This window comes from Bufo gargarizans, chromosome 1 (assembly GCF_014858855.1).
Source record: "Bufo gargarizans isolate SCDJY-AF-19 chromosome 1, ASM1485885v1, whole genome shotgun sequence".
In the NCBI taxonomy this organism is placed as follows: Eukaryota; Metazoa; Chordata; class Amphibia; order Anura; family Bufonidae; genus Bufo; species Bufo gargarizans.
The window spans coordinates 79,595,494-79,739,672 of NC_058080.1; positions in this window are offsets into that span (position 1 = coordinate 79,595,494).

The following is a 144,179-nucleotide window of genomic DNA, read 5'->3' on the forward strand; positions in this document are numbered from 1 at the left end:
ATCCAAAGTGACCAACACATCTTCAAACCGCCCTCTTCTTGCAGGCGCGGTAGGATTGGTACCCGCACCTGTTTCGCTGTGGGTGGAAATTCCTCTGCCAGTGCCCTCAACAGCAGAATGCAGCATCTCTCGCAGCAAGGCATGGAAATGCTGCATTCTGCCAGCCCTCTGTGATGCTGGTAACATGTCCGCCATTTTGTGTTTGCACCGGAGGTCTAAGTATGTTGCCACTAGTGATGAGCATATATTTGGGCATATATTTGTCATAAATTCCCTAATTCGAGAATTCTTTATTATTTTCTTGATTACGAAAATCGGCAATGTAATATGCGCATAATGCGCATGCTCATTGCGCAATACAGGCGTGGCCTCGTTTTTCTAACTGCCAGAAGCTTCCTGAGACCGAAGAAGATGGTTGGCAGCAACTTTCGCGAATGTGAGGATGAACTCCTGATCACTGTAAGTAATTTTACATTACAGCACTGATTTTGATTACATTTCGAATGCGTGACAGAACAATAGCTTTATATGCAGATAGAGTGTTTCAATATATTCGTGATTGCAAATATTGCGCATATTTTTGCGGAATACATACAACTTCACATTTTATCAGGTCTGAGTAGTTATTACTGATTGGTGCACTAAGTATTGCTGTGACATCACACCACTATGTTTGTAGTATCTATGTATAGACAGCAGAGAAATATCTGTCACATGCACATTGCACATCTATTTTCCTGCCACACACTCCCCCCCCCCACACACATACAATCTATAGATTAGAGTTTGTGTCCTGTTGGTCAGGAGAAGGGTGTACTGCGGGAAGGCGAACCAGCTGTACACCCCATACCATACCGTCACTTCACTAGACAGGCACATCTCTGCTCAGCTGGCCAATATCCGATTGCTCAGAACCCCCACACATACAATTACGATACAATCTGATCTTATAATGGTTACATTAAATCTAATATTTCCCCTTCAAAGACTTAAAGGGAATCTGTCATCAAGATTCTCGATATGGAGCTGTTCATATCATCCTCTCAGTCTCCATTATCTAATTAAAAATATACTAGTTTTACCCCCACCTGTCCTTTCACTTTGGATAAAAATTGGTTTTATTAATATGCTAATTACCCTACTAACGTGCCCAAGGGGCTGTCCCTCCGGCTGTTCGTGCCCAGCCGCGCCCCTTATCTTGTAGCCCAGCACCACCCCACTGCTAATTATGCACTCCTCTCATTGCCGATGGTGCGCCGTAATCTCACGCATGCGCCCTTAATTAGATAATGGAGACTGAGGGGATGATATGAACAGCTCCATATTGAAAATCTTGATGACAGAATCCCTTTAAATGCTTTTTGCTGTGTTGTTGAAGACATTATTTTCAATACTTGTAGTTAAAAAATTTGTGATTATATGCTTGCATCTTTATCCTGTGGCGCATGTTGGAGCGGGGATATGATCAGACCAGGGTCCAAGAAGAGAAGCAGACCATTGTGCGGGGGATACGGAAGGAGCTTTTGATCGAGTTCAAGGGGAAGCACAGTGCGATGGCAGCAGGGCGGGCGCCACCAGTAAGGCGACTTAGGCAATCGCCTAGGGTGCCATTTAGCAGGGGGCACAGCGCCTGCTGTGTCTGCTCTGTGCTGATGTTAATGTAGCGTGGCTGAGCTCTGTTCGGTCCGCGGTACAGGAGCTTTTGTTTCCTGTACCCGGCCGGACTGACAGGAAGTGCTCACTTAGTGTGCACTTCCTTTCAGTCCGGCCGGGTACAGGAAACAAATGCTCCTGTACCGCGGACCGAACAGAGCTCAGCCACGCTACACTAGAGGTGGGGCCAGGGGGGAATAAGAGTGACAAGGGAGGGGGGGTAGAATGAGAGTGACAAGGGGGGAGGGGGGCAGACTGAGAGTGACAAGGGGGAGGGGGGTAGAATGACAGTGACAAGGGGGGAGAGGGGGGTAGAATGAGAGTGACAAGGGGGGATAGGGGGGGTAGAATGAGAGTGACAAGGGGAGAGAGGGGGGGTAGAATGAGAGTGACAAGGGGGAGGGGGAGAGAGTGACAAGGGAGGGAGGGGTGGGAGAGAGTGACAAGGGAGGGAGGAGGGAGAAGAGAGTGACAAGTGAGGGAGGGGGGGAGAAAAGAGTGACAAAGGAGAGAGGGAGGGAGAAGAGAGTGACGAGGGAGGGGGAGAGAGTGACAAGGGAGGGAGGGGGGAGAAGAGATTGACAAGAGAGGGAGGGAGAAGAGAGTGACAAGGGAGGGAGTGAGGGAGAAGAGAGTGACAAGGGAGGGAGGGGGGGGGGAGAAGAGAGTGACAAGGGAGGGAGGGGGGGAGAAGAGAGTGACAAGGGAGGGATGGGGGGAGAAGAGAGTGACAAGGAAGGGGGGGAGAAGAGAGTGACAAGGGAGGGAGGAGGGAGAAGAGAGTGACAAGGGAGGGGAGGGAGAAAAGAGTGACAAGGGAGGGGGGGAGAAGAGAGTGACAAGAGAGGGAGGGGGGATAAGAGAGTGACAAGGGAGGGAGGGGGGGGAAGAGAGTGACAAGAGAGGGAGGGGGGATAAGAGAGTGACAAGGGAGGGAGGGGGGGGAAGAGAGTGACAAGGGAGGGAGGGGGGGGGAAGAGAGTGACAAGAGAGGGAGGGGGGGGAGAAGAGAGTGACAAGGGAGTCCCCAGAGCCAGACTGCAGCCAGAGACCAGATCATCTTATTGTCCTGGTGGTAAGTAGACAATGCAATATGTTTATTATTTATTTGTTTAATTATTAATACTACATTGGAAACTAATTTACCTCACATTTAGGGTCCATTCACACATCCGTGTGTGTTTTGCGGATCCACAAAACACAGAAAGCGGCAATGTGCGTTCCGCGGCACTAAGAGAATATGCCTATTCTTGTCCGCTATTGCGGACAAGAATAGGACATGTTCTATTTTTTTCCGGATCGGAATTGCGGATCCGAACATATGTGATGTCATGATATGGGCAGATCATCTGATAGGGAGGGGGGCGGCAATTTTTATCTTGCCTAGGGCGGCAAAAATTCTTGCACCGGCCCTGGATGTCATTAAAAGGAGGCACATCGCGTGGATCACTGATATACGTGACAGAATATGCCTAGGTACAATGCTTACATTACTTTTGTATTTCTAGCCAACACTCTGTAATGTATATATACAGTTATGCAAATAAGTATTTCATCCCTTTTGCAAATGATTACTTAGTACCAAGGTGTGACATGTAGCAAATCAGCCGGTTACATCATACATCTCTACCTCGCCATGTGTATATATACAGTGCTGCCCATAATTATTCATACCCCTGGCAAATTTTGACTTAAAGTTACTTTTATTCAACCAGCAAGTAATTTTTTTACGGGAAATGATATAGGTGTCTCCCAAAAGATAATAAGACGATGTACAAGAGGCATTATTGTGGAGAGAAAAAAACATTTCTCAGCTTTTATTTACATTTGAGCAAAAAATTGTTCCGCACTGTGGAAAATCTCAGAGGACGTGATCGGAAGCCAAAAATGTGCTGGCCAGGAGGATAGTTAGAGAGGTGAAAAAGAATCCAAGGATCACCACCAAGGCCATTCTGGTGAATCTGGACTCTGCTGGTGGCAATGTCTGAAGGCAGACAATCCAACGGACACTGCACACTGCTGGGTTCCACGGATGCAGACCAAGGAGGACGCCACTTCTCCAGATAAGTCACACAAAAGCTCGCTTGGCCTTTGCAAAAGCTCATCTGGACAAAGAAGAAGACTTCTGGTCTTTTGTGTTATGGTCAGATGAAACAAAAATTGAATTGTTTGGTCACAATGATGTTTCCTTCATTTGGCGTAAAAAAAGAGAAGCCTTCAACCCAAAGAACACCATCCCCACTGTCAAACATGGTGGTGGGAACCTAATGCTTTGGGGGTGTTTTTCGGCCAATGGACCAGCGAACCTAATCACAGTAAACGGTACCATGAAAAAAGAGCAATACATGAGGATTCTCAACGACAACATCAGGCAGTCTGTAGAGAAACTTGGCCTTGGGCACCAGTGGACATTTCAGCATGACAATGACCCAAAACACACAGCAAAAGTGGTGAAGAAATGGTTAGCAGACAACAACATTAACGTTTTGGAGTGGCCCAGCCAGAGTCTAGACTAGAATCCAATTGCGAATCTTTGGAGGGAGCTAAAGATTAGGGTGATGGCAAGAAGACCCTCCAACCTGAAAGATTTGGAGCTCATTGGTAAAGATGAATAGGCAAAAATACCTGTGGAGACATGCAAAAAGCTGGTCTGCAATTATAGGAAGCATTTGATTGCTGTAATAGCCAATAAAGGCTTTTCTATTGATTATTGAGAAGAGTATGAAGAATTTGAACTGGAAACTTTTTGCTCAAATGCAACTAAAAGCTGAGAAATGTTTTTTTTTTCTACAATAATGCCTCTTGTACATCGTCTTATTATCTTTTGGGAGACACCTACAGTACAGACCAAAAGTTTGGACACACATTCTTATTCAAAGCGTTTTCTTTATTTTCATGACTATGAAAATTGTAGATTCACACTGAAGGCATCAAAACTATGAATTAACACATGTGGAATTATATACATAACAAAAAAGTGTGAAACAACTGAAAATATGTCATATTCTAGGTTCTTCAAAGTAGCCACCTTTTGCTTTGATTACTGCTTTGCACATTCTTGGCATTCTCTTGATGAGCTTCAAGAGGTAGTCACCTGAAATGGTCTTCCAACAGTCTTGAAGGAGTTCCCAGAGATGCTTAGCACTTGTTGGCCCTTTTGCCTTCACTCTGCGGTCCAGTTCACCCCAAACCATCTCGATTGGGTTCAGGTCCGGTGACTGTGGAGGCCAGGTCATCTGGCGCAGCACCCCATCACTCTCCTTCATGGTCAAATAGCCCTTACACAGCCTGGAGGTGTGTTTGGGGTCATTGTCCTGTTGAAAAATAAATGATGGTCCAACTAAACGCAAACCGGATGGAATAGCATGCCGCTGCAAGATGCTGTGGTAGCCATGCTGGTTCAGTATGCCTTCAATTTTGAATAAATCCCCAACAGTGTCACCAGCAAAGCACCCCCACACCATCACACCTCCTCCTCCATGCTTCACGGTGGGAACCAGGCATGTAGAGTCCATCCGTTCACCTTTTCTGCGTCGCACAAAGACACGGTGGTTGGAACCAAAGATCTCAAATTTGGACTCATCAGACCAAAGCACAGATTTCCACTGGTCTAATGTCCATTCCTTGTGTTCTTTAGCCCAAACAAGTCTCTTCTGCTTGTTGCCTGTCCTTAGCAGTGGTTTCCTAGCAGATATTCTACCATGAAGGCCTGATTCACACAGTCTCCTCTTAACAGTTGTTCTAGAGATGTGTCTGCTGCTAGAACTCTGTGTGGCATTGACCTGGTCTCTAATCTGAGCTGCTGTTAACCTGCGATTTCTGAGGCTGGTGACTCGGATGAACTTATCCTCCGCAGCAGAGGTGACTCTTGGTCTTCCTTTCCTGGGGCGGTCCGCATGTGAGCCAGTTTCTTTGTAGCGCTTGATGGTTTTTGTGACTGCACTTGGGGACACTTTCAAAGTTTTCCCAATTTTTCGGACTGACTGACCTTCATTTCTTAAAGTAATGATGGCCACTCGTTTTTCTTTACTTAGCTCCTTTTTTCTTGCCATAATACAAATTCTAACAGTCTATTCAGTAGGACTATCAGCTGTGTATCCACCTGACTTCTCCACAATGCAACTGATAGTCCCAACCCCATTTATAAGGCAATAAATCCCACTTATTAAACCTGACAGGGCACACCTGTGAAGTGAAAACCATTTCAGGTGACTACCTCTTGAAGCTCATCAAGAGAATGCCAAGAGTGTGCAAAGCAGTAATCAAAGCAAAAGGTGGCTACTTTGAAGAACCTAGAATATGACATATTTTCAGTTGTTTCACACTTTTTTGTTATGTATATAATTCCACATGTGTTAATTCATAGTTTTGATGCCTTCAGTGTGAATCTACAATTTTCATAGTCATGAAAATAAAGAAAACTCTTTGAATGAGGTGTGTCCAAACTTTTGGTCTGTACTGTGTATATATATATATATATATATATATATATATATACCCAATATATGCACTTCCCTCTACAACCCCCACCAATACGATACTGATGACCTATTCTACCCAGCCCCCTCAAGGTGCACAGCCCCTGTAATCCAAGCTTAATTGCATTTGGTAGTTTCAATAATGATGTGCATCATCAGACATACTGTAGCTCTATCTCCCATGTCTCCAGATGATATATCATGTAGGTGAAGATACCAGCACCACCACAGCGGTTGTCAGTTGTATATTATAGCATGTGATTTTTTTATTTTTTTATTATTGTTTTTATGCTTTTACAATACCAAAAAAGGACATACGTATCTTAGCTGCATGTAAAATCAGTATTACAAATTTGCATATCACCACATAACAATTTATAATTTTCACCCCCCCTCCCCATCCAAAAAATAAATAAAAAATGCATGTGATTGAGTGAAGTGTCCAAATCTGATTAATTAACTAATCCTGAGATGACTGTGCAATGGGCCGCCTCTGCCCAGGGCCCTCTCTATCGCGTCCCAGGTGTAGTAGGAATGCAGAGTGGTGTAATAGTGCGGCCTAAATGTCTCTTTATGTGTGTCATGGTGCTCCTACCTGGACACTGCTGGACCCCAGGCTTTGGCTCCGAAGCAATAAAAAGGGGTAAATAATTGAGGGATTTGAAAGAAAGATTGAGTCCAGACCTTGTACACTCACCTAAAGAATTATTAGGAACACCTGTTCTATTTCTCATTAATGCGATTATCTAGTCAAGCAATCACATGGTAGTTGATTCAATGCATGTAGGGTTGTGGTCCTGGTCAAGACAATCTCCTGAACTCCAAACTGAATGTCAGAATGGGAAAGAAAGGTGATCTACAACAGCAGAAGACCCCACCGGGTACCACTCATCTCCACTACAAATAGGAAAAAGAGGCTACAATTTGCACGAGCTCACCAAAATAGGACTGTTGAAGACTGGAAAAATGTTGCCTGGTCTGATGAGTCTTGATTTCTGTTGAGACATTCAAATGGTAGAGTCTGAATTTGGCGTAAACACAATGAGAACATGTATCCATCATGCCTTGTTACCACTGTGCAGGCTTGTGGTGGTGGTGTAATGGTGTGTGGGATGTTTTCTGGGCACACTTTAGGCCCCTTAGTGCCAATTGGCCATTGTTTAAATGCCACGGGCTACCTGAGCATTGTTTCTGACCATGTCCATCCCTTCATGACCACCATGTACCCATCCTCTGATGGCTACTTCCAGCAGGATAATGCACCATGTCACAAAGCTCGAATCATTTCAAATTGGTTTCTTGAACATGACAATGAGTTCACTGTACTAAAATGGCCCCCACAGTCACCAGATCTCAACCCAATAGAGCATCTTTGGGATGTGGTGGAACGGGAGCTTTGTGCCCTGGATGTGCATCCCTCAAATCTCCATCAACTGCAAGATGCTATCCTATCAATATGGGCCAACATTCCTAAAGAATGCTATCAGCACCTTGTTGAATCAATGCCACGTAGAATTAAGGCAGTTCTGAAGGCAAAAGGGGGTCCAACACCGTATTAGTATGGTGTTCCTAATAATTCTTTAGGTGAGTGTATATAGTTGAACAGTAGATTTACTTGAATAAACATTCATCAAAACAATCTTCAAGCTTTGTCTTGGTTCCAGCAGGCTTTAGCACAAACTGGCTGGCTTCTTCAATAACTCTGCTTGCTTTCTCTCTGCTGTACTGATAAGCTGAATAGGTAACTTGGCTTCTTTCTTAATGCTGCACTTCTCTCTTTAGTTCTAACTGGTCCCTACCCTTCCTACAGGAAACAGGACTCACCTACTTCTCCCCAGAAAAGGGGAGAATGGAAAGGTGAGTTCCATTCTATATAATGATGGATCTGCCATATTTGCTGCCACCTGCTGGTGAACCAGGTACATTACATGAATATAACAGTTGCAAGCAGATGAAATGCACATTGTGGAGGACATGGAATAAATACACAAGATGACATAAGGTTAGACCAATAAAGACAGTAGCAAGGTGCATTTATCCAGAGCTCCTGTTCTGCCCCTCCTATCTCCTGTTGCTGCCGCCCTGCACAGACCTCCTGCCACCTACTTCTTGTGTGAATCGTCCTCAGAGCCCCTTCCAACTACTTGCTGTGTGCACCCCTCTTGTCCTTCCAGGGTCCTGGTCACCTGTCTCACTCCTCTGCCTTTGTAGCGCCCTGGAGAGGGGGTACTATGAAGTTGGAACATTTGTGGATATTTGCCTATTTCCTCTATGCAAAGTTATAAACGTGTTACTTTATTTCTCTGGAAAGGGTTAACTTGCACTGTTTAACTGCATTTTATATGTATGTTGTGATATATATCCTATTCTTTTGCACTGTATTTGCAAGGCTCTGTGGAAAGGGTTAATGAATAATGTGAGACTTTTGGGACTTTGAATGAGAAGCTGGTAATTTTCAACAGCTGCCATAGGGTTTAAAGATGAGCATGAAGGGAAAAAGCACTACTTGTTTACCACCAAAACCAGACAGATTGACCTTGTGACTGTCTGGTTTAGCTATTTTGTTATGTCTGGAAACTTGTTTTTGTCTGGAAAACTACAGTGTCATTGCCTATAGTCATTGAGTATCATTGAAGCTCTAATGTAAGTTTATGAGAGATGGAAAGTGTTACAATGTATCTGTTTGTGCTGAGCTTCTCCACTCCACCACTCCCACTAGAAGGTTCCAGTCTAGCTAGAAATGGTATATCAGGAGAGCAGTTAGATCCCCTAGTGTTCTGCAGTTAGGGACCAGTGCTTGGAGGGGAGACTCATTCCAGTCTGCATGAGTGGTCAGAAGAAGACCCTGAGATGGGGACACTGAGCCACAGACCATAGGTCACTAGCCCTGTGACCAATCAGCCACCTGGACTACTGAGCTACAGACTGTGGGCCTCCAGCCTTTGACCAGGGTACCAGACTTCTGAAGAGAGAGGGACAGCTAGCTTAGGCCTTTCCTTAGCATAAAACCTTTCTTCTGCCAGGGAGGAGACTGGAGAAGCCAGCCCTATGCATCACCTGTATTGTTTTGCATCTGGATTCCTCCCATAAAGAAGCACCCTGGTGTACTGCAGACCCTGACTCTCTGGACTTATTTCCCATTGGGGTGCATCATGCCTTATCATCTCTTCTGAAGAGCAGCAACATGTGGTGAAACCTCAACGGTGTCCGGGGGACCCAGCGTAGCGTTGGGACCATCCCAAACCACGCCACTGCACCTTTTATTATGGTAGTGTCTAAACCGCATGCACCATAAGGACTTTCTAACATCACAGGGTCACATGACTGTAACGGTCAGCAGAGGAAGAGACCGTAGAGCAGGACTCAAGTACAGTGCAGCAGACAAGGAGGCTGAAGTAGAAACCGGCTTTATTAAAAGAGAACTCTAACTGCCGGAGAAGCAGATTTACAATATGAACAGCTTGGGAATTCACAATAAAGATAATGGAAGTTTGCATAAAGAACACAAATGAATCACAAACACAAGTACAGACAATAGCAGGCTACTCTCTTCTGCACCAGGAAACATCAGCTCAGTCAGAGAGCAAACACACTCTAATGTCCCAGATACTGTGTCAGCAGGCAGGGAGCAATCACTCTAATCTTCCCTGTGGATCTCCCTCTCAGTGCACAGCGTCCTTCTTCCTGTGTACTCAGACACCTTCAGCCCAGGCTCTCTGCTCAGCCCGGGAAAAACACTTAACTCCTTGTCCTCTGGAAACAACTCCTCTCACTGTCCTACTCAGCCACAGTGGCCTCTGGTGGCTGGAGGGAAACATGACAGTCTGCTATATATATATGTGTTGGAAATGTTGCTGGATGATCAGGGCTGCCTCTTACATGCCTCCCCACTTAAAGGTGGCCGTCCTCGGCCTTGCTATATAGTCCATAGAAATAATGGTTAATGTAACTTTTTATACAGCAGTACAACATTGTCCACAATGCATACAGGTGGACCAAATGAACTCATCAGCAGCGTACCTGTTTGGTGGAACCCCTGCAGTAAGCCTACTGGATCTCCGGAGGTCCTGGCTATCTGTTACGACCTGACTCTCTCCACTAGGAACTGCCAGTCTGGATTCATCCACCACAATAGGAGATTCGTGTGTGTCCGAGGGCCCCTCTCCATTACGGGCTGGCAATGGTTCTGTGACAGTGCCTTCATCACCTGTAACCTGGGAGGCTTCTTCAGTGTTGGGAGCAGTCCACCAGTCTTCACCATAATCTCCATCAGAGATAACAAGTTCTGAGTATGGGGCAGGAGGAGGTGTCCTCTGAACAGGTGCGGGATCTTTGGACCGGCATGGCCGTAACATATTCCTATGTAGAGTCCGTGAAGCAAATTCCTCATTCTCAACCTGCACTTCGTAGACCGGACCATTAGGGTACACTCTCTTGATCACTTTATACGGCTGTACTTCCCAACGCTCACTCAACTTGCCTCTGGGACGTTTCTCTCGTACCAGTACCCGATCCCCAGGCTGCAATGGAACCTCCTGAACTGGAGGACGGTCTGTATGAGCTCTCTCCTGTAACCGCTGACCTGCCAACCGGCGAATGGTCTGGAGACGCCGACGGTGTTCTTTCACCCATGAGGTGGTTGATCGCTCTATTAGGTCTTCTGGCTGTTCTAGGTTTAATTCCACGATCTCTCGACCAGCCCTACCGAACAGTAACATGTATGGGGTGTAACCGGTGGTGGTGTGGACACGATTATTGTAAGCCCAGACTAATTCTGGCAGGTAGTCAGGCCAGTGTGCCCTCTTGTCTTCCTCTAGTGTCCTCAGCATTTGCAGCAATGTGCGGTTAAAGCGCTCACAGGCTCCGTTTCCTTGGGGATGATAAGGAGTTGTCCTGGATTTTTCAATGCCGTACAGTCGATGTAGCTCTTCCATCACTTTTCCTTGAAAGCACGCCCCTTGATCTGAATGGATCCGCTTTGGACACCCATAGACCCGAATGAAGTCTTGACAAATGGCTCGTGCAGCGGACTCGGCCGTCTGGTCCCGAGTTGGGGTGACTACTGCAAACTTGGAGAAGTGGTCGATCATGACCAGGCAATACTGTGGACCTCTTGACGATTGTCCCACAAGAAGATAGTCTATCATCAACACTTCCAGCGGTTCTGTGGTCTGGATGGACTGTAGGGGTGCTCTCTGTTCTGTACTCTTCGTGAGTTCACACACTCGACACTGTCGGCAAACTTCTTCAACTGTGGCCTCCAGTCGCGGACAATACACATAACGCTGCAGCCACTGGTATGTCTTGACTGGCCCGAAGTGAGCTCCAAACTCATGAGCCTCTTTGGCTATCTCCCGTGCCATTCTTCTGGGTATCACTACCTGCCACCTCGCCTCTAGGTCGGCAGGCTGTTGCCACTTGCGGAACAAAACAGCTCCATGCACTTCCAGTCTGTCCCATTGATGTAGAACGGACTTCATCTCGGCATCCAGATCAGTCCTTTCTTCTTTGTTGGGTTTCCTGCACTGGGTTACCCAGCTTTTCATTTGCTGCAGTCCAATGTCTTCATCTTGCAATCTGCCCCATTCTTCATTAGTTCTCCCCAATGCTTTGGGTAGCTTACGGGCCTCCCCACTTGTCTGGGCCGCGACTGTTGGGGGAACGAACTTGCGGAAGTCAGGAGTTTCATCTTCTTCCTTTTGTTCATCCATATCCCCTACTGGAGTTTCAAAAGTAACCCTCGAGAGACCATCAGCATTAGTGTTCTCTGTAGCGGAGCGGTAGCGAATTGAGAAGTCATACTTTGCGAGGCGAGCCGCCCAGCGTTGCTCCAGGGCTCCCAACTTGGCCGTACCCAGATGGGCCAGGGGATTGTTATCCGTCCGTACGAAGATCTTAGCTCCTGTCAGATATCCTGCAAATTTGTCCGTCATAGCCCACACCAGGGCAAGGAGTTCCAGCCGGAAGGAACTGTAGTTATGGGGGTTTCGCTCCGTATCTCGCAAGGATCTACTGGCATAAGCGATCACTCTCTCATGTCCATCCTGTACCTGCGACAGGACTGCCCCAAGTCCGTAGAGGCTGCCATCAGTAGCTAAGATGAATGGTTTATCAAAATCTGCATAAGCCAAGATGGGGGCCGATGTCAGGGCTTCTTTCAGGGCCTGGAAGGCCTCTTCCTGTTTCTGTCCCCAGGGGATACTTTGGCCCTTGGGTTGCCCAGCCGTTCCTCTCAACAACTCATTCAGAGGGCCCGCTGTTTTTGCGTAGTCTTTGATGAACCGCCGGTAGTACCCAGTCAGTCCCAGGAAGGCCTTCAACTCACGCAGTGTTCTCGGCACTAGCCATTGTCGTATTGCAGCCACTTTGTCTTGGGACGGTAGCACTCCGTCTTGGGACACCCTATGGCCCAGGTACTCGATCTCCCTCTTGAAGAGATGACACTTCTTTGGCTTTACCTTCAGGCCATGGGATCGCAGTCGCTCGAGTACCTGCCCTAGCCGATTCAAGTGTTCTTGAAAAGTAGCAGAGTATACGATGATATCGTCTAGGTATATCAGAGTGGCTTCAAAATTCAGGTCTCCCAGGCATCTCTCCATCAGCCGCTGGAAGGTTCCAGGGGCATTAGTCAGTCCGAATGGCATCCTGTTGAATTCAAATAACCCCATGGGGAGTATGAATGCTGTCTTTGCCTTGTCCTGCTCAGCCACTGGTACTTGCCAGTACCCACTTGCTAGATCCAGGGTGGAGAAGTATTTGGCTCGTCCTAGAGCCGTCAGAGACTCCTCGATGCGTGGCAGAGGATATGAGTCTCGCGCAGTGCAAGCATTCAACCGCCGGTAATCCACACAAAATCGAATAGTGCCGTCCTTCTTCTTGACAAGCACCACTGGGGCTGCCCAAGGGCTCTGGCTTCCCCGCACCACTCCGGAATCTATCATCTGTTTCAATAGCGTCTTCACTTCCTGGTACAACTTGGGCGGAATCTGTCGATATCTCTCCCGAATTGGTGGAGTGTCCCCCGTCGGTATCTCATGTGTGATAGCATTCGTGCAGCCAAAGTCATCGGCGTGGCGGGCAAACGCAGCCCGATTCTCCCACAGCATGGTTTCAACTGCTCGCTGTTGGTCTAAACTGAGAGCCTTAACATCTATCTCCATTTGATCCAAGATGGTTCCCCCATTCCATTCTGGGGTCGGCGCCTCTTCTGCACTGGCAGTAACTGCCAGGGTCCAACCAGCATCCCCTACCGGAGCTAGAGTCACTTCTCTCTGACTCAGGATTTCTCCCTGATGTAGGTACACACGAGCCAGTTCCACCCCTGGCGTCAAGGGAACTTCTAGATATCCCACATTCACAGCTCTTATGGGTACTCGTCCATTCTGGACCACTCCCAGTGTCCGGGCCACCAGGACGTCCTGACCCAGCTCTCCTAGGCCTGTTGGTTCAACGAACACCTCCATGCCTTCAAGATTACGGAAAGTTCCCACGGGTAACGTCAGCACGGTCTCCCGACCAGGGGGAAGGGTGAAGGTAGCCTTTCCTGGCGCTCGGATCGTTCCCACCGCCTGGTGTGCTGGTACACTTTTCTGTGTTCCACAAAAACGGATTAGCCGTTGAAATGCTTTCTGGGTAGGTTTGTGCGGGGTGGCTTGTTTCCAGTAACCCGGCCCCCGTTTGGTGAACATGATCTGATCCAATTCTCGCAGGATATTCATGCCCATTATCACCGGCACATCTTCTTTGAACGTTTCGGGGACCAACAGGATACCTTTCCGCCCCACTTCCTGTCCACACAGCCGTACATTCATCCACACGACCCCTGTGACAGGAATCTGTTGTTGGTTAGCCGCTGTAACCCGGACCAGTGTCTCTCGTTCTGGCTTGGCCAGCGCTTGAAAGTAACGGTAGAAGAATGACTCGGGCATAGTTGTCACCTGAGACCCAGTATCCACTAAGCAGTCGACAGGAACACCTTCGAACTCAGCTCGTATAGTGGGGCACCCCGCGACCAGGTGTTCGGAGCTTTGCTTGGTAACTTGGCTCTCCACCTCCCCTGCAGTACGCCCCACTACTGCAGGGGTCGGTAGTTTAACGGCGGCTCTTGGCGTCCAGCTGGATTATTCCGACACTCTCTGGCGAAATGTCCTAGATCTCCACACCGCCAACACTGTGCCCCTTGACGGCCCACTTTTAGCCTGCGAGTGGGAGGTGCCCTCAGAGCTTGGCTGGATGGCCCCACTGAAGGGTAATGAGGGGCTTGATGGTATGGTAAACTAGCATAAGGGCATTCGGGTGTAGGAACCCACGGAGTCGCCTGATAGGTTTGTTGTCGGGCTGGATAGGCAGCCTCAGTAGTATGGCGCGACTCTATCCGTTTCTCCAGGTGTGTCAACTTTTCGTGCATGGCACTCAGGGAGCTCTGCAAGTCTTGTACCACTCTGACCAGGGCTTCCTCATTTCTTGTAACCCCGGGGGGTGTAACGGTCTGGGTCCGTATTACTCCAGAAGCATAGCCGTCTTCTTTGTTTCGCGTCACGGCCTCTGCCAAAATTTGTCGAAAGGTTAGGGTAGGGTCTACTCTGACTCGTTCCCGCAGAGCCTGTTTCAGGGGATTGCTGTAGAGCCCCAGAATAAATTGTTCCCGCAGTATCCGGTCTATGGGTCCCATGCCAGTAACCCCATCTGCCTCTTTTTTTTGTACCTCGGCCAACACTTCCTGTAGGGCTGTAGCGTACTGAGAGACACCTTCGTCTTCCCGTTGAATCCGGTAAAAAAACTTCGCCCGGAGGTGCCCTGCACTGGCTGTTTCCCCATATATTTCTTCCAGGAATCTCACCATCTCTTGCAATGTATTGCGCGTGGCTTCTGGTTGTAGGAGAACATTTCTTCGGGCCTCACCCTCGAGAGCGGCCAAAGCAATTTCTACTTGTAGTTCTGGGCTGACATTGTAAATCCTAACAGCACTCTGTAACCTTGTCACCCAGTCTGACAGTGTCATGTTCTGGCCATCAAATTTGGGTAGCAAGTTGAACAACGTGCCAATAGGAAGGGCCCTTGCAAGGGTTCCACCATTGCCTGAGGTACTCACATTAACATCATGCACATTGCCTTCAGCCGCCTCCATCTCTGTGACTGTACCCTGCTCGCAGCGCCACTTGTAACGGTCAGCAGAGGAAGAGACCGTAGAGCAGGACTCAAGTACAGTGCAGCAGACAAGGAGGCTGAAGTAGAAACCGGCTTTATTAAAAGAGAACTCTAACTGCCGGAGAAGCAGATTTACAATATGAACAGCTTGGGAATTCACAATAAAGATAATGGAAGTTTGCATAAAGAACACAAATGAATCACAAACACAAGTACAGACAATAGCAGGCTACTCTCTTCTGCACCAGGAAACATCAGCTCAGTCAGAGAGCAAACACACTCTAATGTCCCAGATACTGTGTCAGCAGGCAGGGAGAAATCGCTCTAATCTTCCCTGTGGATCTCCCTCTCAGTGCACAGCGTCCTTCTTCCTGTGTACTCAGACACCTTCAGCCCAGGCTCTCTGCTCAGCCCGGGAAAAACACTTAACTCCTTGTCCTCTGGAAACAACTCCTCTCACTGTCCTACTCAGCCACAGTGGCCTCTGGTGGCTGGAGGGAAACATGACAGTCTGCTATATATATATGTGTTGGAAATGTTGCTGGATGATCAGGGCTGCCTCTTACATGACTATGCCCCCTATACCCTGCATTGTGCCCCCTTACGATACCTTGTACAGTGCCCCTTGTCATACCCTGTACTGTGCCCTATTATACTCGATACTGTGCCCCCTTATACCCTGTTATCCAGTCACTGTATGGCGGCATTACCCAGTCACTATATGGCAATGTTATCTGGTCACTGTATGGCGGCGTTATCCAATCACTCCATGCTGGTGTTATCCAGTTACTGTATGGTGGCGTTATCTGGTCACTGTATGGCGGTGTTATCCAGCCACTGGATGGCGGTGTTGTCCATTCATTGTTTGGCAGTGTTATCCAGTCACTGTATGGCGATGCTATCCATTCATCATATGGCAGTTATCCAGTCACTGTATGGTGGTGTTGTCTGCTCACCGTATGGCCCTGTTATCCAGTCACTGTATGGCAATGTTATCCATTCATTGTATGGTGGTATTATCCAGTCACTGTATGGAGGTGTTATCTAGTCACTGTATGGAGGTGTTATGCAGTCCCTGTATGGTGGTGCTATCCATTCATTGAATGGCAGTGTTATCCAGTCACTGTATGGCAGTGCTATCCATTCATTGTTTGGCAGTTACCTAGTCACGGTATGGTGGTGTTATGCAGTCCCTGTATGGTGGTGTTATGCAGTCACTGTATAGTTGCATTATCCAGTCATTGTATGGAAGTGTTATACAGTCACTGTATGATGGTGTTATCCAATCCCTGTATGGTAGTGTTATCCACTCACTGCATGGTGGCGTTATCCAGTTGCTGTATGGTGGTGTTATCCAGTAACTGTATGGCAGTGTTATCCAGTTACTGTATGGTGGTGTTATCCAGTCACTGTATGGTGGTGTTATACTGTACAATCTGTGTTTGATGGTGTTATCCACTCACTGTATGGTGGTGTTATCTAGTGACTGTATTGCGGTGTTATTCAGTTCCTGTATGATGGTGCTATCCAGTCAATGTATGGTGGTGTTAAACAGTCATGGTAGTGGGCTATAATGTTACAGCGTTTGTTATCCAGTCATGGTATGAGCTCTTATCCAGTATGGCGCTATAATTTAGTCTCTGTATTTTGGTAATATATAGTCACTAAATCTATTATTTTTGGGGGGTTTGGCTAATATCTTTACAGTATATACTGCATATTCCAGTACATGATATTGTGGTGTGCCCTGTATCTCCCAACAGAGTAAGGCTACTTTCACACCTGCGTTCGATCGGATCCGTTCTGAACGGATCCGCTCATATTAATGCAGACGGTGGCTCCGTTCAGAACGGATCCGTCTGCATTATAACTCAGAAAAATTTTCTAAGTCTGAAAGTAGCCTGAGCGGATCCGTTCAGACTTTACATTGAAAGTCAATGGGGGACGGATCCGCTTGAAGATTGAGCCATATGGTGTCATCTTCAAGCGGATCCGTCCCCATTGACTTCCATTGTAAGTCTGAACGGACCCGCTCGCCTCCGCACGGCCAGGCGGACACCCGAACGCTGCTTGCGGAGCGCTGGCAGGCGGATGCATTTTCAGTGGATCCGCCTCCACTGAGAATGCATTAGGGCCAGACGGCTGTGTTCAGGGCCGCTCGTGAGCCCCTTCAAACGGAGCTCACGAGCGGACACCTGAACGCAGGTGTGAAAGGAGCCTAAATGAGCCTTAGGGAGCAGTCCCCATCTCTGACAACCTGGACCAGGCTGTGCTCTGTCAGCCTTCTGTACTATAGCATACAGTACATGGCAGTTCTAGCTATGCCCCTGCCTCACAAATAACTACACATTATCATTTACCACATGCTCACTTTATGTTGGCATCTTGTTTCAAATGTACTTTTATTTTGGGGGGATAGAAAAAAGGCTTATATGTTTGGCAGCAATTTTTCATTTTTTCAAGAAAATATCCAAAACCTATTATTTAGGGACCAATTCAGTTTTAAAGTTGCTTTTAAGGGACCTATATATTAGACACCCTTTATAAATCACCCTATTTTATAATCTGCACCCCTTAGAAAGAGTATAGGAAAAATTTTTATGGTTCAATCTCTTTTTATTAAGACAATTTTGAAATACAATAACAAGGTGATATAGGCATAAAAACATTGTGTCTCCATCAGTAAAGCTTGACATAATGCAGTATCATAGGCAAATGTAGCTACATAATACGGTGGAATACCAAGAACAGATGTGATAGAGACAATAATGTAATGTAACCTAGGTAAAGACCCAGGTGCAAGGCACTATCATTTATTAAAAAGTGCAAAGAGTGAGGTATATAGAAACGATAAGACAGGCAAAAAAGAACACAGACTTACATAGGAGTAGTGATGGACGAACATCGGCCAGGTCGATTCGCGAACACGATCGGGCCCCATTCACTTTAATGGCAGGTGAACCTGAAAAACCTTCAGGTCATTATTGCAGCCACCAAAAACTTCCAAGAAGTGCACTAATCGTCCCACAACATGGACAGAGATATACCAGAGGGGGATCAATGGCAAAAATTTCCACAAAAAAATATGTTTTTTAATCAGGGGCCATTTTTATGCGTCTTGAAGGCCTCTGAAAAATGTGCCCTGCTGGAACATGGCACGATCACCCCTGCTGCGCTGAACGTCCATTCGGACAGGACACTCGACAAGGGGCAAGCCAATAGTTCCATGGCAAATTGTGCCAGCTCTGGCCACATGTCATATCAAACCCCTTAATCAGTTTATTTTGGGGCAACTGGTATATCACACCAGTTGCAATTAGTTGTTCCAATAGCATTTGTACCTCTGTATAGCTGCGGTATCTCAGCAGAACGGCACACAAATGCTGCACAATACAAATGCACTATATAGAAATTATATTATAGGTATATCACACCCCTATATTCGAATTTGCGATATTTAGCGAATATTTGGGCGAATATTGGTCATATGTTTGCGAATTCGTGATCTCCTGTCATTATTTTCTTGATTGCGCAAATTGGCAAATGGAAAATTTGCAATAAAAATTTGCGATACGAAAATGGCCCACAAGCAAGAAGCAGTGAGGGATCATAAAAATAAACTGATTAAAAAAAAACTGGAATATTCGCGATTACGATGATATAGCACTATATTCTAGATATTTGCGAATTCTCAAAGTGCCAATATTCACAATAAAAATTTGTGATTAGAATATTTGCGATTAACACTAATAAGTATATCACACCGCTCAGTATGTCACACCTATCACTAGCACACCTATACCAGTACTTAAAAGGACTTTTGTGGCCCTATTAGCTAGCGTTTTGTGTCTCTAACAGCCTGTCCCTGCTCCACACAGCAACCTCTCCCCATCACTGGCAAAAGACTGAATGTAAAATGGCGGCCAGATCGGGTTTATTTATATGGTAGGGGGTGTGTCCATGTGCTGAAACGTCTCAATTGGCTGTCCTGTCCCACCTGATGGATATGTCATGGGTTAAAGTTCAGCACAATGCAAAAGAATATTGCGCCGGCGGACATCGCTATATGTTCGCCTGTTCGGCGAACCACGAACTAGCAAAGTTTGCCGCAAAACGACCGCCGGGCGAACCACAAGGCCATCTCTACATAGAAGACCAGACAGCTACAAGGTGTTAAGATGGGTAAAAGTGTGTACCTTATCGGAGACACTGAGAAAGTTTTTTTTAAAGAGAAATAAAACTTTATTATTTCTTTATTATTTATCACTATTATTTATATTTTTTTTATTCTTATTATTTATTTCCTTATTATTCTAACTGATTTTGTAATTTTATTAATAAATATCCCATATATTGTCCTAGTGTGCTACATAACTCAAATACCGACCTCAGAAATGAAGGGTCACCTTGTGGATTTTGGGCCATTTTAGGTTTGCAGAAGCATGAGGTGCCAAAATATAAGCAATATCCCTCAATAGACCCCATTTTAGAAATTTCACCTCTCAAGGAATTAATTTTGTGGTGTAATGAGCATTTTGATCTGACAAGTGTTTCTTATGATGTACAAACCGGATTCCCAAAAAGTTGGGACACTATACAAATCGTGAATAAAAACTGAATGCAATGATGTGGAGGTGCCAACTTCTAATATTTTATTCAGAATAGAACATAAATCACGGAACAAAAGTGAAAATGTACCATTTTAACGGAAAAATATGTTGAATCAGAATTTCATGGTGTCAACAAATCCCCAAAAAGTTGGGACAAGGCCATTTTCACCACTGTGTGGCATCTCCCCTTCTTCTTACAACACTCAACAGACGTCTGGGGACCGAGGAGACCAGTTTCTCAAGTTTAGAAATAGGAATGCTCTCCCATTCTTGTCTAATACAGGCCTCTAACTGTTCAATCGTCTTGGGCCTTCTTTGTTGCACCTTCCTCTTTATGATGCGCCAAATGTTCTCTATAGGTGAAAGATCTGGACTGCAGACTGGCCATTTCAGTACCCGGATCCTTCTCCTACGCAGCCATGATGTTGTGATTGATGCAGAATGTGGTCTGGCATTATCTTGTTGAAAAATGCAGGGTCTTCCCTGAAAGAGATGACGTCTGGATGGGAGCATATGTTGTTCTAGAACCTGAATATATTTTTCTGCATTGATGGTGCCTTTCCAGACATGCAAGCTGCCCATGCCACACGCACTCATGCAACCCCATACCATCAGAGATGCAGGCTTCTGAACTGAGCGTTGATAACAACTTGGGTTGTCCTTATCCTCTTTGGTCCGGATGACATGGCGTCCCAGATTTCCAAAAAGAACTTCGAATCGTGACTCGTCTGACCACAGACCAGTCTTCCATTTTGCCACACTCCATTTTAAATGATCCCTGGCCCAGTGAAAACACCTGAGCTTGTGGATCTTGCTTAGAAATGGCTTCTTCTTTGCACTGTAGAGTTTCAGCTGGCAACGGCGGATGGCACGGTGGATTGTGTTCACTGACAATGGTTTCTGGAAGTATTCCTGAGCCCATTCTGTGATTTCCTTTACAGTAGCATTCCTGTTTGTGGTGCAGTGTCGTTTAAGGGCCCGGAGATCACGGGCATCCAGTATGGTTTTACGGCCTTGACCCTTACGCACAGAGATTGTTCCAGATTCTCTGAATCTTCGGATGATGTTATGCACAGTTGATGATGATAGATGCAAAGTCTTTGCAATTTTTCGCTGGGTAACACCTTTCTGATATTGCTCCACTATCTTTCTGCGCAGCATTGTGGGAATTGGTGATCCTCTACCCATCTTGGCTTCTGAGAGACACTGCCACTCTGAGAAGCTCTTTTTATACCCAATCATGTTGCCAATTGACCTAATTAGTGTTAATTGGTCTTCCAGCTCTTCGTTATGCTCAAATTTACTTTTTCCAGCCTCTTATTGCTACTTGTCCCAACTTTTTGGGGATTTGTTGACACCGTGAAAATTTGAATCAACGTATTTTTCCTTTAAAATGATACATTTACTCGGATTAAACGTTTGATCTGTCATCTACGTTCTATTACCGGTTTGTACAATTAGGCTGAGAAAATTGCAAAAGTTGAATCTGTACAGCATATATGGTTGTAAACAGCTATTTTGGCACACAGCATGGCTCAGAAGGGAAGGAGTACCATTTGGCTTTTGGAAGATGGATTATGCTGAAATTAGTTCCTAACAGCTATAGCTTTTTTTTTTTTTTGACTCGGCTTGGCTTTTTTTGTCTGGATGAAATGTTGTTTTTATTGGTACCATTTTAGGGTATATATTTGTGGTATAAATTACATTTTAACTTTATTCTGCAGACCTGTATGATCTCAGTCATACCAAATTTGTATTTTTTTTCCCTTATGGCTTTTTATCTTAATTTTTTGGTATTACTATATTTTAAGACCCATAGCATATCTAAGCATATTTATTTTTCAGTCGGCGGAGCTGTTTCAGGGCTAAATTTTTGTCGGGAAGAGCTTCAGTTTTTATTGGTACCATTTGGGGGTATGTAACGCCTCAGAGTGGCATTACCACCTTTGCACACCGCCACTATCTCCTATGGTTAACCGAATGTCATTCTATGTATTTATTTCCATGTCTCGTATAATGTGCATTCATATTCTTGTTATGTAACTGTTCACGTGTAATATGCCTGCTTCACCAGCAGGTGGCAGCATAAATGGCAGAGCTACATCTAGAGAGAATGGAGCTTTCCTTTCCAGTCTAACCCCCCTCTGTGGTGTGGTGGGCGAGTCCCACTTGTTGCAGGAAGGGAGGAGTCTAGTTTAGAGTTTAGTTTTAGTCTACCCCCTGCCAAGGGAGGGTGCGCAGCAGGTGCATGTCCCTGTTGGGCGTCCCTTGCCAAGCCAGCTAGAGCACCTTCAGCTCTGCTGGATGTTTAGGTCGCAGCTTGGAGCCTCTGAAGCCATGAGGAGTTCTCCTTGGCATAACTAAGAGACAGACCAGACTACAGAAAGTGAAGTACAGCATAAAGAAGAAGCTGAGTTTTATAGCTATCCTGTCAGCACAACAGAGCCAGAGAGCAACAGATGTAGCAGAGAGGAGTTTGCCTGCCACAATTAATGCTAACGCCTGCTGGAACCAAGATAAAGCCTGAATATCGTTTGGGAGAAACGTTTATTCAAGTAAAGCTGTTATTCAACTTCATCACAAGGTCTGGACTCAATTCATTCCATCACCCCCTTCATCAACAACAGCAATTTCATTGCTGCGGAGCCAACGCCTAGGGTCCAGTGTATCCAGGTAGGAGCATCGTGACACGTGCACCAACATTAAGTGACATTTAGGCCACCCTACACCTCTCTGGCATTCCTACACCTGGGTACAATCTACTACAACACTAAAAAGGAGCCCTCTGCCCTTGTTGCTTCATTGCAATAGGCGTCACAAAACAAGTACTTTTTTTTTTGCAGGACAAGCTGAAATTTCCATTGGTGTCATTTTGGTGTATATATGAAAATGTGATTACTTTTTATTCCATTTTCTAGGAGGGCAGGTAGCCCAAATAATAGCAATTCTGTCAAGTTTTTATATTTTTTCCACAGTGCAGGATAAATGGCGTTAATTTAGCTCTGCAGGCAGATACAATTTAGATGATACAAAATTTATGTTGTTTTAGGGCACATTTATTAAGACCAACGTTTTAGATGCCGGTCTTAATAAAGCCCTAAGTCGGCAGTGGATCCGTTGGAGGCACAGGCATCATAAAATTACTTTATTTAAGAAATAGTTTTTTTTGTGCTGACATATTTCAAGGCCCATATTATTTTTATTTTTCCATCAAGGCAGCTGTGTGAGTGCCTAATTTTTGTGAGACAAGCTTTCGTTTTTACAGGTACCATTTTGTATACATATGACTTTCTGATTGCTTGTTTTTGAGCAGTTGAGGTGAACCCCCCAACCCCTTCCCCCCAGCAATTCTGGCATACGTATATGCCGGCGTATAAGACGACTGGGCATATAAGACCACCCCCCACTTTTACACTGAAAATATAGAGTTTGGGATATACTCGCCGTATAAGACTACCCCTTTTTCAACACACAGCAGTACATTACTGCATCCCACCACCATCCCTGGGTACCTCTGCCATCCCTGAATCCCACCACCATCCCTGGGTACCACTGCCATCCCTGCATCCCACCACCATCCCTGCATCCCACCACCATCCCTAGATACCACTGCCATCCCTGCATCCCACCACCATCCCTAGGTACTACCGCCATCCCATGGTATCACCACCATCCCTGCATCCCACCACCTTCCTTGTCCTCCCTCCCTGCCTCCCAGACCCTAAACATGTGCCACCTATACCCTGAACATGTTTTTGTTATGTTATTCTTCATATTCACATTCACATATGCACATCTGCGCCGCACTTAGAGACGCCGCACGGAGATCTCGCACATGCGTAGAAGCGAGATGCGAGCGGCCGGGAGGATGGCGGTACAAGGAGCATACAAGGTACAGAGCAGGGGGGAGGCATACAAGGTACAGAGCAGGGGGCGGTATACAAGGTACAGCGCAGGGGGGGCATATGCCGTGGGTTACATCGCAGCTCTCAGCTGCTGGGGATACAAGGCAATAGGCCGGGCTCTCTCTGTTGATAATTCGGGCGTCCCGGCACTGCAGCGCCCGCCATACCCGGCGTATAAGACGACCCCCCACTCTAGAAAATATTTTTATTATACGCCAGTATATACAGTATTTGTGTTGATACCAATTATGGGTAGTATATTTAATATTTTTCCCAATAATTAAGAATTGGATAAGGTGATTTTTTTTACTTGTAATTTTCATATTTTTATTTAAAAAATAATGTTTTTTATGTCACACTAGGGGACTTGAAGTTACATCCATCCAATCACTGATAACATACAAAATATATTACAACAATGGACATTCAAATATCGTTGTTGCTCCCTCCTATCCAACATGCATTATTTCACTTGCCAAGCTGACCTTTATATAAATCTACATAGTCGAGCCACATTATTATGACCACTTTCAGCCATGCGTAGCTCATGAAGGAAGTCACTTGTGGTGAGCAGGTTTGGTGGGCATATAAGGTGTGCGATAGCCTGTCTGCACGCATATCCCTCATTGCTGTCATGGGCAACAGGGGCGATTTATCAGAGTTACAAACAGGGATGATTATTGGCTTTCAGGACAAGGGTGACATTATTTCTGAAATTGCGCAGTTTGCGAACTGTTCTTGTGGTGCTGTCGTGAAAGTCTGTCGTGATTGGACAAATGGCATCATTGTGAATAATCGACCTGGAAACTTGGGAGCGCCATGTGCCGTTGATGTGAGAGGTGAACGTGAAGGTGAGGAAGGGCAGGCTGACACGCTACAGTGGAGCAGCTCACCACCAAAATGAACCAGGGGGCTACCAGACGTATGTCTAAAACAACAGTTCAGCAAACCCTACTGCTTATGGGGCTCAGAAGCAGAAGCATGGTCACTGCATATCTGCTAACAAAGTTGCATTGGCAGAAAGTGATTCAATCTTCACTGCAGTATCGAATTGGACCTCGCTGATTAGCAAGGGCTGCATTCTCGGATGAGTCACATTTTTTGCTTCATTGAACAGATGGACATTGGCATGTCAGGCGAGAAACATCAGAGAACAAACACCCTGCAACCCTTGCTGGAAGAACACAAGCTGGTGTTGGTGTTATGGTTTGGGGAATGTTTTTGTGGCATTCTCTGGGTCCACTAATCCATGTGGAATGCACTCTCCTCGCAGATCACATACACCTATACATGCTATCGGTGGCGTACAGGCCATAAACCCTACAGGGAAATTTTACCGGTGGGCCAATGTCCAGGGGCTGCTCGAGCCCTCCTCACGGCCTCTGGTCCATAAGGATCTGATGCTCTCTGTATTAATTAATGCTAGGAGCAACAGATACTGATGTACCTGGGACCACCTCACTCATCGTGTTCACTCTATGAATCCTCTCCCATGCCCGCTCCAGCAGGTGTGGGATGCACTGTAGTCAGCATGGCTCAAGATACCTGTGACAACCTACCAGGACCTTACTGAGTCACTTCCAGCTCGTCTACCTGCTGTCACAGTGGTTACTCTAGATATTAGCTGGTGGTCATAATTATATGACTTAAATGTGTATATTTTTTACATACTGCAATTTAGTTGTATTTATCTGAACACATTGCCAACTATATAAGTAGGACCTGTGCCATTCTTGTAAAGCAGAGAGAACATCTGCCACCACCTAGTAGATAAATATTGCAAAATTGTAGGCACTTTGAGTTTCTTATGTGGAACTTGTAAAACACAATGAACATCAGAAAATCATTCCTTTACATAGCAGTACTAAAGATTTACATCTTTGGGAACTGCAGATCCACAAGATAGGCCAAAAATATGTATGGCACAATAGGGTCCCAGCTCTCAGACCCACATGTGTGTGAACCTTAGGCATCCCCAAACCCACTCAATATCAGAGGGACCAGCCAACCATCTAATGTGTATGGCAGTGTCCCAAAGGCAGATATTGGTGGAAAGAAGGCAGAGCTGAGCATGCATATAATTTTTTTTTTGTAGGGATGGGTTGTGGAAATTATAGCTTTCTAAGAGACCTGAGGGTCTGGGCAATTAATCTTAGTACGAGCAGTCATTCCCAATAATTGGCCTGTGAAGTGCTGACGATCACCCAACAAAGGCGCAAATACTTGTTTGTGGGGTATCACATTTTCCAGCAGCACCAAAAATCATCATTGGTAAACAGGGATGTGCTGCCTACAAACACTGAAACTATATGGAACAATCGTAAAAATGATCATTCATCCCCATACAACTGAACTAGATGGCAATGATTGGAAAGGAACTTCCTCATTCCTGGTCACTGCGCACTCTGTTGTGGCATGCGAAGGGCCTCTTTTGGCTCACAGCACTGAGGGAATAATTACTGTACCATGCTTTATATATGACTAGCTGAAGGACCCGGCTTCGCTCGGGTATATTTAATCTATTTCATTTTAAAAAAAAATTGTGTGGCGTTAAAAGATATCAACACTATCCACTATAACAGTGACATCTACAGCACCCGCCTCCAAAACAGTGACCTCCTCAGCCCCCCAACCCTTAACACTGACCCCCCCCCCCCCCCGACGTGCCCAGTACCTTAAAATTGGACCTCTACAGCAGCCCACCACCTTAACTTTGACCTTTACAGCAGCCTTCCCCTTTAATAGTGACTTTCACAGCATACCACTACCTTGACAGTGACCTCCACAGGGGCCCGCCCCCTTAACAATGGCCTTTACTGGCTGATAAGGGTCATGTGACCAAGCGTCTATTGGCTAATGCATTTTTTGGGAATATCTCAGTAACGGTACGTCCTAGAGAGCTGAGACCCGGTCTAAAACCTTCCTGGACTCCTGATGCACCTGTGTGCCAAATTTCGTGATTGTAAATGCGACAGTGCAGATTCCTTTAGCGGACATACACACACATACGCTTAGATTTAAATATTAGTTTATACATCTTTCAGTCTATTTATGTAGTATAGAATCTGACACTTCCCCAGGGCTTTCCTATATGTAAATCACACATTAGATTTTATGAATCTCCACTTGTTCAGTTATGACAATCTTAGAAGATGGTTAGCACAGATGAGTGCACGCTGTCCAAACCCGTGCCTGGGGCATTTCCTCATTGAGAATATTTCTAACAATAAGATATTTATTCAGAATTGAGAAATAATTGTTTGACTTGAACCAACGCCAAGAGTGCAACTCGTAACGAGGCAGCGTTGTGTAAAAATCTATTGACATTATTCATTTCTACATTGATTGTATATAAGAATCAGATTTTTTATTAAAGGGAACCTGTCATCAACTTTATGCTGACCCCACTGAGGGCAGTATAAAGTAGTGACAGAAATGCTGATTTCAGCGGTGTGTCACTCATGAGCTGAACGTAAGTGGTTGCTGAGAACCAGCATCATAATCATTGCAGCCCAGACCTTGAAAAGAGTCAAATCTACCTGAGAAGAGTCCTGGTTATTCATAATCTTCTGCACTCCTTGTCCATCTGCTGATGATTGGCAGGTCTCTACTAGAGAGAAAGAGAGAAAACTAGGTAGAAGACTGTCAGTCATCAGCAGGTGGGCAGGGAGAGCAGTGATTCATGAATAACCAAGACTCTTCTCAGGTAGATTTGACTCTTTTCAAGGCCTGGGCTGCAATCATTATGATGCTGGTTCTCGGCAACCACTTACTTTTAGCTCATGTGAGTGACACACCGCTGACATCAGCATTTCTGTCACTATTTTATGTTGCCCTCAGTACGGTCAGCATAAAGTTGATGACAGGTTCCCTTTAAATCTCATGTTTCCAAAAGTCTCAAATATCATGGCTTTTTTTGAATTATATACCTACAGCGCTTAAAGGGGTGGTCCGTCCGTACAAGCAGTGTTAAGCAGGTCTCCCAGTGGCTAGGTTGGAGGAGCGGGGATCTGTGCTGGTTCCTCACAAATTCATGATCCAATTGTAATCAGTAAGTGACTATGTAAGGTTGGGTTCACATTGACATTTTTTATTTCTGTTGTTCTGCTCTGTTCTAGATGGCAGTGCCAGATCCCTCACATCATAGACAACAATGTCTCATGGCAGACCTCATTCTATTAGACAAATTAGCTCAGCTTTTTTGATGGGATTGTTTGCATTTTTAATAGAATCTGCAAAAATCCTCCAACACAGATGTGATCCTAGCGTTATACATGGTTGTGTCAAGTCCTCCGGAGCATCAGATGCTATTTGCAGCAGCTCTCGGTTCCCGAGATCCACCATCTAGGTCATTCATCTGCCATTAAAGAACATAGAAAGTTGGGTCGTCCTGATGGGATAACTCCATTTAACCGAGGCAACCCTCGGCTTCCTTAGATCCATACCCAAGATCTAATTCAATATCTTTAATCCAAGTTATGAAATAGTTTCTCATTTCAGTTGCTCATGGTCAACATTACCAAAAAGCATTTCATGCATCACATTTAGGCAATGAGGTCACAATTTGCATATTTCATTCCAATACAAGGTTATATAAAGTAATTTAATTTCACCAACTGCATCACCAACTGTCTTGTCTCAATAATTACGTAATACCAGCGAGTTACGAATTCTTCCATTAGTAATTTGCCAAAAGCCTCAGCAATAATTCATTATTCATCATTAATCCTGAGAAGTCGTCTAATGTGTTCCTAAAACAGTCATGTTTCATGAGGCAGTAGGAGGTAAGTGGTTTAGTATAAATATCCACCTACATGTAACCCAGGGAGAGCATTATCTGAGCAGATCAGAGACCTTGATTTGTGTATACGTAAATGCACAAAATAATCCACAAGCCAAACAATATAATAAAATCAAGTATCTAATAAAGAATATTTATTAGGCCTCGTTCTCATTTCCATGTTCGTGGAAAAATCCGTCCGTGTTTCATCCGTGAAGATGTCTGTGAAGGATCTATGTTTGGTCAGTGTGTCCGTTTTTTACCCTATGTGTGTCATCTGTATTCCTTGGACATTGCTAGAATAAAAATGCAAGGGGTTGTCTCACAAAAAAATATTCTACAGTTTTCAAACCAGCACCTGGATCTGAATACTTTTGTAAATGCATGTTATTAAAAATGTTGTATAACCACTGAGTTATTCAATAAACTGTATCTGTATAGCACCACCTGCTGTTTGTTCTTTTTCCTATTTCTTTGACCTGCTCACTGAGATGGCCGCACATGCTCAGTTTCATCCTTGAACTCCCTCCTGGGCTGTGATAGGGAGAGCATGGACACGCCCCCTTAACTGCAGCAGCAAAGACACTCCCCTTGAGCTGCCAGCTTGATATAAATCTAGAAAAGCAATAAATGAGGAGATCTCTGGATCCATGTGAGGTACAGGGCTGGTTCTAGCTTTGTTAGAAATAGATTGTCAAGTACTGTATGATGTCTGATTTTCATTTTTTACATTAATCATGGGATAACCCCTTTAATTTTCAGAGCATTTCCTACCAGTTGTCAATGAAAAACGGACCAAACACGGATGCTGTCATTATTTTTGGAACTCCCATGTTACAGCCACCCACAGCCTCCCATGTCACAGCCACCCACAGTCTCCCATGGCACAGCCACCCGCCATTTACTGACATGGGAGTTTCAAAAATAGTCAAGCACTGGGCTATTTCCTGCAGTTCCATAGCGGTAAATGGAGAGACGGTGGCGCTTGTGTAATGCACATATGGGACTTATTCGGCTGTCTTCATTATTCTCATATAAGTGAATGTAGAGCAAGCCACGTATATGTGATGTGCTCTCCTTCACCTCCGGGGCCCTGTTTTGGAGATAGGAGTGGGTCCCAGAGGTGGGGCCTGCACCTGTCTGACTTTGATAGCATATCATAGCATATGCTATCAATGTAACAGATAGCAATACTTTTTAATACTTTCTCTCCCTTTTTTAATCCACTCCTGATTTTGACTTAAAAAATTGCAGCAGAAAACCTGCATGTGTGACCTTACCCGTACAATAAAATCAAGCATCTAATACGGATTGCGATCTTCCTGTAACTTCAGATATGCGTGATACCTTTTTCTACAGTATAGTTCAACAGGTTCGCCTGGCCTCATATAGTCACATCATTCTCCTCGAATATCTAATAATATATGTCATTGTTAATGACTCTCTGCTATCAGTTCCTAGTAAATTTTACATGCAATCATGGGGCTAGAGATAGTGCTAACGTTGGGTGTCTATGATCTATGTACAGGACAGTCAGGGTGAACAAGCGCAGATATTTAAAGGCTCTGTAACCTTTATAATCACTTTCTTTACGTTCTTGCGTTTAGGCATTTGTCTTTCATCGATGAGAAGTAGGATTCATGATCTGCACGTGTTTTCTTGGCGCACACCACCACTGCTGCCCACAGATTATTGCATTTAGACTTGATTTGGTGTGATGGAAAACCAAAGCTGGCCATACACATAGGATACACTACAGGGGTCGAGTGGAGGGGGAACGCATGGGAACGGCGTTCCTGCACTTTTTTCATGGCAGGAACGCCGTTCCCTTTCAGCCTCAAGCCAGGAGAACACGGCTGAATCAGATTCACAGGGGGAGACGGAGCGCACTGTGCAGGGCAGGTTAAGGGAGGAGGGGCGGCTTCAGTTGAGAGGAAGCTGTCTGTGCGGTGCCGCTGCCTGCGACTCCTCTCATGGCGCCCCGCCCCCTAATGACATCATCTCCTTCACTACGAGATCATTTAGAATGTCTTTTAGAAAAGTTTGTCCTGGGATTCGAACTCACGACCTCTACACATCAGAGGAAGGCATTTACCCTCACAGCCATGAAAGCCGTCTAGGTAAATGCTTAAAAAAAAAAAAAATATAAGACTTCTAATTATACCTAGTGTACTGATATCTAGTGTACAACCATACACATGACAGCTGCCCACTGTGTATGGATGTAGCAGAGCTGGGTGTGTTGGGGCAGCTGTCATGTGTATGGTTGTACACTAGGTATCAGTACACTAGGTATAAGTAGAAGTCTTATTTTTTTTTTTTTAAACAGCTACCTTGACAGCTTTTATGGCTGTGAGGGTAAATGCCTTGCCTCTGATGTGTAGAGGTCATGAGTTCGAATCCCAGGACAAACTTTTCTAAAAGTGTTTTTTTTTTTTTATAAGACTTCTACTGATACCTAGTTTACTGATACCAAGTGTACAACCATACACATGACAGCTGCCCACTGTGTATGGATGTAGCAGGGCTGGGTGTGTTGGGGCAGCTGTCATGTGTATGGTTGTACACTAGGTATCAGTACACTAGGTATAAGTAGAAGTCTTAGTTTTTTTTTTTTTAAGCAACTACCTCAACAGCTTTTATGGCTGTGAGGGTAAATGCCTTGCCTGTAATGTGTAGAGGTCATGAGTTCGAATCCCAGGACAAACTTTTCTAAAAGTGTTTTTTTTTTTTTATAAGACTTCTACTGATACCTAGTTTACTGATACCAAGTGTACAACCATACACATGACAGCTGCCCACTGTGTATGGATGTAGCAGAGCTGGGTGTGTTGGGGCAGCTGTCATGTGTATGGTTGTACACTAGGTATCAGTACACTAGGTATAAGTAGAAGTCTTAGTTTTTTTTTTTAAGCAACTACCTCAACAGCTTTTATGGCTGTGAGGGTAAATGCCTTGCCTGTAATGTGTAGAGGTCATGAGTTCGAATCCCAGGACAAACTAAAAGTGTTTTTTTTTCTTTTTCTGATACTTCTACTGATACCTTGTGTACTGATACCTAGTGTACAACCATACACATGACAGCTGCCCCAACACACCCAGCTCTGCTACATCCATACACAGTGGGCAAAGTTACCTACAGTAGAAGTCTTATATATATTTTTTTTAAGTAGCAAGCTAGACAGCTTTCATAGCTGTGAGGGCATATGCCTTGCTTCTGCTGTGTAGAGGTCATGAGATCGAATCCCAGGACAAACTTTTCTAAAAGTGCTATTTTTTTAATTTATTTTTTAGTCCGCAGCGACACAAATTACAGCATGCTAGATTTTCTGTGCTTTTTTATTTTTTGGAGGGGGGGGGGGGGGTTGCAGTGGATCTTGGGTGAGTTCCCACACTTTTTTTCCCAGGACTTGACCCCTGATACACTATATGGACAAAAGTATTGGGACACACCTCTCAATCATTGAATTCAGGGGTTTCATTCAGTCCCATTGCCACCAGTGTATAAAATCCAGCTCCGAGTCATGCTGTCTGGCTTTAGAAGCTGAATTTCTGCGTGGTACTGTGTTGGGATGCCAAAACTGCAACAAGTCAGATCATGAAGTTTCATCCCTCCTAGATATTCTATAATCAACTGTGAATTACATTACTGCAAAGTGGAAGCATTTAGGAACCACAGCAATTCAGCCACAACGTAGAGGCCATGTAAAGTTACAGAGCAGGGTCGCCCAGTGCATTAAAGTCACCAACACTCTGCTCACTCCATAACTGCAGCTCCAAACCTCCTCTGATGTTAGAGAGGACCTCTCCCCTCTCCTGACATGCCTATTTTAATAGCTTTGAGCGTTCCCCATGTAATAACAATCCTGGAACATCTATTCTTATGTCTGTATGTTGTGCCATTCCTTTATTATTTCTACTAGAAGTTATGAATGAACTGCTAGCAGTCTGCAGTAAGGGTACAGAGGGGCGGCGACAAGGTAGAGGTGTGTACCTGCACATATCTACTCTATCCAATCAGTGCTGCCATTTTCAGACTGTGCAGGTACCCCCCCCCCCCCAACTGGTTACCTCCCCTCTGTACCCTTACTGCAGACTGCTAGCTATTCATTTATAACTTCTAGTAGAAATAAGAAATGAATGGCATAACATAGAGACAAGAAAGGATGTTCCAGAATTGTTATTACATGGGGAATGCATGAAACAGGAATGTCAGGAGTGGTGAAAGGCCTTCTTCAACATTAGCACAAAACTGTGAACTGGGAGCTTCATGGCATGGACATGCAAGCCTTACATCACCAAGCACAATGCCAAGCGTAGGATGGAGTGGTGTAAAGCACAACACTACTGGACTCTGAAGCAGTGGAAATGTCTTCTATGGAGTGATGAATCACACTTCTCTATCTGGCTTTCTGGACTAGGACACTTAGTTCTAGGGAAGGGAAATCTTAATGCTTCAGCACACCAAAACATTGTGAACAATTGTATGCTTCCAACTTTGTGGGAACTTTTTGAGATAGACTCTTTTCTGTTCCAACATGACTGTGCCCCACTGCACAAATCTTGTAGAAAGCCTCCCCAGAAAAGTGGAAGCTGTTTTAGCTGCAAAGGGGGGACCATATTCAAAAATAACGTCTATAGATTTAGAATGGTTATCATAACAGCTCCTGTAGTTGTAATGAGTGGGTGTCCCCACAATATTACTGTCACATGGCTATGAGGTCATCACAGGTCCTACCAGGAGTGTTGCAGGAGAAGTTAACTGTGGAGCTTTTTTGTGTGAAGATTGCATCAGAAAAAGGTGACAGGGGCTGTTATGTTAATATACTGTAAACTACTGTTTAGTGGTGGGCTGTATACTGTGTGGGGCTGTATACTGTGGGGGGCCTGTATACTGTGGGGGCTGTATACTGTGTGGGGGCCTGTATACTGTGGGGGGCCTTATACTGTGTGGTGGGCTGTATACTGTGTGGGGGGCTGCATACTGTGGGGGGCCTGTATACTGTGTGGGACTGTATACTGTGGGGGGGCTGTATACTGTGTGGTGGGCTCTATACTGTGTGGGGGGCTGTATACTGTGGGGGGGGGCTGTATACTGTGGGGGGCCTGTATACTGTGGGGGGGACTGTATACTGTGGGGGGCTGTATAGTGTGGGGGGCCTGTATAGTGTGGGGGCTGTATACTGTGTGGGGGGCTGTATACTGTGGGGGCCTGTATACTGTGGGGGGGCTTGTATACTGTGGGGGGGGGGCTGTATACTGTGGGGGGCCTGTATAGTGTAGGGGGGCCTGTATAGTGTGGGGGGCCTGTATAGTGTGGGGACTGTATATTGTGGAGTGCTATACTGCTGTACTGTATACTGTGGGGGTCTGTATACTGTATACTGTGGGTGCTGTATAGTGTGGAGTGCTATACTGCTGTACTGTATAGTGTGGGGGGCTGTATCGTGTATAGTTTGGGGTGCTGTATACGGTGAGGTGCTATACTGTGAGGTGTTGTATACTGTGGGGTGCTGTATACTGTGGGCTGCTATACTGCTCTACTATATACTGTGGGGTACTGTATAGTGTGGGGTGCTCTACTGCATACTGTGTGGTGCTGTATACTATAGGGTGCTATACTGCATACTGTGGGTTGCTGTACACTATAGGGTGCTATACTGCATACTGTGGGGTGCTGGGGTGCACTGTAACGCTAGGGTGAGCAAAGCCCTGGTCTCCTTCCTGCAGAGCGGTGCTCATTTCCAGCCTGATCCCAGCTGCCCAGAGCACTGATCCTGAGCCGCTGGAGTCTTCAGAACTGGAAGTATTTACAGTCATTCACTGTACTCTACCAGATGTGTGGATTTTTTGTGTGTGTGTTGTGGTGGAGGGCGTGATTGCCTGCTAAGGTGTGGGAAGGTGGGATCCAGGGGGCCCAAGTAAATTTTTGCCCAGGGTCCAATCAATATTAAAGACGGCCCTGACCGGCCTTCAGAAGACAGTAGAAAAGAACTTTGTAACTCTTCAAATATCATTAATATATACGGGCAGCTTGTAAGAGGTAGTTAAGGTATTCCCTTTAAGAAATGATTGCAGACCATGCTGTTTAAACAGAATACTTTACTTATTTTTCATTACAGTACAGTGGCACAGAAAATGCATTAATTTTTCCCAAAAGCAGAGATGATCAGTGATAAGCCAATGAAAGAATTCTGTCCGTTCACGACAAACTTGCTTGTGTGAAAGAGGCCTTAGACAGTATTCATAGATGCGCCTCACTGTACCAGATGACAGAAGAAGTGATAGCTTAAAAAAATAGCTCTTGATTAGAGTTGAGCGAACACCTAGATGTTCGGGTTCGAGAAGTTCGGCCGAACTTCCCGGAAATGTTCGGGTTCGGGATCCAAACCCGATCCGAACTTTGTCCCGAACCCGAACCCCATTGAAGTCAATGGGGACCCGAACTTTTCGGCACTAAAAAGGCTGTAAAACAGCCCAGGAAAGGGCTAGACGGCTGCAAAAGGCAGCAAAATGTAGTTAAATCCACTGCAAACAAATGTGGATAGGGAAATGAATAAAAATAAAAATAAAATAAATAAAAATTAACCAATATCAATTGGAGAGAGGTCCCATAGCAGAGAATCTGGCTTCATGTCAGCAGAGAATCAGTCTGCATGTCATAGCAGAGAATCAGGCTTCACGTCAGCCACCAGTGCAACAGTCCATTGGCATATATTTAGGCCCAGCACCCAGGCAGAGGAGAGAGGTCCCGTAACAGACAATCAGGCTTCACGTCAGCCACCAGTGCAACAGTCCATTGGCATATATTTAGGCCCAGCACACAGGCAGAGGAGAGAGGTCCCGTAACAGAGAATCTGGCTTCATGTCAGCAGAGAATTAGTCTGCATGTCATAGCAGAGAATCAGGCTTCACGTCAGCCACCAGTGCAACAGTCCATTGGCATATATTTAGGCCTAGCACACAGGCAGAGGAGAGAGGTCCCGTAACAGAGAATCTGGCTTCATGTCAGCAGAGAATCAGTCTGCATGTCATAGCAGAGAATCAGGCTTCACGTCAGCCACCACTGCAACAGTCCATTGTCAGATATTTAGGCCCAGCACCCAGGCAGAGGAGAGAGGTCCCGTAACAGAGAATCTGGCTTCATGTCAGCAGAGAATCAGTCTGCATGTCATAGCAGAGAATCAGGCTTCACGTCAGCCACCACTTCAACAGTCCATTGGCATATATTTAGGCCCAGCACCCAGGCAGAGGAGAGAGGTCCCGTAACAGAGGATCTGGCTTCATGTCAGCAGAGAATCAGTCTGCATGTCATAGCAGAGAATCAGGCTTCACGTCAGCCACCACTGCAACAGTCCATTGGCATATATTTAGGCCCAGCACACAGGCAGAGGAGAGAGGTCCCGTAACAGAGAATCTGTCTTCATGTCAGCAGAGAATCAGTCTGCATGTCATAGCAGAGAATCAGGCTTCACGTCACCCAACATTGGAACAGTCCATTGGCATATATTTATGCCCCGGCACCCAGACAGAGGAGAGGTTCATTCAACTTTGGGTAGCCTCGCAATATAATGGTAAAATGAAAATAAAAATAGGATTGAATGAGGAAGTGCCCTGGAGTACAATAATATATGGTTAAGGGGAGGTAGTTAATGTCTAATCTGCACAAGGGACGGACAGGTCCTGTGGGATCCATGCCTGGTTCATTTTTATGAACGTCAGCTTGTCAACATTGGCTGTAGATAGGCGGCTGCGTTTGTCTGTAATGACGCCCCCTGCCGTGCTGAATACACGTTCAGACAAAACGCTGGCCGCCGGGCAGGCCAGCACCTCCAAGGCATAAAAGGCTAGCTCTGGCCACGTGGACAATTTAGAGACCCAGAAGTTGAATGGGGCCGAACCATCAGTCAGTACGTGGAGGGGTGTGCACACGTACTGTTCCACCATGTTGTTGAAATGTTGCCTCCTGCTAACACGTTGCGTATCAGGTAGTGGTGCAGTTAGCTGTGGCGTGTTGACAAAAGTTTTCCACATCTCTGCCATGCTCCTGCCCTCAGAGGAGCTGGCCGTGACACAGCTGCCTTGGCGACCTCTTGCTCCTCCTCTGCCTTGGCCTTGGGCTTCCACTTGTTCCCCTGTGACATTTGGGAATGCTCTCAGTAGCGCGTCTACCAACGTGCGCTTGTACTCGCGCATCTTCCTATCACGCTCCAGTGCAGGAAGTAAGGTGGGCACATTGTCTTTGTACCGTGGATCCAGCAGGGTGGCAACCCAGTAGTCCGCACACGTTAAAATGTGGGCAATTCTGCTGTCGTTGCGCAGGCACTGCAGCATGTAGTCGCTCATGTGTGCCAGGCTGCCCAGGGGTAAGGACAAGCTGTCCTCTGTGGGAGGCGTATCGTCATCGTCCTGCCTTTCCCCCCAGCCACGCACCAGTGATGGGCCCGAGCTGCGTTGGGTGCCACCCCGCTGTGACCATGCTTCATCCTCATCCTCCTCCACCTCCTCCTCATCCTCGTCCTCCTCGTCCTCCAGTAGTGGGCCCTGGCTGGCCACATTTGTACCTGGCCTCTGCTGTTGCCAAAAACCTCCCTCTGAGTCACTTCGAAGAGACTGGCCTGAAAGTGCTAAAAATGACCCCTCTTCCTCCTCCTCCTCCTCCTCCTCCTGGGCCACCTCCTCTTCCATCATCGCCCTAAGTGTTTTCTCAAGGAGACATAGAAGTGGTATTGTAACGCTGATAACGGCGTCATCGCCACTGGCAATGTTGGTGGAGTACTCGAAACAGCGCAACAGGGCACACAGGTCTCGCATGGAGGCCCAGTCATTGGTGGTGAAGTGGTGCTGTTCTGTAGTGCGACTGACCCGTGCGTGCTGCAGCTGAAACTCCACTATGGCCTGCTGCTGCTCGCACAGTCTGTCCAGCATGTGCAAGGTGGAGTTCCACCTGGTGGGCACGTCACATATGAGGCGGTGAGCGGGAAGGCCGAAGTTACGCTGTAGCGCAGACAGGCGAGCAGCAGCAGGATGTGAACGCCGGAAGCGCGAACAGACGGCCCGCACTTTATGCAGCAGCTCTGACATGTCGGGGTAGTTGTGAATGAACTTCTGCACCACCAAATTCAGCACATGCGCCAAGCAAGGGATGTGCGTCAAACCGGCTAGTCCCAGAGCTGCAACGAGATTTCGCCCATTATCACACACCACCAGGCCGGGCTTGAGGCTCACCGGCAGCAACCACTCGTCGGTCTGTTGTTCTATACCCCGCCACAACTCCTGTGCGGTGTGGGGCCTGTCCCCCAAACATATGAGTTTCAGAATGGCCTGCTGACGTTTACCCCGGGCTGTGCTGAAGTTGGTGGTGAAGGTGTGTGGCTGACTGGATGAGCAGGTGGAAGAAGAGGAGGAGGAAGCCGAGAAGGAGGAGGTGGCAACAGGAGGCAAAGAATGTTGCCCTGCGATCCATGGCGGCGGAAGGACGTGCGCCAAACAGCTCTCCGCCTGGGGCCCAGCTGCCACTACATTTACCCAGTGTGCAGTTAGGGAGATATAGCGTCCCTGGCCGTGCTTACTGGTCCACGTATCTGTGGTTAGGTGGACCTTGCTACAGATGGCGTTGCGCAGTGCACACTTGATTTTATCGGATACTTGGTTGTGCAGGGAAGGCACGGCTCTCTTGGAGAAGTAGTGCCGGCTAGGAACAACATACTGTGGGACAGCAAGCGACATGAGCTGTTTGAAGCTGTCTGTGTCCACCAGCCTAAATGACAGCATTTCATAGGCCAGTAGTTTAGAAATGCTGGCATTCAGGGCCAGGGATCGAGGGTGGCTAGGTGGGAATTTACGCTTTCTCTCAAATGTTTGTGAGATGGAGAGCTGAACGCTGCCGTGTGACATGGTTGAGATGCTTGGTGACGGAGGTGGTGGTGGTGTTGGTGGTACATCCCCTGTTTGCTGGGCGGCAGGTGCCAACGTTCCTCCAGAGGCGGAGGAAGAGGCCGAGGCGGCGGCAGCAGCAGAAGAGGCCGAGGCGGCAGCAGCAGAAGAGGTAGCAGGGGGAGCCTGAGTGACTTCCTTGTTTTTAAGGTGTTTACTCCACTGCAGTTCATGCTTTGCATGCAGGTGCCTGGTCATGCAGGTTGTGCTCAGGTTCAGAACGTTAATGCCTCGCTTCAGGCTCTGATGGCACAGCGTGCAAACCACTCGGGTCTTGTCGTCAACACATTGTTTGAAGAAGTGCCATGCCAGGGAACTCCTTGAAGCTGCCTTTGGGGTGCTCGGTCCCAGATGGCGGCGGTCAGTAGCAGGCGGAGTCTCTTGGCGGCGGGTGTTCTGCTTTTGCCCACTGCTCCCTCTTTTGCTACGCTGTTGGCTCGGTCTCACCACTGCCTCTTCTCCGAACTGTGAAAGTCAGTGGCACGACCTTCATTCCATGTGGGGTCTAGGACCTCATCAGTCCCCTGCATCGTCTTCCACCCAGTCTTGATCCCTGACCTCCTGTTCAGTCTGCACACTGCAGATAGACGCAGCAGTTGGCACCTGTGTTTCGTCATCATCAGAGACATGCTGAGGTGGTATTCCCATGTCCTCATCATCAGGAAACATAAGTGGTTGTGCGTCAGTGCATTCTATGTCTTTCACCGCTGGGGAAGGGCTAGGTGGATGCCCTTGGGAAACCCTGCCAGCGGAGTCTTCAAACAGCATAAGAGACTGCTGCATAACTTGAGGCTGAGACAGTTTCCCTGGTATGCATGGGGGTGATGTGACAGACTGATGGGGTTGGATTTCAGGCGCCATCTGTGGGCTTTCTGCAGAAGACTGGGTGGGAGATAATGTGAACGTGCTGGATCCACTGTCGGCCACCCAATTGACTAATGCCTGTACCTGCTCAGGCCTTACCATCCTTAAAACGACATTGGGCCCCACCATATATCGCTGTAAATTCTGGTGGCTACTGGGACCTGAGGTAGTTGGTACACTAGGACGTGTGGATGTGGCAGAACGGCCACGTCCTCTCCCAGCACCAGAGGGTCCACTAACACCACCACGACCATGTCCGCGTCCCTTACTAGATGTTTTCCTCATTGTTATCGTTCACCACAACAACAAAAATATTATTTGGCCCAATGTATTGTATTCAAATTCAGCTGAATATAAATTTGAGGCCTAGTATTTAGGCGCTGGGTGACAGGTATAGATTTACTGACAGAATTAGACTTGGAAATGCACAGTAGCGTGTGTGTGAAGTTATTCTGAATGACCCTATGTGCACCTTGAATATTATATACCCTTTTAGGGATAGATTTCAAATAGCTCTGATACAGCAGAAACCACTAAATTAGGAAATTGCTAAATTGGGAATTGGATTTCAACCCAGAACAAAAAATGTGCTTTGACGGACACTAAATAACTTGCCCAGCCACAACAGTACAGCAGTAACGACAGATTTAGCGGGATATAAATTTGAGGCCTAGTATTTAGGCGCTGGGTGACAGGTATAGATTTACTGACAGAATTAGACTTGGAAATGCACAGTAGCGTGTGTGTGAAGTTATTCTGAATGACCCTATGTGCACCTTGAATATTATATACCCTTTTAGGGATAGATTTCAAATAGCTCTGATACAGCAGAAACCACTAAATTAGGAAATTGCTAAATTGGGAATTGGATTTCAACCCAGAACAAAAAATGTGCTTTGACGGACACTAAATAACTTGCCCAGCCACAACAGTACAGCAGTAACGACAGATTTAGCGGGATATAAATTTGAGGCCTAGTATTTAGGCGCTGGGTGACAGGTATAGATTTACTGACAGAATTAGACTTGGAAATGCACAGTAGCGTGTGTGTGAAGTTATTCTGAATGACCCTATGTGCACCTTGAATATTATATACCCTTTTAGGGATAGATTTCAAATAGCTCTGATACAGCAGAAACCACTAAATTATGAAATTGCTAAATTGGGAATTGGATTTCAACCCAGAACAAAAAATGTGCTTTGACGGACACTAAATAACTTGCCCAGCCACAACAGTACAGCAGTAACGACAGATTTAGCTGGATATAAATTTGAGGCCTAGTATTTAGGCGCTGGGTGACAGGTATAGATTTACTGACAGAATTAGACTTGGAAATGCACAGTAGCGTGTGTGTGAAGTTATTCAGAATGACCCTATCAGCACCTTGATTCTGATATACCCTTTTAGGGATGTATTTAAAGTAGGCCTGATACAGCAGAAACCACTAAATTAGGAAATTGCTAAATTGGGAATTGCATTTCAACCCAGAACAAAAACTGTGCTTTGACGGACACTAAATAACTTGACCAGCCACAACAGTACAGCAGTATCGACAGATTTAGCTGGATATAAACTTGAGGCCTAGTATTTAGGCGCTGGGTGACAGGTATACGTTTACTGACAGAATTAGACTGGGATATGGCCAAAAAATAATCACACTATTGCTGGTTAAATGCACTTGGTGTGACAGCTTGACCAACCACACTACTGAGGGTTAAATGCACTTGGTGACAGGCGCAGCTTGCCCCTGATGTAGTATATGGCCAAAAAATAAACAGACTATTGCTGGTTAAATGCACTTGGTGTGACAGCTTGACCAACCACACTACTGAGGGTTAAATGCACTTGGTGACAGGCGCAGCTTGCCCCTGATGTAGTATATGGCAAAAAAATAAACAGACTATAGCTGGTTAAATGCACTTGGTGTGACAGCTTCACCCTGATGTAGGCTTTAGCCAAAAAACAACCACACCATTGAGGGTTAAATTCACTTGGTGACAGGCGCAGCTTGCCCCTGATGTAGTATATGGCCAAAAAATAAACAGACTATTGCTGGTTAAATGCACTTGGTGTGACAGCTTCACCCTGATGTAGGCTTTAGCCAAAAAACAACCACACCATTGAGGGTTAAATGCACTTGGTGACAGGCGCAGCTTGCCCCTGATGTAGTATATGGCCAAAAAATAAACAGACTATTGCTGGTTAAATGCACTTGGGGTGACAGCTTCACCCTGATGTAGGCTTTAGCCAAAAAACAACCACACCATTGAGGGTTAAATGCACTTGGTCGCAGCTTGTGCTGGCGCACCACAAGACACAAAATGTCCGCCGATCACCCCAGAAAAAAGTGACTGACAAACGGTCTGGGCAGCCTAAAAACAGTGAGCAATTGAGTATCAGCAGCTCAATCATCCACAGCTGCAGATCGATCACTGGATGGAGTCTTTTGGAGGAGTTAATCAGCCTAATCTCGCCCTAACGTCGCAGCTGCAACCTCTCCCTACGCTAATCAGAGCAGAGTGACGGGCGGCGCTATGTGACTCCAGCTTAAATAGAGGCTGGGTCACATGGTGCTCTGGCCAATCACAGCCATGCCAATAGTAGGCATGGCTGTGACGGCCTCTTGGGGCAAGTAGTATGACACTTGTTGATTGGCTGCTTTGCAGCCTTTCAAAAAGCGCCAAGAAAGCGACGAACACCGAACCCGAACCCGGACTTTTACGAAAATGTCCGGGTTCGGGTCCGTGTCACGGACACCCCAAAATTCGGTACGAACCCGAACTATACAGTTCGGGTTCGCTCATCCCTACTCTTGATCCCTACACAGACATAAGTAAGATTTCCAATAAATCAGTATTAATGCAATGGTCCATGAAGGATGGTGCACAATTACCTAATAAGTACTGCTGTAAAGCTGAATTACCATCAGGATTGTATAGGTTTACAGCATTGAGGACATTGCCAAGAAAAAAAAAAGCAGGAACAGCGGATTTAGGTTTAAAAGAAAAGAGAAGCGGAAAGCTATTCCAGGAATCTTTGTGCTGTGGATCTGCCAAGTTTTACAAAAACACAAAAATAACTTCCTAGAGGGATTGAGAAAGGACCCACAAGTCCTGAACAAGCTCCAGCGGTGCCACACAAAGCCCGTGATTCAGCTGTTCTGGTAACTGAAGGGATGAACTAATATTACTATTAATAGACATGAAAGAAGCTATGAGATGTGGGCCTCCTACACATCGCTGGTCCTGGTTATTACAGAGGCTAAGTCTGCACTAAGGCCTCATGCCTATAGCAGAACCGTGTGTACGGGGGCTGTATGGAGGCAAAAGGAGTCCTAACATCTCCAAACCACACAGCTATAGGCACCCCGCATGCATTCGTATGGGGAACCACTGCAGCAATTCCACAGCAAACCTCAAATGTGTTACATCTGTAGGGACAACAGCAGTTGACCTCTCTGCCTGTTTTCACAATGACTTTATTCCAGTCCTAAAATAAAGACAGCACCACTTGTTTCAGTGCTTGACTTGTTTTCATCAATTTTTCTAGAATTTGTGTACAGCAAGCCCACAGGAGTAGTAGTTGTGGCACTGATAGGAGTAGCAGTGGTTTACAGTGGCTGTCCTCACTCTAACTCTCCCTGGGGTCATGCAATGAATGGAGGGAGCACCTTTTTCTCACTCAGGGCACACCCTGGACCTTTTGGGTGCTCTTGGTTTTAGGTAGATGGGTGCAAGGCAGGAGGGCAGATATAGGGGCTTGTGGAAGTGGACCCCATTGGATGTAACAAAACAAAAAAGTTCCTCTTTACTGAATTGATGATACGAGTAATAGGACAAATAGCAGCAACAGGCAAAGTTCTAAGGTATATCACAGTGTAGTCTTTTCCCTATGGCTGTGTATAGGGTGCAGTGATGGTAGTAGTAGTACTCCCTTTCTCTCTCTAAGTCTCTCCAACAGGCAGGCAAATCTGTTCTCATTAAGGCCTCGTGCACATGACCGTATGTATTTTTCAGTCCGCAAAAAATACAGATGACGTCCATGTGCATTCCGCATTTTGTGGAACGGAACAGCTGGCCCCTAATAGAACAGTACTATGACAATAATAGGACATGTTCTATTTTTTTGCGGAACGGAAATACGGACATACGGAAACGGAATGCACATGGAGTACCTTCCATTTTTTTTGCGAACCCTTTGAAATGAATGGTTCCGTATACAGTCCACAAAAAAACCAGACCGGACACGGAAAGAAAATACGTTCATGTGCATGAGCCCTAACTCTTTCAGCAGTTCCCAGTTGTAGGGTACAGATTGTACACCTGAATGGCAAGTCCATCTCTAAGTGTAGTGGCCGCCAAAGCAATATACCCTTTCCACAAGCAGTAAAGTCTTATTGCCATAAATGAGCAGTACCAAGCACAATCTTGATGGTTCTAAACCTTGAATGAATGCTTGTTTTCTTTCCCTCAGGGGTAATCTCTCAGTTAAGTTCTTCTCTGGCAGCTTTTCAGTCTCAGGAATGGTATTTCCTGGATAAGTCTTCTCTTTGGGACTACTTGGAGCTCATACATGTAGATCTTGCTATTAGCTCTGCACAAATAAGACTCACTACTGCCATAACTACACATGCTCTGTAGTACGGTAAATGGGTTCTCTAGGATTTTTATATTAATAGGTTATCGATATCAGATTGACAGGGGTCTGACCCTCGACATCCAGCTGGATCAACTATATAAAGAGTACACTGCGCTTTGTGAGCGTATAGGCCTCTTCCTAGGCATGTGATGTCATGTTCATCGCTTGCATGGCCTAGGCGCAGCTCAGTCCCATTTAAATGAATGGGACTGATCTGCGGTACCAAGCACAGCCTCTATGGACACCGCTGTGCATGGTATGCTGTGAGGAGGCCACAGCGCTCAAACAGCTCATCGGTGGGGGTACCGGCAGTGTTTTACAAGTTTAAGTTCAGAGTTCGGGTTTTATTACAATTCCAACATGGATTCCGTTACCACAGGCCATAACGGAATTCTATGACGGAATGCATAACGGAATACCTTTAAGAGGCATTCCGTCATAATAGAGGTCTATGGGCAGCATAACGGATCCGTCTGATTTCCGTTATGCAGGAGTCCTGCAGTCTTAAGGATAGGCAATCAATATGAAAATCCCAGAGAACCCCTTTAAGTTATGCTGCAGATTTCCATTTTTGCAGTGGAGAATTCTCCAGCATATATGTAGATTTCCACACAAAATCCTCATGATTTGGTGCTGTTTTTTCTGCTGTGAATTTTGGCAAGATACACTGCACTATAACAAACCAACTGTGTGAAAGTAGGCTAAATCTCTCTGGATTTTTCAGCCTTTAAATGTAAATGTGAATATTTCTGTTTACTAACAGCCTTCAGAGATCTTGATCTTGGTTTGGAATTGGAACTCAAATGATATTAGAAATTGTTATAACATTACATTATACAGTGATTGAGCCCTACCGGACAAGCCTTTTTGTTGTGTGCCTACAGAGATCTCTTTTTCCATCCTCACACATGAGGGGCACTTGAGTGTTTCAAACCTGGAAAGAAGACCACTTAGACCCACATAAGTATCCACAGTTCTTATACCTATACATACTACATCTCAGAGTTTAAACAGGGGTGTAGCTAAAGGGCCATAGGACCTTGGTGCAAGAGTTCAGCTTGCCCCCCCCCCCTCACTCAGCGCTGGTGCACCTAGCTTTTCTGCTGCCCAAGGCAAATATTGAAATGCCCCCCCCCCCTTCCCTCCAGTCCTACTGTTAAAGGGGTTGTCCTCTTTTTACTACTGATGACCTATCCTCAGGATAGGTCATCAATATCAGATCAGCCGGGGTCCTCTTGCATCCCTGACGAGAGGGCAGCTCTCATATGATATGTTCTGTTCACCTGCTCGCCGTAGCATTTGCAGTGATGAGCAGGTAAACAGAGCAGAGAAGGCAGCGCTCATACAAAAAAAAAAAAGAGGAGAACCCCTTTAAAGACATACTTGGAAAGCATTACATACAGCGCTACAGAACATACAAGGTAATACAGCGCCACATAAACTCACCTAAAGAATTATTAGTAACACCTGTTCTATTTCTCATTAATGCGATTATCTAGTCAACCAATCACATGGCAGTTGCTTCAATGCATGTAGGGTTGTGGGCCTGGTCAAGACAATCTCCTGAACTCCAAACTGAATGTCAGAATGGGAAAGAAAGGTGATTTAAGCAATTTTGAGCGTGGCATGGTTGTTGGTGCCAGACGGGCCGGTCTGAGTATTTTGACAATCTGCTCAGTTACTGGGATTTTCACGCACAACCATTTCTAGGGTTTACAAAGAATGGTGTGAAAAGGGAAAAACATCCAGTATGCGGCAGTCCTGTGTTGGCGAAAATGCCTTGTTGATGCTAGAGGTCAGAGGAGAATGGGCCGACTGATTCAAGCTGATAGAAGAGCAACGTTGACTGAAATAACCACTCGTTACAACCGAGGTATGCAGCAAAGCATTTGTGAAGCCACAACACGCACAACCTTGAGGCGGATGGGCTACAACAGCAGAAGACCCAACCGGGTACCACTCATCTCCACTACAAATAGGAAAAAGAGACTACAATTTGAACGAGCTCACCAAAATGTTGCCTGGTCTGATAAGTTTCGATTTCTGTTGAGACATTCAAATGGTAGAGTCTGAATTTGGCATAAACAGAATGAGAACATGTATCCATTATGCCTTATTACCACTGTGCAGGCTGGTGGTGGTGGTGTAATGGTGTGGGGGATGTTTTCTGGGCACACTTTAGGCCCCTTAGTGCCAATTGGCCATAGTTTAAATGCCACGGGCTACCTGAGCATTGTTTCAGACCATGTCCATCCCTTCATGACCACCATGTACCCATCCTCTGATGGCTACTTCCAGCAGGATAATGCACCATGTCACAAAGCTCAAATCATTTCAAATTGGTTTCTTGAACATGACAATGAGTTCACTGTACTAAAATGGCCCCCTCAGTCACCAGATCTCAACCCAATAGAGCATCTTTGAGATGTGGTGGAACGGGAGCTTCGTGCCCTGGATGTGCATCCCTCAAATATCCATCAACTGCAAGATGCTATCCTATCAATATGGGCCAACATTTCTAAAGAATGCTATCAGCACCTTGTTGAATCAATGCCACGTAGAATTAAGGCAGTTCTTTTCAAAATCTTTTAAATTAAGGCAGTTCTGAAGGCAAAAGGGGGTCCAACACCATATTAGTATGGTGTTCCTAATAATTCTTTAGGTGAGTGTATGTACCTCTTACATCCAGTGACTTCTCTTCTCTGATGTAGATATTCTCTTTCCTCTTCTTCTCCTGTCAGACCAGACCACCATGGTGACTTCTTTCAGCCGCACCTCATCTCAGCAGAGTTTAACAAACAGACATCTTACTTTCCCACTTTTTCATCCGCCTCATCACCTTCTCAACACCCCATCCTGCCACCCCCAATACTGTGCTCACTGTGCTCCCCAATACTTTCCTGCAGAAACAGTCCCCCTAAAAATACTGGTACCACACAGTAAACACCCCTTTATATTGTGTGCTAGTACAAAAAAAATCCCCCTTTCCTTTCAGATCAGACCCCATATAAAATCCTAAATGAGATCCCCCATCTCAGACCAAACCTCCTTTAGACCTCTATGTCAGACCCCCATTAGACCTCCATGTAAGACCCCGACCCAATATCAGACCTCAGATAAGACCCCCATTAGACCTCCAGACCCCATATAAGACCCCCATTAGACCTCCAGACCTCCATAAGACCTCCAGACCCCCATATCAGACCTCCAGACCCCCATATCAGACCTCTAGACCCCCATTAGACCTCCAGACTCCCACTAGACCTAGTCTTCAACAGTCCAATTTTGGTGAGCTCGTGCAAATTGTAGCTTCTTTTTCCTATTTGTAGTGGAGATGAGTGGTACCCGGTGGGGTCTTCTGCTGTTGTAGCCCATCTGCCTCAAGGTTGTGCGTGTTGTGGCTTCACAAATGCTTTGCTGCATACCTCAGTTGTAACGAGTGGTTATTTCAGTCAACGTTGCTCTTCTATCAGCTTGAATCAGTCGGCCCATTCTCCTCTGACCTCTAGCATCAACAAGGCATTTTCGCCCACAGGACTGCCGCATACTGGATGTTTTTCCCTTTTCACACCATTCTTTGTAAACCCTAGAAATGGTTGTGCGTGAAAATCCCAGTAACTGAGCAGATTGTGAAATACTCAGACCGGCCCGTCTGGCACCAACAACCATGCCACGCTCAAAATTGCTTAGATCACCTTTCTTTCCCATTCTGACATTCAGTTTGGAGTTCAGGAGATTGTCTTGACCAGGACCACAACCCTACATGCATTGAAGCAACTGCCATGTGATTGGTTGACTAGATAATCGCATTAATGAGAAGAAGAACAGGTGTTCCTAATAATTCTTTAGGTGAGTGTACATTTATGATACACAGGGGCGTAGCTAAAGGCTCAATGGCACTGGTGCAGAAGTTCAGCTTGGGCCCCCCACCACCACCTTCCCTCAGTGCTTTATGGCAAGGGGGCAGGAGTGCACCTAGCCTTTCTGGTGTCTGAGGGAAAAATTGAAACATCCCCCCCATGCCAAATTCTCAACCTAACCCATCCCCTCCAGTCCTACTGTTAAAAGGGTTGTCCTCTTTTTACTACTGATGACCTATCCTAAAGATAGGTCATTAATATCAGACCGGCAGGGATGCCAGAAGATCTGCTGTTTGAAAAGAGGGCAGTACTGATATAAGAGCTGCTTTCTCTGCTCCGTTCACCTGCTCACAGCAGCAATTGCAGTGGTGAGCAGATAAAAAGAGCAGAGAAAGCAGCGCTTGTACGAAAAATAAAGTGGACAACCCCTTTAAAGACATGCTTGGAAAACATTACATACAGCGCTACAGAACATACAGGGTAATACAGCCCCACATATGTACCTCTTCCATCCAGTGATGTCTCCTCTGATGTAGATGTTTCCTCATCTTCTCCTTCAGACCAGACTGCCATGGTAACTTCTTTCAGCTGCAAACATCTTACTTTCCTACTTTTCCATCTTCCTCCTCACCTTTTCAACACCCCATTCTGCCCCCCCCCTCCCATTCCCCATTACTATACTGTAGAAACAGTCCCCCTGAAATACTGGTACCACAGATAGTGTGCCAGTACAAAAAAATACCCCCTTACCTTTCAGATCAGACCCCCATATCAAACCCCAGAGGAGACCCCCCTATCTCAGACCAGACCCCCTTTAGACCTTTGTCAGACCCCATATCAGACCCCCATTAGACCTCAATGTCAGACCCCGCCCCAATATCAGACTTCAGATAAGACCCCCATTAGACCTCCAGACCCCCATATGACCCTCATTAGACCTCCAGATCCCCATTAGACCTCAGACTAGACCTCCAGACCCCCCATTTGACCTGCAAACTCCCATATCTGACCCCTATTAGACCTCTAGAGCCCCAATCAGACCCCCAATAGACTTCCAGACACCCATACAGACCCCCATTAGACCTCCAGACCCCCAATCGGACCCCCATTAGACCTCCAGACCACCAATCAGACCCCCATTAGACCTCCATACCACCATTAGACTTCTCTAGACCCCCAGTCAGACCCTTTAGAAACCTAATAAGACCCCCAATCAGACCCTTTAGACCAGGGGTGCACAACCTGCGGCCCGCGGGCCGCATGCGGCCCCCAGAGCTATGATTTGCGGCCCCCGTCCTCCTGGACAGAAACACAGCTGATCGTAAAATCAGCTGTGTTTCTGCCCGCAGCGCCGCGCAATGGATCATTAGAGCCCCTGCACTGTAGCAGGAGCAGGACGAGTCGTCGGCTGTCAGTGACAGCGGTGGAGCCGAGGAGAAGGCAGAAGCAGTTATCAGCGCTTCTGCCTTCTCCTCACACAGGTGAGCGCTATGTAGGGTGGACCCGGCTAGGGGGCAGAGGAGCGCAGAGCTGCAGGGTTAGGAGACCTGATCAGCTCTGCCTGTGTACAATGCCCCCACCACAGGCTGGTTTACCCTGTAACTGGGAATCCCTTGAATGCCCCAGTTACAGTGGAAATAGTGCAAAAAAAAGTCTGTGTCCCCAAAGGTCTTTCAGTGACCTCTTGGGGACAAATTATATGGAAAATATATATTAAATAAGTAAAAAAAAATTGTTAAAAAAATATAATAAATCACACAAAAAAATGCAAATAAAATAAAATATGATGTGGCAAAAAAATAAAATAAATCGCAAATAAAAGGAAAATAAAAAAAATAAAATACAAATAAAAGTGCAAAATAGTAGAGTGTTCATTGTCCCCCAACAGTCTTTTTATGACCTCTTGGGGGAGATATTATGTGGCAAAAATATATTTAAATAATAAGTAATAAACCAGTTATAAAAAAAATACAATAAAATATTATTAAAATACAAATAAAAGTAATAAATAAAAAGGAAAGAGTGAAAAATTCACAAAAAGTGTCAGTGTCCCCCAAAGGTCTTTTTATGACCTCTTGGGGGATATTATTTGTAGCAGAAATATATTAAAAATTAAGTTAAAAAAGATAAAAAATAATAAAATACATAAAAGAAAAAACACCCACACCAACCAAAACCGTTTCCAATATCACCCCATTCATGTGAAACTAACTATACATATAAATATAACAAAACGACAGACACAAAATAGGGAATTAATTATAATACCGTAATTTATTTTGGTGTCACTTTGCATATTTAAAGAATAAGGAGCTATAGTTTGAAAAAAAAAAAACTTGAAAAAATGTTGTGTGCCGTTTTCCCCAAATAAAACAAAAAATAAATGATAAGGCCTTATCTGTCAAGTGAAAAATTGTTGCAAAAATTATTTTGGTAGTCCTAACACATAAAAAAGTTACAACCGTTCGAACCACCAGGTGCAAAAAAACTCTAAAAAGTGTCTTTTCAGGCCTGGTTATTAAAGTGTTAACCAATAAGCGCTTTCCCCACTAGTAAGAGAAAGTGCTTACTGGTTATTGCAGGGCGCCTGTAACTGGCAGGAGGCGGTAATAACCAGGGAGCACGGCCTCTGCAGTGAGGGAAATCACTTATTTCCCTGATTAAGTTCCTGCAGCGTGACCCCTGAACCAGAAGTTGCATACTTACCTGCTCCATGCTGCCCTACCCCCGCTGCCTCCCTGCTCCCGCTGCCTCTATTTTCCGGTTCCTACACTTTTACACCTGTCCATGCATGACCATGGTCACATACACCACTACAGTCAATGACTGGCTGCAGCAGTGACACGCTGCTTGTGGCTACATCACCGCTGAAGCCAGTGATTGGCTGCAGAGGTACATGTGACCATGGCCATGCACCGACAGGTGTAATCAGCGCCGGTAGCAGGTAAGTATATCTCTTCGGTTTCAGGGGCCATGCTGCAAGAACTTGTTAAAAATTATTTTTTACTGGGAAATCTCTTTAAGCCAGGGGCGGATTAGCCATAGATGTCACAGGGAAATTTCCCGGGGGGCCGATGCCCAGGGGGCCATCTGGGCCCTCCTCACGGCCGGCCAGTGAGAGTTTTTGGGGATGTATAATGTGCCACAATATGGTATTGCTGGCCCGGACTTCCATCAATTTGTACCATACTATAAAACGGGGCCACTGTTAGTATTTTTCCAGGGCCAGCAGCGAGATACTCAGGTCAATTACTAGAAACACATCTTCATAAGGACACTCACTCATGATAACTGGCGGTATAATCGTGCCGCACATCTCTCTGTGTGATCAGGGATGTGCTACTGATGTAACTAAATGAAGGAGGAATGACTATAATAGCAATCATTCCTCCCCAGTCACTTTACATCGGCCTGTGTACATTGCGGCCCCTTGAAATAGAGCGATGTGACAATTTGGCCCTTGGACCAAAAAGGTTGTGCACCCCTGCTTTAGACCCCAATCAGACCGTTTAAGGGTCCTAATCAGAGCCTTCAGACCCCTAATCAGACTCTTCAGACCCCTAATCAGACCCCCAATCAGACCCTTTAGACCCCCAATCAGACCCTTCAGGCCCCTAATCAGATCCTTCAGACCCCTAATCAGACCCATATCAGACCTCAGATCAGACTATAAAATAAATAAACAAACTTACCTCTCCTGCTGTGCCGCTCCTTTTCCGGTCAGACTGTCTCCTGGGCTCTCATCTTTTCTCGGGTCCCGCGCTGCAGTCACCTGACCTCCTGCAGCATCAGGTCAGAGTGCACTATGTACGTCCTGGTGCTGCAGGCATCCAGGACACAGCAGCATGGGCCCCGGGAAGAGCGAGCAGGAGGAGGGTATGTACTGTACAGCGCTCACAGCGCTTTTCTCCCCCTCCTCCTGCAGACTAATGAGAGCTTTTGTTATGGAAGCGCTCACTTGTATTCCCTTTATAACATGCAGTGCATCTTATAAAGGGAAATATACAGCACAACTGGCCCTTTGGGCCCCCTTGGCTTAGGGGCCCGGTCTCAACTGCGACCGCTGCGACCCCTATAGTTACGCCAATGTGATGATACATTATTACCGTCTGCTCCTTGCTTCTTTACCGACAGTCAATCAACTCTGTAAACACACTATTATTTTCTGGTCATAAAAAAAAAATATTATTTGGTAGCATCAAGTTCATTATGTATCATGTTGCCGCATATCTTCTGTGACATGATAAGCAATTGATCAAGGTCCAGGTTTTAGTAGTTTGAGACTGTAGCTGTTTATAATTGTACAGTTCTCTGTACAAATAATGCTTCAGCTACGGAATGTCACATGAGAATTAATGACATGGGAACATTGTATGTGACATTGTCACTGTTAAAGGGGTTGTTCCACTAATATAAATAGATATTACTGTTATATCACTTTCCCTAAATGCCACTGCAGCGAACCCCTGAGAAGCCAGTGCAGAAGATGGGAGTGGTAGGTGCTCTGATGAGATGTTGTGTCACGGTGTATTCCTTCAGGCCATTGCTCCCTGGGGTTCGGTGCAGTAAAAAGGTGATGTCAAAGGATAAGGCAATGTCTGGTTGAGGTGTGGTGGCAGGAAAGATGGCAGATAGTAACACTACAGAGTAGTTCTTCTCTCTCTCACAATTGCCCTTCCCTAACAGCAATACGCAGGTACTCACGACTATAGGTGTCCACTTGTGTAATACCAGCTTTTGCATGTGCCTGTTCTGAACTATGGTGATGGGTGTCTTAACTTGTTATCCGTCACCTTGCAGCAGAGTTTGTATAGCTGTAGTGCTGATCACTCTGCTGACTTTGTACACTGTAGCTTGAAGTGCTTCTGGTGGCCTGGGACCCTGCAGTCTCCCTGGAGCAGTGGTCCTCACAGACAAGCTGTTTTAATAGTCCCAGGGCCCTTGGAGTAGGAGCAGATGGATGTGGTCCCTCACTTCAGGCACAGCTAACTCTCTCAAGGACTCTCTAGAGGCTGGAAGCATGACCAAGAGGGGTGCAAGTACTATTCCTAATGCCAGTCATATCTATAAAGAATTGCAGATACCTTATCTGTGGTATTGCACCACCATTTATCAAAGCTGCATTATTCTGACGTTATTTGCCTACCATTGCACCCTGTGACAAATCTGTTTTGATATGCAGTTGCTGTTGGTTACACGGAACCTTGCAATGTAGGACGCACAGGTGTCATTGGTAGAAAAAAGAAGCCTGGTTAGTGTCACTTGTCCTGCTGATATCAGGACACATCTCACTGCCCTAAGGCATGACAGCAGATACATGACAAACCAGGAAGTAAGATTCAAGCATAGGGGATAAGAGAAAACTGCAAACTTTAAAAAAAAATTATAATAATAATCCAAGGACGAATGGAGACTAGAGCAGGGATGGCCAACCTGCGGCTCTCCTGTTGTTGTAAAACTACAACTCCCACCATGCCCTTCTGTATGCAGTCTAGGCATGCTGGGAGTTGTAGTTTTGCAACAGCTGGAGAGCCTCAGGTTGGCCATCCTTGGACTAGAGTAATTGATGAAAATACACTTAAGAGTGAACAGTAGTTTATGGTACAGCCCCTTTAAGGTTCCCACTTTACTATGTCTACTCTAGGAATCTGTTTCAATAACACAAAAAATATCAAACCCCCAAAAACTTATATCAACATTATCTAATCAATATTGATTGTTTTAAAGGGGATATTCATTTTAGAATTTTTTATTTTTTTGTTAGAAGGGTCCTTCAGTGATAAACTAGTCACAGGAAATTAAATTGCTGGAGTCTCACACCATGTTCTGTGGGAGAATCGGGCAGCACATTCATATTCCCTCCAGTGCCACCACAGAGGGCATGAAATACTACACAGTGCCCATTTAAATTGATCACTTGTCCATATAATGCACAGACATGCCAGGTCCCCCAAGGGTGCTCTTTGTAGCTGTTCCCTTCTCTGACGAGTCCTGAATAGGGGACTGCCCTCTATTAGCTCAGATTTCCCTATTAGCATATTTGAAAAGATAACCCTTTATAGGTTTATTTTATAACCTACCCTATAGGTTATTATAGAGCATTACAGTGGGAAAACCCCCCTTAGTGACCACAAATACAGCTTTTTACTTGTTTAAATAAAGGGGCTTTTTACAGCTGGTTTTAATGATTATATGTACCCAAAATGGTGCATTAAAAACGATAACTTGTCCTGCAAAAAATAAGCCCTTATACAGGTACATTAATGAAAAAACAAAAAGGTTATAGCCCTTGGAAAGTGATGATAAAAAATAATTGCGTGGTCACTAAGAGGTTTTAAAAAAATATAATCATATATTGCTGAAAACCTTGTTCTAAAAAAACCTTTGTCTTTTTTGCATTTATGCCAGTATTCATGATTCTAGTATTCAACTGTCTACGCAATAAAAATGTCATCAATAGAAAAGTAGAAATAGTGGATGATATGAATTGTTGCTTATAGTTTTCTCTGCAATAAAATACATGCCATAGTGCCAGTTTGTAAGACTGGACAAAGGCCGGGTGGAGTGCCAACTGGCTGCATTTCTTACCACAGCAGTGGATCTTTAGAGCTGCAATCACAGTTTTAGGCCCCATGCACACTGCCGTGTTTCACAGCCGTGTGCGGGCCGTGGAACCGCGGCCTGGATCCCTCCTGAGAGCAGGAGCGCACGGCGTCACTGGTTGCTATGACGCCGTGCGCTCCCTGCTGCCGCCGCAATACAGTAATACACTGGTATGATCTATACCAGTGTATTACTGTACTGTGCCGGCAGCAGGGAGCGCACGGCGTCATAGCAACCAGTGACGCCGTGCGCTCCTGCTCTCAGGAGGGATCCAGGCCGCGGTTCCACGGCCCGCACACGGCTGTGAAACACGGCAGTGTGCATGGGGCCTTATGCGGTTTAATCTGGGCTGCAAAGTAACATAGTAACATAGTAACATAGTAACATAGTACAAAAGGCCGAAAAAAAGACATTTGTCCATCCAGTTCGGCCTGTTATCCTGCAAGTTGATCCAGAGGAAGGCAAAAAAAACTGTGAGGTAGAAGCCAATTTTCCCCACTTTAGAGAAATAGAAAATTCCTTCCCGACTCCAATCAGGCAATCAGAATAACTCCCTGGATCAACGATCCCTCTCTAGTAGCTATAGCCTGTAATATTATTACGCTCCAGAAATACATCCAGGCCCCTCTTGAATTCCTTTATTGTACTCACCATCACCACCTCCTCAGGCAGAGAGTTCCATAGTCTCACTGCTCTTACCGTAAAGAATCCTCTTCTATGTTTGTGTACAAACCTTCTTTCCTCCAGACGCAGAGGATGTCCCCTCGTCACAGTCACAGTCCTGGGGATAAATAGATGATGGGAGAGATCTCTGTACTGACCCCTGATATATTTATACATAGTAATTAGATCTCCTCTCAGTCATCTTTTTTCTAAAGTGAATAGCCCTAATTTTGATAATCTTTCAGGGTACTGTAGTTGCCCCATTCCAGTTATTACTTTAGTTGCCCTCCTCTGGACCCTCTCCAGCTCTGCTATGTCTGCCTTGTTTACAGGAGCCCAGAACTGTACACAGTACTCCATGTGTGGTCTGACTAATGATTTGTAAAGTGGTAGGACTATGTTCTCATCACGGGCTTCTATGCCCCTTCTGATGCAACCCATCATCTTATTGGCCTTGGCAGCAGCTGCCTGACACTGGTTTTTGCAGCTTAGTTTGCTGTTTATTGAAATTCCTAGATCCATGTCAGTGTTAGGCTACTTTCACACTTACGTTCGGAGCGGATCCGTCTGGTGTCTGCACAGACGGATCCACTCCTATAATTCAGACGATGGGATCCATTCAGAACGGATCCGTCTGCATTATATTTCAGAAAAAATTCTAAGTGTGAAAGTTAGTCAGACGGATCCGTCCAGACTTTACATTGAAAGTCAATGGGGGACGGATCTGTTTGAAATTGCACCATATTGTGACAACTTCAAACTGATCCGTCCCCATTGACTTACATTGTAAGTCTGGATGGATCCGTTTTGCTCCGCACGGCCAAGCGGACACACGAACGCTGCAAGCAGCGTTCGGGTGTCCGCCTGCTGAGCGGAGGCCAAACGGAGCCATACTGATGCATTCTGAGTGGATCCGCATCCACTCAGAATGCATTGGGGCAATACGGATGCGTTTGGGGCCGCTTGTGAGAGCCTTCAAACGGAACTCACAAGTGGAGCCCCAATCGCTAGTGTGAAAGTAGCCTAACCGAGTCTTTTACCATTTAGTATGTACGGGTGACTTGCATTATTCCTTCCCATGTGCACAGGGCTGGTGCAAGGATTTTTGCCACCCTAGGCAAAAGCTAATTTTGCCGCCCCCTTGACTCCACCCATTGACCACACCCCCTTACCCGCCCCTTTTTCAGCCACCTATTGCATGTAACATTTAACTATGGTCGTGTACCCTGTGCCAGTCTGACTATGGTCATGTATATGTAATATCCAGCCATTGTCTGCCACCTAGTACCACCCCAGTGATGCGCTGTTCAGCAGGTTGGCACACCAAACACGAGCAGTGCCACCTATTCACTGCCAGGCGCCATTCAGCCACTGTCTGAAATCCTGTGCCACCAGGGCAACATAAAACAGTATGCTGCCCTGTGCCCTCTGCCAGTCTGGCACTGTCCTGCACCCTGTACCATTCATAGCCCTTTAGACAGTCTGTGCCACCTATTAGGCTCCATGTGCCACTGCTGGGCACCCTGTGCCAGTCAGAATCTATAGCCCCTAGTCAAGCATCAGGTGTGCCCTGACCCCTGTACACAAGTGTGTGCCACCCTGCTGCCAGTCACTGTCCTGCAGCCTCTGACACCATGATTCATGTCCATTTTCTGCCCCTCATGATTCATGTCCATTTCTTGCCCCCCCCCCAATCATTTCACATTTCTGCCCCTCATGATTCATGTCCATTTCTTGCCCCCCCATGTGCTAATATCATAGTGCCATCCTCTCCCCCTGTCCCCTAATGTGCCAGTATCAAGTGCCTCTCTCCTCCCCCCTTCATGTGCCAGTATCATGGCGCCAATAGCCCCCCTCCCCCGTGGGAGTAAAGTAACAGTCCGGTATTTAAAAAATAAATATATAAAAAAAACACTTTTAGAAAAGTTTGTCCTGGGATTCAAACTCATGACCTCTACACATCAGAGGTAAGGCATTTACCCTCACAGCCATGAAAGCTGTATAGCTAATTGCTTAAAAAAAATATATATAAGACTTCTACTGTAGGTAACTTTGCCCACTGTGTATGGATGTAGCAGAGCTGGGTGTGTTGGGGCAGCTGTCATGTGTATGGTTGTACACTAGGTATCAGTAGAAGTCTTATAGAAAAAAAAAACTATTTTAGAAAAATTTGCCTAGGGATTTGAACTCACAACCTCTACACAAGAGAGGCAAAGCATTTACCCTCACAGCCATGAAAGCTGTCTAGCTAGTTGGTTAAAAAAAATATATAAGACTTCTACTGCTACCTAGTGTACTGATACCTAGTGTACTGATACCTAGTGTACTGATACCTAGTGTACTGATACCTAGTGTACAACCATACACATGACAGCTGCCCCAACACATCCAGCTCTGCTACATCCATACACAGTGAGCAGCTGTCATGTGTATGGTTGTACACTAGGTATCAGTACACTAGGAATCAGTAGAAGTCTTATATTTTTTTTTTTTTATTATTATTTTTTTTTAAAGCAACTAGCTAGACAGCTTTCATGGCTGTGAGGGTAAATGCCTTGCCTCTGATGTGTAGAGGTCATGAGTTCAAATCCCAGGACAAACTTTTCTGAAAGTCATTCTAAATGATCTCATAGCTGTGTATGGTTGTCAGATGCGAACGCTCTGCCCGAAGTGACTGAACATACCCGCAGCGCATCTGGCCGGCAAGAACAGAAAGAAGGAGTGAAGTGTGAAGGAGATGATGTCAGTAGGGGGCGGGGCGCAGGCGGTGGCAGGGAGCTACTGCTTGGGATTCGGACTCCTGCCGGCACCCCCAGGCAGGGTGCGCTCTACGCGGTGGCCTACTCTGCTTATGGGTGGCGCCGGCCCTGCATGTGCATAACTTTACATTTGTCAGAGTTAAACCTCATCTGCCACCTAGATTTTACTATGCAAGCCTTTCTACAAGATCATTACTAAATATATTAGTAATACTGACCCCTGAGGTACCCCACTAGTGACCCAATCTGAGTATGTACCGTTAATAACCACCCTCTGTTTTCTATCATTGAGCCAGTTACTTACCCACATACAGACGTTTTCTCCCAGTCCGAGCATTCTCATTTTATATACTAACCTTTTATGCAGTGTCAAATGCTTTAGAGAAGTCCAGATACACGACATCCATTGATTCGCCGCTGTCAAGTCTAGAACTTATCTCCTCCTAGAAACTGATTAAATTAGTTTGGCATGACCGATCCCTCATGAAGCCATGCTGATATGGCGTTATTTGCTTATTTCCGTTGAGATGCTCCAAGATAGCATCTCTTAGAAAACCCTCAGTTTACCCACAACAGATGTTAAACTTACCGGCCTATAGTTTCTAGGCTGTTTTTGGACCTTTTTTTTTAATATTGGCACCACATTTGCTATGCTCCAATCCTGTGGGACATTCCTTGTCAGTATAGGAGCCAGTGGGCAAATTACAGGAGCATGAGGCCGACTCACAAACAACTCACCAGTTACCTCCAGCATGTAACCATGCTAGCAATGTGAGGAGGGAGGAGTCTGCCAGTCCCACTCAAGACTGGCTGATATGGCCCAGGCCTCACAGGTGCACCTAAATGTGGCCTGTAGATGGAAAACAGGCACATTTAAATTGGAGTTTATACACCTCCAGGAATCTCTATATATACAAACTGAAAAGAATGGCGTGGTATTAGCAGGAGTGGGACTCGCAGACTCCTCCCTCCTCCCATTGCAAGCACGGTTACATGCTGGAGGTAACTGGTGAGTTGTTTGTGAGTCGGCCTCATGCTCCCTTAATTTGCCCACTGGCTCCTGGTATTGCCCATACGGCTCAGGTAGGAGAGTGTTAGGTCCCGGGCTACTTGAGAAACCTTGACGTGGTGCCCGGGCTCAGACATTTCCTACACCGTAGGACATGTTGGCTAATCTCTCAATTTTAAAATCAGTTTGAGGGTATAGTAAGACCGCAGAGTGCACCTGTCTTTGCTATTATTTTGTTATATTGCTATATTGATTATCACATCCACATAATTGCTACCTTGTGTAGGATGTCTATGGTGGTACTTGTGGTTCGCTGCAGGCATCCTCCACCGTATGCATTTTTGCTGGGGATCGCCATTAGCAACGGGCCACAAGTGCAGGATTTGCTCCCCTATATACAGTCATGTGAAAAAATTAGGACACCCTTTGAAAGCATGTGGTTTTTTGTAACATTTTTAATAAAAGGTTATTTCATCTCCGTTTCAACAATACAGAGAGATTAAAGTAATCCGACTAAACAAAGAAAACTGAAGAAAAGTCTTTTCAAGATCTTCTGTAAATGTCATTCTACAAAAATGCCTATTCTAACTGAGGAAAAAGATAGGACACCCTTGCCCCTAATAGCGAGTGTTACCTCCTTTGGCTGAAATAACTGCAGTGAGACGGTTCTTGTAGCCATCTACCAGTCTTCGACATCGGTCTGAGGAAATTTTACCCCACTCCTCAATGCAGAACTTTTTCAGCTGTGAGATGTTTGAGGGGTTTCTTGCACGTACAGCCCTTTTCAAGTCACCCCACAGCATCTCAATGGGATTCAAATCTGGACTTTGACTTGGCCATTCCAGGACTCTCCATTTCTTCTTTTTCAGCCAATCTTTGGTTGATTTACTAGTATGTTTTGGGTCATTGTCATGTTGCATGGTCCAGTTCCGCTTCAGCTTTAATTTTCTAACTGATGGTCTCACATGTTCTTCAAGCACCTTCTGATACACAGTAGAATTCATCGTGGATTCTATGATGGTGAGCTGACCAGGTCCTGCTGCAGCAAAGCAGCCCCAAACCATGACACTTCCACCTCCATGCTTCACAGTTGGTATGAGGTTCTTTTCATGGAATGCTGTGTTTGGTTTACGCCAAACATGTCCTCTGCTGTTGTGTCCAAATAATTCAATTTTGGACTCATCTGTCCAAAGAACATTATTCCAGAAGTCCTGGTCTTTGTCAACTTTATCCCTGCAAATGTCAGTCTGGCCTCGATGTTTCTCTTGGAAAGCAAAGGTTTCCTCCTTGCACACCTCCCATGCAAGTTAAACTTGTACAGTCTCTTTCTGATTGTAGAGGCATGTACTTCTACATCAACAGTAGCCAGAGCCTGCTGTAGTTCTCGAGATGACACTTTAGGGTTTTTGGAGACCTCTTTTAGCATCTTGCGGTCTGCTCTTGGGGTGAACTTGCTGGGGCGACCAGTCCTGGGCATGTTGGCAGTTGTTTTGAAAGCCCTCCACTTGTAGACTATCTTCCGGACAGTGGAATGGCTGATTTCAAAATCTTTTGAGATCTTTTTAAATCCCTTCCCAGACTCATAGGCTGCTACAATCTTTTTTCTGAAGTCCTCTGACAGCTCTTTTGCTCTCACCATGGTGCTCACTCTCACTTCAACAGTCAGGAGCACACCAAACTAAATGTCTGAGGTTTAAATAGGGCAAGCCTCATTCAACATGCAGAGTAACGATCTACTAATTATGTGCACCTGGTGTGATATACCTGTGTGAGATCTGAGCCAATTTAAGAGGGAATACATGTGAGGGTGTCCTATCTTTTTCCTCAGTTAGAATAGGCATTTTTGTAGAATGACATTTACAGAAGATCTTGAAAAGACTTTTCTTCAGTTTTCTTTGTTTAGTTGGATTACTTTAATCTCTCTGTATTGTTGAAACGGAGATGAAATAACCTTTTATTAAAAATGTTACAAAAAACCACATGCTTTCAAAGGGTGTCCTAATTTTTTCACATGACTGTATATATGCACGACTGCATGTGGGTTTGAGCACCTCCTGCTAATACCACGCTATTCTTTTCAGTTTGTATATATTGTCTCATCGTTACTAAGAGGAGATGAGACTAAGCTCGACCACCAGCTGGCTAAGAAACAGTGCAAGAGGCTGGCGCTGTGCAGTTTCAGTAGCTCACTTTTCAGTGCATGGAAGCATTGGAAACAGATATGCTGTTTCCAAATTAAGCACAGGTGGGGCATTCATGGCACAAGGTTTCGATGTCTTGCCACATTCCAATCCAGTAAAATCATCGCTGGATGATAGCTTCGCCAAGGTGTCTGGATCAGTCATGATATATCTCCAGGACCATTCTTGTGTCTAGATGGGGTCTTGCAGCTTTCCTTTACACAAATCTCAAAATGGATCTTGATGCAGAATTCTTTTTTGAGAGGCAGTTCAGGACTGGTGTGTTGCTGTGAGCAGGCAGCTCCCTTGTGGGATCGGCTGGTGTAGACAATGACTCTTTCTTAGACTTTTTTTACACTCATACGATTTGGAGTGTACAATCACATCATCCAATAACGTAAGACCGTTCAAATGTTCTTGGGTTTGGGGTGGTCCCAACGCTATGCTGGGTCCCCCAGACACTGTCTAGGTCTCACAACATGTTGCTGCTCTCTGGAGTGGATGGTAAGGTGTGGTGCATTTCAGTGGAAAATAAGTCCAGAAAGTAAGGATTTGCAGTAAACCAGTGTGCTTCATTACTGGAAGAATGCAAGTGCAAATCAATACAGGCAAGGCACTGAGCTGGCTTCTCCTGTTTCTTCCCAAGCAGATGGTTCTGTGCTGAGGAAACGCTGTCTGGCTGGTCAAAGGGCTGGTGACTCAGGGTCTCTGGCAGAGTATCCCTGTCTCAGTCTCTTCTTCTGGTCACTCATGCAGTCTGGAGGAGTCCTTTCTACTAAACACTGGCCCCTATTTGCAGACAACTAGGCGCTCTAACTGTTCTCCTTAAATACAGTTTCTAACTGAACGGGAACATTCTTGTGGGTGGTGTGAAGCTGGAGAAACACAGCCTAAACAGAAGCAATGTTGTAATACAAGTCTATCACTAAGCAGTTTTTCCACAAAAGTCCTCAGATGTAAACAAAAGAGCTAAATCAGACAGTTAAAAGGTCAGTGTGTCTGTTTTTTCCCTCCAAAACTTTGTATGATCCTTCATAGTAACTGCAGAAGTGGATGTTTCCCAACTTCTCAGTGCATAGATTGAAAGCCCCAAAGTCTCTCAGTATTTGCTGGCTGTGCATTTTCACAGTGCAGTGCAGATATTGGTGCAAATGAATAGAACAATACAGTGCATTGAAAAATATATTCATACCCATTGAACTTTTCCAAAAAATTTTCACGTTACACCCACAAACTTAAATGTATTTTATTGGGATTTTATGTGATAGATCAACACGAAGTAGCAAGTATGTGTGATGTTAAAAGAAAATGAGACATGGTTTTCAAAATGTTTAATAAATAAAAATCTGAAAAGTTTGGCATGCATTTGTATTCAGTCCCCTGAACTCTGGTACCCCTAAATAAAATCCAGTGTGACCAATTGCTTTTAGAAGGCAGAGTAGTATTTTCTGAATAGCTGTGTATAGGCAGCATTAATGATAGCAGCAGTACTCTATCTTTCTCCAAATACACTTTGCGGTCTCTCCAAATAGCCACAGGAGTAAAGTTCCATTCTCATCAACTCCTTCTGAAATTCCCGAGCTGAGGGGTGCATATCTACTGTAAGATCCAGATGGTCAGTCCTTCTTAAAATGTGGTGGGCAGTGAAGCAATATATCCTTCAGGAATGTTGTCAGAAGGCAGGACCAGCCCATCTTCTAGCAACTAACTACAAGACTGCCAGACTTAAAGGGTTGTCTCACTTCAGCAAATGGCATTTATCATGTAGACAAAGTTAATACAAAGCACCTACCAATGTATTGTACACTAGTAAGTGGCTTGTATTAACTTTGTCTACATGATCAATGCTAATTGCTGAAGTGAGACAACCCCTTTGACTGCATGCTGTCCATAATCAATCTCTGTCTAGCCCATTATAGAGACCTACTCTGGTGACACACAGTTAATATATGTTTGTACCATATCTTAGATATTATGAACAGTCATACCTTCACTACTGATGTGAGCAATTTACACAATGCTTAGGGTTGACACAACGTTAGGGCCCTGTTTTTCCCCTTACGTTATTGATATGTAACTGTTGTTATGTATATTTGTACTGTAAGATCGATCGCTTTAAGGGCCTTTTAGCCCTAGACAAGCGGTGATCACATCCTAGCTTGTATTGTTAGGCATTGCCTTTGATGCTCTGTATTTAAATATGATTGTGATGTGATGCTCGCTTCATTGCGCTTATACTATTTGATGATATTTGTTTATTTGATCAATAAAAAGAGATTTCAAACATAATCAACTATTTGGGATACATAGTGCACAAAGACATAAGTGTTTTTGAATAAAATCACAACATATACTGTATCTTGAAATTAACAATTGCAGTGATCCACTGGGTCACTGCACATATACACAATGGGAAACTTTCTACTGTATGAATATATATATATATATATATATATATATATACACACACATATTTGACATCAAATATAGTTTATAAGGCAATTATTTTTTTATCTAAGTAATTTGCCGTTATCATGTCATAAACTAATAGGTTGGCTAGGTAAGATTATTTTGCGTCTGGAGAGCAGTACATTGAAAATGCATTTGTAGTTTCCCTGACTTCACAAGTTCACCTGATGTCTTAATCTGATGTGAGATAAGGAGAATGACTGCTGTTAGTTCATATTTTACTACCCGTGGCCTGGACTCTTGGGTTCATTGTCATTGCCCCGTCTCCTATGTTGTTTTCCATCTGCTCTCAATATAAATTAATGAAAAGCATCTTCTTCTTTTTTTCTTTTGTTGTTTGAACCTAATAACATTTGACCTTTTTTTTATTTTACACGTAATGGAGCTGTTTACTGTTTTCCAGTGTATCCCAGGGTGGTGAATAAGTGTATTAGATACGTGGAGTGCACGCCTTGCGTGCTAATAAGTTGTCGACAGATGCACCTATTGACACCGGGTGGAAAAATTTCATTGGATAGAAGAAATGTTTACATCACGGTCCATAGTCTAGAAGGATATGTAACATCAACTGCCAAGAACCTTAGAACCCACATGTTCTAACTACAGGTTGGGACCATTTAATATTAACCTTATGCTATATTAGAATAATATAATATTTGGAAAATATTACTTCTTAAAGTAACATTTTACAAAAAACAGATTTACCAAAAACCTAAAGCTTAACTGATTTTGTGTCTACTTTTGTTGATAAAAATACAGAAACCAAGGTGTCCCGCTTAAAGGGATTGTTCAAGTTAAGCAAAAACTTGGGCAGCTCCTAGACATTTGATAAAATAAAGTAGAACCTTTTTCAGTAATCCTAGAGAATACCTCTACACAGGTTATCCAGATATTTAAAATAGGACAAGCCATCGATGCGAGATCAGGGTGGGTTCAAGTGACGTTAATCAGAGGGGTGCACACCCACCTATGTAATATTGATTCCTGAGGGTGCTGCCACACGTTCAGGCCTTTTGATACCATTTTTTGAAGCCATAATCAGGTGTGGACATACAAGGAGAGACAGTATAAACAGCAGATACAACTTGTCGAATTTCAATCCACTCCTGGTTCTGGCTTTAAAAACTGCATCGAAAAACCTAAACGTTTGTAAGCACCCTTGTGGTGATAGAGGGGTCCAGATATTAAAATTATTGTTAAGAGTAGGCAACCCTTCCCTTTACATTCCTGTAGGGGGTCATCGTCACTTCCAGGTCTGCAGTGGCGACTCTAGGAACAATATATAGGGGGGGGGGCACAAAGATACCACAGTCCAAAATGGGGGGGGGGGGGCAAAAACAAAATAAGTATATACAGTACAGACCAAAAGTTTGGACACACCTTCTCATTCAAAGAGTTTTCTTTATTTTCATGACTATGAAAATTTTAGATTCACACTGAAGGCATCAAAACTATGAATTAACACGTGGAATTATATACATAACAAAAAAGTGTGAAACAACTGAAAATATGTCATATTCTAGGTTCTTCAAAGTAGCCACCTTTTGCTTTGATTACTGCTTTGCACACTCTTGGCATTCTCTTGATGAGCTTCAAGAGGTAGTCACCTGAAATGGTCTTCCAACAGTCTTGAAGGAGTTCCCAGAGATGCTTAGCACTTGTTGGCCCTTTTGCCTTCACTCTGCGGTCCAGCTCACCCCAAAGCGCTTGATGGTTTTTGTGACTGCACTTGGGGACACTTTCAAAGTTTTCCCAATTTTTCGGACTGACTGACCTTCATTTCTCGATTGGGTTCAGGTCCGGTGATTGTGGAGGCCAGGTCATCTGGCGCAGCACCCCATCACTCTCCTTCATGGTCAAATAGCCCTTACACAGCCTGGAGGTGTGTTTGGGGCCATTGTCTTGTTGAAAAATAAATGATGGTCCAACTAAACACAAACCGGATGGAATAGCATGCCGCAGCAAGATGCTGTGGTAGCCATGCTGGTTCAGTATGCCTTCAATTTTGAATAAATCCCCAACAGTGTCACCAGCAAAGCTGCTAGAACAATGTGTGGCATTGACCTGGTCTCTAATCTGAGCTGCTGTTAACCTGCGATTTCTGAGGCTGGTGACTCGGATGAACTTATCCTCCGCAGCAGAGGTGACTCTTGGTCTTCCTTTCCTGGGGCGGTCCGCATGTGAGCCAGTTTCTTTGTAGCGCTTGATGGTTTTTGTGACTGCACTTGGGGACACTTTCAAAGTTTTCCCAATTTTTCGGACTGACTGACCTTCATTTCTTAAAGTAATGATGGCCACTCGTTTTTCTTTACTTAGCTGCTTTTTTCTTGCCATAATACAAATTCTAACAGTCTATTCAGTAGGACTATCAGCTGTGTATCCACCTGACTTCTCCACAACGCAACTGATGGTCCCAACCCCATTTATAAGGCAATACATCCCACTTATTAAACCTGACAGGGCACACCTGTGAAGTGAAAACCATTTCAGGTGACTACCTCTTGAAGCTCATCAAGAGAATGCCAAGAGTGTGCAAAGCAGTAATCAAAGCAAAAGGTGGCTACTTTGAAGAACCTAGAATATGACATATTTTTAGTTGTTTCACACTTTTTTGTTATGTATATAATTCCACATGTGTTAATTCATAGCTTTAATGCCTTCAGTGTGAATCTACAATTTTCATAGTCATGAAAATAAAGAAAACTCTTTGAATGAGAAGGTGTGTCCAAACTTTTGGTCTGTACTGTATAAATAAGATTACAAAATACGAGAGTATTGCGGTATGCAGGGATACATTTACAATAAAATAATTTACTTACAAAAGAAGCTATTCAGTCGTCTGCCTGTGCCAGTCCTCTGCTTGCTTCCGCGGATTCTTTCCCCTTCTTTCTGTCTCTCGTCAGTTGCGCAGGCGCCCTGTTATGGTGGATCTGTGGAAGACACACTGTTATGGGGGCATCTGTGGATGACACATTATGCCTCTCATTAGCCCTCATTATGCCTCTCATCACCCCCATATCAGCCCCTATGCCTCTCATTAGCCCCCGATATCAGCCCTTATGCCTCATTAGCCCCCATTATAAGCCCTTATGCCTCATTAGCCCCCATTATTCCTCTTATTAGCCCCCATTATGCCTCTTATCACCCCCATATCAGCCCCCATGCCTCTCATTAGCCCTCATATCAACCCTTATGCCTCATTAGCCCCCATTATAAGCCATTATGCCTCATTAGCCCACATTATGCCTCTTATTAGCACCCATATGCCTAATTAGCTCCCATATGCCTAATTAGCTCCCCATTATGTCTCTAATCAGCCCCCATTATGCCTCATTAGCCCCCATATGCCTCATTAGCCCCCATATGCCTCTATATGTATATGATTCCATGGTATTAAAACCAAATCGATCTCAGCTCAGTAACAGGGAGCAATTAGATAACTCCAGCCATCCTGCCATTACCTCCGCCATGTTTAGTACGCACGTGTGCGGGACATTCAGACGGAGTGGAAGGAGGTAATATGAAATTGCTAAGGTGAATATCCAAAAAGATATTTCCATACAAAGAGTTTGAGGCAGACTTGGTTTCCAGCAAGTGGTCCTAAAAACTGTGATAAAAGGCCATTCCCATACTCCCTGGCCTCCTCTGACATCACAGATGGGGGGTAATGGAGTGGACGATACCGACCCTTTTTAACACATACAGGGAGAAAAGCAGACTCTTATTTCTTTTGGGATCACTAACCTGATGGACTGACCGATATTTCTGCTTCCCCAGGCCACCGGACTTTACTGTTGTTTAACGTATTAAGTTCTGTTTTATCCCTTTTATTTTACAAACTGTTATTTTGCACTGTATGTATATGTCTGTGTATTTTATGTTGTATTTTCTATAATAACCCCATTGTTTGTACGCACTGTCCTTCTTTGATATTAAAACTTTACTTTAATAAGAGCCTTCTGGTGTTTTAACAATTCCATGACCTTAGAAGAAGCGTTACCTAGATTGATTTTTTTAACCCTGTGAATGCTAGCAGTTGTAGCGTGTACTTAGGGGTTATTTCATACAAAGGTGTCTCTCAGCCTGATAAGACAAGTGGTGGCAGTTAAGAATGATTAGTTTCAGGAAGGAGTGCCTCCCTGATAACAAAATAGTTAAGTTTCCACTAAGGCCACCAGCAAATTCTCTATTTTAAGCCCTCATTGAGGAATATAAGTGAAACATTATGCTCAATCACACTTCTTGGCTCATATGAATATGTATAAGCCGGTACAGGCTAAACATATAAACTCTCCATGCGCTAACAACCTGAGGCTGTGCCATAGAATGTATGTGAGCAGCAGGTGCACAAAGTAAACTAAAATCAAAGGGTAAAGCGTACTGCATCTTGAACATTTTACCTATGCCTGGTTGCGTGTGCAAAAACGGCATATGACCATTGAGCCTCTGCAGTCACGTGCCGTTCATGCACAAATGCGGATCCGTCTGACAAATGCATTGAAATGCCGGATCTGTCTCTCTGGTGTCACCTGGAAAAACGGATCCGGTATAAATTTTTTTTGCAGATCCGTTTTGCCGGAACACTTAATGCCAGATCCGGCACTAATACACTTGAATGTAAATTAATGCCGGATGCGGCATTCCGGCAAGTGTTCAGTCTTTTTGGACGGAGATAAAACCGCAGTGTAGTGTCCCACTAGGTAAATGTGGGCAAAACACAAGGGTCAATTGGGCCACGTTGTTCCCCACCTTTTGTGGAACAGGGTCATTGTATTTTATATGGTGTTTTGATATGTATTTTTCCTGTTGTCTCCTGTACCAGGCCTGTTAAGGGTAGTTCCTCCTCCTAGACAGTAGAGGGAGCTAGGGAACCCCCTAGTATATATAGTTAGGCCCAGTCAGGAGAGAGTCAGTCCAGGGAGTTGGAGTGTGTGGTTAGAAGCCAGTGTTCACTTTAGCTAGAGAGCAATTGAAGATAGATCAGCTTCTAACATGCAGCTAGATAGCCCAGGTTCCTAGCTTGCATCCAGGAGAAGAAGTTGCCTCCTGAAGATATCCACTACCTTGCAGAGTACAGAGTAGAGACACTTTTATCCAGCCAAATAGAAAGCTGAAGGGCAGAAGGATATTTACAGCAAGAGGATTTATACCAGAGGAAGGTTTCCCTACCCAAGGATAAAGCCAGAAATAGGGCATACGGGCCTTGGAGAAAGTCAGACAGGATCTGAAGAAAGTACAGCCTGATCTGTGAGTGTTTATTCCCTCTGTGTATCTTGCAAGAACTTTGCCTGCCATTTATGTGAAGCCTGCCTGTTATCAAGACCCTGCATATGGAACTAACTGAAACCTGTATATAGTTGAACTGTTTAGTAAAACAGAGTTCTGGTTCACTACAACTGTGTGTACCTCAATTATTCCTACAATAAATCGGTGTGCCACCGTTACCGGCACTAGCGTTACGAACTATAAGGGATCTTGCCACCGGCACACTAAACCTACAACACCCAGAGCACCTCACCTACCACCAGGCCTGGTCCCTATACCCAGAGAGTGCCCCAGAGGATCTATGTGCCAGCCTCTCCATCACTGCTGTACTCCTGCCCAGGGTATAATAAAAACTGTAAGTGCCAATAGCAACCCTCGGTCTGTTAACTGTCCCCTGTGACCTCATAATCGCTCACCCTGCAGGACTGGCGTACTGCAGCAGCATGCTGCAGTATTTTCTCCGTCCTGAAATGGCAAAAAGACTGAACCGAAGACATCCTAAACCATACGGATTGCTCTCTATTTAGAATGCATTATGATAAAACTGATCAGTTCTTTTCCGGTATCGAGCCCCTAGGACGAAACTCAATGCGTGAAAAGAATAACGCTAGTGTGAAAGTACCCTAACCTGATGGAATTCTGTAGGAAAGTCGTAGGCGTTTATGGCAGCATTACCTATAGTACCTCTGATAGAAATTCTTATACTGAGAATTCTACAGGAGTCATCGGGTTCATCACTTAGAGTCAGAGATAAGCAGCCATAATATAAATGTAGGTTACAGAGGGAAGACAGGGAACCAAGAATGTGCTTGTTATTATCATTTCACCTCTACAAAGTTTTCTTATTACTATCAGAAGGGTTGTAAAATGTATATTCTAAAGTACAGTTGATAATTAATATATTGTCTCGTGCCTTGTCTTAAGTGAGATAACATTTGATAACTTTTTTTGGGGTGTACCCTTTGTACATACAGTATATATTTATAGATAACTAACAATGTTTTCTTAAGACATATATGCACCCAGGCTCATAACTTGGGGGTAGGAAGAAATGGATGGGTGGGTATGTATTCAGTTTACTGGGTGCCAGAGTGGGTGCCAACAAGACATTTTGCCTTGACCCTGGTATTTAGGGACTGGAGCAAAGCTTATAGTAATGATCACTGAACTAATTTGAAATGCCTATTTCCTCCTCCATTAAATTACTATGATCCACTTACATATATGTGTTATGTAAGCCTCCACACATGGAGCCAGGCTCGGACTGGCCCAAAGAGGTACAGGTTAATCCCCGGTGGGCCCCTGAGAAAGGTGGACCCCCTAGTCTCCCACCCCCTGCACAAGTGGCACATAACGCAGTAGACTTACTGCACTACATACATATATTCCATGTACAGCACCTAAACCAACCTATGTTCATATAAAAAAACATGATAGATTATTAACCCCTTCACCACCGAGCCACTTTGCACCTTAAATCCCAGGCCGATTTTAGTAATTCTGACCAGTGTCACTTTATGTGGTAATAACTTTAAAACACTTTTACTAATCCAGGCCATTCTGATATTGTTTTCTCGTTACATATTGTACTTCATGATAGTGATAAAATTGAGTCAAAAAATTTCATTTTTATTTATAAAAAATAAAAATTTTCAGAAAATTTCCAAAACCTACTTTTTAACCACTTCAGCCCCCCTAGCTTAAACCCCCTTAATGACCAGACCACTTTTTACAATTCTGCACTACACTACTTTCACAGTTTATTGCTTGGTCATACAACTTACCACCCAAATGAATTTTGCCTCCTTTTCTTCTCACTAATATGGCTTTCATTTGGTGGTATTTCATTGCTGCTGACATTTTTACTTTTTTTGCAAAAAAACTAAATTTTTCACTTTCTGTTGTAAAATTTTTCAATTAAAACGACATTTCTACAAAATTTTTTTTATTGTTCTACATGTCTTTGATTAGAAAAAAATGCAATAAGTGTATATTTATTGGTTTGGGTAAAAGTTAAAGCGTTTACAAACTATGGTGCAAAAATGTGAATTTACGCACTTTGACTTTCTGAGCACCTGTCATGTTTCCTGAGGTTCTACAATGCCCAGACAGTAGAAACACCCCACAAATGACCCCATTTCAGACAGTAGACACCCTAAGGTATTCGCTGATGTGCATAGTAAGTTCATGGAAGTTTTTATTTTTTGTCACAAGTTAGCGGAAAATGATTTATTAATTTTTTCTTACAAAGTCTCATATTCCACTAACTTGTGACAGAAAATAAAATTTTACATGAACTCACCGTACCCCTCACGGAATACCTTTGGGGTGTCTTCTTTCCAAAATGGGGTCACTTGTGGGGTATTTATACTGCCCGGGCATTTTAGGGGACCTAAAGCGTGAGAAGTAGTTTGGAATCCAAATGCGTAAAAAATGCCCTGTGAAATGCTAAAGGTGCTCTTTAGAATTTGGGCCCCTTTGTGCACCTAGGCTGCAAAAAAGTGTCACACATGTGGGATTGCCATACTCAGAAGAAGTAGGGCAATGTGTTTTGGGGTGTATTTTTACATATACCCATGCTGGGTGAGAGAAATATCTCTGTAAACTGACAACTTTGTATAAAAAAAATAAAAAAGTTGTCCACATGTGCGCAAAGGGGCCCAAATTCCAATGAGTACCTTTTAGGAGGGCATTTTTAGGCATTTGGATTCCAGACTTCTTCTCACGCTTTAGGGCCCCTAAAATACCAGGGCAGTATAAATACCGCACATGTGACCCCATTTTGGAAAGAAGACACCCCAAGGTATTCCGTGAGGGGCATGGGGAGTTCATCGAAGGTTTTTTTTTGGGGCACAAGTTAGCGGAAATTGTTTTTTTTTTGTTTTTTTCACAAAGTCTCCCTTTCCACTAACTTGGGACAAAAAGTTCAATCTTTCATGGACTCAATATGCCCCTCAGCGAATACCTTGGGGTGTCTACTTTTCGAAATGGGGTCATTTGAGGGGTGTTTTTACTGTTCTGGCATTTTGGGCGGGGCTAAATTGTGAAGCCTAAAGGTACTCGTTGGACTTTTGGCCCCTTTACGCACCTAGGCTTCAAAAAAGTGTCACATGTGGTATCGCCGTACTCAGGAGAAGTAGGGCAATGTGTTTTGGGGTGTATTTTTACATATACCCATGCTGGGTGAGAGAAATATCTCTGTAAACTGACAACTTTGTATAAAAAAAATAAAAAAGTTGTCCACATGTGCGCAAAGGGGCCCAAATTCCAATGAGTACCTTTTAGGAGGGCATTTTTAGGCATTTGGATTCCAGACTTCTTCTCACGCTTTAGGGCCCCTAAAATACCAGGGCAGTATAAATACCGCACATGTGACCCCATTTTGGAAAGAAGACACCCCAAGGTATTCCGTGAGGGGCATGGCGAGTTCCTAGAATATATTTTTTTTTGGGCACAAGTTAGCGGAAAATGATTTTGTAAGAGAAAGAAAATAATACATTTTTGCGCTAACTTGTGCCCAAAAAATATAATCTAGAAACTTGCCATGCCCCTCACGAAATACCTTGGGGTGTCTTCTTTCCAAAATGGGGTCACATGTGGGGTATTTATACTGCCCTGGCATTTTAGGGGCACTAAAGCGTGAAAAGAAGTCTGGAATATAAATGTCTAAAAAATTTTACGCATTTGGATTCCGTTGGGGGTAGGGTGAGTTCATGTGAGATTTTATTTTTTTGTCACAAGTTAGTGGAATATGAGACTTTGTAAGAAAAAACAAAAAAACAAAAAAAACATTTCCGCTAACTTGTGGCAAAAAATATATATCTTCTATGAACTCGCCATGCCCTTCAAAAGTGATCTTTATAGCGCCGCAGCGATTTTACGGTGTTTTTGCAGTGATCAGAAAAAAAAATTCTGTCACTGAATGCAAGTGTGCGCACAAGATCAGGCCTGATCGGGCGAACACTGCGTTTTTTGTAGAGCCTATAGAACATGTCCTATTCTTGTCTGCAATTGCGGACAAGAAAAGGCATTTTCTATATAGTTCTGGCAATGTGCGGATCCTCAAAATGTGGAAAGCACATTGCCGGTGTCCGTGTTTTGCAGATCCGCGGTGTCTGTGTTTTGCGGATCCGCGGATCAAAATACATACGGACGTCTGAATGGAGCCTTACAGGGGGGTGATCAATAACAGGGGGGTGATCAGGGGTTAATAAGGGGTTAATAAGTGACAGGGGGGGGTGTAGTGTAGTGTGGTTCTTGGTGCTACTTATTACAGAGCTGCCTGTGTCCTCTGGTGGTCGATCCAAGCAAAAGGGACCACCAGAGGACCATGTAGCAGGTATATCAGACGCTGTTAACAAAACAGCGTCTGATATACCTTTCAAGGGTTAAAAAAAATTGCATCTACAGCCTGCCAGCAAATGATCGGCGCTGGCAGTCTGTAGATCCACTGGTTTACCTTGCAATCCTGTGAACGTGCGCTCCTGTGTAGGCGCGTTCACAGGAAATCTCGCCTCTCGCGTGTCCAGGAGGAACAACAGGGCCGCCGCCAGGATGCAATTCTGCGTGCGGCGGTCCTGAGAAGGTTAAGGACCAGTTCAGGTCTGAAGTCAATTTGTGAGGCTTATATAATAGAAACCACTCAAAAATGACCCCATTTTAGAAACTACACCCCTCAACGTATTCAAAACTGATTTTACAAACATTGTTAACCCTTTAAGTGTTCACAAGAATTAATGGAAAATTTTGAGGAAATTTCAGAATTTCACTTTTTTGGCAGATTTAAACAAAGCAAGGGTTAACAGCCAAACAAAACTAAATATTTTTTGCCCTGATTCTGTAGTTTGCAGAAACAACCTATTTGTGGTCGTAAACTGCTTTATGGGCACACGGCAGGGCGCAGAAGGAAAGGAACGAAATATGGTTTTTGGAAGGCAGATTTTGCGGGACTGGTTTTTTGACACCGTGTCCCATTTGAAGACCCCCCTGATGCACCCTTAGAGTAGAAACTCCAAAAAAGTGACCCCTTTTGGAAAATACACCCCTCAAGGTATTCAAAACTGATTTTGCTAACTTTGTTAACTCTTTAGGTGCTCCACAAGAATTAATGGAAAATGGAGATGAAATTTCAGAATTTCACTTTTTGGGCACATTTTCCATTTTAATCAATTTTTTCCAGTAACAAAGAAAGGGTTAGTAGCCAAATAAAACTCAATGGGTTTTTTTGCCCTGATTCTGTCATTTGCATAAACACCCCATATGTGGTCGTAAACTGCTGTATGGGCGCACAGAAGGGCGCAGAAGGAAAGGAACGCCATATGGTTTTTGGAAGGCAGATTTTGCTGGACTGGTTTCTTGACACCATGTCCCATTTGAAGACCCCTGATGCACCCCTAGAGTAGAAACTCCTAAAAAAGACCCCATTTTGGAAACTACAGGATAAGGTGGCAGTTTTGTTGGTACTATTTTAGGGAACATATGATTTTTGGTTGCTCTATATTACACTTTTTGTGAGGCAAGGTAACAAAAATAGCTGTTTTGGCACCGTTTTTATTTTTTGTTATTTACAGTGTTCATCTGGCAGGTTAGATCATGTGGTATTTCTACAGAGCAGGTTGTTATGGATGCGACAATACCAAATATGATAATAAAGCATTTTTGAAAAAAAAAAATTGGTGTCTCCATATTCTGAAAGCCATAGTTTTATTTTATTTTAGGAGACTGTATTATATGACGGTTTGATTGATACTATTTTAGGGTGCATATGACTTTATGAGATCTAAGGTATTACACTTTTTGTGATGTAAGGTGACCAAAAATTGCTTTTTTGACACAATCTTTTTTTTAAAATGATTTTAGTTAGGTCAGTGATGGAGAACCTTTTAGAGACCGAGTGCCCAAACTGCAACCCAAAACCCAATTATTTATCACAAAGTGCCAACACAGCAATTTACCCTGAATACTACAGTCCAGTATAGTCTATCTTCTATGTACTTTATTATTTAGCTATAATAGCCTGCCTACATTCAGTGAACTATGTGCTGTTCATAGTGCGTCCTGCACTGAATGAATTGCAGGAAAAGTCTAAGGCATATTGGTACACCATAGACTTTTTCCAGGGTGCGGGTGCCCACAGAGAGGGCTCTGAGTGCCGCTACTGGCACCCGTGCCATAGGTTTGCCATCAGTGGGTTAGGTCATGTGATATTTTAGTAGTGCAGGTTGTTACGGACGTGGCAATACCTAATATGTATACTTTTTTTATTATTACACAGTCAAAGCAGTTTTGAAGGAAAAAAATCATATTTTAGTGTCTCCATTGTCTGGATTGTAATGCAATGGCTGTAAGTGTATTACCACTGTAATAGGCTTACAGTTTAGTTGCCTGTGAGATCCAGGGGGCTGGATCTCACAGGCTCTCCCGGAAGGCTGCCTTCACTGAGATAGGGTCCCCTTAAAAGTAGAGCGGGGACCCCATTGACACTGGCACCCGTGAGGATACCGCAAGTGACAGAGTCAGCCCTGACCGCAGCCGTGCAAGGGTTAATGCGCCGGCATCGGTAATTTCACCAATGCCGGCACATACAGCAGGGGTCTGTCTATCAGTGACAGCCGAACCCCTGCCTCTGATCGGGCGGGCGCAGCTCCTGCACCTGCCCATCAGCTCCCCGTACCTGCATTGCGCTGGGATTTCTGTCCCGCATTTCTGCGCCGTACATGTACGGCTCTGGTATCCTAAGGGTTTACAAAACTCCCCAGTTTATTATTATAGACCTGATCAGAGCTGAGATGACTTCTAGGTATAGAGGAAAGCTGCCAGAATCCTCTTTTCCCCAGGACCTACCTTCTCAGAGGTGCTGCAGGGACCCCCTGTCACAACCAGACAGCTGAGAAGCTCTGACAGAGGCCTTTCAGAACCTCCCCCTTGAGTTCTGTGTTGTGGTATTCAGCTCCTCCTCCCATTAGCGTCTCTCAGCTGTTATGTGTTGGACTAATTGTTTCCCTTTAAATTCTTCCCCAGAATGCTTTTCTGGGCGGCTTATATTTCTTGCTGGAGTATGTGTGCTTGCCCATCTGGTTCTCCTCTCCTCCACAAAGTTTAGTGTTACACTGTTATCTGTTATTTTCTGTTTGCTGGATCCCAGGTGACCCTGACTCCCTCCGTGTCTGGTGTAGGGAGCCGGTGGTCGTGTCCCCTCACTATTGCAGGGTGCTCAGGGCTTTATAGTCAAGGTTCGTGGATATGCATACCTCCACCATTCAGATCTATGCATAGGCTGAGCAGCCAGGGAAAGTGCCAGGTCTTCTACAGGGGTCTCCCTTTCGTTCCTTAGCTTTTGGATCCAGCGAGACATTTATGCATGTTGTTTTGCCTTGTTACCTGTACACATTCCGTGACATTATAAGCCGCCAAAACCGTCTTAAGCATGGATCCGGTTTCACTTTTGGCTGAACGCTTCCAGGGTCTTTCATTGGAGGTAGCTGACCTCCGTAAGACTTTTTCTCAGCTTCAAGTGACCGGTTCAGCTTGCGTTCATGGAGCTTGTTCTGAGCCTAAGATTTCGCTCCCGGATACGTTCTCCGGGGGTAGTGAGAATTTTGTGCGTTTTAGAGAGGCTTGCAAACTCCATTTTCGCCTTCTTCCCCATTCTTCTGGTGATGAGGAACGGAGGGTGGGGATCATTATATCGCTGCTCAGGGGTAACGCTCAGTCCTGGGCCTTTTCGCTGCCGGAGGGGGCACGGCCCCTCCGTTCAGTGGATGAATTCTTTTTAGCCCTGGGTCAGATATATGATGATCCGGATCGTATTGCTCTGGCGGAGTCTAGACTACGTCTCCTATGCCAGGGTAAACAATCCGCAGAAATATACTGCTCAGAATTTCGGAGTTGGGCAGCTGATACTGGTTGGAATGATGCTGCACTCCGAAGTCAATTTTGCCATGGTCTTTCAGAGGGATTGAAAGATGCATTTGCCTTTCATGAAAGGCCTATTTCTTTGGACTCTGCTATGTCTCAGGCCGTTCGTATTGACAGGCGTCTTAGAGAGAGAGGAGAGATCTCTCCTTCCTGTCATACTCGGTCTCAGGACTGTGCAGCAGTCCCATTCTGTGCGCAGGGGTCTCAGTCGCTGTCAGCCCCTTCTGAGCAGGAGCCCATGCAGCTGGGGTTGATTGCTTCTGACAATAGAAGATTCAGCCCGCATGGGAGGGTTTGTTTTTGTTGTGGAGGTATTAATCATTTGGCAAATATTTGTCCCTCTAGGAGATTCAGGCAGTTCTCTGGGTATAATAAAGAAACAAAGAGGAAAAAATCTTTGAAAAATGTTCCGTCTGTTACTATTGGCAGGATTGAGGCGGAGATTGAAGATTTTCCGTTTGCTTGTAGTTCCCGTTTTGTCCTGCCGGCTAGGGTGGCGCTAGAGAGCAAGAACATTTTTTGTGAGATTTTTGTGGATAGTGGAGCAGCGGTCAATCTCATTGATAATCACTTTGCGATAACTCATGGTTTCCAGGTGTGCGCTTTGAGAAAGGATATTCCTGTATTTGCTATCGATTCCGCTCCACTTTCTCAGAAATCATTAAAGGGCATAGTTCACAATATCCGTTTAATTGTGAGTGATGCTCATGTTGAGGATGTGTCATGTTTCGTCCTTAGCGGTTTGCCCACCCCGCTGGTGTTGGGGCTGCCCTGGCTCACTAAGCATAACCCCACCATTGATTGGCAAGCGAAGCAAATAAATGGTTGGAGTGACTTTTGCAGAGAGAATTGCCTCATGACATCTGTTTCTGAGGTTGCTACTAAGACTATACCATCTTTTCTCTCTGAATTTTCGGATGTCTTCTCTGAGAGTGGAGTTCAGGATTTGCCCCCGCACAGGGAGTACGATTGCCCTATTAATCTCATCCCAGACGCCAAGCTGCCTAAATCTCGTTTATACAATCTTTCCCAACCTGAGAGGATCGCTATGCGTGCTTATATCTCGGAGAGTCTGAGAAAGGGACACATACGACCCTCGAAGTCACCTGTTGCCGCTGGTTTTTTCTTTGTTAAGAAAAAAGATGGTTCTTTAAGACCTTGTCTGGATTTCAGGGAGCTGAACAATATCACAATTCGTGACCCTTATCCGCTTCCTCTGATCCCGGACCTATTTAACCAGGTTGTTGGGGCTAAAGTCTTTTCCAAATTAGATTTAAGAGGGGCATACAACCTGGTCAGGGTCAGAGAAGGGGACGAATGGAAGACGGCCTTCAATACCCCTGAGGGCCATTTTGAAAACTTGGTTATGCCTTTTGGTTTGATGAATGCCCCAGCCGTTTTCCAGCATTTCGTGAACAGCATTTTTTATCATTTGATGGGAAAATTTGTATTGGTGTATTTGGATGACATTTTGATTTTTTCTCCCGATTTCAAAACTCATAAGGAACATTTACGTCAGGTCTTGCTCATCCTGCGGGAGAATAAATTATATGCGAAACTGGAAAAATGTGTGTTTGCGGTTCCAGAAATTCAATTTCTGGGGTTTCTTCTCTCCGCTTCTGGTTTTCGCATGGACCCAGAGAAGGTCCGCGCTGTGCTTGAGTGGGAGCTTCCTGAGAATCAAAAGGCGCTGATGCGTTTTTTGGGCTTTGCCAATTATTACAGGAAGTTCATCTTGAATTATTCTTCTATTGTTAAACCACTCACTGATATGACCAGAAAGGGGGTAGATTTTTCTTCTTGGTCAGTAGAGGCGCGTAAGGCTTTTTCTGATATCAAGGAGAGTTTTGCTTCCGCTCCCATCTTGGTGCAACCTGATGTTTCGTTACCCTTCATAGTTGAGGTTGATGCTTCTGAGGTGGGTGTGGGGGCGGTCTTGTCTCAGGGTTCCTCTCCTGCCAATTGGCGACCGTGTGCCTTTTTCTCAAGAAAACTCTCCTCCGCAGAGAGAAATTACGATGTGGGAGATAGGGAATTGTTGGCCATCAAGTTGGCTTTTGAGGAATGGCGCCATTGGCTAGAGGGAGCCAGACACCCTATTACCGTATTTACTGACCATAAAAATCTGGCCTACTTGGAGTCAGCCAAGCGTCTGAACCCGAGACAGGCCAGATGGTCGTTGTTCTTTTCTAGGTTTAATTTTGTTGTCACGTTCCGCCCTGGAGTTAAGAATGTGAAGGCAGATGCCCTGTCACGTTGTTTTCCGGGAGGCGGGAATTTTGAAGACCCGGGTCCCATTTTGGCTGAAGGTGTGGTGGTCTCTGCTCTTTTTCCTGAATTGGAGGCAGAGGTGCAGGCAGCCCAGTCAGAGGCTCCTGATCTTTGTCCTCCTGGGAGGTTGTTTGTGCCTCTCGCTTTAAGACACAAGATTTTTAAAGAACACCACGATACGGTCCTTGCTGGGCACCCGGGGGTAAGAGCCACACTGGATCTCATCGCTCGGAGATTCTGGTGGCCTGCGCTTCGTAAGTCGGTTGAGGGTTTTGTGGCAGCCTGCGAGACTTGCGCTCGTGCCAAAGTCCCTCATTCACGGCCATCAGGTCCTCTCCTTCCCTTACCCATTCCTTCCCGTCCTTGGACACATCTGTCCATGGACTTTATCACGGACCTGCCTCGTTCCTCGGGGAAGACTGTGATTCTGGTGGTGGTGGACCGTTTTAGCAAAATGGTGCATTTCATCCCTTTTCCTGGTTTGCCCAATGCTAAGACGCTGGCGCAGGCATTTGTTGATCACATTGTCAAATTGCACGGTATTCCTTCAGACATAGTCTCTGATAGGGGCACGCAGTTTGTTTCCAGATTCTGGAAGGCTTTCTGTTCTCGCTTGGGGGTTCGGTTGTCATTCTCTTCTGCTTTCCACCCGCAGTCGAATGGCCAGACAGAGCGCGTCAATCAGAATCTGGAGACATATCTGCGCTGTTTTGTGGCGGAGAATCAAGAGGATTGGTGTTCTTTTTTGTCCCTTGCTGAGTTTGCTTTAAATAACCGTCGTCAGGAGTCCTCTGATAAGTCACCATTTTTTGGTGCATATGGGTTTCATCCACAGTTTGGGACTTTCTCGGGAGAGGGGTCTTCTGGTTTACCTGATGAGGACAGATTCTCCTCGTCTTTGTCATCTATTTGGCAAAAGATTCAAGATAATCTAAAGAGCATGACTGAGAGATATAAGCGTGTGGCTGATAAGAGACGTGTGCTTGGTCCGGACCTGAATGTTGGTGATCTGGTGTGGTTGTCTACCAAGAATATCAAATTGAAGGTTCCCTCCTGGAAGTTGGGTCCTAGGTTTATTGGGCCTTACAAAATCCTGTCTGTCATCAATCCTGTTGCATACCGTCTTGATCTTCCTCAGACTTGGAAGATCCATAATGTTTTTCATAAGTCCTTATTGAAACCTTATGTTCAACCCATTGTACCCTCGCCTTTGCCTCCTCCTCCGATTATGGTTGATGGGAATCTTGAATTTCAGGTCTCTAGGATTGTGGATTCTCGTCTTGTCCGCGGTTCTCTTCAGTACCTTGTTCACTGGGAGGGGTATGGTCCTGAGGAGAGGATGTGGGTCTCAGTGACGGACATTAAAGCCTCTCGTCTCATCAAGGCTTTCCATAGGTCCCATCCTGAGAAGGTGGGTTCTGAGTGTCCGGAGTCCACTCGTAGAGGGAGGGGTACTGTCACAACCAGACAGCTGAGAAGCTCTGACAGAGGCCTTTCAGAACCTCCCCCTTGAGTTCTGTGTTGTGGTATTCAGCTCCTCCTCCCATTAGCGTCTCTCAGCTGTTATGTGTTGGACTAATTGTTTCCCTTTAAATTCTTCCCCAGAATGCTTTTCTGGGCGGCTTATATTTCTTCCTGGAGTATGTGTGCTTGCCCATCTGGTTCTCCTCTCCTCCACAAAGTTAAGTGTTACACTGTTATCTGTTATTTTCTGTTTGCTGGATCCCAGGTGACCCTGACTCCCTCCGTGTCTGGTGTAGGGAGCCGGTGGTCGTGTCCCCTCACTATTGCAGGGTGCTCAGGGCTTTATAGTCAAGGTTCGTGGATATGCATACCTCCACCATTCAGATCTATGCATAGGCTGAGCAGCCAGGGAAAGTGCCAGGTCTTCTACAGGGGTCTCCCTTTCGTTCCTTAGCTTTTGGATCCAGCGAGACATTTATGCATGTTGTTTTGCCTTGTTACCTGTACACATTCCGTGACACCCCCATATTCAAATATTTGGTAGCATCTTGTTGCTGTGTAGGCAGATAATATTTGAATATATCCGTACAGTGGGCCCCCAAAATAAATTTGACTGGTGGATCTGTGAGATGGGGAAACAGCTCTCCTTCTCTGAACACTGTGTGATTAAATTAAATGTTCTGGACTGACATTCTGCTGTTTGGCCACAAGGTGCCACTGTTTCCTAAACACAGCTACAAACTGCACATATATCTCCATATTCATGAGAGAGGTGGGATTTACACAGAGTCTGGAGAGAACAGAAGGAGAGAACAGCCATCTTAGAGGGAGGTGACTGTGTGAGCAGAGAATTTGATGGCATCCAGGTGTGAGAGCATCCCTCAGTGACCACAGCTGCAGCTAAGTGAAGCTGATCATGTCCAAGATCCTGATTCTGCCCAGAGGAAGGAGGATTGCTGCCAGGAATGCTGATGAGAGCAGAGGAACAAAGTAACATACACTGCGGTACCGCATGCTTGTTGGAGAGACATTTGTTCTGTTCAGAGTCATCAGTGGATGCAAAGCAGACCCGGGTTGGTAAGATCATGCACGCACCTCATCACTGTGTTGGCGCCTAGAGGCTGAGACTAGGTCTGTAGTTAGTTAGTTAGGGTTTCTGTTTGTGTCAGGCCACAAGTGTTACTACTGTTCATTTTAAGGATTCCATCACTTAAAGTGACATTTCACATTGGAGAGCTGATAAAATTCTCACAAAATCAAGCCAGGCTGGTGTTTTCTTGCTCAGGGGGAATACTCAGGCAATTGCTACAGGAAAGGGGGAATACTGTCGAACTTGGTAAGATTGTAAGCTGCACCGCATGATAGCCCATAACACACACCCATACAGTGGTTCTTGTTTTTAGGGTAATAACAGGTAAGGTGTGGCAGTTTAGTTGTACCCACCAGAAGGTAAACTATTGAACTTTCCTCATTCATCTATCGGAGGGCGCCGTGCTGTGCAGCTCAAGGGTCTCAACCTTCGGGCTGGGTGTATGTAAATTGATTGTATGTTCCCAGCATTTGTGGTTGTGTTTATTGCCACATTTAAGTAAAATTCTGTTTTGGAAAAAGCTGGTGTTCGGGATGCTTTCCTCGTTGGTGACTTCACTGTATCCTGGGGAGCCCACCCCGGTACACGGCTTACAGGCCCTAGGCACCCCAGTCCGACACTGCATGGCACTAAAGCTGGTGGAGGACTTATCAAGTGCCATTGACTACCTGATAAATGTATGGTATGATTTACTCTGCATGCAGTGGCATTGCACACAGAAATGTAAAAGTATGAGGAGGTTTGGGAGGAACCAGGGGCATAGCTAAAGGCTCATGGGCCCTGGTGCAAGAGTTTAGCTTTGGCCCCCCTTCCCTCAGTGCTTTGTGGCCAGGGGCAGGGAAGCACATAGCCTTCGTGCTGCCTAAGTCAAAAATTCAACCCCCCCCCCCATTACTTATGCTAAATTCTTGATCTAACCCCTTCCCTCCAGCAAGAGGTGGGACTTGACTACCATGCACTTTCTATAATATTGATACTTATGCACCACAAGGGTCTTTGAGCCCCCTCAAGCTCCTGGGGCCGTTAGCGACTGCTACCCCTCCACCCACTATAGCTATGCCCCCGGGAGGAACCGTTTTCAAATGATCAGCCTTAGCAAAATAATCCCTGGCCCTGACATATTTCAGCCTCCTCAATCAGATGATTGGCAATGATCAGACCCAGGACTAGTATCAGTAGATGGCAAGGTCCAGCAGATGCTTGGTGCTGATAGTGTCCTTGCTCCTGTGTAGGAAGAACTACACAGCAGTGTGAATGCTATCACTAGGGGAAGGTGCAAGGGCTGTATCTTTTTTTCCTGCAAGAAGGGGCTCAGTGTTTCCCTCAAGAGGGGGCTCGACTTCCGGTTCCGGCGCCAGCATGAGCGGCAGCGTGTAACAGCAGCTCCGTGCCAGAAGCAGATTACAGACCTGCGGTCTATGGACCGGTACCTGATTCCTATGCGGAGCAAAGCAAAGAAAAACACGGCGAAAGCTGACTAGCAAGCCGCTGAATCCAAGATGGCGGCCCCGTCGGAGGAAGGCGAGAGGGACCGGTCCCCGGAGCTCCTACCAGGAAACCCGGGGGATCTAGCGAATGAAGCTGGTGGGACATTCATCGACTACAAGCATCTAGCGCTGGAGGTAGCCACCCGCATACTACCGAACCTCCAAGAGGCCCTTTCCTCCACCGTGGCTCAGTCCTTAGGGACCTTACAAGCTGAGGTCAAGCAACACTCGGCGCGCTTGGAAGAGCTGGAAACCAGGCTGGAAGCGGTGGAAACTGATAATACGATAATAAAAAACCACCTAACTCAATTAGTCGACGAAAACGCTAGGCTGTGGGCAAAGATTGATGACCTGGAAAATAGGTCGAGAAGAAGCAACCTGCGTTTGGTGGGAGTACCGGAGCATATACCAGCAAAAGACCTTATATCCCTGTGTGAGCTGGAATTGCCCAGAGCCTTGGGACTTACAGCCTGTTGCAAGGTGGAAAGAGCACACAGAGTGGGAAGAGAGATTCCTCCCGAGGCATCGGCAAGACCACCTAAATCACAGGTACGCCCAGACCGCAATTCAAGACCCAGGCAGGTCATAGTAAAATATCTTGACTACTCAGATAAAGCAGCCCTGCTAAGAGCATACAAGCAGCAAAAGAATGGAGTATCGCTCAGAGGGCAGCGCATTTTAGTGTTTGGGGACTTCTCGGCTGAAGTCACGAAAAGAAGAAAAATATTCTCCCCGATTTGCACAGCCCTCTATAAGAAGCAAATTCGATTTGCTCTATTGTACCCGGCTATTTTAAGGGTGACTTTGCCTGATGGCTCAACGGCTACCTTTGATAACCCGGAGGAGGCGAAAGTTCATCTCAGGGATTCTTTATCGGAAAGGCATCCATTACCTGCCCTAGAATACCCTGCTTCTCCAAAACCCCACAGACCACCCAGGAGGGTAGCAACAGGAAAAGAACTGTTTCCTCCCCGCCACAGCGAACTCCCAGGCAGTTCAGGCGGAGAAAATCAAGATTGGGACCTAACTGCAGACTGAGAGAGCGTAGATACCCCGTCTGCCGGTTCTCAATGTTCCTGAGCATTTAAACAGACGCCTAGTCTGCCATGCACCATTCAGGTCGCCCAGGCTAGATGTCAGGACCGTTTGCCTCATTGTGAAACCGCTGGAGAACTGTAAGTCACTGTTCATGCGCATGTTGCGATTTTGACATACATCGGTGGGGACTCTATGCGAAGATGAGGCCTTCCCAGAGGACACGATATAACGGTATCGCATCGGCACACAGCAGTTCCCGCTGTGGGGGAGTAGGGGAGCCGGAAATGTGTGATGTATTTGGAGAAGGCCGGTCAGTTGCTACGGGGCACTTATTGCAGAAAATGTCCTTCCTTTCTCTTCTTTTCTTTACCTTACCTAGCTATCATTCACGTTTTTACTATCACTGTCAGCTTGAACCTAAGATATCAATGTATAGAACTTGCTTCTAGGCTATTATGCTTGGGCATATACTGATTCCATGCGAACTGCTATGCTGGAAAAAAGTGGAGTCAGAATATGTGCGATAATGTTCTTTGTTTTTACTGTATGGGATGATTTCATCTTAGACAGCTTGTTCAAGTTTGGGGTTTTAGTATGGGGAAAGAGGGGGAGGGATGGTGTCCACTTCAGATTCGCGGGTGTCCACAATGTACACGTAGATCCGCTTCCTAATGGCTAACAGCCTCAAAATTGTATCCTGGAACATAAAAGGGTTGAGATCACTGGGTAAACGCATGATGGTTTTAAGGCACTTCAAGAGATTAAGGGCTGATATAGCGCTATTACAGGAAACGCATTTGACTGCTCAGGATTTTTATCGTATGAGGAGGCTATGGGTGGGGGAGATATTTGGGTCAGAGGCCAAAGAGAAAAAAGCTGGCGTCCTCACCCTATTAAAAAAAGGCCTACCCTATACAGTATTAGACCATGTGCATGATGAGAAGGGGCGAGTGTCTCACCTACATCTTACGTCAGTGAAAGGAGACTTAAGTATCTATAATGTATATCTCGGATGCACTTTTTTTTAATGAGTTGAGTCAGCAACTATCGAAGGACCCTGTAGCTTTAAGGATAGTGGGTGGAGATATGAATGCAGTGGTTAACCAAGTTGAGGACAGGAGGAGAGATTTAAATTCGCCCAATAGGAAAGGAGGGGAGGTTGTAAACTTAGCGCGACTCCTGGCTGATGCAAATCTTGTAGATATCTGGCGGTTTGTCCACCCAGAGGGAAGGGACTTTACCTTTTTCTCTGCAGCTCATGGATCTTGGTCCCGTATCGATTATATCCTGGCTGATAGAGACTCCTTGGGGCGTTTCACAGAACCGAAAATTGAAGACATGGTGATCTCTGACCATGCTCCTGTTTCGATCCTGTTCAAGGATGAAATTCCGAGGGGATCTGACTTTTTGTGGAGGTTCCCAGCATATCTCACCAAGGACGAGAATTTCTGTGACATGCTCCATGGATGGTGGCTGGAATATCAGCAGGATAATAAAGATACCTCAGACCCTCAGTTGTTATGGGACGCGGGGAAGGCGGTGCTCAGGGGAAAAATCATGGCGTACATGTATAGAAAAAAACGCACAACTAAGTTAGAACTGGTGCAATTTAGTGACGAGTTGAGATCGGCGTACTCAGCTTTTCAAAATAACCCCAACCCACTTTCGCAACAAAACTGGCGCCAGGCGAAACAGACGTATGAGTCATGGCTTCTTCAATGGGAACAGCTAGTGCAATCTAAATGGGAGGCACACTTATTTAGGTACGGAAATAAAGCAGGGAAGCTCCTAGCTCGACTTACTATGGGGCAGAGGATACAGACTCTCATTCATAACCTTCGGGACAAAACAGGTAAAATATGCTCTCACCCCAAGGAAATAAATGGGATTCTGCAGGATTTCTATACCGCACTATATGACACTCCGGGCAGTCAAAATAGGGGAGTCCAGGAATGGTTAGGGGATGTCAGACTTGCAAAAATAAGGGAGGAAGATAGATCCATGCTCAACTCTCCTATAACAACGGAAGAGGTATTACAAACGATTAAGTCTCTTACCTTGGGGAAGGCACCAGGCCCAGATGGGTTCACGGGAGAATTTTATCGTATACTAGCCCCTGACGTAGCCCCCACTCTATCAAGGATTTACACCGGATATATGCAGGGTAGAACTATTCTGTCATATACAAACACGGCCCATATCAAGGTCCTGCCAAAACCAGGCAAAGATCCCGCCCTGGCTTCCTCACACCGTCCAATATCGCTCATTAATGTGGACCTAAAGCATCAAAAATCCTGGCAGACAGGTTAGCGTCTATACTCCCTAAATTAATCTCCCCGAGCCAAGTAGGTTTTGTCCAAGGCAGGGGTCACTAATATCCGCAAGGTGTTGGGGGTCCTAGACGAGATAAAAATGAACCCGGGTGCGCATCCATCCCCAGTGGTGGCAATTGACGCTGAAAAAGCTTTTGATAACGTTGACTGGGGATGGATGGGCGGTGTGCTGGAAAATATGGGAATAACTGGCCCGTTTCGCCAATACCTAACAGCCCTGTATACTGACCCGAAGGCCAGAGTACATACTACGGGATTTGTGTCTCCTCCCTTCGCTTTGCGAAAAGGTACCAGGCAGGGATGCCCGTTATCTCCCCTCTTATTCAACCTGGCTATTGAGCCGCTTTCCCGAAAACTAGCCCAGACCAGTGACATTGAGGGGATAAAAATCGGCAATGTCACCATAAAACATGCTCTTTTCGCAGATGATCTCTTACTATTTTTAGAAAACCCTAGGAGGGACCTGAGTCGTGTTTTCCAGCTCCTGGAAGACTTTGGAACAGTTTCAGGCTATAAGGCCAACCCCAGTAAGTCTGAACTTCTCTTATTGCATAACAGTCCCAAAAACATTGCCTCCCTTCAGCTAGAGGTACCTATTCATGTAGCTAATACGTCAATAAAATATCTGGGGATACATATAGGAAGGCGTCCGGAATCTCTGTATCATTTGAACTATCCCCCTCTTATAAAATCTATCCTGTCGGACCTAGACAGATGGAAAAACCTCCCGCTGTTGTTGGGGGGGAGGTGTCAGCTACTGAAAATGATCAGCATCCCGAAGTTACTCTATCATTTGCAGAATATCCCCCTATTGCTCAAGCATCTAGACATGACTAAACTGGAATCAGCATTCCGCTCCTTCTTATGGAGGGGGAAGAGGCCAAGAATAGCCCTGCGCAAGCTCCAATTACCTAAACAAAAAGACGGGCTGTCATTTCCATGCCTGCGGCTATATAATCTGGCAGGATTGCTGAGACACTGTATCGATTGGTTATATGACACCAGCTTCTACTCTAACTATAGGCTAGAATCTCAATTGGTTAGGCCATGGTCTTTGGGGGCGCTGCTACATACTAGGTTGGCTGACATCCCTCCCCTGATTAAAAGCAGCCTTATGATCCGGGATACTGTAGCCACCTGGAAGGAGGTTTGCAAAATCCTCAAATTACCCTTTTTGCTCTCCAAGCTCATGCCCATCTGGGGGCATCCAGAATTTGCGGCGGGAATCGAATCCAAACATTTCAGAGAATGGAGAGCAAAGGGAATAAAAAGAATGGGAGATTTTTGGAATGGTCCGGGAGGGCGCTTTAGTTCCTTCACGGAAATTAGGGATAGGTATGAGCTTACTCATTCCCACCATGCATTTGCGTACATGCAAATTGTGAGCTTCCTTAAGCATAGGTCTCAAACTCCGGCAGTAATAATGCACACTAATGTTTTGGACAGGCTGTTAGGTCAGGGAAGAGTTAAAAAATCCCTCTCGAACCTGTATATGGAACTCAGGGAAATCAAACAGAAACCATTATCAGACACTGTTTTTGTACACTGGAAGAAAGAATTTCCTCTTTTATCGACGGAGAATACGATCACCTCAGGAATAGAAAAGGTTAGGAAAACCATTTGGAACGAAGGCTGGAGAGAAACTCACTTCAGGATATTACATAAAGCCATTTATGGCTTTAACTGGGCTGGGGAGAACTCTGACCAGTCTAGAATCATTGCCTGCCCAAAATGTCACCTTAGGGGGTCGGATATGGTTCATGGTCTCTGGTCCTGTCCTGACTCCATGCGCTTCTGGAAGATGGTTAAACACCATATCAAAGCACATCTGAAAATATCGATTCCAATTACTCCAGAACTTATCATTTTTCACTCATCTACTGACCGTAACCTTTCCTCTCCAATAATACATATTGCAATTTTGGCAGCCAGTTGCTGTCTTCTGAGAAACTGGCTACAGCCTCGAGTTCCGACGGCCTCAGAAATATTCACACAGATCAAGAGGTGCTTTGATATGGAAAGAATGGAGGTAGAACAAACTGGAGGGTCATTGATCAATGTGTTCTTTAAAAAATGGGGGACATTCATGTCAACAGTTTATTCAGACCAAGAATTGAAAACACTTATGAAGCCCTTCTTGAACTCGGATTGGTACTTAATAAAATAGCGGGATCCTTAGGGAGGTTGTTGGTTGATTAGATTTATGACCACACTTGCGATGAGGGAGGGACACCATAATGTTTTGTTTTGTCTGTTTGGGGGGGAGGGGGGGAAAGCTGAAAAATCAAGAGACCCTGTAAATCTCAGCTGTAAGTGTATCATGTTATAATGTCTGTGACAGTATTGAATATGTACCTGAACTCATTGTATATGTATACACTACTGACTTTTGATTGTCCAATAAAAATTTATATTTAAAAAAAAAAAAAAAAGATGGGGCTCCGTATTGCCCTACGGTAAATGGTCAGGAGGGATTTCTGCTCTAGAAATCTAAACATTTTTGCAACTCTTCTCAATCTGTCTCTGACGAGGCTTAAACTAGGAAGCTGGTGCAGGGAGGACATGACACTACATTACAATTATAAAAAAAGGTGAAAAATAAAATTCTGCTAATAAAAATAAAATAATAAATGAATAAAGGTAATGACACTCTTAAAAATGCCATCAATCAATTCAATAAATGCATTTCTTATACTACACTTTATTAAATAAACATCGCAAAACAGGAAATAACCTAGAGACATACCACATTTGATGTCTACGTCTTAATATTAGATAAATTCAAACAATATTTATAATAATCAGTAAATGTCATAAAAGATGTCAAATCTGCCCTTTTTTCTGCTGTTCTCCCCATAATAATAGTTAGAAAGAAAGATATAACTATAATTTAAAGGCAATGTTTGTTGCAACAAAATATCTAAAATACAACTCATTCCACAAAACACAAAACTTCAACTAGCTACACCAATGTAAAAAGTAAGTTATGACTGTTAGGCCTCTTGCACACGAACGGTGTGTGCCCGTGGCCGTATTGCGGCCCACATACAGTGGGTCTGCAATCCACAGGCACCGGCCTGTGTGCACTCCGCATCGCAGATGCGGACCCATTCACTTGAATGGCTCCACAATCAAGGATATGCAGAATGGTGCTTCTGTCCGTACCTCCGCACTGCAAAAAAATTGAACTTATTCTATTATTTTGCGGTCCTGACGGATTCAAGTTGAGTGGATCTCGATCCGTCCCGGCCGCCGTACGGATGTTGCCCACAAATTGCAGTCCCCAATGCATGGAATGGATGCACAACAAGCCTTAAAATTTTGGAAGGCAAGAATAAATATATTCTTCTTGCCTCCAGACCAATGTCAGGCAGTGAAAGGACATTAAGTAGGCCCAATGAGATAAGATCGGCCAAATGTCCAGATAACTATGTAGCCAACTCTGATTAATCACCCACTAACCACGAAGCAATATTTTATTACTTCTCAATAATACTCCTACATGTGAGATTTGTTATATCAATATAGCTATTTAGATACTTTATGTAATGATTTCCATTTCTGATTTTGTTTTTTAAATTGAAATATTAGTTTTTTTGTTATGTCCTGAAGTTCAGCTCATGTTATGTATTACTGACCAGAGTCTTCTAGTAGCTTTAGGGTGCTGCCTGACACAGTTTTTTTATGTTATGTTTGTAAAAAAGACCAGAATTTGTGCAGCATTTTTCTAGGCATGTTTGTCCACACAGTGTGCTTTATCACCTGCTATGTTTTCTTTTTTTTTTTTTGTATGCCTTTTTTATAGGAAAGTACGTACTTTAGCACCTGCCATTTTTGGTGTTTTTGTACTCCCTTGTAATGCAATAAAACAAAAGCCAGCACATATGTCACAAACATTTCTTAAGCTATATGTCCATGGGAGAAAAATGCCAGGCATGGAAGGAAAAATGCCAGACCCAGACCATATGATAGCTTAAGAGAAAAACACCATTTAGCAAAAAAAACATCTGAAACTAGTTACTGAAAAAAACCTCAGCAAAATACCCACCAAAGACAGAAAACCCCCTCAAAAACAGTAGAAAAAAAGTCTGACACCAGCCTTAGGCCTCATGCACACAACCGTTTTTCGGGTCCACATTCGAGCCGCAGTTTTTGCGGCTCGGGTGCGGACCCATTCACTTCAATAGGGCCACAAAAGATGTGGACAGCACTCTGTGTGCTGTCTGCATCCGTTGTTCCGTTCCAAGGCCCTGCAAAAGAGCATGTCTACAAGAATAGGCATGTCTACAAATTGCGGAAGGCACCCAGGCGGCTTCTGTTTTTTGCGGATCCGCGGTTTGCGGTCCGCAAAAAACATCGCGGTCGTGTGCATGAGGTCTAAATCTGAAATTTTAGATTTTTTTTCTTTAACTGGGATTTTCAAGAAAGAAGGATAAAAACAGAATTGCAATTAAGAGATAAAAAAAAATTACTGTTAGCAGACAGTAAAAGACAAGAATTACTAACAAGACGCTAGGAGTAATAAATTGCATTTTTGATGACTCGTGAAATGTTTGAATAATCACTTTGTTTGCCAGTAACTCCCAGTACTCTTGTTATCTAGGTAAATTCCATAGACGTTTGAATTAATATTTTCCATTATATAATATTAAATTAAGAGCAGGGCATTTTAGGCTGCGATAGACCTTGGAATACTAAGATTCCTGATAACACGGCAACATGACTGCATTAGTCACTGTTCAATATGTGGTATCACCTGCCAGGAAAAATTAATATGACTAAATAAATATCGATCCACTTGGAGGCTTTATATCAGGGATGGCCAACCTGAAGCTCTCCAGCTGTTGCAAAACTACAACTCCCAGCATGCCCACACTGCCTACAGCTATCAGTCTACAGCAGAGCATGGTGGGAGTTGTAGTTTATCAGCTGCTGGAGAGCCGCAGGTTGGCCATTCCTGCTTTATATCATATTCTTATCATATTCTTTACAAACGCTGTCTGAATTATGAGAATCGTTATCTCACTCATTTTAACATGAGTGTAGAAAAAAGGTTTATCTTGCCTGAGGGTAGGTCCTGAGGGTAGGTCCTGAGGATAGGTCCTGAGGGTAGGTCATCAATATTAAAAGCCCAGAGAACCCCTTGAATTAACATTTTCTGAAAATGTGATGGGACTTTTAAAAGACACAATATCCTCTAGATAATATATCAAAGGCAAAATAAAAATAATTCTTATGACATTATGAATCAGATAAGAATCTAGTTAATAGTTTACTTACATACATTTTATATTTAACCCTTTCAGGACCCTGCCATATTTCACCTTAAGGACCAGTCCGTTTTTTGGGGAAATTTGACATGTGTCACTTTATGTGGTAATATCTTTGGAACGCTTTTATTTATCCAAGCCAATGTTAGTCTGTTTTCTCGTGACACATTGTATTTCATGATAGTGGTAAATTTCAGTCAATATTTTTCATTTTTATTAATAAAAAAATCCCAAATTTACAACAAAAAAAATGGAAAAATTTGCAACTTTCCAAATTTCCATTTCTCTTCTTTTAAAACAGATAGTGATACCTTATATAATAATTATTACTTTACATTTCTCATATGTCTACTTTATGTTTGGATCATTTTGTGAGTGCCATTTTATTTTTTGGGGACGTAAGAAGGCTTAGAAGTTTAGAAGCAAATCTAAAAAATTTTCCGAAAATTTCCAAAACCCATTTTTTTTATGACCAGTTCAGTTATGAAGTCACTGTTGGGCTTACATAATAGAAACCATCCATAAATGACTCCATTTTAGAAACTACACTCCTCAAGGTATTCAAAACTGATTTTAAAAACATTGTTAATCCTTTAGGTGTTCCACAAAAATTAAAGGAAAATGTAGAATTGTTTAATCAATATTATTCCGGTAACAAAGCAAAGGTTAACAGCCAAACAAAACTCAATATTTATTACCCTGATTCTGTAGTTTACAGAAACACCCTATATGTAGTCGTAAACTGATGTACGGGCACACGGCAGGGCACAGAAGGAAAGGAACGCCATGTGGTTTTTGGAGGGCAGATTTCACTGGGATAATTTTAAGTTGCCATGTCACATTTAAAGACCCCCGAGGCACTCCTAGAGTAGAAACTCCCAAAAAGTTACCCCATTTTGGAAACTACGCAAGAAGGTGACAGTTTTGTTAATACTATTTTAGGGTACATATGATTTTTGATTGCTCTATGTTACACTTTTTGTAAGGCAAGGTGGCACCGTTTTTTTAATTTTTTTTTTTACAATGTTTATCTGACAGGTTAAATCATGTACTATTTTTATAGAGCAGATTGTTACGGATGCGATGTTTGCTTCAGTTTTACATAATAAAGCATTTTTTTTAAAAATATATATTTTTTTGAGTGTCTCCATATTCCGAATATTCCGAAAGCCATCGTTTAAAAAAAAATAATTTTGGGCTGTGTCTAATTTTTGGCGGTTTGATTGGTACCGTTTTGGGGTACATATGACTTGATAACTTGGTATTACACTTTTTGTGATGTAAGGTGACAAAAAAATCCTTTTTTGACACTTTTTTATTTTTTATTTTTACGGTGTTCATCTGAGGGGTTAGGTCATGTGATATTTTTATACAGCAGGTCATTACGGACATGGCAATACCTAATATGTATACTTTTTTTGTGCATTTAAGTTTTACACAATAAAAGCATTTTTGAAACAAATTATGTTTTAGTGTCTCCATATTCTGAGACCCATAGTTCCCCCAACCCCCCCCCCCCCACCGATTGTTTTATGTAGGGGCTCATTTTTTGCAGGAGGGGTTGATGGTTTGATTGGTACTGTTTTGGGGGAACAAAAATTATATTGTACCACCACTTCCAATAAGTGTGGTGGTATCGGTTTACACCCACAATATGTACTGATAAATTTTGTAAACTGGATTATTTAAAACATAACCTTTACTAGGTCGCTTAAAATATATTTCATACAGGGTGAGAGACAGAAATAACAACTAACATAATAACCTCCACTGTATCTCATACACCAATGAATATATGAAAAAAAATTTTGGTTGGATCTCACCTCATCCGGGTCGGATCCACAATCGCAGAGGGTGGTCCTGGCAGTTGGTGGTGCCTGAGACCGGTGTGACCGAGGTGCTGTGTAAGTGATGGCAGTGTTGACCTCCTATTGAACCCTATTCTGGCTTTCCTGCCTGCCTAGGGGTGGGGGGCTATTATCCACACCTGCCTAACACAATGGAGCACCCGCCCCGACAGGGGCGACCCCACACCGAACCTTACCCTCGGTATGGGTCTGGTATTCTATGTAACCCTATTACATTGCCCTACATGCCATGTTTCCATCTTCTATCACAGACATCATCAGGGGACTTCACATGTATTCAAGGGTATTCAAAGATCAGGGTGGTTTTAACCTCCAATCAACTACAAATAAAATTACAAACATACACTCAGTATGGGTCACAAATATTATTGAGCAATGCAGTCAATTCCATTCAGTGCACTTACTCAGAGATCAGGGTGGTTTTCGCCTCCAATCAGTAGGACAGTTGGTGACTCTTATCCTCACTGGAACATGGGAAGTGTCCCATGTCAGTAGCTGTCTCACCCAAACTAACGATGGTCCGGGTGAGCATTAGGTAGTGTTACTTGCCTCCTCTTATCCCCCTCTTCCGTTCGGTATCCGCCCTCCCTGATTAGTTAACTCACCTGTCCGAGTCGCATGTTGCTCCACGTGGAACGCACGCCGCTCGCGTGCGTTCCACCGGACCGGAAGTTCAGGTCACATGGTGCGGGCCGAGCGGAAGTGAGGTAAGGGTCTGCGCCTGAGCGTCGCTCGTTACATAGCAACACCTAGGCTCAGAGCGCACGGCCCAAATACAAAGCAATTGATGACTTGCCTCTTATTTACATACATGCACAATCGCATCATACGGATTTAAATTAGCAGGACCGCCCAGCTCACGCCCAGGGCAATGTAATAGGGTTACATAGAATACCAGACCCATACCGAGGGTAAGGTTCGGTGTGGGGTCGCCCCTGTCGGGGCGGGTGCTCCATTGTGTTAGGCAGGTGTGGATAATAGCCCCCCACCCCTAGGCAGGCAGGAAAGCCAGAATAGGGTTCAATAGGAGGTCAACACTGCCATCACTTACACAGCACCTCGGTCACACCGGTCTCAGGCACCACCAACTGCCAGGACCACCCTCTGCGATTGTGGATCCGACCCGGATGAGGTGAGATCCAACCAAAAATTTTTTTCAGATATTCATTGGTGTATGAGATACAGTGGAGGTTATTATGTTAGTTGTTATTTCTGTCTCTCACCCTGTATGAAATATATTTTAAGCGACCTAGTAAAGGTTATGTTTTAAATAATCCAGTTTACAAAATTTATCAGTACATATTGTGGGTGTAAACCGATACCACCACACTTATTGGAAGTGGTGGTACAATATAATTTTTGTTATAAATTGATACATATTTCGGATATGGCAGGATTTCTTAGCACAGGCTTCGACTCTGATAGCTGGCTGAGTGAGGCCAAGGAAGTTTTTTCCGATAGAGCATTCTGTCAGAAAAAATACGTTCCATCATATGGGGTTGCCTTTAAGGAATTAGAAAAAGTATACAAGGAACAGATAGTTTCATGGTGGGAAGTCCAAAGTCTTGAACACTACTTAGAGCACAATATTGTTCCTCGTGGCCTACGGATTAATCTCACTCCTGCATTTCGGTGTAGAAATGCCTCCCTAATGAGCAAATGGGAGTCAGAAGCGACGAGTAGCTCATTAAGGTTTATGAGACTGCTAGTCGAGCAGGAACGGCAAACCCTTGCAGGATTAGAGATTAAACTACGGGATCAGATAACTATCACACAGTCTTTTGCACAGGAAACGGATTTTGGGACAAAGGAGAAACAACTGCAGACCTCGCTAGATAAATTCCAATATCATCTTAAAGAGCGAAAACATAAACAGTTTACACGGGATTTAGTGGACTTTAAAGAAAATAAAGTATATGGCCAAATAACCGAAAGAAGAAGAGAAACTGAAAGGGACACTGACATCTCATCAACTGAGACAGATCTGTCCGGGTCAGAAAAAGAACAATATATAGGAAAGTATAAAAATCAAGCAAGAAATAGGGGCCGTGGTAGGAAGAATAATCGCGGGGGGGGATATTATAACAAGGCCGGACAGGGTTTTTTAGACCAGGGTTCGACATACCCCCTACGAAACCGAGTACCACAGCCACCTCAGGTAACAGCAACAGTGCTGGCCCCAAAATAATTAACCTATCAGATCATCCTCTTTCCACGATAGAAATTAAGGTCCTTGAGAAAGGTCTCTCCTTTGTCCCAACACCCAAATATAATCCTTTCAAAACTGCTGTAGATTTAAATCTTTTCATACGCAAATTACGTTGGTACAAACATTTTTGTAACATTGAGAAAAAACAAAGCGTAGAAATGGGAATCCCGAGGGATATGATATCAGATGTTAAACTGTTGGAAAGCTTGACAGCGGCCAATGAACCATCCTTAGGCGAAGGACCTTTTACGTCCTGTAAAAACAGGAGTAAGAGAGCACCACCAATAGGAGAAACAAATTGTATGGATGTATTTCTTAAATTAGTGAGTAAAGACTTGGAAACCACCCACCTGTATTCGGCACCCCAAAACTGTACTGAGGATGAACTGTGTGCACTGGATGACTTGTCTAAAAATAAAAACATTGTCATCAAGCCATCAGACAAAGGTGGAAACACAGTCATCCTAAGTACAAGCAATTATGTAGCTATGTGTGAGAGCTTATTAGCTCCACGGGATTGCTATGAAATTCTCTCAAGTGACCCGACCCTCGTCTATAAAAAAGAATTAAAAAGCATACTGGATAGGGCAAAACTTGCAAAACTAATTAACCAAGAGGAATTTGACTTCCTATACCCAGAATATCCTCAAATCGCCACTTTCTACAGCCTCCCAAAAGTACATAAAGGCTATGAACCCTTAAAAGGGCGTCCGATCGTATCTGGCATTGATAGTCTCAGCCAAAATCTGGGAGTATATATAGATAAAATCTTGGCACCCTTTGTTCTTTCCTTGTCATCCCACGTAAAGGACACTGGGGACCTACTCAGACAGATAGATGGTATACAATTAGATGATGATTGTATACTGGGGAGCGTAGACGTCGAAGCTCTATACTCGTCCATACCACACAAGTGGGGCATACATGCAGTGTCATACTTCCTGTCATCAAGGGGGAGACATTTTCAGGGACACAATGCCTTTGTACTGGAACTGCTAGAATTCTCATTGACTAAGAATTATTTCTTGTTCAATGGGCGTTTTTTCCACCAGCTCAGGGGCACCGCGATGGGGAGTCCCCTGTGCCCCATCGTATGCTAATCTGTTCCTGGGCTGGTGGGAAAACACCATAGTGTTCAGAGATGAATCTACATTGGAGCTGCAGTGCGTCCAAAAATGGGCACGCTTCATTCGATGATGTCTTTGTTATCTGGAGAGGAAGCATGGAGACCTTCTCGTCCTGGGTTCGACAATTGAACCAGAACGAGATAGGCCTCCATTTTACATCGGAATGTCATGCCTCAAAACTCCCTTTTTTAGACATCGAAGTAAACATTAATAATCGCGGTTGCCTTGAAACATCCATATTTCGCAAACCTACCTCAACGAATTCCCTCCTGCGATGGGAAAGCAGCCATCCATATCCCCTCAGGAAGGGAATACCGAGAGGCCAATACTTGCGACTCAGGAGAAATTGCTCGAAACACTCAGAATTCATCAAACAAGCGAGTGACCTAAAAAATCGTTTTATGGATCGCGGATATCCAGTAGGTGTACTAACACCGGCATTTCAGATGGCCCGGAATAAAGATAGAATGTCTCTTTTATCCCCACCAGCAGACACCCCAGTGTATGGTAGCTCTAATGAAAGCAGGGAGATCCGCCTCATCAGCACGTACAATGGTTGCTCCTCGGCCATCAGAGAGATTATATCGAAACACTGGCATGTGCTCCTAATGGATCCTGATATTTGTAAAGTGGTAAAAACGCGCCCCAGTATTACGTATAGACGCGGAAGAAGTATCCGTGACATGATGGTGCACAGCCACTACACACCAGTACCCCAGACAAAAACATGGTTAGAGAGGGGATTAGTGGTAATTTTAAATGCGGAAAATGTGTAGCGTGCCCCTTCATGACCAAAGCAAGGTCATTTAGAAGCAATAATACAGGCAAAATATATCCCATCAAGGATATCATCAACTGTAGAAGCACAGGTCTAGTATATAAAATCACATGTGAATGTGGAAAAGAGTACGTGGGAAAGACTGGTAGAGAACTAAGGAGAAGAGTTGGAGAGCATTTAGGCGATGTAAGAAATGTGAGAGATACACCAGTGGCACGACATGTGAACACTGAACACAATGGCAGACTTGACTGCCTATCTTTTATGGGAATCGAACTAATTAAACCAGGAATTAGATGAGGGGATTTTGATAAGAGAATTTTACAGTGCGAAGCGAAATGGATTTTTTATCTTAAAACAGTTCACCCGGCAGGCCTAAATGAACAACAAAATTTTTGTTGCTTTTTATAACATTTCTATATGGTGTTGCCATAGGGAACTGTAACCTATCTGTGCCTTCCTCGGACTTCATGTGCCCCCCTAGACATATGCGAGCGTATGTGGTCTGACTGAGGACGCAGACGGGGTGGAGACGGTGATGCTTTAGTCTGGGGGATGACCCCCCCTTTTTTTCCTCATGCACTTAGCATGCCCTCTACACAAGGACAGGCAGGAACTAACGGTAAACCCGTCATCTAAAAATATGAGGCGGGTTTCCCCTCGGATCCTGGGTGCCCTTATAAATGAGTGTGCGGGATCCAATATAGAACCTCGCCATAATAAGCATTGAGGTTAAAACACATGGAATCCATAAATCGTTAAATGTACTTTAAAATTAAAACACATTAAAGCCCTTGACTTTACAGACGTCAGATATTGGGAGTATAGTGGCGTGAGCTGGGCGGTCCTGCTAATTTAAATCCGTATGATGCGATTGTGCATGTATGTAAATAAGAGGCAAGTCATCAATTGCTTTGTATTTGGGCCGTGCGCTCTGAGCCTAGGTGTTGCTATGTAACGAGCGACACTCAGGCGCAGACCCTTACCTCACTTCCGCTCGGCCCGCACCATGTGACCTGAACTTCCGGTCCGGTGGAACGCACGCGAGCGGCGTGCGTTCCACGTGGAGCAACATGCGACTCGGACAGGTGAGTTAACTAATCAGGGAGGGCGGATACCGAACGGAAGAGGGGGATAAGAGGAGGCAAGTAACACTACCTAATGCTCACCCGGACCATCGTTAGTTTGGGTGAGACAGCTACTGACATGGGACACTTCCCATGTTCCAGTGAGGATAAGAGTCACCAACTGTCCTACTGATTGGAGGCGAAAACCACCCTGATCTCTGAGTAAGTGCACTGAATGGAATTGACTGCATTGCTCAATAATATTAGTGACCCATACTGAGTGTATGTTTGTAATTTTATTTGTAGTTGATTGGAGGTTAAAACCACCCTGATCTTTGAATACCCTTGAATACATGTGAAGTCCCCTGATGATGTCTGTGATAGAAGATGGAAACATGGCATGTAGGGCAATGTAATAGGGTTACATAGAATACCAGACCCATACCGAGGGTAAGGTTCGGTGTGGGGTCGCCCCTGTCGGGGCGGGTGCTCCATTGTGTTAGGCAGGTGTGGATAATAGCCCCCCACCCCTAGGCAGGCAGGAAAGCCAGAATAGGGTTCAATAGGAGGTCAACACTGCCATCACTTACACAGCACCTCGGTCACACCGGTCTCAGGCACCACCAACTGCCAGGACCACCCTCTGCGATTGTGGATCCGACCCGGATGAGGTGAGATCCAACCAAAATTTTTTTCAGATATTCATTGGTGTATGAGATACAGTGGAGGTTATTATGTTAGTTGTTATTTCTGTCTCTCACCCTGTATGAAATATATTTTAAGCGACCTAGTAAAGGTTATGTTTTAAATAATCCAGTTTACAAAATTTATCAGTACATATTGTGGGTGTAAACCGATACCACCACACTTATTGGAAGTGGTGGTACAATATAATTTTTGTTATAAATTGATACATATTTCGGATATGGCAGGATTTCTTAGCACAGGCTTCGACTCTGATAGCTGGCTGAGTGAGGCCAAGGAAGTTTTTTCCGATAGAGCATTCTGTCAGAAAAAATACGTTCCATCATATGGGGTTGCCTTTAAGGAATTAGAAAAAGTATACAAGGAACAGATAGTTTCATGGTGGGAAGTCCAAAGTCTTGAACACTACTTAGAGCACAATATTGTTCCTCGTGGCCTACGGATTAATCTCACTCCTGCATTTCGGTGTAGAAATGCCTCCCTAATGAGCAAATGGGAGTCAGAAGCGACGAGTAGCTCATTAAGGTTTATGAGACTGCTAGTCGAGCAGGAACGGCAAACCCTTGCAGGATTAGAGATTAAACTACGGGATCAGATAACTATCACACAGTCTTTTGCACAGGAAACGGATTTTGGGACAAAGGAGAAACAACTGCAGACCTCGCTAGATAAATTCCAATATCATCTTAAAGAGCGAAAACATAAACAGTTTACACGGGATTTAGTGGACTTTAAAGAAAATAAAGTATATGGCCAAATAACCGAAAGAAGAAGAGAAACTGAAAGGGACACTGACATCTCATCAACTGAGACAGATCTGTCCGGGTCAGAAAAAGAACAATATATAGGAAAGTATAAAAATCAAGCAAGAAATAGGGGCCGTGGTAGGAAGAATAATCGCGGGGGGGGATATTATAACAAGGCCGGACAGGGTTTTTTAGACCAGGGTTCGACATACCCCCTACGAAACCGAGTACCACAGCCACCTCAGGTAACAGCAACAGTGCTGGCCCCAAAATAATTAACCTATCAGATCATCCTCTTTCCACGATAGAAATTAAGGTCCTTGAGAAAGGTCTCTCCTTTGTCCCAACACCCAAATATAATCCTTTCAAAACTGCTGTAGATTTAAATCTTTTCATACGCAAATTACGTTGGTACAAACATTTTTGTAACATTGAGAAAAAACAAAGCGTAGAAATGGGAATCCCGAGGGATATGATATCAGATGTTAAACTGTTGGAAAGCTTGACAGCGGCCAATGAACCATCCTTAGGCGAAGGACCTTTTACGTCCTGTAAAAACAGGAGTAAGAGAGCACCACCAATAGGAGAAACAAATTGTATGGATGTATTTCTTAAATTAGTGAGTAAAGACTTGGAAACCACCCACCTGTATTCGGCACCCCAAAACTGTACTGAGGATGAACTGTGTGCACTGGATGACTTGTCTAAAAATAAAAACATTGTCATCAAGCCATCAGACAAAGGTGGAAACACAGTCATCCTAAGTACAAGCAATTATGTAGCTATGTGTGAGAGCTTATTAGCTCCACGGGATTGCTATGAAATTCTCTCAAGTGACCCGACCCTCGTCTATAAAAAAGAATTAAAAAGCATACTGGATAGGGCAAAACTTGCAAAACTAATTAACCAAGAGGAATTTGACTTCCTATACCCAGAATATCCTCAAATCGCCACTTTCTACAGCCTCCCAAAAGTACATAAAGGCTATGAACCCTTAAAAGGGCGTCCGATCGTATCTGGCATTGATAGTCTCAGCCAAAATCTGGGAGTATATATAGATAAAATCTTGGCACCCTTTGTTCTTTCCTTGTCATCCCACGTAAAGGACACTGGGGACCTACTCAGACAGATAGATGGTATACAATTAGATGATGATTGTATACTGGGGAGCGTAGACGTCGAAGCTCTATACTCGTCCATACCACACAAGTGGGGCATACATGCAGTGTCATACTTCCTGTCATCAAGGGGGAGACATTTTCAGGGACACAATGCCTTTGTACTGGAACTGCTAGAATTCTCATTGACTAAGAATTATTTCTTGTTCAATGGGCGTTTTTTCCACCAGCTCAGGGGCACCGCGATGGGGAGTCCCTGTGCCCCATCGTATGCTAATCTGTTCCTGGGCTGGTGGGAAAACACCATAGTGTTCAGAGATGAATCTACATTGGAGCTGCAGTGCGTCCAAAAATGGGCACGCTTCATCGATGATGTCTTTGTTATCTGGAGAGGAAGCATGGAGACCTTCTCGTCCTGGGTTCGACAATTGAACCAGAACGAGATAGGCCTCCATTTTACATCGGAATGTCATGCCTCAAAACTCCCTTTTTTAGACATCGAAGTAAACATTAATAATCGCGGTTGCCTTGAAACATCCATATTTCGCAAACCTACCTCAACGAATTCCCTCCTGCGATGGGAAAGCAGCCATCCATATCCCCTCAGGAAGGGAATACCGAGAGGCCAATACTTGCGACTCAGGAGAAATTGCTCGAAACACTCAGAATTCATCAAACAAGCGAGTGACCTAAAAAATCGTTTTATGGATCGCGGATATCCAGTAGGTGTACTAACACCGGCATTTCAGATGGCCCGGAATAAAGATAGAATGTCTCTTTTATCCCCACCAGCAGACACCCTCGTGTATGGTAGCTCTAATGAAAGCAGGGAGATCCGCCTCATCAGCACGTACAATGGTTGCTCCTCGGCCATCAGAGAGATTATATCGAAACACTGGCATGTGCTCCTAATGGATCCTGATATTTGTAAAGTGGTAAAAACGCGCCCCAGTATTACGTATAGACGCGGAAGAAGTATCCGTGACATGATGGTGCACAGCCACTACACACCAGTACCCCAGACAAAAACATGGTTAGAGAGGGGGATTAGTGGTAATTTTAAATGCGGAAAATGTGTAGCGTGCCCCTTCATGACCAAAGCAAGGTCATTTAGAAGCAATAATACAGGCAAAATATATCCCATCAAGGATATCATCAACTGTAGAAGCACAGGTCTAGTATATAAAATCACATGTGAATGTGGAAAAGAGTACGTGGGAAAGACTGGTAGAGAACTAAGGAGAAGAGTTGGAGAGCATTTAGGCGATGTAAGAAATGTGAGAGATACACCAGTGGCACGACATGTGAACACTGAACACAATGGCAGACTTGACTGCCTATCTTTTATGGGAATCGAACTAATTAAACCAGGAATTAGACGAGGGGATTTTGATAAGAGAATTTTACAGTGCGAAGCGAAATGGATTTTTTATCTTAAAACAGTTCACCCGGCAGGCCTAAATGAACAACAAAATTTTTGTTGCTTTTTATAACATTTCTATATGGTGTTGCCATAGGGAACTGTAACCTATCTGTGCCTTCCTCGGACTTCATGTGCCCCCCTAGACATATGCGAGCGTATGTGGTCTGACTGAGGACGCAGACGGGGTGGAGACGGTGATGCTTTAGTCTGGGGGATGACCCCCCCTTTTTTTCCTCATGCACTTAGCATGCCCTCTACACAAGGACAGGCAGGAACTAACGGTAAACCCGTCATCTAAAAATATGAGGCGGGTTTCCCCTCGGATCCTGGGTGCCCTTATAAATGAGTGTGCGGGATCCAATATAGAACCTCGCCATAATAAGCATTGAGGTTAAAACACATGGAATCCATAAATCGTTAAATGTACTTTAAAATTAAAACACATTAAAGCCCTTGACTTTACAGACGTCAGATATTGGGAGTATAGTGGCGTGAGCTGGGCGGTCCTGCTAATTTAAATCCGTATGATGCGATTGTGCATGTATGTAAATAAGAGGCAAGTCATCAATTGCTTTGTATTTGGGCCGTGCGCTCTGAGCCTAGGTGTTGCTATGTAACGAGCGACGCTCAGGCGCAGACCCTTACCTCACTTCCGCTCGGCCCGCACCATGTGACCTGAACTTCCGGTCCGGTGGAACGCACGCGAGCGGCGTGCGTTCCACGTGGAGCAACATGCGACTCGGGCAGGTGAGTTAACTAATCAGGGAGGGCGGATACCGAACGGAAGAGGGGGATAAGAGGAGGCAAGTAACACTACCTAATGCTCACCCGGACCATCGTTAGTTTGGGTGAGACAGCTACTGACATGGGACACTTCCCATGTTCCAGTGAGGATAAGAGTCACCAACTGTCCTACTGATTGGAGGCGAAAACCACCCTGATCTCTGAGTAAGTGCACTGAATGGAATTGACTGCATTGCTCAATAATATTTGTGACCCATACTGAGTGTATGTTTGTAATTTTATTTGTAGTTGATTGGAGGTTAAAACCACCCTGATCTTTGAATACCCTTGAATACATGTGAAGTCCCCTGATGATGTCTGTGATAGAAGATGGAAACATGGCATGTAGGGCAATGTAATAGGGTTACATAGAATACCAGACCCATACCGAGGGTAAGGTTCGGTGTGGGGTCGCCCCTGTCGGGGCGGGTGCTCCATTGTGTTAGGCAGGTGTGGATAATAGCCCCCCACCCCTAGGCAGGCAGGAAAGCCAGAATAGGGTTCAATAGGAGGTCAACACTGCCATCACTTACACAGCACCTCGGTCACACCGGTCTCAGGCACCACCAACTGCCAGGACCACCCTCTGCGATTGTGGATCCGACCCGGATGAGGTGAGATCCAACCAAAATTTTTTTTCATATATTCATTGGTGTATGAGATACAGTGGAGGTTATTATGTTAGTTGTTATTTCTGTCTCTCACCCTGTATGAAATATATTTTAAGCGACCTAGTAAAGGTTATGTTTTAAATAATCCAGTTTACAAAATTTATCAGTACTGTTTTGGGGGGCATACACATTTTTGATCGCTTGGTGTTGGAGTTTTTGTGATGTAAGTGTGACGGTCACGTACACTATACACAGGGGGGAGGATAGTGACCACTGCGTAGGTCTAACGGAGTAGGTTTAACATTAAAACTTGATTTAGGTCATTTTCTGATGACACACTCCATTTTGAGGTGGCTGTGGCAGTATTTAGCCTTCCTTTAAATGTTTGTGCTAGCTGCTGTTTAGTTGCTGGGTATAGTGTGTGCTCTGTGCAATGGTATCCAGGATCCATAGTGTTTCTTGTATCATGCTCTGCCTGTATTTGTGTCATTTATGTCTACCTTGTAGTCCTTCCTATCTCCTTCATTGCTGAGTTTGTTTGTTGATTTAGTGTGTAGTCTGTTAGTATGTTTGCAGAGTTAGTTTTTTCATGTGTCACTGGGACAGATCCTTCTTTTGGTTTTGCTCGGGTAGTACTGCTGATTATACCATATATCTTCACCACCATTCATCTGCTCTCAATCTATATACAGGTCCTTCTCAAAAAATTAGCATATTGTGATAAAGTTCATTATTTTCTGTAATGTACTGATAAACATTAGACTTTCATATATTTTAGATTCATTACACACCAACTGAAGTAGTTCAAGCCTTTTATTGTTTTAATATTGATGATTTTGGCATACAGCTCATGAAAACCCAAATTTCCTATCTCAAAAAATTAGCATATTTCATCCGACCAATAAAAGAAAAGTGTTTTTAATACAAAAAAAGTCAACCTTCAAATAATTATGTTCAGTTATGCACTCAATACTTGGTCAGGAATCTTTTTGCAGAAATGACTGCTTCAATGCGGCGTGGCATGGAGGCAATCAGCCTGTGGCACTGCTGAGGTGTTATGGAGACCCAGGATGCTTCGATAGCGGCCTTAAGCTCATCCAGAGTGTTGGGTCTTGCGTCTCTCAACTTTCTCTTCCCAATATCCCACAGATTCTCTATGGGGTTCAGGTCAGGAGAGTTGGCAGGCCAATTGAGCACAGTAATACCATGGTCAGTAAACCATTTACCAGTGGTTTTGGCACTGTGAGCAGGTGCCAGGTCGTGCTGAAAAATGAAATCTTCATCTCCATAAAGCTTTTCAGCAGATGGAAGCATGAAGTGCTCCAAAATCTCCTGATAGCTAGCTGCATTGACCCTGCCCTTGATAAAACACAGTGGACCAACACCAGCAGCTGACATGGCACCCCAGACCATCCTGACTGTGGGTACTTGACACTGGACTTCAGGCATTTTGGCATTTCCCTCTCCCCAGTCTTCCTCCAGACTCTGGCACCTTGATTTCCGAATGACATGCAACAGTCCAGTACTGCTTCTCTGTAGCCCAGGTCAGGCGCTTCTGCCGCTGTTTCTGGTTCAAAAGTGGCTTGACCTGGGGAATGCGGCACCTGTAGCCAATTTCCTGCACACGCCTGTACACGGTGGCTCTGGATGTTTCTACTCCAGACTCAGTCCGCTGCTTCCGCAGGTCCCCCAAGGTCTGGAATCGGTCCTTCTCCACAATCTTCCTCTGGGTCCGGTCACCTCTTCTCGTTGTGTAGCGTTTTCTGCCACACTTTTTCCTTCCCACAGACTTCCCACTGAGGTGCCTTGATACAGCACTCTGGGAACAGCCTATTCGTTCAGAAATTTCTTTCTGTGTCTTACCCTCTTGCTTGAGGGTGTCAATGATGGCCTTCTGGACAGCAGTCAGGTCGACAGTCTTACCCATGATTGCGGTTTTGAGTAATGAACCAGGCTGGGAGTTTTTAAAAGCCTCAGAAATCTTTTGCAGGTGTTTAGAGTTAATTAGTTGATTCAGATGATTAGGTTAATAGCTCGTTTAGAGAACCTTTTCATGATATGCTAATTTTTTGAGATAGGAATTTGGGGTTTTCATGAGCTGTATGCCAAAATCATCAATATTAAAACAATAAAAGGCTTGAACTACTTCAGTTGGTGTGTAATGAATCTAAAATATATGAAAGTCTAATGTTTATCAGTACATTACAGAAAATAATGAACTTTATCACAATATGCTAATTTTTTGAGAAGGACCTGTACAATCACCAGCTTCCACCTGTTCCATTGCCTGATACTAATTCGGGAAAGATGACTGCTATAGTTGAACTATAGTCTTGTGTACAACTGGTAGTGTTACAGTTAGAGGATGCTATCTGATTTCTCATAAAAACCTATAGAAACATAGAATGTGTCAGCAGATAAGAACCATTTGGCCCATCTAGTCTGCCCAATATACTGAATACTATGAATAGCCCCTGGCCCTATTTTATATGAAGGATGGCCTTATGCCTATCCCATGCATGCTTAAACTCCTCCACTGTATTTGCAGCTACCACTTCTGCAGGAAGGCTATTCCATGCATCCACTACTCTCTCAGTAAAGTAATACTTCCTGATATTACTTTTAAACCTTTGCCCCTCTAATTTAAAACTATGTCCTCTTGTAGCAGTTTTTCTTCTTTTAAATATTCTCTCCTCTTTTACCTTGTTGATTCCCTTTATGTATTTAAAAGTTTCTATCATATCCCCTCTGTCTCGTCTTTCTTCCAAGCTATACATGTTAAGTTCCTTTAATCTTTCCTGGTAGGTTTTATCCTGCAATCCATGTACCAGTTTAGTAGCTCTTCTCTGAACTCTCTCCAAAGTATCAATATCCTTCTGGAGATATGGTCTCCAGTACTGAGCACAATACTCCAAATGAGGTCTCACTAGTGCTCTGTAGAGCAGCATGAGCACCTCCCTCTTTCTACTGGATCTAAAGGATCCCACATGCTCTCCAGTGGGGATTCACCTGCTGGTCTACCAAATTAAGAGAATATTCTTTCTGGCAGATCTTTTGTGCCATAAAGGAAGCTGATAAAGCAAGCAATGCTGAAGAAATATGCATGTCTACTTGGTCAGTGTGGGCAATGTTCCATAGTGGAAGATTACAGAAGTCTGGCAACGCTAGCAAATTAGCTGTCCTCGCTTATCAACATCATCATAATTACAAACATGTGAGTTTTATATTCCTAATCAACTAACTACATAGATATATAAATTAGAAAGTTTTATAAAAAAAACTAACAACAATTTATTAACATGAGGTAATAGATAAAAGCTCAGATTCAAGTCCAAGTAGGAATCCAAACTTTTGAAGTCACAAACGACAAGTGGGTTGAAGTCAGAAACGATAATGGTTTGTAATTTTCATAGACTTATGCAGGTATTACACGGCACATTTTTTTTTTAGCGATCATCTGGCAATGTAATACTGCCGCCAATTGCCCGATAAATGAGCAAATGCTCGATCATCGGGCAATCCAATTCTTTTGGCATGTTAAAAAATTATAGTTTGAAGGTTGCAGATTGTGGTGTCTAATAATGATCTGCCGCCAGCAAACCACTATACAGCATGGGGACAAGCGATGGCATAGCGATCGTTCCTCCCCATGCTGAGGAGGAGATTGCTGCATGTAATAGCAGCGTTCTCCTCCACTAGCGAACAGGCGATTGCAGGGAGGGAACGCTTCCTTCCTGACAATCGTCTACCACATCGGGCCGTGTAATACTGCCTTTCCACCTCTGTGTCCCATTGTCAGCATCTAACTAACAATTTAAATTTATAGAGATTACAATAGAGAAAAGTGGTTATTGGATTCAACTGAAGATTAAAATATCAGTATTAAAACACTCCATTTATTTGTAGTACATGTGTCCAGGCTCGGACTGGCCCACCGGGGAGGCGGGGGGATTCCTCGGTAGGCCCCCAGTCTCCTGCGTCCGGAGATAAGATGGAGGAGTAATTATTTCTCATTTCTCAGGAGAGATAATTATTGTAGCCACTAGGTGGCTGTATCGCACAGTGATGCAGCCTCTTACTGGTGTAAATTGTAGAGGAGGCCCCGCAGTATCTTCGCAGGCTGCTGGCAGTGAAGGAGGAGAGAACATGTCTGGCCACCCTCCTGCCCTCCCTGCTGTCAGAAAACTGTGGTTGCTGTAAAGAAGGACTCCTCTGCGGTGCTGGGCTGATTTCTCAGGTGTGTGACAGTAGTGAGCTGTAGGAGACTGTAAGGGGGAAATAGGGGATTTGTTTATAGCAGACTAAGATCTGTGTATGTGTTCTGCTTTCTGCAGAGTTCAGAGTGGCATTGGGGGGAATCTGCCCTAGGTCCCCCCCAATGCCTCTGCTTTAGGTGCACCCCCATTAGTGTCACAGCTCCAGATGCCCCCAATGCCCCCACTCTAAATGCACCCCTAATATTGCCTCTTCCCCAGTTGCCCCCCTAATACCTCTTCTTCAGGATCACCACTATTACCCTGCCTCAGGCGACCCTAATGCCTCTGCTTTCGGTGCACCCCCATAAATGCCCCACCTCCAGATGCCTCCACTCTAAATGCACCGCTAATATTGCCTCTTCTCCAGTTACCCCTGCTCCAGGATCCCCACTATTACCCTGCCTCAGGTGACCCTAATGCCTCTGTTTCAGTTATGACCCTCAGTTTCACCTGTATATGTATAAACACTGCCTGTCCCCAAAAAAAGTCACCACCAAAAAAAAAAAAGTCACACACTCTAATATTTAGTTGGACCGCCTTTAGCTTTGATTCCGCCACATTTCTTCCTCGAATACGATGGGTCCCCACTATCCTTCAAGTTTTTAATAATGCGTTGGACAGTTCTTAACCCAATTTTAGTAGTTCCTGCAATCTCCTTAGAAGTTTTCTCTGCTTGATGCATGCCAATGATTTGCCCCTTCTAAATCAGACTAACATATTTTCCACGACCACGAGATGTGTCTTTCGACATGGTTGTTTACGAACTCAGAAGCAACTCATTGCACCAGTTGGGGTTAAATAACTTATTGCCAGCTGAACGATAATCGCCCATGCAGTAATTACCCAATAGGAGGCTCATAACTATTTGCTTAGTTAAATCCAGGTGGCGACTTTTTTTCGGACAGGCAGTGTAGTTAGAGTAGTTTTCTTAATATAATATACTGAACGAGAGACTCTCTTCATATCTAAATGTCAATCAATAGTAAATTATTTAGAGCTAAATGCCTAGTATAAACCTATTAACCTGTGTGCATTACAGCTAGTGTGTAGCTAATCATTTTCCTGGAAAATGGTTAATTGTAATGTAACCATTGACCGTGTGCATTTCTAGTTGGCTGTATGTGAATATACCTGCTGCTGATTTATGTTAAAGAGATTATGCAACTCTCTGTTAGAGCTCATGCACACGACCGATGGTCTGCAAATTGCATATCTGCAAAACACGGATACTGGCCGTGTGCATTAGGCATTTTGCAGAAAGAAATGGCCGGCCCCTAATGTGGACATAGGGACACGGAATGCACATGGAATCATGTATGTTTTTTGCAGCCTCATTGAAGTGAATGGTTCCACATACGGGCTGCAAAAAAAAAGACACGGACATTCGTGTGCATGAGCCTTACTAATGGCTTGTCCTCTGGCTAGGTGACAGAATGTTATACTCACACGTATCACATATGCCGCTGATTTTCTACTGTGGAATTGCAATGTCTAACAGCAGATTTTGCCGCAGAGCTCATCCTTCCATTGAAAAGAGAGAAATCCGCAGCTAAAACCGCAAACATAATTGCCATGCTGCAGATTTTGAAATCCGCATTGCAGGTCAGTTTCTGCATGGAAAAAACCTGCAGTGTACATGAGATTTGTGTAATCTCATTCACTATGCTGGTACTGTAATAATTTTTTTCTGCATGTAATTCTGCCCAGAAAAAACGCATGTATTCTGCAACATGTTTAGGTGGTCTTAGGGTGCCTGCACAACGATGCGGATTATGTGCAGTTTTTCAGTGTGGATTTTCTTCTGGAAAAACCACAGCACAATACAGTACTAGCTATGAGATTAGACAAATCTCACATACACTTCGCTTTTATCTTAGGTGCAGAAATTGACCTGTAGTGCCGATTTTAAAATCTGCAACATGTCAAATGTTGTGTTTTTCTTGTGCCTGTTTCCCCCTTTTTAATAAAAGAGTGAGATCTGCAGAAAATCTGCATGAAATCTGCACCAAAAAATGCATAAAACTACACAAAAAACATGAAAAGCACAATAAATAGTGCAGATTTATATGCATTTCTTGCGGGTTTTCTGCACACAAATCTACACTATGTGCAGGTATCCTTAGGACTGGGGGTCACGTGACTGATTAGCTGCGGATTTGCCATTGCAGATTTTCGTGTACATTTATTGGTACATTACCAGCGAATTTCTAAATTCTCATCGACACGCTGTACAATAAAATACGAAGCAGAAAAGCTGTGGTTTTGCGGATTTGAAATCCACAGCATGTCAATTTATACTCGGATTTCTCTTGCGGATTTCCCCCGCAGAAATGCAGCAAAAACTGCAGCCAGTTTTGGAATGTATTGTGTAACACTGACATAACGCTGTGAGTGTTATACAATACGTTCCAGAACTGTAAGGGTTACATAGCATCATAAATCAGTATAATGCTATGCGACCCGGTCAGTGCTGGGAGGTCAGGACGGGAACTGCCGCATACTCACGCTATGAGTCCGATGCGTGGAACTCGCTCGTCTGAAAGGGACCTTAGTGTGTTTTCTCCTTGTGAGTTCCACGAAATATGCTGCAGATTTTACACTCAAATGCCATTTTTGTTGCAGAATTCATAGTGTAAATGCTGCTGGATTGCTTTTCATTGCAAAAGATGAAATCTGCAACGAAAAAACCTGCAACATAAACTGACAAGTTGCAGATTTAAAATCCACATTGTATCCATCCTATGTGGACATACCCTCAGGGGTCAGGTAGGTGTCTTTTCTAAGGCCCCTTTCAAGTGCGGATGCAGTGCGATTTTCACGCACTGTTGCTAGGAGACGATCGGGATGGAGACCCGATCATTATTATTTTCCCTTATAACATGGTTATAAGGGAAAATAATAGCATTCTGAATACAGAATGCATAGTAAAATAGCGCTGGAGGGGTTAAAAAAAAATTGAAAAATAATTGAACTCACCTTAGTCCACTTGCTCGCGCAGCCGGCATCTCCTTCTGTCTTCATCTTAGCAACAAGGACCTTTGGTGATGTCACAGTCATCACATGATCCATCACATGATCTTTTACCATGGTGATGGATCATGTGATGACCGGAGTGACGTCACCACAGGTCCTGTTCCTCCACACAGCTAAGATGAAGACACAAGGAGATGCCGGGCTATGCGATCAAGTGGACTAAGGTGAGTTAAATTATTATTATTATTTTTTTAACCCCTCCAGTGCTATTTTACTATTCATTCTGTATTCAGAATGCTATTATTTTCCCTTATAAGGGAAAATAATACAATCTACAGAATACCGATCCCAAGCCCGAACTTCTGTGAAGAAGTTCGGGTTTGGGTACCAAACATGCGCGATTTTTCTCACGCGAGTGCAAAACGCATGACAATGTTTTGCACTCGCACGGAAAAATCGCGGGTGTTCCCGCAACGCTCCCGCACATATTTCCACATTGGCCGTGTGAAAGAGGCCTAACTCATTAAGGACATAAAGTCCACACTTTAAGGGCTCATGCCGCCCTTTCCAAGGACTGGGGACCTCAAGTTGCGGTCCCCAATGCACGGGCAACATCCATGTAGTTGTGCAGACAGATGCAGACTCATTCAACTTGAATTGGTCTGTGATCCGTCCACACCGCAAAAAAATAGAACATGTTCTATTTTTTAGTAGTACAGAGGCATAGACAGAAAACCACAGAAGTACTCCAAATTCTGTGCCTCTGTTCCCCCTCCACGCCTTCCGGATTGTGGATCCATTCAAGTGAATGGGTCCACATTCGTGATGCAGTGCACAAAAGGCCAGTGCCCATATATTGCGGATAACGGTCGTGTGCATGAGCCTTAAAGATGGCACCCTCTCAGAAGCTGAGCAGGTGCCATAGTCATTGGGTACCTGCTGTTTTATACAACAGACTCCCGGAGGCATTATCTGTGATCAGTGATAATGCCGATCACCTACATTTAACCCCTCAGATGCCATGGTCAATTGCAACCACTGCATCTGAGTGGTCTTTTCCGGCAATGTGCCCCCCTTCCCGATATAAAAAATAAATAAACAATAAAAATAATCATCATTTATCATCATTATCATCGATTTGTCCAAAAACTCCTGTACTGTTAATTAAAATATTAAAATAATTATCCCATACGGCGTTACAAAGAAAAAGTCTAAATAAATGATTCGCCTTTTTTGTAGCTTTGTGTTCTCCCAAAAATTGAATGAAAAGTGATCAAGAAGTCATACACACTCCAATAAAAACTACAGCTCACCCCACAAAAATGACATCAAGATTATGGTATGGGGGTTAGATTCTGGCGATGCAAAGAAAAAAAATCATTTTTTTAACAGGTTTTTTTTCCAAAGAAAAACCATATAAATGTGGCATTGCTATAATTGTACTGCCCCAGAGAATAAAGGTAAGAGGTCAGTTTTTCCACATAGAGAATGCAGTAAAATGAAACCCATAAAACTAAACTATGGCAGAATTTATTTATTTTATTTTTTTGCAATTTCATCCCATTTAGATTTTTTTTCCAGCTTCCCACCACATTATATGCAATATTAAATGATGCCATTAGAAGGTATGACAGGACGCAGAAAAAACTAGCCCTCATACGTCTATGTGAATGGAAAAATAAAAAAATGATGGTTCTTGGAAGGCAGGGAGTGAAAAACAAATACGGAAAATCGCTCAGTCAGGAAGGGGTTACATTTATAGGTTCCTTTTTTGTAAACATAAGACTGAGGCCCCCTGCACACGGCCGTGTTTCACAGCCGTGTGCGGGCCGTGGAACTGCGGCCTGGATCCCTCCTGAGAGCAGGAGCGCACGGCGTCACTGGTTGCTATGACGCTGTGCGCTCCCTGCTGCCGGCACAGTACAGTAATACACTGGTATAGATCATACCAGTGTATTACTGTATTGCGGCGGCAGCAGGGAGCGCACGGCGTCATAGCAACCAGTGACGCCGTGCGCTCCTGCTCTCAGGAGGGATCCAGGCCGCGGTTCCACGGCCCGCACACAGCTGTGAAACACGGCCGTGTGCAGGGGGCCTTAGGCCTCATGCACACGACCGTTTTTCGGGTCCGCATCCGAGCCGCAGTTTTGGCGGCTCGTATGCGGACCCATTCACTTCAATGGGGCCTCAAAAGATGCGGACAGCACTCCGTGTGCTGTCCGCATCCATTGCACCGTTCCGTGGCTTCACAAAAAAAAAAATATAGCATGTCCTATTCTTGCCCGTTTTGCGGACAAGAATAGGCATTTCTACAATGGGCACACGGGCGGCTTCTGTTTTTTGCGGATCCGCGGTTTGCGGACAGCAAAAAACGGCACGGTCGTGTGCATGAGGCCTTAGGCTGACATATAAATGTTTATATAGTTACTAGTTTTAGTCCCGATTATAACTCAGTAATGCAATGTAGATATTCCCTAGCTGTTTACGGTTAAAGAGGACCTGTCACCCCATTAATAAGTGTAAAGTATTTATCTAAATCCATTGAGTATAGAGCTTTATTTTTTCTAGCCCCCCCCCCCCCCCCCCCCACTCCAGACATCCTGAAATCTCGGTTGCTGAATACATATATCGATCACTGCTTTGTAAAGTGAGTGGCTACCCAGAGTCTTCACTCAAGAGGGAGTTATTGTCTTACCTCTGACCTTGCACCATTACTATTGGCAGCCGTTCAACTCTTTAGTGGTTATAATAAATTGATATTATCAATTATTTTAAAGCAGTTCTCCTATAAGAGATGTTGCAGAGAGACTGCATTTGAGAGTTGGTGAAGCTTTCTGTTACTGGATATGTACTCTGTTCTGTTCACTAAGGCCTCTTGCACACGACCGTATGGCTTTTTCAGTATTTTGCGGCCCGCAAAAAAACACGGATCCGGAAAAAATACGGATAACGTCCGTGTGTATTCCGTTTTTTGCGGAACGGAACAGTTGGCCCCTGATAGAACAGTCCTTTCCTTATCCGTTATGCGGACAATAATAGGACATGTTCTATCTTTGAATACGAAGTACCTTCCGTTTTTTTTGCTGATCTATTGAAATTAATGGTTCCGTATACGGAACGCAAAAAACAGAATGTTAACGGGAAAAAAAAAGAGGCCTAAGGCCTCTTTCACACTTGCGTTGTCCGGATCCGGCGTGTACTCCACTTGCCGGATTTACACGCCGGATCCGGAATAACGCAAGTGTACTGAAAGCATTTGAAGACGGATCCGTCTTCAAAATGCTTTCAGTGTTACTATGGCACCCAGGACGCTATTAAAGTCCTGGTTGCCATAGTAGGAGCGGGGGAGCGGTATACTTACAGTCCGTGCGGCTCCCGGAGCGCTCCAGAATGACGTCAGAGTGCCCCATGCGCATGGATCATGTGATCCATGCGATCACGTGATCCATGCGCTTGGGGCGCCCTGCCGTCACTCGGGAGCGCCCCGGGAGCCGCACGGATGGTAAGTATGCTGCTCCCCGCTCCCCACTACACTTTACCATGGCTGCCAGGACTTTAGCGTCCTGGCAGCCATGGTAACCATTGAGGAAAAGCTAAACGTCGCATCCGGCAATGCGCCGAAACGACGTTTAGCTTAAGGCCGGATCCGGATGAATGCCTTTCAATGGGCATTCATTCCGGATCCGGCCTTGCGGCAAGTGTTCCGGATTTTTGGCCGGAGCAAAAAGCGCAGCATGCTGCGCTATTTGCTGCGGCCAAAAAACGTTCCGTACCGGAACGGAAGACATCCTGATGCATCCTGAAGGACGGACTGTCCATTCAGAATGCATTAGGATAATCCTGATCAGTATTCTTCCGGCATAGAGCCCCGACGACGGAACTCTATGCCGGAAGACAAGAACGCAAGTGTGAAAGAGCCCTAAGACGGGGAACAGGAGCTGGAGACCTGCAAACCAACACACCCTGGATATTCTTCTCCAAGAAGTGCCACGTTGCACTACAGCACAGAAATACTTCGTCAACAAGATGTTCAGGATCGGGATGTGTTTTCACTTTTCTGCTTTATTCTGCTTTTATATAATACGTAAAACGCAGTGCCCCTTAAAGACTATGATATACAATATCTGTCTGCAGGCCTGTAACTATGTCAACATGTGACTGCTTGGAACCTCATTTACTCCTAGAGAATTATCTACTGCTTCTACAGACACCATTGTTGGCATAACCTCTGTGCTATGATACTATCCCAGGTTGAGCAAACAGGACTAAAGCAGCTCATGAGAAAACCCTCAGCATTGCTTAGAAGTTAAGGCATTTTGAATGTTATCTGCGGTGCATTCGGAAAATCTTCAGACCCTTTTGCTTTTTTCACATTTAGTTATGTTTCGGCTTTGTGCTAAAATAAAATAAAATAAAAAGTTACATTTTTTCCTCCATCATTCTGCCCTCAATACTCCATTATGAGAAAGCAGCAACAGAATGTTGGAAATCTTTGCTTAATTTATTGAAAAGGAAGAGCTAAAATCTTGCATTGACATAGGTATTCAAACCCATTACTCAGGACTTGGTTGAATCACCTTTAGCAGTGATTACAGCCTCCAGCCTTCTATGGGATAGCTCGTTCCTATACACTTTAATAGGAAGGAGCCATCTCATTGAAGTGAATGGGATGGCTGACAGCGAGCAGGTAAACAATGAAGGGAAGGCTGCACTCACATGGAGTGCGGCTTTCTCTTCAAAAAGTTGATCGGTGGGGGTGTTGGGTGTCGGACCCCCGCCGATCTAATATTGATGACCTATCACAATTAAAATCCCGGAAATCCCCTTTTGCAATTATGGAGGCCACTGTGCTCTTGGGAACTTTAAATGCAGCACAATCTTTTGCACCCTTCTACAGATTTGTGCCTCAGCTCAATATTGTCTCTACAGGCAGTTCTTTCCTCCTCATGGCTTGGTTTTGCTCTCATATGAATTGTCAGTTGTGAGACCTTATATAGACAGGGGTGTCTTTCCAAATCATGTCCAATCAACTGAATTTACCACAGGTGACTCCAATCAAGGTGTAAAAACATCACATAGATGATCAAGAGAAATGGGAAGCCCCTAGAGCTAAGTTTCAAGTGTCATAGTAAACCATTAAAATTAATTCTGGGGGCCCACTATGCAGCTACATGCAAATACTACCTGCTCACTTAGTGGTCGGCAGCAATAAGACTCTTAGGGTAATTGATTATAAGGGTCCCTGTGAAAACTTTGAGAAGGTAAGTCCCTGGGGAAAGAGGATACTAGTTGGCCTCCATCTGTATCTAGAAGTTATGTCCACCACCTGGTGCAATATACCGTAATAATAAACAGTAGTTTTTAAATAATCTACCCAGTTTTATAAATGGATATAGGTTGGTTAAAATGCCTCCAGGACTGGGGCCCACCTTTGTCAGGGGCCCCACGGGGAAATTTACCTATTCCCCTGTGGGCCAATCCGAGCCTGGTCTAAAAACTTATGTCCATGTGAAATTTTTGTTTTTACTTTTTAAGAAATTTGCAAACATTTCTAAAAAAAATGATGTTTCAGTTTCTAATTAAGTGGGATTGGGTGCAGAATGATGGGGAATAATTTTAAATTGTTTAAGCACAACATAACAAAATGTGAAAAAAGTGAAAAGGTCTGAAGACTTTCTGAATGCTCTGTATTTCTGTGTTGCTATGCAGACATCTAAAACATGGATAATATAATTAAGCATAAACCATACATAAAGGTAGGGTTTACCCGAGCTTGTTTAGTTGAGAACATGTTTTGCTGGAGCTCTTTATCTAACACTAATATTCCACCTCGGTAATAAAACTTAAAGAATATGGTCAGAGTGAACCTAGGCTGGAGCAACCCTACACCGATCGCTTTACTTGAAAATAATGTTAGAAATTCAGAGAAGTACAGTATGGCAGCTGCAGATTATGTGCCATGTAGAAGATTCTTTCACAATATATATTCTATATAAACCATAACTGAATTTCAACATAAAAAAAAACTTGAAATGTATTTAGTACAGCAACAAAATAAATTACATTAAACCCTGCATGTCTGGTTTAACAAAGTATGAGTCATGTAATCATGGCCCTAATTAATCATAACTCCTACCAAAAGAAAAGCTCCACGTTAGGAAATACTTTAAGAGTAGACTACCAGAATAACTCTGTATAACCATTGGATAATTCTATTAATATCAGAGCTCCATAAAAGCTATGTGACCAGAAGGCTGTACTGGATTAAGGTTGGTTAAGCCTCCATGTCAACTCTTGAACCTATACCCCAACAAACCCCTTATCACATGTTGACTAAAGTCTGTGAAACTTATGTAGAAAGCCAAGCAAATAAATACTTTAGTCTTAGAAAGGCTGGATAGGATCCCCAAACTAGCCATCAGGAATGGTTGAGGTCCCCTATATTGTGAGGTGGTTGGCAATCTGGCCCTGCCAAAATCAGGGCTATTTTGACATGTTGGTGGACCAAGTGTTAAGATCTCATAAGTGACCCTTCCCCCTGAACATTACTCATTATTTTTATATGTCTTCAAAGTATTAGAGGCAGTTTTTAGACATCTTAATGGGAAAGTTTTGACTCAAATGTGACGTCTTCGCTGACTGGAGATGTTCACTTTCCATTTTTATGTCTATCCAATTGAGATTGCCATGGTGACTTCTTCCAACCATGACAAAAAACACTGCATCCTGCTGCTGCCCTCAAAATTGTGCATGTTGATGGACCATTAAGACGCATGCTATGTTGCAAAGCTCCCCAAAATGCTGCACATAATAAGTAGATAAATATTAGGGCCACATAGATAGTGACCCTGAAATACAGCATGATACTGTCCCCCAAAATGATAAGGCCAAACAGTTAAAAACAGTAATAGTCCCCAGATCCCAGAATAAATACAGACCCCACAACCCCAAAATAAATATAGACCCTAGACATGACCCCATAAAAACACCTCAGAAATTACTACATACCTCAGAGTAAACCCTGGATGAAGAAACCCCTTAAAGAGAACCTCTCATCAACTTTATGCTTACCTCACTGAGGGCAGCATAAATTAGTGACAGAAATGCTGATGTCAGCAGTGTGTCACTCATGAGCTAAAAGTAAGTGGTTGCCGAGAACCAGCATCATAATCATTGCAGCCCGAGCCTGGAAAAGAGTCAAATTTACCTGAGAAGAGTCCTAGTTATTCATAATCTTCTGCTCTCTCACCCATCTGCTGAGGATTTGCAATTCTCTCCTAGAGAGAAAGAGAGAAAACTAGGTAGAAGACTGTCAGTCATCAGCAGTCGGGCAGGGAGAGCAGGAATTTATGAATAACCAAGACTCTTCTCGGGTGGACGGGACTCTTTTCTAGTGTTGGGCGCGAATATTCAAATCGCAAATTTCAATCGCGAATATCGCCACTTCGAGAATTCGCAAAGATTTAAAATATTGTGCTATATATTCATATTCACAAATATTGTAGATTTTTTTTCATCTGAACCCATGATCCCTCCCTGCTTCTTGCTTGTGGGCCAATGAGAAGGCTGCAATGTCTTTGTCAGAGCTTATCAACATCCCTAGCAACCAATAGGAAAGTAGCCTACCCCTTTAGTATATAAGAACCTCCCCAGCAGCCATTTTCTGTAGTTTTATGCAGTTCCGAGAGAGAGAGCAGTGTCCTTGCTGTGCTCTGTGCTTTGCTGTGTCATACATTAGATAGTTAGTTAGCTTATATATATAATACAGATAGTTAGTGGGAGATAGTCAGTGTAGGTTAGATAGTGATATAGTGTAGCTGGTTCTGCTGTCCATACATACATGCTACAGACATAGTGCTGAGATGTCACAACAATACTTAGTGCACCAATCAGTAATAAGTAGTCAGACCTGCTAAAATGTGAAGTTGCACGTATTGCGCAAAAATATGTGCATCATTAATTTCCAATTTGCACAATCTGCATATAAAGCTATTGTAATGTTCTGAAGTGCCAACCATTTTCTCCAGTCTCAGGAAACTTCTAGCAGCTTGAAAAATGTAGCAAAAGTGACCCACGCCTGTATTGCGAGCGCAATCCGTGCATATTACATTGCCGCAATCAAGAAAATAATGGCGAATTCTCGAATTCGCAAATATATGACGAATATTCTCCAAAATATTAGCGAAATATCGCGAATTCGAATATTGCCCCTGCCGCTCATCACTACATTTTTCCAGGCCCAGTCTGCAATGATTGTGATGCTGGTTCCCGGCAACTACTTACTTTTAACTTAGAAATTACAGACCGCTGAAATCAACTCTACCTTATTCTGCCGTTAGTATGGACAGCAAAAGTTGATGAAAGGTTCCCTTTAATAAATATGTCCTTTAGAAATACAGACCTCAGATTAGACACTTTAAACACATACAGACCACAGACTAGACTCTCAAATTAAATACGGACCCGCACCAGGCACTTTACACAAATATAGGCTCCCAAAATACAGATCCCCGAAAACAAATATAGATCCCAGTTACAACAGTTCATGCTCTTCTCTGTGAAACCCTAGCAATATTCTCTGGCTTCAGGACCTGTACAAACCTAGTCCTGTGTTAGGGGTAGACTGGGAACTTAAAGTGACCCTGGATAATAAACCTAAAAGTAGCCCCATGTGGTTCTCAAATTGACAGAAGGCAGGCCCAATATAAGTAGGTGGGGTAAGCAATACTGTAGCGCAGAACAAAATACCACCCCAGCAGAACCAAATACCACCCCTGTCCTGAGGACTGCAATACAGTTGAATGCAGGAGGGTGCTTACCTCTGCCAACCAGGTGCATAAGTACCAGATGCAGTGAGGACTGAGGAGGGCTTGGTGGGCCATGAGGAGGTTTAGGCATCTTGAGTGAGGAGTATTGCTGGTCTCTCTCTTTCTATGTTACCAGGCTAACCTTCCTTTCCACTCCTCCCTCTGTAATAGTAAATACAGAGCATGGGAACTGATGTCAAATTACACTTGTAGTTTGGAAAGGAAAGACCAAAAGAAAGAAAAAAGCAGTAACAAAGAAAAATAAAGTATATTTGGTTTGGATATCTACCTCATGTTCCCATTGATTTCTTTCTTATAATTCTAGAGTCCTGATAGCACATTATTTACTACATACCTGATACATATGAAGTGACATAGTTGAAAGCCCTCATAGTCCCAGCAGTCCATTAGAGAACCATTTATCAAATGTATGCACTCTTATTGTAAAGAGGGGATGCTAATGAGCTCTGCCTATAAGGCTAACAGATGTAAGGTAGCTCTCCTATAAGTCAATGTTCAACCTTTTAAAAAGTCTTGAGACATGACTTGGACAATAATAAAGCCAGCATCTCATCTGCAGAATGTGGGTGATTGCCCCTCATCAGTGCAGAGCAGAGAGTAGTGGACGAAGTCAGTAAGAGGCCTAGATCAGGATCTGGGGAATACAATATCTCCTTAAATGGAGGTCATGTGTAGGGCATGTACTGTATATCCTTTGAGCAAAAGCCTCCAAATCATATATGAACTTACTTTTCCTTTTGGAAATATTTAAAACTCTGTAATAATTCAACATCCTATTATAAGCATGAATAGTAGGCATCACCTGTCTCATATATGATCCCTTTACCGTATGCCTGGAATATGATCTTTGTACAGTATACTGTATATGCAATAACAATCATGCAACAATAATGTGATTGTCGCCTGTTCCTACAGCTCTACTTGAATTATGGTCCTCATACATATTATCTTAATATATTAATCTGCCCCCCCCAAAACATAGCAGTTGTATGTGGTGCACTTCGGTCTACCTCCATTTTCCATACCCTATGGACTGATTAGTCTATTCGATTTAAAGTCGCTGACTTTGACTTTTTGGACTTTGTGCATCTACACGAGTGAGCTTTTTTCTGTTCTTTGATGGTGTATTTTTTCATCCTTTGGATTAATATAATAGGAATTAGCAAAGCTGGAGCATGCCACGTGTTTTCTATGACATATATATGGATGATAGGAGAGGATCCAAAGTGCACACTTGAGTTAGTGACTATTTGCTTCTTGTTATCTTTTACATTAGATACTCGTTTCTTTTAGAACATACATTTGATTGACTGTTGCATGGCACATGACTGTTGCGGTTGTGCCATCCCATTGAAGTAGGTTGTATATTGACTGTAGTTACATGGCTGGCCTTGGACTCTTTATTAGTTTGGGGATGGGGTTTGCATTTAAGGGTTGTCACTTAACAAGAAGCTGTTTTACCATAACACAGGTCCTGGATCACAACTAAAATCTGATAAATGCAACATATCAACTGAACAAATTATGTTAAAATGCTAAAATAATGTCTACACGGTATTATTACATGCACTGATTTGCTCTATACACATCACTTGCAATGAAGGTTTGATGGTAATTATGGAGCGCCACCTCTCTCTGAGAAACTCCTCCAGGCTTTGCACAACATGCATGTTTATACAGCAAGAAGTAAAATGACATGATTACATTCCCTTTTCAGGTTTTATGATGGGCGTGCAAAGACTTCCTTATAATTACAGAGACAATTATATGCACAGTCTGAAACGCGCTAGGCTGTGATTGATCCTTCCCTTATCTCAAACCTACAATAGTATTATCAATGCACTAGACAGCTGGTCTAATGACCAGTTTAGACCATTTAGGACTGAATGTTGGCACAGTTTTGTGACCTTTAAGACCATGACAGATACCAGCTGCTGATGATGCATCTATCTATCTGACACACTGGATTTTGTTTCATGGGTGGAGTCAGTGGCATCATTTGAAAGTCATTTGTTACACAGATTTGCTTCAGTGGCATCAACCTAAGTGTTGTGATCTCATCAAAAGTCACCACTTCCAGCCACGTCATTGGGCAAGTTGATTGATGATGGATGGAGATGTCATCAGGTGTATTTTGGTGTCAGCGAGCTCCAAGGCAATGTCCCATCACTTTTTTTGTCTGCCAGGACAAGGCATGGTGCCCTACAAAGCCCTCCTCTGTAGCTGTACCTAATATCTTTGTGCCCAATGTTAGTTATGAGGGATAGAGATGCAATTGCTGCAGAGTAATGCCATGGGCACAGACAGCTGCCATGGTAGTGTTTTTTAAAAAATTTTTACTATTCTTATTTCTTATTTTCACCAAAAGTTAACAAAACATTACGGTAACATGACCAGTCAAAGAGAGAGAAAAAAAAAAAGAAAAGAATCCTCATTCAGTGACATTTTACACAACTATCCCCCTATCCTTACCGGCTAATCTTTCTTTACCGCGTCCGTCACGTGGTGCCCACCCCTGCCACTATACCCTCATTAGCTGAATAAGTTGGAAGACCTCAAAGTGCTACATGGCTGCCTTTGAATGTACCCCTCTGTAAATGTGAAAGGAGACCTCAATTGATCCCTTTCCTGTCCCGTCAAACATTTAATAATAAAAGGCGCCCATTTATGAAAAACACCTGACGCAGGCTTAGATTTATGTTTTTCTGCATATAGTTTTTCTAACATCATCAAGTTTTTTAAATGCTCAATTACTCCCTCTATATTAGGTATTGTGGCTTGCATAAATTGCTATATGTATGATACAAAATTGCACATCTCTCCACATTTCACGATGAAAATGTTTTCTAACCACATTCCATCGTTTAAGAATTTAGCCCCCCCCCCCACTATCTTCAGTTGTATTGACCATTTCTTAAAACAAAGTGAAGCCAATTTTGCTCCCGACAATTCCCTCCTGAGAGAACAGTAAATCTCTGAGATAGAGAGATAATCCCAGGCATTACAGACCACTTCCCGACTTATATCCCTTACCGTCCACTCACACATCCGCAAGCTTTTTGCGGTCCCTCTCAGATCACCTATCGCATCTGAGGCCAAACTCAGTCATACTAAATTTGCCAATATTCACCCTGATTTATTGCCAAACGTATGCAATCGGAGAGTCAATTCAGACTCATAAAAGCTTTCCCGTCTTTTCAGTCACATGTCAAAGCCTCTTTTAGCTCCCAGCCAAGCCTGTTTGGAATCCGTGGGGTGGGTCAGGATAAAATTGGAATATGCATCCCATAATTTACTACTAGCATGTGTGAACTGTTCAGTTCCAGCCTTCTTTATGCCCTTAACATGTGTAATAATTTGCCCTCTGAGGACCGCTTTAGCTGTTTCCCAGAACAAAAGATAGTATTGTGCGTGCTCCATGTTATCTAAGCAGAATTTCCTCACGCTTCGTTGTAACGAATCAGATTTTTTCCTAAAATGGCTGCTGCACATGTTAGAACATGGAGCAAAGAACTCTGGGAACGAGGGATCATGCATGCAGCCAATCAGCAGCCAGCCAGCCCTGTGATGTCACAGCCCTATAATTAGCCTCAGCCATCTTGGATTCAGCCATTTTCCAGCGTGCTTAGTGCAGGGAGAGACATCAGCAGGCGCTAGGGACAGTGCTAGGACAGACTTTATTGTGCTGAAAAATCGATTTAGAAGTTCAGGGAAAGATTAGTCAAGGTGTAGGGAAGGGATAGGGAGGCATCATCTACACTATGAAAGGAGAACAGGGTGCAATAGGTGTGTACAGCCTGGGTAATAGGAGGGATTCTATTCCACCTTACTGCACTAATTGGGAATGCAAATTGCACTAAATGATAGCTCAGTGATTCCAGCAAACCTTGCTTGTTATTGGGGTTCAGGTGCTGTGTGATACAGCCATTTACAGGGTGTATTAATAGGAAATATATGTACATCCTATTAGCTTTTCTGTGGTGATTTATGACTTTATAATAGGAAAAAGAATATGTCTTAAATGCAGTTTTGCAGTCTAGTTACATTGTACTACAGCCCTGCATGGCGCACGTGTTCAGTCTGGTTGTAAATCAGTTCCTGAAGTCTTCACCCCATCTGCGAGACATCCCCCAACATAGGCTGATATGCGACATGTCCACCCATTGGAATTCCACATCTTGGACCAATTATATGAACAGAGAAAGGCCATAAATCATTTCATGATGATACAGGTGGACAGAGGTACTTCACTGTGTAACTTCGATGTCAGCTAGTGGCAGCTCATGCGTGACACCTGCCGTTTTCTTGTGCCCTTTGAGGAGGCCATTTAATTTGTCAGTCGCCAGGACTATGGGATTTACAACGTCATTCAACTGATTCATATCCTGGAGCAAATGCTGCTAAATCTAGCTGGCCAGGAGACATGGCAAGTATATCTCATGGTCACATGAGCCCTGTGGGGGCTGAACTAGAGGAGAAGGAGGAGGACATTCGAGCACAAGCAATGCGTAGAGAAATTGGTGTTTTTTCTACACAGGTGACAGGAGAGGAGGAGCAGGAGCAGCCGGAGGAGCTACAGAGCAATGAGGAAGACGAGGCAGATGACCCAGACACACCATGGCAGTATGCAGTGGAGATGGAGGCAGGGAGTCCCTCTGAGTCACTTGTGCAAGTGGCCCGATGCATGATCATTTGCTTGCATAGTGACTACTGGCTCTCCCCCATGTTAGATCCTCACTACCGGTTGAAAATGGGGGCCTTTTTTTACACCCACTGAGAGGGAGGACAAACTGAACTCCTATCGAGACATCATATGTAGTCAGTTGGCTGCTGCCTATGTGCTCCATCGCCATCCACACGCAGGTCTGACTAGTGGGGCCCTCTACACTCACGTTCCACTTCCATGGCTGCTGGGGGGGCAGGAGCAGTACCAGGGGCGTAACTAGAGGTGAGTGGGCCCCACAGCAAATTTTTGTATGGGCCCCCCCCCCCCCCGTGTAAACCCCGCTCCTTTGGCTAGTCACGATCTAGACCAGACTAGGCTGCCATGCCATCCTTTTCCTATTATATACATACACACACACCCTATCTGTCATGTAGTGTCATTCTATCATACTGTTGTGGGGGCCGTGTCAAAGTCTTAGGCCCCTTTCACACGGGCGAGTTTTCCGCGCGGGTGCAATGCATGATGTGAACACATTGCATCCGAACTGAATCCGGACCCATTCACTTCAATGGGGCTGTGTACATGATCAGTGATTTCCACGCATGACTTGTGCGTTGCATAAAAATCGCAGCATGCTCTATATTCTGCGTTTTTCACGTAGCGCAGGCACCACAGAAGTGAATGGGGCTGCTTGAAAATTGCATTGCATCCGCAAGCATTGCGGATGCAATGCGATTTTCACGGATGGTTGCTAGGAGATGATAGGGACCCGAACTTTATTATTTTCCCTTATAACATGGTTATAAGGGAAAATAATAGCATTCTTAATACAGAATGCTAAGTAACATGTGGCTTGAGGGGTTAAAAAATAATAAAATAATTAATTATTCACCTCATCCACTTGATCGCGCAGCCCGGCTCGTCTTCTTTCAGGACCTGGCAGGAAAAGTACCTTTGGTGACGTCACCGCGCTCACAACGTGGTGAGCGTGGTGACGTCGGAGCAGGTCCTGCTGAATGAAGATAGAAATCTTCTATCTTCATTCAGCAGGACCTGCGCCGACGTCACCACGCTCACCACCAGGTTGCAAGGAGATATTGTTTGTAAACTTTTAGTTTTTTATCATGTGCATGAAAAACGCATCAAAACGCATTGCACCTGCGCAGAAAAAACTGAACGCAATCTTAGACAAAACTGACTGAACTTTCTTGAAAAATGGTGCGAGTTTCACTGAATGCACCCTGAACGCATCTGGAGCCAACCCGTATCGTTTGTGTGAAAGGGGCCAGCCATTCCCGTATTGATGACCGCATATGCGGATCAGCAATAAATGGGCACCCTTCCGTGTGCATTCCGCATCACGGATGCGGACCTATTCACTTTAATGGGTCCGCAAATCCAGAGATGCAGAAGGGTGCGAAACGGAATCACGGAACGGAACACTATGTAAGCACTACGCAGGGCTTCCGTGGGGTTCCATTCCGCACTTCCGTTCCACCAAAAGATAGAACATGTCCTTTTTGCAGAATTGTGCTTTCCTGGGTAATATACCCGGAGAGGTGAACATGACATCACACTACACTGTATGTACAGTATGACCCCTGCTGTAGCATAGGCACCCATTCTATGTATTGCTGCAGGGCTGACATCGACTGTAGTCTGTCCCCATGGTCTGAGCCCCTGGTAACCAGTCGAGTAGCTAGAAATGACTGGGCCCCACAGCAAATTTTTAAACGGGCAGGCAGGCGTCATACAGTGGCATTTGATTCTTTAACATACATGTGTTTTTACTGGACTATGACGTACACAATACAAAAATGCAGTACTCCACGTTCTTGTATTCTGCACAATCCGGTAAAAAAAATAATTTATATATATATATTATTTTTTTTTACAATGAAACTATGGTGAACGGATGTCACTGTCATGGCATCAGTATGAGGCATCCGAATATGTTTTTTTGTATACGTTAAACGGATGGGAAAAACGTGATGTGAACCCAGCCTTAAAGGGGTTGTCTGGGTTCAGAGCTGAACCCGGACATCCCTCCATTTTCACCCCGGCAGCCCCCCCTGACATGAGCATCGCAGCAGTTCATGCTCTGATGCTCTCCTTTGCCCTGCGCTAAATTGTGCAGGGCAAAGGCATTTTTTGGAGATCTGGTGACGTACCGGGGCTCTCCATGGGGCTGCCAGGAACCCCGGTGACGTCACTGGCACTGATGGGCTGGACTTAGCTCTGCCCTAGCCAGTAAAACGGCTAGGGCAGAGCGAAAGCCCGCCCCTCAGAGCCGGTGACGTCACCGAACACACTGCCGGGCGGAAACAAAAGAGCCCGTGCCCTGCGCGATTTAGCACAGAGCAAAGGAGTGCATCGGAGCATAAGATGCTCCGATGCTAGCCTCAGGGGGGCTGTCTGGGTGAAAATAAGGATATGTCCGGGTTCAGCTCTGAACCCGGACAACCCCTTTAAATGTTGGACAAAAATGTGATGTGAACTAGTGGTGCATTGTACAGTTGTGGAAAAAAACCATACTCGCCTGCTCCACGCCGCTCCGTGATCTTCCAGTCCCCATTCTGGCCTCATACTGGTGTCCCCAAGCTGCACATGGGCGCCCAGAGGAGTGTGGCATCAGATGGATAGGGGGCCTAGAGGGCAGGGCATCAGATAAGTAGGGGGCCCACAGGACAGAACTGGGGGGGGGGGCTTCTGAAAGGACAGCAGATGAATGCAGCTGGGGAGGCTACATGAGATGCAGGACAGCTAGGGTTGGCAGGCATAAGCCTGGAATGTATGGGCTCCTGATAGTGACACAGCATCTTCATTCTGCAGCACTTCCAGTGTCACTATTCAGTCTCCCCTCTCCCTCCTGTTACTGCCGACTACAGAGCAGTCTCTGTAGCAGGAGCTGGGCTGTACTAATAGTTAGGAGAGGGAGGGGAGACAGGATCTCCCTGTAGCACACTGTCCTGAGCCCTGGCTGCACTATTAAGCAGCCAGGCTCCTCTATTAATGGTCTGTGCTGATGGGCGGGGCTTAGCTCCCTGCTCTGCTCCGAGGATATTCCAAGCAGCAGTGAAGTGAGTGTAGAGGGGGTGTGGCCAGTCTGTTTACTACTGCTCTGGGCCCCTTGTCAGCCCGGGCCCCGAAGCAGCTGCTTCCCCTGCTTCCCTGGTAGGTACGCCACTGAGCAGTACCAGTTCCATCAGCAGCAACTTAAGTCTAGAAACGCTGATAAGCGGTTTTCTTCACCCGCCCAGCAGCAGCAGGTAAACATAGAGAAGAACCTGAACCAGCAGGTTGTGGCATATTTGGAGTGCACCCTGCCACCCCACATCGAAGAGCCGCAACTGGCCGAGTTTCCCCTGGACAAGCTTTCCTGCCCGTCCAGCAGTGTGGCATCAGAACGGTAGTGTGGCGGGGACCATAGTTACCCCAAGGAGAACTCGCCTGTCCACCCAAAATATGGAGAAACTGACCTTTGTGAAGATGAATCAGGCGTGGATCAGCCAGGATTTTGACACACTAGTGCCTGATGCATCAGACTAGATCATCCATGGTGCTACACCTAAACTTTGTCAAAGGAGAACTGTTTCTTCTGGCTATCTGCTTCAGCTATTATTCTGATGCTGCCACCCGCCTGATGCCACACACCTACTGCCAGGCACTCCTACTGCCACCCACCATCTTCAGCTGGTACTGGTATTGCTCCCCACCTCACCGCTATGTCACTGGGCCACTCTGTAGTCTCCTCATGCTGCTGCCACCTCACCATCTGTGGTCTCCTCATGCTGCTGCCACCTCCCCACTCTGTCACTGGGCCACTCTGTTGTCTCCTCATGCTGTTGCCAGCTCACCACTATGTTACTGGGCCACTCTGTGGTCTCCTCATGCTGCTGCCACCTCAACACTCTGTCATTGTGCCACTCTGTGGTCTCCTCATGCTGCTGCCACCTCACCACTCTGTCACTGCGCCACTCTGTGGACTTCTCATGCTGTTACCACCCTCCCCACTCCATGACTGGGCCACTATTTTGACTTTTTGGCCTGGGTGACATCACTATTTATTTGACCCTTCTTCTGATCTGTCAGAAGGAAGGAAAAATGAGACACACAATGGATCCTGTCAATGTAGCAGCTATAAGGCCTGTATGTCATGGTCCCTATTTTGCATCAGAATTGGCTTATGATTTGGTAGCCAAAAGCAGGAGAGGGTACAAAACATGCGAATAATCCATTCACGTGTCATCTCTGTTTTTGATCCACTCCTGTTTGTTTTTTTGGCTTCAGCAATACTGATGGATTACTGACCAAATGCTGACCGAGTGAAGGCGGATGCTCAACAGACAGGATCCGTTTTTTGGGGGTTTTGACAGATCAGAGGAAAGGCAAAATAATCAGTGACATCAACACAAACTTACTGCTGACACCCTGTCCACTCTGTCGGGGGGCTTTACTTATATAAGTGTTTAATAGAACAGATTCTGTAGAAATCTATATGGAATCAGCTGACGGCGGTGTAAAAGGAGTGCGCTCTTTCACGCTATAGTAGGATCTTGGGCCTCTGCAGGGTTCTTTATTCCTGGCGCTAACATTGACCTGTAAGGCTGAGTTCACTCTTGAGTTATTCGGTCAGTTTTGGCCCCGTAACTGCCCAAATAAGTGAAGTGTGCAGTGATTCTAAGATCGACACCTGTCATCTGCGTGTCATACTAACTCACAGTATTGTTTTACTACCACAGCAGACTCCCTATGCGTGTTTCTGCAAGGCACAGTGTTCTACACCACTATACAGGCTCTCTGCAGCCAGGAAATAGCTGTTTTTTAACGAGATTCACCACAAATAAATTTTTGAGAAATTCGCTCATCTCTAATAAGAACGACTCATCTTTAAGTAGAAAGGATGGAAACCTCCATAGATAATCTGGACCTTTTGGATATGTATCCCGGATAGTAGTAGAAAGTGGGGCATGATCAGAAATAATCATATCCTCTATATCTACAAAACAAACACGTGGTATCAGTGGTTGGATAAATAAAAAATCATCTATTCTAGATCAGGTGTTATGCGATACTGAGTATAAAGTGTATACCCGGTCTGATGGGTGGCCTAGTCTACCATCTTCCAGAAAATTTGATTCCACCATTCTTGCCAATGCTATCTTAGTCCCCGACATTCCAGAGGGTCTATAATCGTAAGACTTTCTATCTTCAACCTCTGACATCACCATATTGAAATCCCCGCCTATTATTTTTTGCAATGGATCCACAAGCAACCTTGCTTCTAGAGCTTTAAAAAAGGTTCCTGGTGAGATCATTTGACTGGACTTGATAGGGCATCTCCATGGAGGGAAAATAAGTTTTGTGATATAGATTGCTGTTGCTGCTGCTCCCAGCTGTCACTGTGGAGGAAGGTAATGAGGGCACTGAGGATGAGAATAAAGCCGTTTGTGAGGGAGAAGGGGACAAGGAGGGAATTTTGTGAGGGAGAAGGAGACATGGGGGCAGTCTATCAGATAGAAAGGAACCATAGGGATCCTCATCTTTTTTTGCCCCCTGGAGCACCCCTGACTGCGGACCACTGTATGGAGAGGATCCACAGGACCGGATAAGTACATCACAATTATCGTTAGTACTTTGGTTGTTCATGTGTTAGTTGAATGGTCTCTGACAGTGGAACACCGCCTCGGGGTGCTCCAGAAATTTTGTTTTTTTCATCTTTTTGAACCGTTGTTATGTAGCCGCTAGATTGTAGCAGCAACGTACTTGTTCATATTTTCTTATGGTCTCCTGATGGACCACATCATTAAGGGGAAACGCGTCGAGACTGAGACTTTATTCACAGTACCATAATCATCCTTGTAAAACTGTGTTTTTTTTTATAGACTCAGATATCTTGCTGGATCTTCAATGAAGGCGTAATATTTCGTTAATCATTGTCGTTAGACCCGATTCACAGTATTATAATTATCTTCGTTAACTGTGGCTTTTTTGTGGATAGACCGAGAAATCTGTCTGGTCTTTCCTTTAAGGCGTAATATTTCGTTAATCTATTGTTGTTGTAGGACCCGGACATCCATATGGGCCAACGTGCTATAAGGGCTTTTTAAGGACAGGCAGGCTAGATACGGGGACGGAGTGCTCCCACCATTAGGGTGCATCTCTGGGCTGAGATAAGGTCAGGGACACCATAGGGACACAATAGAGACCCATATGGTTGTTGCCCCGTTGTACCACCATATTTAGCCACCCTGACTGATCCTTAAAATTGGCTCTTAGTGTCTGTCTGTAATTGTCGTATGTCCATCAGTCCCCATGTGAGGGACTTTTGTGTGTAATTTTTTGTAATTTTTTAGTAAATTGCTAATAAAAGTTATATTTTAGGTAGTTGGCCCCAGTGACATTATTCTTAGATACAACTACCCATTAGGTATTTAGTCGGTTTAACCATAGGGATCAGTCTGTGTGAGAAAAGAGGGTCATATGGAGCAATGTGTGAGAGAAGAGTGAGCCATATGGGGCATTCCATGAGAGAGAATGGGCCATAGGGATCAGTCTCTAGAGGAGAAAGGGGCCATGGAGCGTAGTCTATAAGAGGGAAAGCAACCATGGGGAGAAGTCTGTGAAGGATAAAGGGGCTATGAAACGCAGTCTATGGCCTCATGCACACAACAGTATTTTTTCACTGTCCGCAAAACGGGGTTCCGTTGGTCCGTGATCCGTGACCGTTTTTTCGTCCGTGGGTCTTCCTTGATTTTTGGAGGATCGTTTTGGTGTCCGCCTGGCCGTGCGGAGCCAAACGGATTCGTCCTGAATTACAATGCAAGTCAATGGGGACGGATCCGTTTGAAGTTGACACAATATGGTGCAATTGCAAACGGATCCGTCCCCCATTGACTTTCAATGTAAAGTCTGGAGTCCCTTTATACTATCTGATCGGAGTTTTCTCCAATCCGATGGTATATTTTAACTTGAAGCGTCCCCATCACCATGGGAATGCCTCTATGTTAGAATATACTGTCGGATATGAGTTACATCGTGAAAACTCATATCCGACAGTATATTCTAACACAGAGGCGTTCCCATGGTGATGGGGACGCTTCTAGTTAGAATATACTACAAACTGTGTACATGACTGCCCCCTGCTGCCTGGCAGCACCCGATCTCTTACAGGGGGCCGTGATCAGCACAATTAACCCCTCAGGTGCCGCTCCTGAAGGGGTTAATTGTGCGTATCATAGCCCCCTGTAAGAGATCAGGGCTGCCAGGCAGCAGGGGGCAGACCCCCCCTCCCCAGTTTGAATATCATTGGTGGCCAGTGCGGACCCCCCGCCCCCCCTCCCTCCCTCTATTGTAATAATAGCATTGGTGGCCAGTGTGCGGCCCCCCCTCCCTCTATTGCATTAACATTGGTGGCAGTGTGCGCCCCCCCACCCCCCTTCCTCTCTCTATTGTTTTTATATATTGGTGGCAGTGTGCGCCCCCCGCCCCCCCCTTCCTCCCTCTATTGTTTTAATACATTGGTGGCAGTGTGGCCCCCCCCTTCCTCTCTCTATTGTTTTAATACATTGGTGGCAGTGTGCGGCCTCCCCTCTCCCCCCCCCCCATCATTGGTGGCAGCGGAGTAGAAGCATCATACTTACCTGCTGGCTGCTGCGATGTCTGTGTCCGGCCGGGAGCTCCTCCTACTGGTAAGTGACAGGTCTGTGCGGCGCATTGCTGTCACTTACCAGTAGGAGGAGCTCCCGGCCGGACACAGACATCGCAGCAGCCAGCAGGCAAGTATGATGCTTCTACTATTGCTATGTAACCATGGCAACCAGGACTGCAGTAGCGTCCTCGTTGCCATGGTTACCGATCGGAGCCCCAGCGATTAAACTGGGACTCCGATCGGAACTCCGCTGCCACCAATGATCGGGCGGGAGGAGAGGGGAGGCCGCACACTGCCACCAATGTATTAAAAGAGTAGAGGGAGGAAGGGGGGCGGGGGGGGCGCACACTGCCACCAATGTATTAAAACAATAGAGGGAGGAAGGGGGGGGCGCACACTGCCACCAATGTATTAAAACATTAGAGGGAGGAAGGGGGGGGAGCGGGGGGGCGCACACTGCCACCAATGTTAATGCAATAGAGGGAGGGAGGGGGGCCGCACACTGTGCCACCAATGCTATTATTACAATAGACGGAGGGAGGGAGGGCCGGGGTGGGGGCCGCACTGGGCCACCAATGAAATTTAAACTGGGGAGGGAGAGGGGTCTGCCCCCTGCTGCCTGGCAGCCCCGGATCTCTTACAGGGGGATATGATACGCACAATTAACCCCTTCAGGTGCAGCACCTGAGGGGTTAATTGTACGGATCACGGCCACCTGTAAGAGATCGGGTGCTGCCAGGCAGCAGGGGGCAGTCATGTACACAGTTCGTTGTATATTCTAACTAGAAGCGTCCCCATCACCATGGGAACGCCTCTGTGTTAGAATATACTGTCGGATCTGAGTTTTCACAAAGTGAAAACTCAGCTCTGAAAAAGCTTTTATACAGACGGATCTTCGGATCCGTCTGTATGAAAGTAACCTACGGATCACGGACACGGATGCCAATCTTGTGTGCATCCGTGTTCTTTCACGGACCCATTGACTTGAATGGGTCCGTGAACCGTTGTCCGTCAAAAAAATAGGACAGGTCATATTTTTTTGACGGACAGGATACACAGATCACAGTCTCGGCTGCAAAACGGTGCATTTTCCAATGGGTCCGCGAAAAAAAACGGAAAACGGCACAACGGCCACGGATGCACACAACGGTCGTGTGCATGAGGCCTATGAAAGAGAAAGAAGACATGGGAAACAGTCTGTGAGAGAGGAGGGGGTGAGCAATCTCAATCTGATTGACTGTTTAGGCCCCAACTCTGATTGACTGTTTAGGCCCCAACTTTAATTTCTTAAAGTTGGAGCCTAAAATTGAATTTCGTAAAGTTGGGGCCTTACGTGTTTTTGCAATATACATGATTAGGTAATCTTGTAAACTCTCTGAGCACTGATTAGTAGAATCTGTATTTTTGGATGGAATACTGTATGCTGAGCATGAATACTGGTAACATGAAGAGGCAGCCTGCATTTTTTTTATTACAAAGAGTGGACTTTTTGAAATAGAACCATTCCATCCATGGCCTATGAAATGGGCCAAGGAAGGGAGCAGTGTGGAGGACAGGAGTGGTGATAGTGGCAATGATGTTGGCTGTAGTACTCATGGCATCAGTCCTCACTCTGGAGCTCCCCGGACCATGCAGTGATGGGAAGGATGCACCTTTTCTTCTTTTGGGGCACTCCCTGGCTTTTGGGTCTCTTGTTTGATGGCAGTTGGCATACCCTTGGTGGAGATTGGTTAGAGTAGGTGCTAGGCAGGACTCTCTCACTCTGTGGGATACCATGCAATACTGCAACAGTGCAGATGTTGACGCACACAATGATGAGGCCAATTTTATAACCAAGAGCAGTTCTTTACTATAGGCAATTGTTTGTGGCAATCTAGCCTAAGGGATGTTCTTTTTCTATATTTAGATCTTTATAGCCATAGTGCCCTCAGCACAGTGCAGTCTCTTCAAATAGATGGCCAGTCTGCACTGTAATATAGTAGAGGACCTAAAGCTTAATGTCCCATGCACAATGCAGTGAAGTCCAAAACAGGCATAGATGTTTTACTTCACTGACTTGTATTTTTCAGCACTCTTCTTCTATGGCCTCTAAACTTATGGTATATCAGCAGTTCTTTCCCTCATGAGCTGGCACATATACTATCTGATACTTTCACTTTAAACATGCAACTCATTCTGCTTCTTGATTCTCATTCTCTCACAGACTACACGCAATTTAACTCCTCACTACTAGAGGAAGAGGTGCAACCAACCTATAACTGCCAATCATTACTGAGTGGCTGGGCTAGTCAGTTAATTCCCTACTCCCCAAACACAACCTTTAGGATACACAATGCAAAATAACATCACTTTAACTAATAAAGTGGGCTTCCGGCACACTGCATCCATATCTGGTATTGCAGGCAAATAACACATGCAAATAGCTTGTTAAAGGAAGACTCCTAAGGAAATTGGTTTGGTATGCTATGCCTAGTAGACGCCTGCATGACTCAAGAATTCAAATAAAGAAGTCATGCCAGATCCCCTCAGACGTTGCACTGGGCATAACACACTACATCAGTTTTGCCATGTAACTGTGTCATTTGGCTTCAATACTAGATATACAGTCGTGGCCAAAAGTTTTGAGAATTACATAAATATTGGAAATGGGAAAAGTTGCTGCTTAAGTTTTTATAATAGCTATTTGCATATACTCCAGAATGTTATGAAGAGTGATCAGATGAATTGCATAGTCCTTCTTTGCCATGAAAGTTAACTTAATCCCCTAAAAAACTTTCCACTGCATTTCATTGCTGTCATTAAAGGACCTGCTGAGATCATTTCAGTAATCGTCTTATTAGCTCAGGTGAGAATGTTGACGAGCACAAGGCTGGAGATCATTATGTTAGGCTGATTGGGTTAAAATGGCAGACTTGACCTGTTAAAAGGAGGGTGATACTTGAAATCATTGTTCTTCCATTGTTAACCATGGTGCAAAGAAACGCGTGCAGCCATCATTGTGTTGCATAAAAATGGCTTCACAGGCAAGGATATTGTGGCTACTAAGATTGCACCTCAATCAACAATTTATAGGATCATCAAGAACTTCAATGAAAGAGGTTCAATTCTTGTTAAGAAGGCTTCAGGGCATCCAAGAAAGTCCAGCAAGCGCCAGGATCGTCTCCTAAAGAGGATTCAGCTGGCAGAGCTTGCTCAGGAATGGCAGCAGGCAGGTGTGAGCGCATCTGCACGCACAGTGAGGCGAAGACTTTTGGAAGATGGCCTGGTGTTAAGAAGGGCAGCAAAGAAGCCACTTCTCTCCAAAAAAAACATCAGGGACAGATTGATCTTCTGCAGAAATATGGTGAATGGACTGCTGAGGACTGGGACAAAGTCATATTCTCCGATGAAGCCTCTTTCCGATTGTTTGGGGCATCAGGAAAAAGGCTTGTCCGGAGAAGAAAAGGTGATCGCTACCATCAGTCCTATGTCATGCCAACAGTAAAGCATCCTGAGACCATTCATGTGTGGGGTTGCTTCTCATCCAAGGGAGTGGGCTCACTCACAAATTTGCTCCAAAACACATCCATGAATAAAGAATGGTACCAAAACACCCTCCAACAGCAACTTCTTCCAACAATCTAACAACAGTTTGGTGAAGAACAATGCATTTTCCAGCACGATGGAGCACCGTGCCATAAGGCAAAAGTGATAACTAAGTGGCTCGGGGACCAAAACGTTGACATTTTGGGTACATGGCCTGGAAACTCCCCAGATCTTAATCCCATTGAGAACTTGTGGTCAATCCTCAAGAGGCGGGTGGACAAACAAAAACCCACTAATTCTGACAAACTCCAAGAAGTGATTATAAAAGAATGGGTTGCTATCAGTCAGGAATTGGTCCAGAAGTTGATTGAGAGCATGCCCAGTCGAATTGCAGAGGTCCTGAAAAAGAAGCATAAATGTCATGTAATTGTCGATAAAAGCCTTTGAAACGTATGAAGTGCGTGTAATTATATTTCACTACATCACAGAAACAACTGAAACAAAGATCTAAAAGCAGTTTAGCAGCAAACTTTGTGAAAACTAATATTTGTGTAATTCTCAAAACTTTTGGCCACAACTGTACACCATGCACAAGGGTTGACCTGTTCAAAAAGAACCATTTTCAAATTTTATAAAATCTCTTTAATTAAAAATTGTGATTGTGCCAATTCACAGACTCTGACCGATTCTTCCTCATGCATGCCGTTCTGCGGCTGTTCCGTGCATTGGGGGCCGCAACTTGAATTGGTCCGTGATCCGTCCACGTGGTAAAAAAATAGAACTTGTTCTATTTTATTGCTGTGGGGAGAAACGGACAGAAACACCACGGAAGCACTCTGTGGTGCTTCGTTTCCGCACCACACCACATCTCCCGGATTGCGGACCAATTTAAGGGAATGGGTCTGCATCCGTGATGTGAGGTGCACACGGCTGGTGCCCATGTATTGCGGACCTGCTGTATGCGGGACGCAATATGGCCACGGCCAGGCAATGGTCGTGCGCATAAGGCCTAAAGGATATGCAGATGTTGAAAGTAAATCAACATTTTTGAGAAATGTTTTCCTCACTGAAATTTTTTAATGAGTATTATGCGGCTATTCATTTGCTTAGATGACTTTCAAATAACAGCAAAGAAAGCATACTTTACTGCTTGTACTAAAGAGCACTTGGATGAGGAATATTGGCTGCCAAACTGTGATTACTAGGAATTAAAATAAATATCAGAAAAGGGCAGGCCCGTACTGCAATCTATCAATTATCTGCAAAGGGACATCAAAGCTAGACGTAAATTCAAGATAGCAAATGTAATAAGGACATTAACCCTCAGCTATTTTTTTTCCTGGCTTTCAAGAGCCGTAAATTTTTATTTTTCTGTTGACAAGTGATTTTGGAGGGACAGGTTGTATTTTTTAACACCACAACAACCAAATGCCGTACGTTCTACCTGGGCTTGCTGTACTAAGTGGGCTTGTGAATAAGTGGAGTTCAAAGAGCCGGAGTGCTGGTGCTGAGTGTGATTTTGTGGGAGTAATTGCAAATAGCTGCTTATAGTTTATAGAAAAGGTCCTTGTTAGTTAAGTGCTTGCATTTTGGTACTGACATTTAAACCCATTTTTTTTTCTCTGCTGTGTACCTGGTTAACCTGTTCTGGACAAATGACGTACTGGTACGTCATGTATAGTTCTGATCACCGGCGCCGGGCGGGCGGTGATCGGAACCCGGTGCCTACTCAAATCATTGAGCAGGCACCTTGGTTCAATGCACCGGGGGTTCTGTGACCCCCCCCCCCCCCCATGTCGGCGATCGCAGCAAACCGCAGGTCAATTCAGACTTGCGGTTTGCTGCGTTTCTGGGTTATTCGGGTCTCTGGGGACCCGATAACCAGGAACAGGATGGTGATCGGTGGTGTCATAATACACCACCAATCACCATCCTGCGATCCTGAGAGGTGATGGTGACATCACCTCTCAGGATCGCTCTCATTGGTCGGCTGGGTGGGCGAGTCATTCAAATTACCGCAGCGCTCCTCTCCTCCTCCTTTTGTGTCCGGGAGCTGAGGAGAGAGGCTCGCCAGCTGCATGGATCTCCAGCCAGCACCCCCATCTGTGCCCCAGAACCCCCAGCACCACCCAGGTATTTTAGGGAAAGGTTAGGTTAGGCAGGGATATTCAGAGAAAGTTAGTGAGAAAAAAACAAAAAACTAATTTTTGTTGCATCACCCTAAATCGGGTGTCTGGGGTCCACAGCACAGCTGGCCTACACTTTCCAGGTGTGGTCCCCCATACTGGAAAGAAGGGACAGACCCAAAAAAGGTGCAGAGTGTGTCACAGGAGGGGGGTACGGAAGGACACCACTACTTAGTGTGACACGTGCCCCGATCATCCGGGCCTCTGCATTATTGGTTGCTTCAGGGAGTACCACACTTCCATGGAGTACAAAATTTATATCCCAATTTAGCCAGTGACAATCGGATAAAAAACGATGGTTCTCAGACTTGAGACACAAAAAGTAAAAAAAAAAAAAATTCTAAAATATTATTTAGTAAAAAAAAAAAAAAAAAAAAAGTTGACATATTAGGTATTGCCGCGTCCGTAAGAATCTGCTATATAAAAATACTCCACCCCTAACCCCTCAGATGAACACGGTCAAAAAAATAAAATAAAAACGGTGCAAAAAAAAGTTTTTTTTTGTCACCTTACATCACTAAAATTGTAATAGCAAGCGATCAAAAAGTCATATGCCCCCCAAAATAGTACCAATAAAACCGTCCTCTCATCCCTCAAAACATAAGCCCCTACCTAAGATAATAGGCTAAAAAATAAAAACAAATGACTTAGATTATAGAGATACTCTAATATTTTTTCTTTTTGTTTATTAAAAGATAATATAGTGTAAAACCTAAATAAATAAATAAAAAGTAGACATATTAGGTATCGCCACGTCCATAAGAATCTGCTCTATAAAAATACCCCATGACCTAACCCCTCAGATGAACATGGTCAAAAAATAATAATAAAAACGGTGCAAAAAAAGGTATTTTTTTGTCACCTTACATCACAAAAATTGTAATAGCAAGCGATTAAAAAGTCATATGCCCTTCAAAATAGTACCAATAAAACCGTCCTCTCATCATGCAAAAAATGTGCCCCTACCTAAGATATTCGGCTAAAAACCCCAAAAAATTACTCAGACTATGGAGATACTAAAATGTGTTTTTTTTTGGTTTATCAAAAGATAATATAGTGTAAAACATAAATAAATAAATAATAAATAAAAAGTAGACATATTAGGTATCACCGCGTCTGTAAGAATCTGCTCTATAAAAATACCCCATTACCTAACCACTCAGATGAACACAGTCAATTTTTTTTAAATAAAAACGGTGCCAAAACAGCAATTTTTGGGCAAATGTTCCATTTTAATCAGTTTTTTTCCAATAACAAGGCAAGGGTTAACAGCCAAACAAAACTTCATATTTATTACCCTGATTCTGCAGTTTACAGAAACACCCCATATTTGGTCGTAAACTGCTGTATGACCAAACGGTAGGGCACAGAAGGAATGGAACGCTGTATGGTTTCTGGAATGCAGATTTTGATGGCCTTTTTTTTGGCACCATGTCCCATTTGAAGCCCCCCTGATGCACCCCTAGAGTAGAAACTCCATAAAAGCGACCCCATCTAAGAAACTACACCCCTCAAGGTATTCAAAACTGATTTTACAAACTTTATTAACCCTTTAGGTGATCTTCAACAGTTTATGGCAAATGGAGATGAAATTTCAGAATTTCTATTTCTGGTAAACTTGCCTCACAAAAATGTAATAGAGATAAACCAAAAATCATATGTACCCTAAAAATAGTCCCAACAAAACTGCCACCTTATCCCGTAGTTTCCAAAATGGGGTCACTTTTATGGAGTTTCTACTCTAGGGGCGCATCATGGAGGCTTCAAATGGGACATGGTGTAAATAAACCAGTCCAGCAAAATCTGCCTTCCAAAAACCACACGGCGCACCTTTCCCTCTACGCCCTACTGTGTGCCTGTACAGTAGTTTACGGCCACATATGGGGTGTTTATGCAAACTACAGAGTCAGGGCAATAAATATTGAGTTTTGTTTGGCTGTTAAGCCTTGCTTTGTTACTGGAAAAAATGGATTAAACAGAAATTTAAGAATTTAATTTTTTGGGCAAATTTTCCATCTCCATTTGCCAATAACTCTTGTGCAACACCTAAAGGGTTAACAACGTTTGTAAAATCAGTTTTGAATACCTTGAGGGGTGTAGTTTCTAGAATAGGGTCAGTTTTGGGTGGTTTCTATTATGTAAGCCTCACAAAGTGACTTCAGACCTGAACTGGTCCCTAAAAATTTGGTTTTTGAAAATTTCTGAAAAATTTCTAGATTTGCTTCTAAACTTCTAAGCCTTGTAACATCCCCAAAAACTAAAATGTCATTCCCAAAATGATCCAACCATGAAGTAGACATATGGAGAATGTAAATTAATAACTATTTTTGGAGGTATTACTATGTATTATAGAAGTAGAGAAATTGAAACTTGGAAATTTGCAATTTTTCCCAAATTTTTTGTTAATTTGGTATTGTTTTATAAATAAAAAAGTTATTTTTTTTTTTACTTCATTTTACCAGTGTCATGAAGTACAATATGTGATGAAAAAACTATCTCAGAATGGCCTGGATAAGTCAAAGCGTTTTAAAGTTATCATGAGCCTGGTCCTTAAGGGGTTAAGGTGAAATATGGCTGTGTCCTTAAGGAGTTAAGGGGAGTAGTTTGTGCTTCCAGGTGCTGTTAATTGCATCACTGAACTCATCCTGAGCTCCCTGTACTAAGTGGGCTTGTGAATAAGAGGAGTTTAACCGCTTCAACCCAAGGCCTGTTTTCACCTCCCTGCCCAGGCCATTTTTACAAATTGGACCAGTGTCACTATATGTGGTGATAACTTTAAAACGCTTTTACTTTTACAGGCCATTCTGAGATTGTTTTCTCGTCAGTGGTAAAAATAAGTATAAAAATACATTTTTATTAATAAAAAAATACCAAATTTACCAAAAATGTAGAAAAATTAGCAAATTTGCTAATTTCAATTTCTCTACTTTTATAATAGATAGTAATACCTTCAAAAATAGTAATTACTTTACATTCCCCATATGTCTACTTCATGTTTGGATCATTTTGAAAATGACATTTTATTTTTTGGGGACATTAGAAGGCTTAGAAGTATGGAAGCAAATCTTGAAATTTTTAGGAAAATTTCCAAAACCCACTTTTTAAGGACCAGTTCAGGTCTGAAGTCACTTTGTGAGGCTTACATAATAGAAACCACCCAATAATGACCCCATTTTAGAAACTACACCCCTCAAGGTATACAAAACTGCGGTTTACAGAAACACCCCACATGTGATCGTAAACTGCTGTACGGGCACACGGCAGGGCGCAGAAGGAAAGAAACGCCATATGGTTTTTAGCTCAACTGGTTTTTAGATGCCATGTCCTATTTGAGGCCCCCCTGATGCACCCCTACAGCAGAAACTCAAAAAAGTGACCACATTTTGAAAACTACGGGATAAGGTGCCAATTTTATTGGTACTATTTTGGGGTACATGTGATTTTTTATTGCGTTTTTTATGAGGCAAGGTAACAAAAAAATGGATGTTTTGGCACCGTTTTTATTTTTAATTTTTACAGCGTTTACCTGAGGGATTAGGTCATGTGACTTTTTATAGAGCAGATAGTTACGCATTTGGCAATACCTAATATGTCTAATTTTTCTTATTTATTTAAGTTTTACACAATAATAGCATTTTTTAACCCGAAATAATGATATTTTAGTGTCTCATAGTCTGAGAGCCATAGCTTTTTATATTTTTTGACCGATTCTCTTAGGTAGGGTCTCATTTTTTGAGGGATGAGGTGACGGTCTGATTGGTACTATTTTGGGGGGCATGCGCCTTTTTGACCACTTGCTGTTGCAATTTTTGTGATGTAATGTGACAAAAATAGCTTTTTTTAAAAAAAAATTTGAGTGGTTAGGACATGTAATATTTGTATAGAGCTGGTTGTTACGGACGTGGCGATACCTAATATGTATATTTTTTTATGTATTTTACTTTAGCACAATAATAGCAGTTTTGAAACAAAAATAATTATGTTTTAGTTTCTCCATGTTCTGAGAGCTATAGTTTTTTTTTTTTTTTTGGGCGATTGTCTTAGGTAGGGGCTCATTTTTTGCGGGATGAGGTGACAGTTTTATTGATACCATTTTGGGGGGCATACGCCTTTTTGATCGCTTGGTGTTGCACTTTTTGTGATGTAAGGTGACAAAAATGGCTTTTTTTACACTGTTTTAATTTTTTTTTTTTTTTTATGGTGTTTATCGGACAGGGTGGATCATGTGATATATTTATAGAGCCGTTCATTACGGACGTTTTGATACCTAATATGTGTGGGTTTTGTTTTTTCTTTCAGTTTTTTATTATAAAATAAGGGGAAAGGGGTATTTTTTTTCTTTTTACTTTATTAATTTTATTACTTTATTAATTTTATTAAAAACACTTTTTTTCACTTTTTTTACTTTATTTATGACATTCACTTTTGGGGGTCTGATCCCCTCTGCAATGCATTACAATACATCTGTATTGTAATGCATTGCCTGTTAGTGTATGACACTGAGTCATACACTAACAGGTTGCCTAGGAGACCCAGTCTGAGGCTGGATCTCCTCGACTCCCATAGAAGGCAGTTCCCGATGCCATGCAAGGCATTGGGCAGCCTCTGCACGGTATAGAGCTGCCTTGTGTCGCATCGGTTCCCCGCCACAGCAGCGTGGGAACTTGATGCGATCGTTCACCTGACACAAACCTCTTCTATGTCGCGGTCAGCGCAGATCGCGGCATAGAAGGGGTTAATCCGCCTGCATGGGCTTTTACAATGATGCCGACGGATACAGCAGGGGCCCGGCTACCACGGACTGCCGGGCCCCTGCAGCGATCACTATGACGTACTATTACGGGAAATTGCGGGAACTTAGTGGTTCCCATGACGTAACAGTACGTCAAAGGTCGGGAAGGGGTTAAAGAACCAGAGTTTAAGACAAGGAGCAAGAAACTAAGGTTTGATAGATTTTCCTTGTGTGTTGTTGGCTTGATTCTAGCTAGTTCTCCAACTACAGCAGACAGGGTCTAATTCTAACTCATATTCAATGTTTTCCTTCTTTACTGTCCATCCCCATTTAAACATGTGCTCCATGGACAATGCTACTAAGTGTGTGTCCTGTGCAATGTATGCGTGCCTTGAAGAGCCATTCGAGGGTGAATACATTTGCACTAGATGCAATCATGTTGCATATTTGGAAGCCCAGATCTTGGATCTAAATAAGCAGCTTGAATCACTTAGGGGCAGACCTGGAGAGAGGCTTAGACTTCACTGTGCAGGCACTGACTGGGGTCAGTGAAATGGAGGTGGGAGGAGGAGGGCAATATCAGGACTATCAGGTCAGCAGTTGTGTTAATGTAGGAAGAAGGGGTAGTGGGAAAAGTGCCAGGGAAGCTAGTCCTAAGCTGGAACGTCCCAGTAAATATGTCTAGCTAGAAAAATGTGGGAGCTGGAGGCTATGGTACTAGAAGAACACATAGATGTAGTTGGTGTGGCTGAGACATGGTTGGACTCTTCGCATGACTGGGCTGTTAATATTGAGGGTTTTACACTATTTAGGAAAGACCAGGTCAATAGAAAAGGTGGTGGTGTGTGCCTGTATGTGAGGAGTGACCTGAAGACAAGTGTGAAAGAGGCAATTGTGGGTGCGGATGGTGAGGATGTGGAAACCTTATGGGTGGAAGTTCAAAGGGATAAAAACACAGAAAAAAATAATACTTGCTGTAATCTATAGACCCCTTAACATCACAGAGGAGACAGAAACGCAACTGTATAACCAAATAGAGTGGGCGACTGGGGTCATGGGTTCTGCCTCAACCGCAAAGGGGAGAAGATTCCTCAATTTGCTGTAGGACCACTTTATGGGCCAGTTTGTACAAGCAAATTGGGGAGATGCTCTGTTGGATCTGGTAATTTCTAATGATGCATAGGTTGCTGGTAATGTTACTGTTTGAGAAACATTAGGTAATAGTGACCTCAATATA